This window comes from Adiantum capillus-veneris, chromosome 28 (genome assembly GCF_014529385.1).
Source record: "Adiantum capillus-veneris isolate H3 chromosome 28, ASM1452938v2, whole genome shotgun sequence".
Taxonomy (NCBI): Eukaryota; Viridiplantae; Streptophyta; class Polypodiopsida; order Polypodiales; family Pteridaceae; genus Adiantum; species Adiantum capillus-veneris.
The window spans coordinates 136,109,353-136,253,531 of NC_140958.1; the positions used below are offsets into that span (position 1 = coordinate 136,109,353).

General features: G+C 44.3%; 4 protein-coding genes across 4 annotated transcripts; 2 read left to right on the plus strand and 2 right to left on the minus strand.

The window, feature by feature from the left end:
• The first annotated feature begins 1,671 nt into the window (after nt 1-1,671).
• Nucleotides 1,672-8,241, plus strand: LOC147421357 (uncharacterized). The gene is made up of 3 exons (XM_086503925.1): nt 1,672-2,304; nt 2,896-2,973; nt 7,408-8,241. The coding sequence occupies exons 1-3, from the start codon at nt 1,672-1,674 to the stop codon at nt 8,239-8,241; spliced, it is 1,545 nt and encodes a 514-aa protein (XP_086360051.1).
• An 18,336-nt stretch (nt 8,242-26,577) lies between these two features.
• On the plus strand, nt 26,578-95,494 carry LOC147421358 (uncharacterized). Its single transcript, XM_086504124.1, has 2 exons — nt 26,578-26,696; nt 86,166-95,494. The coding sequence occupies exons 1-2, from the start codon at nt 26,578-26,580 to the stop codon at nt 86,719-86,721; spliced, it is 675 nt and encodes a 224-aa protein (XP_086360250.1). The 3' UTR covers nt 86,722-95,494.
• Nucleotides 27,566-95,725, minus strand: LOC147421359 (FAD-dependent oxidoreductase family protein). Its single transcript, XM_086504123.1, has 9 exons — nt 95,504-95,725; nt 82,372-82,429; nt 66,324-66,432; nt 65,343-65,475; nt 33,269-33,320; nt 33,029-33,190; nt 32,832-32,943; nt 28,181-28,307; nt 27,566-28,094 (listed from the first exon to the last, which is right to left on the minus strand). Exons 1-9 carry the CDS (start codon nt 95,632-95,634, stop codon nt 27,623-27,625), a joined length of 1,356 nt encoding a protein of 451 aa, XP_086360249.1. The 5' UTR covers nt 95,635-95,725; the 3' UTR covers nt 27,566-27,622.
• A 167-nt stretch (nt 95,726-95,892) lies between these two features.
• Nucleotides 95,893-96,591, minus strand: LOC147421360 (2,3-bisphosphoglycerate-independent phosphoglycerate mutase-like). Its single transcript, XM_086504633.1, has 3 exons — nt 96,469-96,591; nt 95,984-96,262; nt 95,893-95,919 (listed from the first exon to the last, which is right to left on the minus strand). Exons 1-3 carry the CDS (start codon nt 96,589-96,591, stop codon nt 95,893-95,895), a joined length of 429 nt encoding a protein of 142 aa, XP_086360759.1.
• Nucleotides 96,592-144,179: the final 47,588 nt, after the last annotated feature.

Sequence of the window (144,179 nt, forward strand, 5' to 3'; positions counted from 1 at the left end):
GTGACAACCTCAGCAGCATGCAGTTGGCTAGGAACCCAGTGTTCCATGCCAGGACCAAACACATAGAGGTCCATTACCACTACGTTCGAGAGCGAGTGTTGGCGGGTGACATCAACTTGGTCTACGTCAGCACAGAGGAGCAGATAGCGGATATCTTTACCAAGGCCCTCGGAGCTGAGAAGCTTCGACGTTTCCGGACTATGCTTGGACTCTGCGACATGCAGAGCTCGAGGGGGAGTGTTGAGATGTCGAGCTCTACACCTTAAGCTGGCATCCACTACGGGTCTTGGTCGCTTACGGCATTTACTCACTGGCGCGTTAGGTGACCGACACGGAGGATCTCTGCCAGTGATTCTACAGCTGGACTACACTTATAGTGCGAGCCTAGTACGCTTCTAGCGAGTTCACACTTAGTGACCGCATGTACATATGTGCTACTTTTTCAGCTTTAGCACTTAGTCATTATGTACTCTCTTTTCTGTGAAGAAGAAGAAGAAGCTTTCCATCTCTGTGTGTTGTGTGCTTGTCTTGTGTAGCTCTCTTGCATCCTCATTCTTTACAGCTGCCACATTGCAGGGGAAGGCAATGGCTTGGTTTATGCAGTATGGTATTGCAGCTTTTCCAACATATGAAGCATTAAGAAACAGATTTTTGGCAAGATTCAGGGAGGAAAAGACCCCTGAGGATATCTTGATCAAAATGAGAAAGATGAAGCAAAGAAAATTGCTAGTGGAAGACTATGCTCAGAAATTTAGAAACCTCAACAACATATTGTTGGCAGCACAGAGGCCATCATTTGAACAGTTGGGTGATTATTTTTGTAGAGGATTGAATCTGGAGCTGCGCAGTTCAGTAGCAGGAAGAGGAGTGATCAACAATGAAGCAGATTTCAATGAGTTGGTGGAAGCAGCCACAAGGGCAGAAAGAAGGTATGGAAGCCTTGAGAAGAGAAAGAAATCTTCCAAAAGGGAAGAATCAGATTCAGAGGATGAAGAAGATGATGAAGAAACAGATGACTCCTCAGATGAGGAAGACTCAGAGTCTGAAAAGGATTCTGATGAAGAAGATGATGATTGGTCAGAGAAAAAGAAAAAGAAGAAGAAAAGTAAGAAGAAAAAGAAGAAATCCTCCAAGCAGGAGAAGGACAAAGAGAAAAAGGGTAAAAGCAGGGAGCAGACAGTTCCTGGAAAAGAAGACATCAGTCAGATGATTTTCAGTCAATTGAAGAATTTGGGTCTTAAAAAACTGGGTATGCCAGAGAGGCCTTATTGTCAAACATGTCAAGTGTTTGGCCATAGTGATGAAAGATGTTGGTACAATCCAAATTATCGGGGACGCATTCCAGAAAGGGTGCAGCAAAGAATGAATCCACCTGCAGCGAATGTCATGATTGCAGGAGGGCCTTAGGGAAGGCCACAGAATTTTAGAAACTGGGGAAATTCAAGTCCTATTCAGAGACTTCAAGCCCAAGAAGGGTGGGGTAATCAAAGGAATCAGGACAGAATGGGAGGAAATTTACCGTGTACCTATTGTGGAACACAAGGGCACAGACAGGGACCTGAATGCACCCTGTGGTGCAAACACAGGAGTGAGAGGGGGATCCCTATAGTACAATATAATAATAAAGGCGGCCAGCCTCAACAAAGGCCTCCTGCACAGTTAAATGTTGTCATGTTGGAAGAAGAAGAACAGGAATCTGAAGAGTTCCTGATGAATGCCAAAGTGGAGCCTGATAGGGCCCGGATGCCTAATGAGCGCTGCTGTGGAAGAGGGGAATCAAGCAACCTGTTCCAATGTGATTGTACAGAGTGTGTCTCGATTGAAGGAGTTAAAGAGGGGGATAATGTTCCTGGAGCTATGGTGGTAACCAGGTCGTCAGGAAAGGTAAAGGGGGATAAGGTTCAGAAAAAAGAAGAACAACAACCAATCGACTGGAAGGTTCAGGACCAGATTAGAATGGGAGTATTGAAGGAGATAAATAAAGTGAACAAGCGACAGGAGGATAAAAGAAGGGAAACTCAGGAAGTCCTTGAGGAAATAGTAAGGTATCCGGCGGACAGAATACAGGAAGGAGTTGGTAAAGGACATGATCAGGCGCTGACTGTACAGAAGAAAGCTGCAGTCAAGATGTCTGAGGAGTTTTTTGATGCATTAATGGAAGCACCTACTCAGATCAGTTTGAGGCAAATTTTGAGTTTGGTACCAAGCTTTGCAGACCAATTCATGCAGAAGTTACAACAACAGTATGGGGGAAAGAATCCGATTGATTTACAGACAGATGAAGATCCGGATCAGGAGATTGAGGTAGCAGAAATGCAACCTGCAGATGTTGATTACAAAGTTCCAGTGATCAGTGTAAAGATGGAGCATATATTTATGCCAGGAGTGTTGATTGATGGAGGATCAGGAGTGAATGTACTTCCAGAGGAAACATGCAAGAAGACGAACATTACCTGTTGGGATCCGGCACCATTTCAAGTGAAAATGGCAGATCAGAGGAGGATCCAGCCATTAGGGATTGTCAGGAATAAGAAAATTGAGATTGGAGGTCTCAAGTTTAAAGTCAATTTTGTGGTGTTGCAGTTGGAAAAGTCTTCTCAGTCATATCCTATGATTCTTGGGAGACCTTGGCTTAGAGCAGCAAAAGTCAAGCAACATTGGGGAGCAGATTATGTGATATTGAAACAGGGCAAGAAAAAGGTGAGAATGAAGATGGCGGCCAGCAAAATACTTCCACCTGATTGCAGACCTTTGCATGCAGAAACAATCAATATGGCTCCAGAATTGGAAGAAGATGAGGAAGAGGAATTTTTGAGGGTAAATTCTTCTGTCATTCCAATATTTGAAGTGGATGTACAAAATATTGCAGAGAAATATGTAGCTAATGATCCCAAGGTGGAGAAATTGAAAAAAAAATTGGGCAAGAGAAAGTTGTTTCCTGAAGGATCTGATTTGGAGGCAGAACAGAAACAGGCAGAGATCAGGGCAGAGAAAGATTTTGAGGAATATCTTTCACAAAGTTCAAGGGTAAGGGAAGATGATTTGGAAGACATGGATCTAGGAACAGAGGGGAATTCTCAGAAGGTCAGGGTCAGTGTCAATCTGGATCGGAATTTTAAAAGAGGACTGCAGGGTTTACTCAGGGAATACAAGGATGTATTTGCCTGGCACTACAGTGACATGAAAGGAGTGGATCCAGCTTTTTGTGAGCACAGGATCAACCTGAAGGCTGATGCAGTCCCAATGGTACAACAAAGATACAGATTAAACCCAAGTTATGCTAAGCAGGTGAAAGAGGAATTGGACAATCTTTTGGCAGTAGGTTTCATTTACCCGGTTGACAAGGTGACATGGTTATCTCCAATAGTGGTTGTTCCAAAGAAAAATGGGAAGATCAGGGTTTGTGTGGATTGGAGGAAGCTGAATGCTGCCACACTGACTGATCCTTTTCCACTTCCATATTGTGATACAATGTTGGATGCGGTTGCAGGACATGAAATGTATAGCTTTTTGGATGGTTTTAGTGGCTATAATCAGATCAGGATGGCAGTGGAGGACAGAGAAAAAACAGCCTTTATTACAGAATGGGGAGTGTTTGCTTACAATGTGATGGGGTTTGGATTGAAAAATGCACCTCGTACTTTTCAGAAGTGGGTTCAGCAAGAGTTTGCTCCTTTCTTGACAACTTTTATGAGGGTGTTCCTGGATGATTTCAGTGTTTTTGGGAGAAAAGATGAGCATTTGGGACATCTCAGGCTCTGTTTGCAGAAGTGCAGGGAAGCTAGACTTTCTTTGAACCCTGAAAAGTGTGCATTTGCAGTAAGCAGTGGGATTCTTTTGGGACATGTGATATCAAAAGAAGGGATTGCCATTGATTCCAGGAAGGTGGAGGCAATTCTGAAGGCACCAGTACCTAAGAACTTGAAGCAGTTGTCAAGGTTTTTGGGACAAGTAAAGTGGCATAACAGATTTTTGAGGTATTTGGCATATGTTTGTCAATCACTGACAAAGCTTACCAAGAAGGATGTACCATTCTTATGGTCTACTGATCAGCAAAAGGCCTTTGAATTATTGAAGAAGATGTTGGTGGTCGCACCAATTCTAATTTCTCCAGATTGGAATTTGCCATTCTATATATTTGTGGATGCAAGTCATTGTGCAGTGGGAGCAGTCCTGATCCAAGAGAGTGAGAAGGGATGGTTTAGACCTATCTATTATGCAAGCAGGGTGCTATCCTCTGCTGAAAGGAACTAGTCAGTAACTGAAAGAGAAGGTTTAGGCATGGTTTATGCATTGAAGAAGTTCAGGCATTACTTGTTGGCCAATAAGGTGGTGTTTCATGTGGATCATCAAGCTTTGATCTATATGGTTAATAAACCACAGTTGTCAGGCAGGTTGGCAAGATGGGTTCTTTTACTTCAGGAATTTGACTATAGTGTGGTGCATACACCGGGGAAAGAGCATGCCATTGCAGATTACTTGAGCAGATTGGAGACAGGAGAACCACCAGATGGAGTGCCTGATGAATTACCTGATGCAGGACTGTTTCAGGTGGTGACAGGTCTGATAGCAGAAGATTGGTATGATGAGATGTTTCAGTTCTTGGTGGAGGGTTTTTTTCCAGAAGAGATGACTTCAGATACAAGGAAGAGGTTGGCATTGAGGAGCAGATCATTTATGGTAATATCAAGAATGTTATACAAGAAAGGAATAGATCAGGTGATCAGAAGGTGTGTTTCAGGGAAAGCTGAACAAAAGGCGGTTCTTTCAGAGGCTCATTGGGGCAATGCTGGAGGACACTTTTCTCATGAAGTAACTGCTAGAAAAGTATTTCAGGCAGGGTTATGGTGGCCAAGTATTCATAAGGATGCTTACAACTATTGCAAGCAGTGTTTGGTCTGTCAAAGGGATGGAAGGCCAAATGATGCAGATAGCATGCCTTTGCAACCAGTGGTACCACTTGAACCTTTTCAAAAGTGGGGGTTGGATTTCATGGGACCTATTATTCCTTCTGCAAGAAATACTCAAAACAGATATATTTTGGTGGCTACTGATTATGCAACAAAATGGGTTGAAGCAGTGGCACTAAGGGATAATACTGCAGGTAGTGTGGCAAAATTCCTCTATAGGAATATTATGACCAGATTTGGGTGTCCTGTGGAATTGGTTTTAGATCAAGGAGTACATTTCCTCAACAAAGTGATCAAAAAGTTGACTGAGTCACACCTGATAATACACAAGAAGTCTACAATGTATTATCCACAAGCAAATGGACAGGCAAAGAGTACTAATAAGATCCTGATCAGAATTTTGAAGAAGATTGTGGAGGACAATAGGAAGGATTGGGATACAAAGCTTGATTCTGCTTTGTGGGCTTTCAGGACAGCTTTCAAGGTGACAACAAGTCAGACACCTTTCAGGCTAGTATATGGACTAGAAGCAGTAGTACCAATGGAATTTGTAGTTCCTAGTCTGAGAATTGCAGCTGAGCATAGACTGTCTCCAGAAGAGTCTATACCTTTCAGGGAGGAATCCTTGTTGAAATTGGAGGAGGATAGGATTCTGAGTGCTTATTTGGCAGAAGCAGTGCAGAACAGAAGGAAAGCATGGGTGTCTCGACACATTAAGTTCAAATTTTTTTTAAAAGGAGATTGGGTCATGGTATATAACAGTAAATTGGGGCCAAGACCAGGGAAACTCAAGCTGAGATATGTAGGGCCTTATCAGATAGCAGAAGTCAAAGGGCCATGAACTTTTGTGTTACAGGATGAAGTTGGGAACCAGTTTGGAAAACCACTGAATGGGTATCAGTTGAAATTATTTGAAGGGGAGGTTCCTCAAAAAGAGTGTCAAAATGAGGTGGGAATATATTTTCTCAATTCGAGGGTACGAGGTATTATGAATAGAGAAGTGAAGGTGGAGTGTGAGACCACGTTTTCGTGTTTTCAAACTGACAGAGGACTTGACATCTCAAGTAATAGTGCGTCAGTGTTAGTGCCCACCATGCAGAAGAGAAAGAGTGTGTTGCTAGGTGAAGAGCAAGCCCAGCGTACGCCGCCGTTAGCTAGAGAAGTTGCAGATTTTGAAGCGATGGTGCAAAGGAGGGGGCTGAGATCGGCAAGGCCAAGCCCTGGAACAATGGTGGAGATCGACGATGAGGAAGAGGATGTACAGCAGCCGACACCGCTTCAAATGAAGGCCAAACAAGCAACAGAGCATCATCTCATGGATTTTAAGGTGGAGATCGATTCCTTCCAACCCAAACATGCACGATGGCTGCAGTCTATTCAGCTATTGGAGTATGCACAGTTGCCATGGACACACTGGCGTTTCACGACTCAAACAGGCATGATGATGGCGCAACTTATAGATTGTAATGGATTGGTGGGACACGGAGTTTACTTGTCAGCAGCATTAGTGGCGACAGTATTTGGATTGCCTGAAGGAATTGATAATGCGGTGGACAAAGCATCTGAGGAGGACATGGATGCAGAATTCGGGAAGAGTGAAGGTACTCGCAATTATTTTGCTTTGAAAAATGTGTCTGATGCAGAGAGATTGCAGCAAATAAATTGGTTTTTGGAAAGGGTCATGTTATTGGTGAAGTTGGATTACATATCAAGAGAGAATTATGCAATTCTCAGCATGGCAGAGAAGGGTAAGAGATTTGGATGGGCAACAATGTTGTATGAAAGAATACATTCAAAGGTATTTTTCAAAGAAAAGAAAAGAGTGCAGAGAAGTACAAAAGTGGGACCTTTGATTGCTGCAATTTTCATGCATGTAAAGAGTAATGGTGTATTGAGGGCGATGACACCATCAGGGTCAAGACAGGTGGCTGACAGACAGGAAGGACACAGTCAGGAAGTATTTGGGCAGCATGAACTGTTGGATTCTGAGCAGATGATTGATAGGGAAATGAAGACGAAGAAGTATCATGAATCCAAGACAGGCATATATAAGAGTATGTGGTCAGCAAAGTATTCACATGGTGAATGTATGGAAACTATGGGGTTGAATACAGATGTAGAGATTCCAAAATTCTGGGCTGAAGAGGAAGATGGACAGATAAAGCTTGTGGAGGCTCAGACAACTCCGGTGAAGCGTTCCATCAAGTTGAAGAAAAGAAGGTTAGATGTCGTGCAGACCAAGGAGACTGAGAGTGGAAAGAAGCAAGAGGATATCAAACAGTCTCTTGTTAAACAATTTTTTCAAGATGTTACATACTCAAAAGCCTTAGAGTCTGTAGAGATATTAAAGGAGTTTGTGGAGCAGCAGAACATGAACAGTGTACTTTTGGAGAGGACAAATGGAAAACTTGTGGAGGAGAAAGAAGAATTGGCAAGGCAATTGAGTAAAAAGACAATGAAAGTGGAGGAAATTGAAGAGTTGCAGGAGAAGCTCAAGGCAGCATCAGAGCAAAATCAGAAAATGGAAGAAAAGTTAAAGATGTTTCAGGGTCATTTGCACAGAAGAGAGAGCAATGCAAAAATGTACAAAGTGTGGCAGAATGAGTGGAAAGCAGTATTGACTATGGAGTTGGGGAATTTAGCAAATACTAATGTAGCTTTAGAAGCAGACAACAGGGTTCTGCTAAATAGAGTGGCAGCCTGTAAAGATGTGGAAAAGAAAATTAGAGAATGCACAGATGATGAGTTGTCAATTGATGGATGGTACTTGTCACCTGAGGAGGTTGAAGACATGAAGGCTCAACTGAGGAAGCAGGGAGAACAAATTTGGCAAAATCTGGGAGTCAGGCTAGAAGAAGTGATGTCTAAACCATATGAAATATTTGCCAAAGAAGAAAACAAGGAGGAGTATGAGTTACTGAAATTTCAGTATGAGGAGTTACATGAAAAATATAACTCTCTCCTTGAGCAACAGTCACAGGACAGCAAACAGATTGAAAAAGAGGGTGTTCAGGAAGATGATGTACTAAAGACTCCAATGTTGGATACTTTAGTGGATACAATTACACAGCATGTGGAAAAAGATAATCAGGAATTGGAAAAGTTTTCTGAAGAGATTGCAGATCAGGGGCAAAACAGTGTGGTTGCAGAAAAGGAGAAGACTGTACCTGAAACAAATCTGATGCAGCAGGCGCAGATTAATGAAGAAGAAAGCTTGCAACAGCTGATAGTAGATGATCAGGGAGATACAGAATTGCAAAATGTGGAGGACAAAGTTGAAGAAATGCTTACTCAAGAAGATGGTGTGCTGGAGGTTGAACAAAAGGAGTGATCAAGGGAATTGTGGGTTCAGGTCGCCAAAAAGTTTCTTTTTGGTACCACCGGGTGTGCCAGGTGGTAAAGGGGACCTTTACCATAATTAATATGCAGTCAGGGCACTGTCAGGATGACTTCAGATTCCAATCAGGAAGTCATCAGGTCAGAGTCAACTCAGGAGATAATCAGAAACCTATTAGGAAGTAAGTAGGAAAAGACATTATGTGAAAGGATGTAACTTTTCGTAGGGGCTTTTGTATCTTTTGTGATCTTCGATGATGTAAGGAAGTAAGGGGGATGACGCTGATGTGTGTGATGATGATGGGAAATGGAAGGCGGCAGTTATAACTATCTGTCTATTATCTGTTCTGATTCTGATCTATGTCTGATGAATAACTGATGAAATCCTGAGTATAAATATGAGATATATGTATTCCCTTTGATCTTGTCGATGAAGTATCTGAAGGTTTGAAGTGCATACATACTGTGTAGTCCTGTATTGGTGGTTGGTTAAGTGTTAGGCAATTATCAGAGAATATGCAGAATATGTCTAAGCCTTTCCTGATCAACCCCATTACACTAACTCAAGCTACACTCAAGTGATTGAAATCACCAAAAGCCAATCGCTCATCGGCAAACAAATCACATCCATTATAGCATCAAATGACATCCAAACGTAACAAAACTTCTAGGACATGTTTATAAGACCTAAGCACACATGCTTATGGTCTCAAACCCCACTTTAGGTCAAGTTCCAAAATCGTGATTATTAACAGCTGTGGATTTTTGACCTAGTTGTTTTCGACCCATAATGCATCTAAATGCTTAGCAATAATGCCCCAATATCCCACCTATGCTTAGTTTTTTATTTGAAAATATAAATTTCTAGTTATGATGAAATTAGGTCGTAGGTCGGCAACGCCAAAAGCTACAAATTACTGTGAAGTGCTTACGTCGATGCATAAAGCTCTTACTTGCGGTTGCAATGCAACAAATGCGATTGCAATGTGACAACCGTGGAGGAAGTAGAAAGCGCGAGAAGGAGAGGAGTGAGCGCCGTTAGCTTACGCTATGTATGTTATTATCCAAAACTTATAAACACCTGACAAAAATTGACTTGTATACCTTAGCCAAGATTTTTGGTGGTCAAAACTAATAATGTGGGAGTTCTAACAAAGATGGGTAATGACAGGCTGATACAATCTGGAAGCTTCTAGCCCCGGCTCATTAATTACAGAGTTTATCCGAAAAAATAGGAGTTACAATATTCTCGATTTACCAAAATAATAAGTGTTTTACAAAGAGAACTCTGAAAAATGGTATCCGTGTTAGCTTGCTGAGCTAACACTTGCCAGAAATGAATTAGTTTCATAAGACATATACTCCCCCCCTTGATCTGAACGAAGGGTACCCGTAGTACATTTTGAGAGGTATCCTAGTACATTTTGAGACATTTTCAACCATAGCCAGAAATTGTTCAAGCACATAACACTTCAACTTCGGCTAAAGAGAATATACCCATGCATGCATGGAGTAATCATCAATGAAAGTCACAAAGTAAAGGTAATTGCCCAAGGATGGAGTTTGCATGGGCCCACAAACATCACTATGCACAAGCTGCAACCTGCATGTGGCCCAAACTGAACCATTCTTTGGAAACTTTGAAGGTTGCATCTTACCCAAAATACAGCCTTCACGAACATTTTTGAGAGGTGCTTCAAGAGGTGGCAAAGTAGCAACCATATCAGATTTGTGCAAACGCAGCAAATTGACAAAGTTCAAATGCCCAAAACGTGCATGCCAAAGTTTTGCATCTGAAATAGCCTTAGAATCCACAACAGAATTTGTAAAAATTTTCCCTCACTTGTCATAGAAAGTGAGCTTATACAACACACGGCATAAAATGCCATATGCAATAATTTCATCACCAAAACTGAGATCATGTACTGTACATTAGTCATCCAAAACTAAGATCATATCATATGCATTGCTACAACATTGCCTACATCCTCATAAACAAAACGTGCATCAATGCCTAGCACAATATTCCATATACCCTTTGACACAAGGACATGTTGCATCATATAAGCCCACATAGGGTAAATGTCCCCATCCAATCTATCCTCAATAGCAAACATCTTGAACACATCTGTGTTGTTGTTATCCATGGAAAATGTTGTACCCGATGTGAAAACTACTCGAAAAGAGGAGAAATGAAGCGGAAGCAACACGTGCTATATAGCACAAACCGTAGAAAATTGTAAGAGACCTATTATGCAAAAAAATGATATTGACAGAATTTTTGCACAAAATGACGAAATAGGTTACACAATACTATCTGTGTGGAAACGAAGGCCTAAATGAACCTGAATCAGAAATCAAAGCAGACCAAGATCTGCGAGCCTTCCCAAAGTATTTGTCGACCTAATGAAGCTTGCTAAAGCTCACAGAAATCAAAGAAAGTGAGCAGGCATATGGTGGAGCTGCTAGCAACTAAACCGAGGAGGACGCAACCTCCTTTGATACCAATTGTTGGAATTAAGGTTGCAAGAAAACACAGATTGGAGAAGACGAAGGAATCTCAAGGCACACAACAGAGAGTATATTACTTAGTGTGCAATGGAAGGATAGGTAGCCCTAGAGTGATAGGCATATATACAATGCACGGGGGGAAAAACCTCGTAGTGAGGGAAAAATGCCTCAGCAGTCCTAAGTGTGTTCACACACATCACTATCACGTGTATATGGTAACAGTACCAACCGGTAGACATGCACCATGCACTGCCATAAAAAAATGTGCTCTTTGAAAGGTAGGTGATTCTTCCAAATGTGAGACTGCATTCTTTGCCACCACAACTGAGACTGGGAGAGTGACCATAGCTGATTTCTGTGAGACGCAATCCATGCATCATACTGCAACAAAGCATAAACTAACCCAACCAATAACCTGGTATGGGTGAGATGCCAATTGGAAAGCCAAGAATCCCCAAGTAATGGAGGCATTGGGGAAACATCAGCAAGCAATTGTTGAATGTGTTGCCACAAATGTCGATAATGAGGTCTCAGCTCATAACAAAGAGCAGCAATAGGAAAGAAAAGAGCCTTCCCCGAGTCATGCACCCCAAGTCAACCTAGCAAACCCGTTTTTGTGAAAGAAAGTATGCTTGTTAAGGAGACCGTTGAACCAAAGTGAGAGAAAACGCTTTACCCCAGTGAGTGCTCTCCAACCATAGTGAGTTACCTTGAGGGGACTAGCGACCATGCCAGGACAAGTATGAGGTAGCAGCCTTCCTGTCAACAACAAGAGACAAAGTGAAGGGACATCTTGAAACATGGCCATCAAGTTTCCCAAAGATGACATCCCAATACGAGAGGTGCCAGTGGTGTCCAAAAGAATGAGTGACAATACCACCACATAAATGTGAAACCGTGATCTTCTAGGACGGTTGTTCCACCAAAACACGCAAGAGCATATCTTTTTGGGCCAAAAAATGACAATATATATTGAAATTGTGAATCCCTCCCAATTGCTTAGGTATGCATAGCTTATAATAAAACCAGAAACCCCTTCTTGTGGGAGGATATACCCGAGAAATGCTCCAACATGCAAGACATAAGACCCAAGGTATCGTTGAGGCCATGATAAAAAGCGATAAATATAACGGCACATAATCCATGATCATACGTTGGACAATTTTGAGACACACATGCAATGGCCAGGTTGATAATTTCTAGTAGTTGAGCTTTAAGTGCAATCTTTCGAGGTACCTAGTTTAGCTTCTGGACCGCAAACCCATTCCAACTAATTGGATGTCTCAAATGACGTACTATGGCCTGAGGAGGAACAATCTCCCCTGGCCATAGAAGCTTATACCAATTAAATTCATTCTAAAATAGTAACTTGGATTTACAAAAATTGACAAGTAGTCCAACTGCCAACCCAAGTAAATGTAGAGCATATATAATCTAACGCACATCCTTCTTATGGTTTCTCAGCATGAAAAGACAGTCACGAGCATAGGCGTGTCCTATGAATTATTTCCCAAAAGGTAGAGCCACATCATGCAAACGAACAAAGGAAGTGAGGGCCTCAAGATGGAGCAGCAAGGGATGAGAAGCATTTGCATAAAGCAAAGCACTAAGGGACACCCTAGTCTAATTAAACGTCCCTAAGTCCAAGGTCTTGTAAGAGAACCACCCAGCAAACCTGCAGAAGTGCTTTGAGCATACTACAGAGAGACCACTTGTGAGATTTACAGCCCAAATTCTACGCTTTGCATTTTTTTGCAATATAATCCCAAAACACAGTATCAAAGGCCGTTTCAATGTCAACTTGCATGACCAATACTAGAGAGAGACCACTTGTGAGATTTACAGCCCAAATTCGAGGCTATGCATTTTTGGCCTTTTCAATGTCAACTTGCATGACCAATACTAGAGAGAGACCACTTGTGAGATTTATAGCCCAAATTCTAGGATTTTCTTTTTTTTTGCAATATAATCCCAAAACACGGTATCAAAGGCCTTTTCAATGTCAACATGCATGACCAATGCATCTTGTTGAGTGTATTTTGCATATTTCATGCCAATGATGGCATTTACCAGATTGTCAATAATGTGCCAAGGTAGTAATGTGCCAACAAGGTATGAAACAATACTAAGATTGATGTAGGTAATCTTTAAAAAGGTTGACTATCATCTTGGCCATCAATTTGTAGACCACCCACATAAGAGTGATAGGCCACAAGTGAGAAAACTACTGAGGATTAGTATGCTTTGGCAATAGCATGAGTAGCCCTTTCTTCCAGGAAAGAGAGACATCTTGCTACTCACATGCCGTATTCATCATGGTCAATAATGCTTGCTTAAGGTAGTCCCAAAAGGACAAGAATAATTCAAAAAGTATCTCATCCTAACCAAGAGATTTCCATCTACCCAAGTCTCACAAACTTACATGTAACTCTGCCTCAGTGAATGCAACTTTCGAATTTTGTGTATGTTGTAACATGCGATAGAAAAAACTTGTGATCTTGTTTGGCTTCTTGAGTAAGATGCAACGGGGCTTCAAATAACTTCCCAAAGTGATAAACTAAAGCCTTTTCCAACTCCAATGGGGAAGACGTCCATTCCCTGGAGGGAAGTTAGATTGATGAGAATGATGCAAATGCTTGAAGAATTGTTTGGAGGCACAACCTTTATGGACAAAAGCGTGTTTCCTTGCATGAACTTTCCATTTAGCCAATTTTCTTTCATCATTGACCTATAATAGTGCGAACTGAAATTAATGCATCAAGTTCATCCTCCGAAAGCGAGAAAGAAATAGCCATATGCATCAATCATTGACATGTATCCCTTGCATGTTGAACATTGCCCCACAGCTGGGATATATAGCGCTTGCCATAACCACTAACAACACAATGGACAATCATAACAAAGTGAAACCACACAACATCCATATCTATATACATCTAGGAGATCAAAGGCGGGATTATATCCATATTCATGTTACAAAAAACTTCATGTGTCAGAAAAGACGTTTTTTGGGCAAAGAGGCAACATCTCTAGATGGGCCAAAACATAAAGTCAAACATATGGGAGCATGATCCAAAAGGCACAAATCATAGTTAATCCTCATATCACACAAAAAGGCATCATATTGTTGTCTACAAAAAAGATACTAGAGGTCAAGGCAAGCTCCGTAAAAGAATCAAACATTGTGTTGGGAAGTGAATCCTCAATTATCATCATGTAAATGTGGCCACAAGTCTAGTTCATTACAAGAACGCATCCTATAATCCCATGCCTGACATTCCACACGCAAGATGTGTGACTGGCCAATAATAGTATTGTCCACAGGGTTTGGTGCATTCTTAAAATCTCAGCAAAGAAATGCATCAGAATGCCAACAATACAAGAAGATATCACTCCATAATCTTGCGCGATGAGTAAAGGTTGTGAAGACATATAACCCTCGTTCAAAGACTTCCACATTAACAATACATTGAACCACCATCCAACTACCATCTAGGTCATGGTAAGCAATAGCTTCTTGTAACCCATGTCGAACAAGCATAAGCACTCCGACATTGCCTGCATAAGCTATCCAATATCTTGCAAAATAAGATGTCTGACTGAAAAAATGATGTTGGTTATGCTCTTGAAGAACTACCACGTCTGCCTTAGATGTATGTACAGCCTTCACTTGTCATGATTGCATAACTCACTCATGTTATATGAAATGCATCTCAAAGAACTATGCATATTATGTGGTATGCATAGAGTACAAAGGAGCAAGAAAATTAAATGCTGGTGCCCATTGCACATCTGCATTTGTTGAAGAAGCTATTATATGTACATCCCGACAAGGGCTAGAAGACGTAGCCTGAAGGACACCCGACAAGGAAGCTCGTTCTCATGTAGCCATTTCCTCATACGAACGCACCACCTTATCCCATGCCTCCGCCAAAGGCTTATTATCATTATAGGGAATCTTCATTTGAGATGCAATCTTCAGCGGTGGTACATACTTACAGGAAGAAGCTGGAATTTGAACTTTAACCATCTTTTGAAAATGATCCAAGCATCCCTCGTTGTGTCCTTGTCTGTGTCTTTTCCCGTTTCTTTTCTTTGTCTTTTGATACTATGGAATGAGGTGTTGTGGACATCAATGCCTACTTGCCTTCCCCTCAGCCACAAAGGAAGACGCTGCTAAAGTCAAAGCACCATTGTGTCTAAGTTCTGGGGGGGACTTTGGGGAGGGGAAGGTTTTAGAGGCGGTAAAGCTGAAGGAGGCTAGAGATGCCGCTCCAGACATTCCAATTTCATATGGCCGAATTTACCACAACGAAAACATAAGTTGGCAAATTTTCCCCATTTCAGCTTAAAGGGGTGTTTCCCTCCCAATGAGTTACCCGAGTTCATTGTTATACATGTTGGCTTAGGGATGCCTCCATCCCACAAGAAGCAAAATCTATTAGTATTTGCATCCAACCTGGGAGGGCAAACCATTTTTCGCAACTGAACAACGGAAGAAAGTGACGCCATGTATGAGGGAAATCCACCACCTCAACCCATACCGAACATTTATGTCGAATGAAACTCTGATGATCCTCAGTAAGATCCCATTGCAATACATGTGTCATTTGCATGTTAAAGAACAACTGTGACATTTCAAGCATGGCATCTTTGGCCTCACTGTCTGCCAACAAGACCTCATAAAATCCTCGAGCCCCAAAATAAACTCCTCGAACCACTTGACGCTTAAGCAACAAATCCACCCATTGCCCCACATCCTGTGTTGTAGGCATTTTTCTAGGAAAGGAAAGTATAATTGCATTTGGCGACAATATCCATAAGCTATTGAACAAGAATGAGGACTTCTTTCTCAGGTTCCAGACCCTTCCAAGCCTTACAAGCAATTTCCAAATCTTCGTGCAAGAATTCCTTGATGAGGGCCAAAGCATCAACCCCGATAAAGAGTCCATCGCTTTGCGTCGCTTGTAGATGCAATGGTTATCCGTCATGAAACTGCAAAACCCCTATGTAGAAGCCCTCTCTTCAATCTAGAGTGTAGATGGCTGAGACAGTTTCACTATGTGGGAACAGGCTCCTGTGAGACGGGCAGTGAATCAGTCAACAATTACTACGATAATTACCATGGTAAACCCAAGGCATATAAATAGGGCCCATTACATTGTAATCGGGTTGGAAATTATTGGCAGTTGTTGTCGGCAGTTACGGGGTCATTTGTCGGCTGTATTCTATTCATCTTTTGGTTCATAAGCCACATCATCTTCATTGTAATCCTTCATCTGTGATTCCAATTACAGTAGTGCAGTATATTCTAGTTATACCTACTCTGTACTCAGTTACTCTGAATCTGAATCTGAATCTGATTATCACTCTCAGTACTTAGTCTGGTTCTTATTCTAGTAGATGTATTCCAGTTCAGTTTCTGTTTCTTTATCCAGTCTACTATTTGAATTAATACATCACTAGTAGTTGTAAGCTTTTAACACTGGAATTAGCTATCTCAAGAGATCAGCTCCAATTCCATTTTGGCGATCACGGTGGCTAGAGCTGAAGCTCGTTGACTGGAACACTCTTCTCCTAGTTGGAAGTTCTTAGCTACAGCAATGGCACCCAAAACCATTCGTGGCCGAAAACCAACCATCCGTGTTGATTCTATTCCTGAGGAGTCGGGAAGAGAATCTGACCCTAGGCATGAGAGGGTGACTGACACAGAGGCCCATGAGGAGCACAGTCAAGCTGATGAGACGTAGGACTCACAGCATTCAAGTCACTCTAGACGCAGACGGGCAGAAAGGGAAGCACGTAAGGCCAAAATTTCTCGGTCCAGGCAGGGGGATGAGGGTACCAAAGGTAGTAACGGAGTCTCCAACTTCCAGTAGACAGGCCAGAGAGGACACTAACACAGAGACAGAAACAGATATTGATTGGGATGCAGATACTGACAACTGTAAGAAGACTCCAAAGCGCCACTCAGACTCTAAAAAGAGAAGCGACAGGACCAGCGGTAATCGGTATGATTACACATCCTCACTGAAAATCTCTTTTCCACTATTCAAAGGGGGCAAGAAGGATGATCTGGATTTTCACATCCAGGCTTTTGAGCAGTATGCAGAGCTGAAGAATATTGATGAGGGTGACGGGTGAATACTTTCCGCAAACCTTGAAGGAGGCAGCGACAAAGTGGTACTACCATTACCCCGCTTGTCAGCTTAGATCCTATAATAAACTACTTAAAGCCTTCAGACTGGAGTATTCCGACAACAGAGGTGACGAAGATATTCTTTGTGAATTGGATAAGATCAAGCAGAGGAATCTGTCAGTTCGAAGCTATGTGGAGAAAATCAAGGAGTTGACAAAGTAGTTGCAGGAACCGCCGTCAGAAAAGCAACTGCGTGCATGGTTCCTGAATAGTTTTTGTAGCAAGAAGCTTAGAGAGCAGGAGGTACCAGCGCCAACGAAGAAACTGAATGATCTGGTACAGTGAGCACTAAAGCTGGAACAACAGGCTAAGAAGAAAAAGAGCCATAAGAAGAGAAGATCCAGTAGCAGTAGTTCTTCTACTGAGAACTCTGATTCTAGCGAAGTTTCCAGCAGTTTTGAGAGTAGCTCCAATGAGAGGTCCAAGGATAAGTCAAAAAAGGGTCTTGGACAAAGAAGATTGAAGAGATGGCTAGGCAGATTGCTGAGATTAGCCAGACCAGACAACTAGTGAGAAAAATGGAGACTTGGTGTTTAAAATGCAAATCCAAGGACCATGTTTCCAACAAGTGCCCACAGTGTACTTATTGTAAGGCCTTTGGCTATTTATGGAATAATTGTGGTATTAGGATTTATCATTCAAGAAGGGCAAAGACTTGTCAGTAGTAGCATATAATGAACCAGTAAGAGTGGAAACCGCCACAGCTTCTCAGGAGGAGAAACCAGGTACCAGTGATAATGGTCCAATGCACGGCAGATACCAAGCGGGTACTGGCCGAGGCCGAGGACGTGGTAACTTTCAGAGCTAGAGTTTGAATTGCTATACTTGTGGAAAGTATGGGCATTTTGTGACTCAATGTCCAGACACACCTGTACGTGCTGCTACTGAGACAAAGGCACCAGAGCCGGTTGTAGTACGAGCAGTAACACGGAGCAAAGGAGTAGTAATTGAGGAACTTCCAGAAATTCCAAAAAAACCAATCACTACTGGAAGCAGCAAATGGGCTCAACTGAGAGACGTATGGAAGGCCAAGGGTAAAGAGAAGTTGGTTGATGAATGGCAGGAGCAGAGAGAACTAGCGGCGAAAATCATAGAGGATTTAGCCAAGAAGCTGAAGAGCAGCCAGAAAGTTCTGAAGCACGAGTCATTCAGAAGATACCAGCCCAATCTACTGAGAAAGATCAGTCAAAGCCTGGCATACCTGAGACCATGCAAGCTGCGGTACAAGGGATGGGTGAAGAATTTGGAGTTGATAGAACTGGAAACACTACAAGGGAGGAATGGCATTGTGAAGATAGGACCGGTTCTTCGAGCTCTGACAACCAGTCTGATCAGGAGAAAGAAGAAATCCATGTTAAGATCTGTGATAGAATTCAGAAACTCATTGTGGAGTTGGAAGACATCAAAAGAACTTTGCCTGAATTGATGAAATTCATCAGACAGCAAAGGAAAGCTAAAGCAGAGGCCAGAACAGTTGATTTGATGGCTGTCTAGGATGATGAAGTATTGCTCATTTAGGTGGATTACAAGGTTCGGAAGCAATAGGAACCACTTTCAAGTGTCATCTTGGATGGAGGAGCAGGAGTCAATATAATGGGGGTACATCTCCAGCAGAGGATGGGCATCACAAATCTAAAGCCAGCACCATTTAAAGTGAGAATAGCAAATCACTGAGTAGTACAAGCTACTGGCATGATTGAAAATATGCAAATACGAGTAGGCAGAAAAAAATTTAAAGCCATCTTCCTAGTTCTTGATATGCAAGAGGCATATAGAATGCTGCTAGGACGCCCATGGTTGAGAACAACCCATGCTGTTCACGACTATGCAAATCAAACCCTAACTATACAAGGGACCAGCGACAGAATTCAGATTCCGACGAACAATACTAGGAGCTGGAGAAAAGAGCTAAGGCCTAAGGAATTATGCCATAAGTACAAGGAAAAGAAGATTGAAGGAATGTTAGCAGCTCTGAACATATTTTCTCTAGCAGAAATTGACTTGAATGCGGTTTTACTGAACAAAGAGCAGGCCGACAAGCAGAAAAAGCAATTCCCAGACCAGTTCACTAAAATCAATACACGAGAAAGATCAGTTCAGTTAACTGGGAGGCTGGAAGAATCAACTGAAACTGGCATGACAGATGAGCCAGTGTATTCTGGAGAGCACACAGTGAATCAGAATGCTGATTCAGAACTTAACGGGCCATCTTAGGATTATGGTGAGGAATCGACCAAGAGAAAAGGCGGTGGGCCTAATTGGTTGCTTCCAGACGACCAAGAAGTTGAAGAATGGAACCTAGACTCTGAGGATAGTCCTAGGATGATCAAGGTTAATGAGCATCTCAATCCTACAATGAAATAAAAGGCACGTAGGATGTTCCAGAACTACAAAGACGTATTTTCCTGAGAACACACATACCTGAAAGGGGTGGATCCTGAAGTATGCGAGCACAGGATACCGTTGAAGCCAGATGCTCGGCCAGTAGACTGCAAAGATACCGAATGAACCCCAACTATGCTAAGAAGGTCAAGGAGGAGATTGACAATCTTCTCAAGGTTGGGTTCATCACAGAAGTGGCTAGTAGCGATTGGTTGTTTCCTATAGTAGTAGTTCCCAAGAAGAATGGGAAATTGAGAGTCTGTGTTGACTATAAGAAACTCAACGCCCAAACTATCAAAGATCCATTCCCTTTGCCTTTTACTGACATGTTGCTTGATGAGATTTCAGGATACGAAATGTATAGTTTTATGGATGGTTACAATGGCTATAATTAGTTACATATCGCTCCTGAGGATAGAGCGAAGAGAACTTTCATCACAGAGTGGAGAGCTTTCATGTATCTGGTGATTTCCTTCGACCTATGCAATGCACCAGCTACTTTTCAGCGGTGTATGATGAAAATGTTCAATGAGTTTCTTCATCGGTTCCTCGAAATCTTTATGGATGATTTTATTGTATATTCAGATGAGGAACAACACTTACTATTCTTGGAAATGGTTTTCAAACGCTGTCAGGAGAAGCGGATGTCTGAATCCATTTAAATCCGTTTTCCTAGTCTGGAAGGGACAGCTACTGGGACATAGTATCCCGCAATGGAATAGAAATGGCCAATGACAAAATCCGATGTGTTCATCAAGCCAAAGCACCCAGAAATGCATCTAATTCAAGCTCTTCCTTGGGTTATTTTAACTTTTACAGAAGGTTTGTGCATAAATTTTCCTCCCAAGCAGTACCAGTATATGAGCTCACAAAGAAGACCAGTAAGTTCAATTTGACTCCTGAGTATGAGGAAAGCTTTCAGAACCTGAAAAAAGGTCATTATCAGTAAACCAGTCCTCAGCCAACCAAACTAGGGTGTTATCTTCCATGTACATGTGGACGCTTCGGGACTGGCAATGGGAGCGATATTGGCTCATCCAGATGGAAGGACTGATTATCATGTTTATTTTGCCAATCGCAAATTCAGTCAGGCTGAACAAGGTTATATGACCATTGAACGAGAAGCCCTAGGAATGGTTTTCAGTGATACAAAGGTCAAGCATTACCTGCTAGGCAAACTGTTTCATTTCTATGTGGATCATCAGGCTCTTTTGTTCTTGATTAATAAAGTCATTATTCAAGGCAGGCTAATACGGTGGATGATGTTCCTCATGGAGTTTCAATTTCGGATTTTTCATAAGCCTGGCAAGAATCACTGTGGTGCTGATTTTCTATCCAGAAGTATAGAGGATTATTCAGAAGCATCTTTGAATGACGAACAAGTGGATGCTGAATTATTTCAACTGGAAGCAGGAGAATCAGTTGACCCTGAATGGTATGATGTTTATCAGTTTCTTTCTCAGGGTGCTTTTTCAGATGACTGGAAGCAGAACCAGAAGAAGGCTTTGGTCATCAAGAGCTTGAAGTTTACCATCATCGGGGGTTCACTCTATCGATTAGGTGTTGATGGTATTCTTCGGCGTTGTGTGCCTATGGAAGGGAGAATGCAAGTCATCTCAGAGGCACATAATGGCGATTCTGGTGGACATTTTTCCAATGAGGTTACCTACAAGAAGATTCTGCAGGCTGGTTTACGGTGGCAAACATTGATAGCTGATGTTAGAAGTTTTTGCAAAACTTGTGAATGGGTAGACCTACAGCTGCAGACATGACTCCTTTAACGCCAGTACAACCACTGGGTGTTTTCATGAAATGGGGCTTGGATTTTATGGGACCTTTTAAGAAGGTTACCCCTAGGAAGAATAAATATATAGTGATGGCTACTTACTATGTCACTAAGTGGGTTGAAGATAAGGCTCTTCCTGACAACACAGCCAAGTCGACTGCAAGATTTCTATTTGAGAATATTGTCTATCACTATGGATGTCCTGTGGAGATTGTGTCGGACCAAGGGACACATTTTATCAATAACACCATGGAGATTCTACTGGATATGCTTTCAGTCAAGCATCGGAAATCTACCCCTTATTATCCCAGATGCAATGGAGAGGCTGAAAGTAGTAACAAGACAATTAAGACTATTCTCACTAAGGTTGTGCAGAAGAAGCCAGACCAGTGGGATTTGAAGCTCCGGACTGCTTTATGGACGTATAGGACAGTTTACAAGGTCACTACAGGGTTGACACCATTCAGAATGGTGTATGGCATTGAAGCTATTGTTCCTATGGAGCTTGTTATCCCAAGTCTCAGAATGGCTGTGGAATATGGGTTAGACTTCAACCACAATCTGAAAAAGCGCCTGGATGAGCTTACGCAGTTAGATGAACTCAGGCAAAGGGCTATGCTAGAACAAGAGATTGTTCAGCAACGAAGGAAGCACTGGCTTGATCGCAGAATTAAGGTCCGAGAGTTTTATAAAGGGGATCTGGTGCTCCTATATCAGTCCAGATTGGGTTCTAAGAAGCCAAACCTAAAGATTGCCTGGCAGGACCATTTGAAGTAGACTAGGTTTTCTCCAATGGCACGGTAAGATTGAAAGACTTATCTGGATTACTGCTGCCAGGGGTGTATAATGGCGTGAAGATCAAGCTCTACTTTTCCGAGGCTAGAGAGAATGGCCAGGAACAGGGTACTGGGAACTGCATATCAAGAGAATGGCTTTTTCATATGCAGCCAGTTCCAGTTTTAGAACCAGTGTCAGTAGGACCAAGCCAGACGGGTACCAGGACCAGTACCAGTGTGGTCAAGCCAGACTGGGATCCAGCCCAGTATCAGTGAGAACACAGTTATCAATTTTTAGGCACCCAACGGTCAGATGTCACTCCAGTAGTAATCATTTCAAGGATGGGTAGAAGTCTTGTCCAATGCATGTCTGCCACGACAGCAGCGACGCACAAAAATCTAGGAACGGTAAGTGGTGGAGCTTTTATGGCACGAACGCCTATAACAGTAAGAAGAGTCGGCATTTTTTCTCACAAATCTCCTGCGTGATGATTCCCTCCTGTTGTCCATTCGCCATCACCAAGCTCTGAGGTATCTTCGCTACAGCCGCAGACTACTTCGTCTTCTAAGGAGATAGTGGACGTTTAGCTTTGCCAGCAACACCTGGGTACGGCTTTTAAGCATCAAGTAAGTCTTCCTCTTCCTCACATGTTTCGTCATCTTCACAGTGTATGGGTAGGAGGAAACGCTCAGAAAATATGCAGGACTCTCTCAATGAAACCCAAGCTATTGTCAATGCTGCAAAGGCAAGCATTCCCCTCATCCCTTACAGCAAGAATCAGCATTATGTGTTCACTGACCAAGCCATGGCTGTGCTGCAATTGTGAGATTTACGTGTGGTTCTGCAAGCCACAAGAATTGACTTTGACAAGAAAAGGATGAAGCACAGAGAGCTCCGGATCAGCTGAGAATGAAGAGAGTTGACTTCAGCTCCTTGCTGCTTAGTCATAAAGCTCAGAAGACTGCCCTCACTGAAAGATATATCTATAATAACTTGGCTGAAATTTTAAATCCATCAAGCAATGTTGTTTTTTATCTGGATAACTTGAAGTCTCTTATGGAGACCATGCAGAGTGATTTGCAGGACAAAGTTTCTGAATATAATAATGCTCTGGCAAATCAAGCCATCCTACATTATATTGAACAACAGACTTCCCTTGAAGAAGAAGAAGAAGATAAGGAAGAAGAAGAAGATAAGGAGGAGGATGCCCACGACGAAGGGCATATTAATGATGATGATGATGATGCCTCTCCTCCATCTCCACCTCCAAGACTTGATAATGGTGGCACAGGGCCAACTGAAGGAAAACAGTCATCACAGGCAGACCAGCCAAACCAGTATGAAGGGCAGAAGTCAGGCAATCATCAGCCAGAAGAACAACGACCCAGTAACACTGGGAATCCGCCAGCAAACCAGTCCCAACACAGTAGGGAGGATAAAGGGAAAAGTAAAGTTATGGCTGAGGGACCAACAACTGATGAGCAGCATTCATTACAGCTTATCACACTAAACAGGAGATTGAGACATCAACAGGCTCCCATAACCAAGCAATATCTGGAGGATGATGATCTCCTATCTGATCTGGAACGCTTTCAGAGACTATGTCGGAGCCAGGGAAATGATTGAGCACTGGAAATCAATTGCTTTTCATGATCAAGAGACCTGCCATTTACCTGCGTATCCTAGCACAGTCCAGCTGTTGGAAAGGGTGCCTGAATGGATAATCACTGCTGAAGAGAGAGTGACCAATCCACACTGGCAACGACAGTCTACTGCAGATTGTCGATCTCTGGCTATAGAATTAGAACTTTTGTTGGGAAACAAGCAAACATACAAATGTATGAAGGATGTCAGGAATCAGTTGAAAGGGGTTTTGGTGCAGATACAAATTGCTAGAGGAGTTTTGGATCAAAGGGTGCGGGCCATTCTTGAAGATCAGACGGCCACCAGCAAAGGACCTCAGACTAGAATGTCAATTGGAGAACAGGCAACAGCTCTCCAGAAACTGTTTCGGCTGGTGAGAGTAACCAAAAAAATGATGCAGCAAGAGAACCAGGCTGTTCTCAACTTCTTAGAATTTGTGCCTGATTCCCCAGTTCTCTTGTGTGCTTTACTAGCAAGAGAGACAGAATTGCCAAGATTTTTTCTAGCACTTTACCCTCAACATTCAAAACCAGTCGATCACCTTACATATTTCAAGATTATTGATGAGCTCCAGGGTTGGTATGAACGATCGACTGTGGAATGGAAAACTTGGCAAACACTGTTCAATGATGCTCTCCAACTAAATGATATTCAGGAGCTGAAATAGGAGGTACAGAGGATCAGAGTGTGTATGGGTCAGTGGAAGATTCAGATCAGAGGCCTCACCAAGATCACCAATCAATTGCTGCAACTTACTGTTGAGTCCTCTAAACTGCCTGAAAAGGATATTGCGGCTAAGCCAGGCCTAGGACCACAGTATAGAGAGATAGCGGAGATTCTTTTTGAAGCTCGGGTTAAAACTAATCAGCCTTTCCCAGAAGGATGGATCCATACAGCTTCGCATTGTCACAAACTGGCCAGAACTAATATCGCCAAAGGCAGACGCACGCTCTATGATCCTGGCACCAAAACCTATCATTCTCTTACGCCTTATGAAGTGGAGATGACCACGGAAAGGCGGGATCGGCTTGAGCAGGAGGTCATTACTGGGTAGTTCCATCTCCGCATTCAGTCGAGGGCTTTTCCTTCTCAGCTGGAAGGTTGATATCAGTCTGTGTAGATGATGAGAGTCTCTATCATTGGTCAAGTCCGGTCTTCAGAATCAGAATCAGACGGTGGAATTTTTCTCTTCAAACCAGAATCAAACGGGGGAAATTTCTTTTCAGAAATTTTGGAATCGTGCCAAAATTCAAGAAAGGAGGGAAGGATGTAGATGACTGAGACAGTTTCACTATGTGAGAACCGGCTCCTGTGAGACGGGCAGTGAATCAGTCAACAATTACTACGGTAATTACCATGGTAAACCCAAGGCATATAAATAGGGCCCATTATATTGTAATTGGGTTGGCAATTATTGGCAGTTGTTGGCAGTTACGGGGTCATTTATCGGCTGTACTCTGTTCATCTTTTGGTTCATAAGCCACATCATCTTCATTGTAATCCTTCATCTGTAATTCCAATTACTGCAGTGTAGTATATTCCAGTTATACCTACTCTGTACTCAGTTACTCTGAATCTGAATCTGAATCTGAATATCATTCTCGATACTTAGTCTGATTCTTATTCCAGTAGATGTATTCCAGTTCAGTTTCTGTTACTTTGTCCAATCTACTATCTGAACTAATACATCACCAGTAGCTGTAAGCTTCTAGCAGTAGAATTAACTATCTCAAGAGATCATCTCCAATTCCATAGAGGTACACATACTACACCTCTCTCTCTCTCTCTCTCTCTCTCTCTCTCTCTCTCTCTCTCTCTCACACACACACACACACACACCAATGCAACACAGACACAGAGAAGAAAGATTGTAAAAGACAGAGCTAGTCCATGAGAACTTACATAAAGTATGATTAAACACACACCCCATTACCACATACACCAAGACACAGTTGCCCTGCACAACAACCAAAGGCTACAAGTTGCCCAATTCTCAAGAGACGACACACAAACATGGGCAACAAAAATAGTAGTGGGAAAATCTACCAAACGAGGATGACACATGAGTTTTCAAACTATGTAGAGCGGCAGGGAGACTGGGGGGCTCAGCTAGCAGGGACATGGATTCCACTGTTACTATATGCTGATGATATTGTGCTGATTTCAGACTCCCCAAAGGCGATGCAACATCATTTGGATGCTCTGCATACATTTGCTCGTGACAGTGGATTGTCAGTCAATCTAGGAAAAACCAAGGTTACAGTGTTCAACACCACACCACAGTGGGTCAGGAGGCCGGCACCCACATTTATGTATGGCCAGGAGACTGTGGAGTACACAGATGCATATATCTATCTTGGGGTAGTATTCAATGGACCGATGTTTTCACTAGGGAGAGCATCAGAGACTAGACTGACGAGAGCATATGCAGCTTTGGGAGGACTGAAGAGGATGTGTTCGCAGGTTTAGTTTCAGGAACCGCGAACAAAGCTATGGCTCTTTGACACTCTAGTGACTCAAGCTATGCTTTATGGAGTTCAAGTATGGGGACCCTCAGTAGACCACCATGGGAGATCTGGTAATACAGATGGATGGAGATGTATGGAGAGGCCTCTGGTCTCTATGATCGCTCGGATGATTCGGGATAAGGCCTCAATACCACATGAGATTATCCGAGCCGAGCTAGCGCCCCCCCCCCCTCCCCCCCCTCGTGGTGGAGGCACTAACGAGATCAGTTTCCTTTATGCACGGTTTATGGGATCTCCCCAGAGACAGATACGCTCGGCTTGCCCTAGAGTCATCTCAACAACTAGCTCTACAAGGCGATACAGCATGTTGGTATGGACAGATGGCATCATGGTTCCAATCGCATGGTCTCAATATGGATAGATTACCTCCGCTTCAATACTCCTTGGATGCACCCTTCCTTGTCTCTCACACGGAAAGAGATCACCTGGCTCATACGTCAGTATCTGATTCAACTAAACACCAAGAGCACATGGATACAGTCAACACAGAAGTTGGGCACGAAGATGGCCTTCTACAGAGAGCATCTTCTCCAACTCACGGAGGACGGCTTTGTGACTAGGCCACCATACATGGATACACACTTATCTCATGGGATAAGATGCGCTATTGGACAGATGCGCACATCCTCACATCACCTCCAGATCGAGACTGACCAATTCCGAGGGGTGCCGACAAGAGCCAGGATATGTCACCATGTAACTTAGAGCCAGAGACAGAACTGCACTACACATGCCACTGCCCGGCATACTATGAGATACGCGGACATTTCCACTACTTGTTCATAGAAGGGTTCGGACCTTTTTCTAGAGTCATGAGATACAAGGATCAGAAAAGTGTCGGATTGTTCCTGCTAGAGCTGCGCAGACTTAGGGAGAGCTTGCTGAGGACATCAGGGGAAGACAGTCTCAGATACAAATCACAGAGTTCTTTACACCAAACAGAGGAGAGCAAACGGAGCAATCATTACAGCCTACTCATACTAGAGGTACACTGCTTGATAGAGCCACTGAACTTGGCAGATCCAGACGTCCACGACCTCGGGGGGTCTCCCACTACCGACGAAGGTTGCAACAGAGGATACAGATCACTCTAGCTCGACATGCAAGACGCCCAACCAGAGTTCTGACCATGGAGGAAGTCGATGAGATCCGACAACGACCGATGAGAGATTTCATCTAAACCACACAACACCACCCCCCCCCCCCCCCCCCATTCCCATTCTCCTTAGTGCCTTAGTGTTTTAGTGTTAGTTCTTTGTAACTTGGTAACTTTGTAAATTGGTAATTTCCGTACTCAGACATGGTATCAGATTCACCAATTGTTACTTTTTGGTCTCATAGGTCATTTTGGCCTTTTGAAGACGTTAATATAACATTTCATTTCTCTCTCTCTCTCTCTCTCTCTCTCTCTCTCTCTCTCTCTCTCACACACACACACACACACACACACACACACGACCCCCACAAAAGAAAGTGATGAAAGACATTCTGGCTCAAGAAAAACAGCTACCTTTATAGTAAGTCAATGGGAAACACAAAAGCTTGCTTGCTATTTTCTTCCACACTTCCATAGTAAAAATTCTCTAGGAAGAGAAGCTTCATTCCTAGAAACCACAGCCTCAGCTAACTTCTTACCTAGCCATGCATGATATATGAGCCCTCTTGAACCAAGCCCTCCGAAAATCCAGTAATATGGACAGGAAGACTTTCTGGAGGGCCTATAATTCAGTATATCATCAATGCAACCAATCAGAGGTACTTTTCCATATGGTGTGCGGGGTGCCATAGCTCTCACGCCAGCACGAGTTCCTTGTAATAACCAGTTCTTTATGGGAGGGTAAAACGTGGCAGCCTTGGTAAAAAGCTCAGAACAAGCAGTTGCAGCTGCCTCAGCCTCCACATTTGCACTAGTATCACAGTTATCCCAGTCTTTTGTTGCTCCTAGAATGACGTTGCGAGACCCTTGTCCTGCTATCCATGTATCACCCAGAATGGAGGGTCCTTTGTACTCCATCTCTTCCCTACAAGTAAAGCGGGTGTAAACAAAAGAAGCACTATATGCAAAGGCATGTAACAAATGTTGTAAGTTGTAGATGTCAGAGATTACTCTTTTCCAGGAGGTAAAACAAGGTGAGCAACCACTCCTCGGCAATATGTCAAGGGTAGCTTTCCTGAAAGTTCCTCCAGCTTGCTAACCCCAGCTCCCATGCAAACCACTACTGCATCATAATCATCTGCAAGAAAAGGAGTCCTTAATATGCAAGGCAATCTTACTATCAGAGACACAAGCTACCCCATGACATTTGTTTGGAAGCCTACCTATTAAGATTTTCCCTAAAAGCAAAAATATTTAACCAAACCACACAAAAAGGATGAAACAGCGCTGCACTTAGCACATACAAGCGAAGAAAAAAACAAATTAGGATACTCCTTCCAATTCTGTGACAATACCTTATTTTGAGAGTTTTATCTGGATCAGGACAGTGCAAGCAAATTTTCTGAGAGGGAACAGAGGGAGACATACGCCCAGCCTTTATAAGGAAGTTCAAGTAGACAATCCAATGGTAAGTCCAACTGGATGCATCAAATGCATGGGACTAAAATTAAACATGCATGGCTCGAGGATGTGTAATCAACAGGGAGAACAAAATGGCTTGCCAATTATGAGCAGGATTTGAACCAGCATGTATGGGCTGAGACCCAACTGGCGTTACCTCTAGGTTAAACATCCCAAAACAAAACGAAAGAGGACCAGTGAGTGTGCATCAGCGTCTCTGTAGAAAAAAGAGCAACTTGGCGCTTTCTCCAGGGGCATTGCCCATTGATCTCTTGATGCTTGGGGATGATATGCAGCTAGTCTCTATACAATGTCACGACAGCCACCTCTACCGGATTCACATGTGCCTAGACTTATTTTGTTCACCCATGGTTTGTGATGCCATTGACAGACTTCACAAAGAGATGAACTAAGGGCAAAGTACATTTTAGCATGCTGGAGATATATCAGTGAGTCTTTTGGAACATCTGATCAAGAAAGCCATCTATGAAGGCTTCCATGTAACCAATTCCGGTGAGTGGACGGACAAAAAACAGTGCTGAGTGAACTACCATAAATTGCAAAACTTGATACATTTTGGCGATTCAAGAATTACTGTAGCTGGAAAAAAAAAGGAAGAGAGTTAAGGGAAATGGAGAAGATGGTGTCGCAAGATGCTTTGCACAAGAGCCCTAAACTGCCAGCGCACCCAAATGGTTATTTGTTTATTGATTTTGCGTGTGTAAAAGGACATCCAAGTCCTCTTGCTATTGGACCATCTCATCGTTTATCTTTTCCTAGGTGGCTAGAGGGCTTTCCCACATGGTGCCACAAGTTGGGCTTACCCTAACACCCCCCATCCACTTTGCATTGTAAGCCAAAAAGTGTCCTTGACCAAATTATCAGTGGACCTAGCTTACCTTTCTGTTCTCTTTTCTTGTGCCCTTGGACCTGTTGGTTGTTGTCCTAGCCTCCCGTCCACCGGCATCTCAATCTGAATCTTCGGAATCCTCTAATGAACTATCAGTTGAATCCCTTGCTTCTTCAAAACTCTGTGATATAAACTATCAACTAATTCCCTTGCTTTTGCATAACTCTCGCATAAACTATCAGCTAGTTTCCTTGGTTCTTTCCTTTCCTTTTAAGACTCTTGCCCTGTAGAGGTGGACACTGGCTTGTTCGTAGGATAAATCAATTGAACTATCAGCTAGTTTCCTTGGTTCTTTCCTTTCCTTGGAAGACTCTTGCCCTATAGAGGTGGACACTCGCTTGTTCGTAGGATAGGTCAATGAGCCGGTATGCATACCAAAACCTTCCTTCGCATGTCCCATAAGTCTCTCAATGCAGTCAAATTTCTTTTGCAGGCAAAATCACCGTGTTTCTTTGGGTAGACCGCAACAAAACCACTCAATTTAGTCCTTCAAAGTGATCCTCCAAAACGAGGACACTGGCAGAAAGGTATCCCCAAACCTCTGGCAATAGTCATCCACTATGTCTTCCTCCTTCAATCTCAGATGATGCCAAGCCGTGATTACATCTTCATATTCTTTCGTTAACCATCGAGAAGTGAAAATAATCTTGAATTTTATCCACGTCTTAGGTGCTTCTATGTGCAACATGTTTGTGCCTTTCCTTTTAAATAAAACGCCGCCCTTCATACCTTGGTCCCGAGAAGGCAATGTCGACTGCTGTATGATTTCAAGGGCTTGATGGGTACCTGATAGCCTGAAAACGTGTCAAAAGTGATTGCTTGACCTCCATCCTTGAACTCCTTAGTTTTCTTGTTCTTTTTCTCACTGTCTGAACTATCAGAACAGGAGGAGATCTCATCCTCTAAACTGCTAGGTTGCTTTCTGTGCTTTCTAGACTTTTTCTTGCTTTTTCTCCCCTTCTTCTGCTTTTTCTCATCCTCACTGGAGCTACTTACAACTGGCGCCCAAAAAGCTATCCAAGAGTAAAATTGCCACTTGAGCACCCTATCGTATGTTGCCACATCAACAAGCCATATGGATGCCAAGCCAATAACCCATATGAAGCCTGCAAATCACAGCAGATTTTTCGTGGCGTACAGACATAATCCGAGTTCTCAAGACTCCTCCAGTTCGCTCTCAGCTCCGTCAGGTGCAATCATGCCACGTCATCAATTTGTGACAGTGTTTTACACTCCAAACAACCTAGACCTAGACAATCCTATAGAGCAGGTCACCTACACACAAAGCATATGTGCAGAGAGTGAGACAACTGATGGATTTCTCTATCACTAACAGGGTTGCATCCGTATGTACGAACGGATCCGTACAGTACGGTACCGTACGGTACGGTTCCGTACGGTACGGTTCCGTACGTACGGATAGATAGCGTACGGGTTTCCCCCCCCCCCACAAATTTATTTTTATTTTTTGTTTTTTTGTTTTTTTAGGGGCATCTTGCCATTGCGCAATGGACTAAAGTTTATTGTATTATATAGTGTATTCCCATTTTTTTGTCTTTTTGATGGTAGAGTCTAGACTGGTCACTATAGGATGATGTATCCATCTTTGTATGAGGATTGATAATCAGTCCTCAATCTTGACTCTTGATGTTTTATGTATTTTGATTCCGGTATCATGGTATGTTGAAGTTTTAAGTTTTAATTTTTCGCAATCGTGACTCATGTTTAGTGCTATTGAAATTTGACTAAGTGATGTATTCTAAGAGTTAAGTACGGATAACATTTGAAGTAGTATCTAATGGACATTGAAGCAGTATCTAATGGATGTTTGAAGTAGTATCTATGTCTAGACTCTAAGTAGTTCCTAGTATGTATAGGCTGAAAAAGGCTAAAGTCAATATCTTTTTGTTGTTACAAATGTTACGTACTGGTCACGTACCTTAAAGGTCGATCCGTACATAAGTACGTACCTTACGTATTGATTACGTACCGTACACTCCGTACCTTTCCATATGTACTTCTTTGAAGCGATCAGTCTCACATTGTGGACACCACATACCGGATCGTGTTCTACAGCTCAGCCACTTCAAGCATCCAGAAAAGGAGGGCTCTTTTTCTTTGTGAGTTAAAGAGGCTCTCTTTTTCTATGTGTCGGAGCGTTCAAAGGATAGAAAAAGAGGCTTAATGAGGTTTAAGGACATAGTATTCAATATCTTTTCAGAACAAGCATGGGGAACGGCTCTCTCAATAGAATGTAATCCCCTGTTCCAAAAGCTTGGAACAGTGTTCCCTTGTGACTATAAGATGAACACATAGGGATCACATGGGCACAAGGATATAAAAAACCATTGCTCGAGTGAGAATGAGGTGGTGATGTCCTGTAACACCCACCTATGCGGCACCTTTTGAGATAATCAGTCTTGGAGTAATTGTTTATTACTGTGGCTCCCAGTTTCTATCAAGCTGTCATGACAATGCATGTGTTTATCTCAAATGAAACTCATTTGCAAAAATTTCTTATACTTCAGTTCATTTCAGCTCCACTCCCACCACTCCTTTAGCGGCCTATGATAGAACTTCCATTTTCAATATGGTCTGGTTTCCCCCCTGAGAGTTTTATCGTGTATCTGATAGTTGTACCTTGTTGATTTATAAATCGTTCCATCTCTTGAAGACGCTAACAGTACATATCATTTGATTTCAGCTCCCCCTCTCTCTGTTCCATCACACAATCAATGTATGAAGCTGTTTTGCAGTACAAAAGAATTCCCTACCTTTTTGTCTGGTAGTCATATCCTTATTGTTTCCTGCAATGAGAAGTTCTTTTTGCAGTATTTGAAAGATGATGGGAAGTAAAGGACTTAACTCCAGAAAGTGCTCCAAACATGGTTTCAGCAATCAACTTGAAGGTAACTACTGTGACACTTCTAAGGGGTTTAAGCCAAGAAATTCTATAAAAAAAATTCGTGTCATCAACCAAAGTTCAAACAAGCATTTTTGGTAAAGAGGAGGGAACTGTCATTCTTGCTTGCAAAGTGAAAACAAGATCCTTCACAGGGGAATTCGAATACATTTATCTCAAATGAACCAAATTAAGAGTAAAAAACTTGACAACAACAGGGATATCAATTGGAATTTAATTACAGTTTAGATGACTTGCACATCGGCAAAAAGAACTTACATGAATTGTACATATCCTTTTGTCTACCAGAAAAAAGAAATAGAAACACAGAACTAGTGTAACCATTGAAAAAACACATTGATTATACACCAAAACAAAACACCAATAACCTGCAAGGCATGAGAGTGAAGTGATATGTAGCTTCTTGAATGCTGCACTCGGGCATGATCGACCTTCAACACAGTTACGTTCAGCGTAAAGCTCGCAAGCTCTCCACAGCCCCTTGAAAAAATATCACAGTTATCACCATGATCTAAAAGCTAAAAGGAATACTCCACTGCAATCTTGCAATTTGATACTTACAAACCTGTAGGTATTGCAAGGGATCAATGTTCAAACCCTCACTAATATGCAAAGCACAGTCATCCGAAGAAATGGCTAGCCCAGGAAGAAGTGCATTTGCCTCCACTCCATTAATGCAAGAAAGCCCTGCAATATCCTTATGTTGACCTGAAGATAGCTTCACAAACTACACCAAAAATGGAAACTATGAAACTATGAGGATGCATAACCTAGGGTTTGCTATGTTAATTAACCAAGTGCAAACCTTGATAAAGTCAAGACAGTGCTTTTGTGATGCTGGGGGCCTCAGTATTCCTCTGCTTGAAAATTAAACATTCCAGTGAGCAAGAAGAAAATGCCAAGTGAAAAGAAGCGGTGGGTTGGGCCCAAGGAAACCGGGGGGGGGGGGGGGGGGGGGGGGGGGGGGGGGCCACGGAGCACATGCACTATCTAGGCACACACAATTTAAATAAATATATATTCAACAAATGTGTGTGTGTGTGTGTGTGTGTGTGTGTGTGTGTGTGTGTGTGTGTGTGAGAGAGAGAGAGAGAGAGAGAGAGAGAGAGAGAGAGATGAAATGTTATATTAAACGTCTCCAAAAGGCCAAAATGACCTATGAGACCAAACTAATACAATCCTTGTGGATTAAATCCAATGTCTCGGTACAAAAATAAGATCAAGTAAAGTGAAAGACTAAAATCGTTCGCCTCGCAAAATCATCATCCATGCCCGAGGATGCCTGGCATCGGGCATTGTCCGAGAAAGTATTGCATCAGTTGTTGAAGAGCTTTGTCGCTTTCCACCTCTGTAAATAGTCGTACTGAGCGTCTCCCATGTCATGCTAGAATAGTCTTGATCTCTGGTGGAGCCTCCATCGATTTCGCGGTCGCCCCCGTAGACGTGGGCGTCTAGCTCTCCCGAGCTCAGTGGCTCTGTCCACTAATATACCTCTAGTAGAAGTGGGCTCTGAAGTCTGCTATGAAGTATGCTTATCCTACTGCTGAGTCCCTGCTCTAAGAAGTCAGTAATCTCCCTCCGTGAACGTCTCCCACTACCTGGTCTCCTCAAGAGACTTTCCTTGTGTCTACACAGCTCCAGCAACAACAACCCGAAGCATCTCTGATCCTGATGTCTCATGACTCTAGCCAACGGTCCAAAGCCCTCGTATACCGGACAATGACAAATGTGATATCTCATGACTCTAGCCAACGGTCCAAATCCCTCTTATCTCATAGTATATCGGACAATGACAAATGTGATGTAACTCTGTCTCTGGCTCTATATGACATAACTGGCATAACTGGCTAGTTGAGCATATCTGTCTCTAAGAAGGTCCCATAAATTATGCATGAAGGAAATTGATTTAATAAGGGCCTCAACTGCAAGAGGAGGGGCAGCTAGCTCAGCCCGAATAATCTCATGTGGCACTGAGGCCTTAGCACGAATCATCCAAGAGATCATAGAGACAAAAGGCCTCTCCATACATCTCCACCCATCAGTGCTACCAGATCTGCCCTAGTGGTCCACTGAGGGCCCCCAAATCTGAACCCCATAGAGCATAGTTGAAGCCACTAGAGTGTCAAAAACGCACATCTTTGTTCGTGGTTCTTGAAATTGAACCTGCCACGTGACACATCCAACCCTATGTGTCCGTGGACAAGCTACAGCATGACCAGGGTTCAGTTCAGTCGAATCAGTCTAGAATAGAAAATGATCTAGCACTTTTGTGAGTCTGTTCGCACACCGTGCATGCCCAGTCACTTAGTGTAGATGCATATCTGGTTGCACACAGCATGATCATAAGCATTCCCATCAGAATCCGTTAGGGGAATTTTCCAGTAATTTTAGCCTATTTTCCCTATTTTTGACATTATTCAATTATTATTTTTAAGTGACTTTTGTTAGAAAGTAGGTAGGGAAAATTGAGTAAGTTTGTATATAAGCAAACCTAGACTAGCACTAATTGGCAAAAGAGGCAACAGGAGCCAAGCTCAGCAAGCAACTTCTCCAACAAGACTTTGGCGGTTTCCCCCTCCAAGCAAGAAGAACCATCAACATCCTTGGCGTTTCCATCAAGGTGGTGATCGCCATACCTCTCAGCACTTGGCATTTTGCATCAGATTGCAGCCCTGGCGTTTTCATGAGGATTAGCGTTTCAGAACTGAAGTAGTAGACATCGCCATTTTCAGTAGTAGAAGACCATCAAGATCAGCCCTCAAAGAGTAGCAGATTCAGCCCGGAAAGACCATTAGTTTTCAGCCTTACGAAACCTCAGTTTTCAGCCCTAAACCTGCAGAATTTCAGCGACAAAGACCCACAGAAACAGCCCCCAAATCAGCGTTTTTGGACTTGTAGCAGATTTCAGCCCATAGCGCTTTTGGACAGCAGTAGAAAGATTGCAGATTTCACCCCTTAGGTCGGTCTCGTCGTCCCCGTCGTCATAGCCGACATAGCCTAGACTTGCATCAGTTTCATGCGTCATCATTGTACCAGTTTGTGCAAAATCGTAGACCACTCTCGCCAACGAGAGTGGGGCCTTCGGAGGAGGGTTTTATAACGTCTTTGGTGTCGTATCTCTCTTCTCTCTCTATCTCTCAGTCTCATACACTTGCACGCACAGTGTCCATTCACTTTGTTTGTGATCATAGCATTCTCTCACTAAGAACGGAAGGCTCTACCTTCCATAAGAACAAAAGGAACCTTGAGCACAGTTCGGAGCACTCATCTTGAGCAAAGCGCAAACATTCATTCCGCTGCACCTACATTGGTATCATAGCTTTGGCAGTGTTCTGTATCACTCAAGGAAAGAACCACAAGAATCACAAGATTTTTTTTGCTTGTTGAGGTCGCACGAACCCAAGTTCGCTTGGGCGTGTCGACACCTAATCGCGTTTTAAAGAGTGATAGGAATCCCAAGAAAGAAGGGCTTGTCCAGCCTCCCCTTGTGCCTCTTTTCACTCATTGAGAGCGGACCATGCACTTACCGCCGGCCAATCGACGTGAGGTGGGAAAAAGCAACCTTGGTGTGAGCGCAAGGCCGCCAAGAGGTGCGCCCGCGGAAAAGAGAAGAACTCGGGTGAAGAGAAGATCCTTATCGAACACAGATTGCAAGCGAAAGAAGAACCTCAAGACCCAAGAACCCAAGTTCCTCGTGAACTTAAGAACCCAAGACCACAAGAACCCACGACTTCAGAATGGTCATCACTCGAAGCGGAATGGATACTTCGCTTGGAGGTGATGAGCATGAGAGAGGTGAAGAAGAATTTTCCCCACCAGGAGGTTTTTCCGACCCTCCCCTTTCCCCATCTACATCAAGGATTGCACTAACTCCTATGGAGGCTTTGGACCATATGTTTATGGCAAGGAAGTTAGAACGCGAAGCAAGACATGCAGAAAGAATGGCAGAAATGGAACGCAGACACGCAGAAAGAAAAGCAGAGAGAAAAGCAGAAATGGAGCGCAAACACCAAGAAATAATGGCAGCAGCCGTCAAAGGAAAGAACGACCAACACATGAAAGAGTTCTTGCGACTCGTTTCTCAAGCTCAGGCACAGATGCAAGAGATTCGGGAAAAGGAGACTCTCTCGGTCTCTTCTTCTCCAAAGCATGATGATTTGATTGACAATGATGAGCATCAAGATGTGATTTCTCACAAGCATGATGATTTGCATGATCAAGATGTGATTTCTCACAAGCATGATGATTTGCATGAAGAGGATGTGATTGATTGTTCACAAGAAGGATGATGTGTTAGTTGATACTTTCTCTAGTGAAGCTAATCTCATTGCAGAGACGATCAATCACGAAGACCCGATCTTGGCTCTCGAGTCGAGGTCCAAAGAACCCCCACAAGACTATTCGATCATTCAGGAAGAACTGATCTTGGCTCTCGAGCCTAGGTTCAAAGAACCCTCACAGGAAGTATTATGTGTTCACATGATTGATACGCACGCATTGTTCGAGTGTTTCATTCGTGATCGTTTCCTATATTTTGGTCAGCGTCTTTATGTGATCCCTTTTCCTAGGCATGACATATTGTACGTTGAGCACGTTTCACTCATGAATGAGCACGAATGTATGCGGATTGTTCATGAAAAGCTGAAAAGTATGGGTTCAAGGAAGTCACATTTCATGTCTCTTCCTTGGCACGACACAGTGGTAGGAAGAGCACATGACAATATGAGCACCAAGCATAGGCATTTCCGTTGTGACTTGCCACAGTTGATTGCTCTAGATCATAAGAGAAAGATTCGATCTCATTGTTTGCGTGTGTGTTGTGAACGGTTTGGCACTCCGTCTCTTTGTTCATCTACATTGCATGCACAGTCTTTGAGGTAGACAAGATTTTTTCCAGTCACTTTATATGGAATAGGTATGTTCATGGTTTTGGAAGTGGTTTCAGGAATTTTCAACCATGGAGATTCTTGAAGAAGAAAGAAGCATGACTCTCGACGAAGTTGAAGCATTGAAGGAGCCACAGAAGACCTTGTGTCGCTTTCGGCGCGGCCCAAAGAAGCGCGTTGCAGACCTTTATGAAGTTCAAGTACCGCACGACCCACACATCAGAGTGGGCCGGCGAAGAGTCCCTTCCAGGATTCTGGATGCTATTGGCGATCTCCCTCGACGCCATACAGTCCAGTACCAGTACCTCACTTTGAAAAGAAGGAGATGTCACGTGACACATCCAACCCTATGTGTCCGTGGACAAGCTACAGCATCAGCAGGGTTCAGTTCAGTCGAGTCAGTCTAGAATAGGAAATGATCTAGCACTTTTGTGAGTCTGTTCGCAAACCGTGCATGCCCAGTCACTTAGTGTAGATACATATCCTCTGGTTGCACACAGCATGATCATAAGCATTCCCATCAGAATCCACCATAATCAGTCAAGGAAATTTTTCAGTAATTTTAGCCTATTTTCTCTATTTTTGACATTTTTCACTTATTATTTTTAAGTGACTTTTGTTGGAAGTAGGTAGGGCAAATTGAGTAAGTTTGTATATAAGCAAACCTAGACTAGCACTAATTGGCAAAAGAGGCAACAGGAGCCAAGCTCAGCAAGCAACTTCTCCAACAAGACCTTGGCGGTTTCCCCCTCCAAGCAAGAAGAACCATCAGCATCCCCTGGCGTTTCCATCAAGGTGGTGATCGCCATACCTCTCAGCACTTGGCGTTTTGCATCAGATTGCAGCCCTGGCGTTTTCATGAGGATTAGCGTTTCAGAACTACACTAGTGACATCGCCATTTTCAGCAGTAGAAGACCATCAAGATCAACCCTCAAAGAGTAGCAGATTCAGCCCGGAAAGACCATCAGTTTTCAGCCTTAAGAAACCTCAGTTTTCAGCCCTAAACCTGCAGAATTTCAACGACAAAGACCCACAGAAACAGCCCCCAAAATCAGCGTTTTTGGACTTGTAGCAGATTTCAGCCCATAGCGTTTTTGGACAGCAGTAGAAAGATTGCAGATTTCACCCCTTAGGTCAGTCTCGTCGTCCCCGTCGTCATCGCCGACATAGCCTAGACTTGCATCAGTTTCATGCATCATCATTGTACCAGTTTGTGCAATCAATCGTAGACCACTCTCGCCGACGAGAGTGGGGCCTTCGGAGGAGGGTTTTATAACGTCTCTAGTGTCATATCTCTCTTCTCTCTCTATCTCTCAGTCTCATATACTTGCACGCATAGTGTCCATTCACTTTGTTTGTGATCATAGCATTCTCTCACTAAGAACGGAAGGCTCTACCTTCCATAAGAACAAAAGGAACCTTGAGCACAGTTCGGAGCACTCATCTGGAGCAAAGCGCAAACATTCATTCCGCTGCACCTTACACTTGGTGACCCCACCTTGGCACTGTGCCTCCATTGAGTTAGTTTCCTAGTATCTACCAACTTTAAGTGTGGCGAGGGGACCTAAATGACGTTGAACTGAGCCTAGACACCCTTTTACTACTTGAATTCCAGTGCCGACCAACTTCCCGTCTACGGGTGAAACTACTGTTTCACACTGGCCATATGATGTCCGGCCATTTGCAACTTCAAAAAGAGGGTCTCAAAAATTAAACGAAAATCATCGGAAAGAAACCAACAACTAAGGTTAGCAGTTGCCACGTCCTCGTGACACGCACCATTGGCATCAGCCTTCCTTTGCATTGGCTTCTAAGATCTACATTCGCCTTTACATGCGGTCAATCACCCTCAGCTCTCTGCTACATGTTCACAACCAGAGCAACACCTCCCACAAGGTTCAGGTCTTCCCTTGGCGAATCAAGAGTGACGAGTCACATCGGATCTCATTCTCGGTTGCAAATTGGCACTCGACCAGACAATGGCACCTCCGTCCACATCGCTTTCTACATCGATTTGACGACGACCTTGGCATCATGATAATTGCTTTCGAGATGTACTCTCTTTTCAGCCTTTCGACGCAGAGACGCACACTATTTGTAGCTCCAGTAGGATCCAGGAGCATACGGGCACGCGGACAGGACAGCGGTATTTTAAGCCCCTCGAAGGTGTGTTTTTAGCTGGACAACATGCTCCCAATTCCCCAATTGCCTCTTCTTCGATTACCCACGAACAAGACACCATCCAATGATGGTTTTTGTGGTCTATCGATGGCTGTTGCAGCTTGCGATATCCTCGACAATGGCTTGATCATTTCTTTTGGGCATGAGATCTACCAGGGATCTTGCATTCTAGTTCGACATTGACAGTTGTGACTCTAGAGGGGATACGACGTAATTAGATCGGTAGACATACCATATGAGTGAACTTACAAGAGATATGGTTGTGTTTGCGATATATGGGAACATTGACTTTCCAAAGAAGACACCACAACTGTTGGTGGATAGAGACTTTTCTGTGGAGCTTGCATGATTATGAGAAGCATGATGATTTGAATGATAATGATTTGCATGATGATTTGGATGACAATGACAAGCATGATGATTTGCATGATCAAGATGTGATTTCTCACAAGCATGATGATTTGCATGAAGAAGATGTGATTGTTCACAAGGATGATGTATTAGTGGATGCTTTTTCTAGCGAAACTAATCTCGTTGTAGATTTGATCAATCACGAAGAACCGATCTTGACTTTCGAGTCGAGGTCCAAAGAACCCCCACAGGACGATTCGATCATTCAGGAAAGATCGATCTTGGCTCTCAAGCCTAGGTCCACAGAACCCTCACAAGAAGTATTATGTGTTCGCATGATTAATACGCACACATTGTTCGAATGTTTCATTCGTGACGGTTTCCTGTATTTTAGTCAACATCGTTATGTGATCCCTTTTCATAGGCATGACATATTGTATGTTGAGCACGTTTCTCTCATGGATGAGCACGAATGTATGCGGATGTTTCATGAAAAGCTGAAAAGTATGCATTCAAGGAAGTCACATTCCATGTCTCTTCCTTGGCATGACACATTCGTAGAACGAGCACATGATAGTATGAGCACCACGCATGGGCATTTCCATTGTGATTTGCCACAGTTAATTGATTTCGATCAAACCATTGTTTGCATGTGTTTGATGAACGGTTGTCAATCCGTCTCTATGTTCATCTACATTGCATACACAGTCTTTAGAGAAGACAATATTTTACTTTACATGGAATGGGTATGTTCATGGTTTTGTGTTGGAAATGGTTCAGGAATTTTCAACCATGGAGATTCTTGAAGAAGAAGGAAGCAGGACTCTAGACGAAGTTGAAGCATCGAAGGAGCCACAGAAGACTTTGAGTCGCTTTCGGCGCGGCCCAAAGAAGCAAGCGTTGCAGACCTTTATGAAGTTCAAGTACCGCACGACCCACACATTAGAGTGCCCTTCCAAGATTCCGGATGCTATTGGCGATCTCCCTCGACGCCATACAGTTCGGTACCAGTACCTCACTTTGAAAAGAATGGGAATGTCACGTGACACATGCCAACCCTATGTGTCCGTGGACAAGCTACACCACAGCAGGGTTCAGTCAGTCCAGTCAGTCTAGATATTAGCAGTGATCTGGCACTTTTGTAAGTCTATTCGTAGACCGTGCATGTCCAGTCACTGAGTGTAGATGCATATCCTCTGGTTGCACACAGCATGATCATCAGTATTCCCTTCAGAATCCATCAGATTCAGTCAAGAGAATTTTCCAGTGCATTTAGCCTATTTTCCCTATTTTTGGTTATTTTCACTTATTATTTTTAAGTGACTTTCCAACAAAAGTAGATAGGGCAATTTTGCTAAGTTAATATATAAGCAAACCCAAGTTAGCACTTTCTGGCAGAAGAGGCAACAGGAGCTTCCCGCTCAACAGGCAACTTCTCAGCAGTAACCCCTCAGCACCCCTAGCGTTTTCTGTATTGACAATTTCCGCTACGGCAGCAGTACCCAGATCCATGGCATTTCCATCCTATGCATGATCGCCATCACCATCAGCATCTTAGAGTTTGCAGATTTCTCCCATCGCTGGCAGTGGGCAGCCCTAGCGTTTTTCAGCCAAAAACGCTACAGCCATCATCAGCGTTTTCAGCCCAAAAACGCTAGCAAGCCTGCAAGTCCTCAGTGTTTTCAGCCAGCGACATCAGCCCTAAAAACGCAGAATTTCAGCAGTTAAAAACGCAAGTTTTCAGCCTATATTGCAGAAGTTCCCCCAATTTCAGCCCATAAATAAAAACGCAGCCAAAACAGTCATTTTCAGCCACCGAACAGTCCCGAAAATCAGCAGATAGAAGGTCTCAGATTTCAGCTATCAAGTCGTCGTCGTCATCACCGTCGTCGTCATCGGCATAGTCCAAGTTGCATCAGTCCATTGCATACGCATTGTACCACTTTGTGCAATCAAAAGTAGACCACTCTCGCCGACCAGAGTGGGGCCTTCGGAGGAGGGTTTTACAACGTCTCTGGTGTCGTATCTCTCTTCTCTTTCTATCTCTCAGTCTCATACACTTGCACACACATTGTCCATTCACCTTGTTCGTGATCATAGCACAGTCCACTAAGAACGGAAGGCTCTCCCTTCCATAAGAACTTAAAGGAACCTTGAGCACAGTTCGGAGCACTCATCTTGAGCAAAGCACAAACAATCATTCCGCTGCACCTAACAATAAAAGGAACCCAAGGGCCTCACTCTTCAAGGGCATCTGGACGCAGAGCGTGAGAGCCGAGGACAGCGGGAGTTGTACTTTGCAATGATTAATGAAAAAGAAATACTGAAAGGGGCGCCAGTCTTTTTGCCAATCTCTCTAGCACAGAACTACGCCGGGCCGTGTCGACTCTCTCTCTATTAAAATTCAGTGATTATAAAGTTTCTCTTTGTCTGTTGCTATTGATTGCTCGCTTGGAGTGTCCAAGCCTGTTATAGTGGTATCAGAGGACAGAAAGATTCTTCTTCTACGGAGGATCTGATCCTTTTTTGCAACACACTTTTTTTTTTTTTGAAAGAATCTTTCCTTTTTAAGCCTCGGCCAATACAGGTAACGCTCCACACCCTTCAAGGTGGTATCTATGTTGCAGTGGCACGTAAAAGGTGGACAATGGCACTCTGTTAAAACCTTTTCCCTCAAGGGCTGTGTAACACAACATCGTTTTCTGCATCAAATAGCCCCCGTATGGAATAGCCTGAAATTGTCTCCCCATCCTGTATACTAGTAAAAATATCAACAAACTCAGGATCCATGGCGTACTGATCAACCATATCCTCGAAGCTTCTGTGATGAATTCCAAAAATAGCCACAACAAAGGGCTTTCGACACAATGCATCTTCCACTAAATTCTTTTGTCCTTGAACGTGGACAATCTAGCAATGAAACTATGACAGGAGGGTAGCCCATCGCATCTGCTTTTCCGAAAACTGCTTCTGTGACAAGAAGTAGCGTAAACTCTAATGATCCGTAAAGACTGTATAATCAGCTCCGAGTAAATAGTGTCGCCGCTGAGTAAGAGTATGGATCACTACCAATAGCTCTTTTTCATAAATCTGTGCAACCATTTCAGGACGTAAAAACATTCTACTCTCATAAGCCGTTACATGGCCTTCTTGCATCAAGATTGCTCCCAAACTGTGACCATTAGCATCACAATAAATTTCAAATGGCTTTTGCAAGTCTGGTAAGGCCAACACGAGTCCACTAGTCAAGTTTTTCTTCGATAGTCTCAAAGGCTGCAATCTTTGTCGGTCCCAAATAAAAGGAACTCCTTTCTAAGTCAACATATGCAAAGTAGAAACTCTCTTTGCAAATTTCTGAATGAACCATCAATAATATGAGCATAGGCCCAGATAAGCTTCGAACCTCATGAACATTATTCAAATCAAGCCAATAACAAATAGTTTCAATTTTGGCTGGGTCCATCTTTACCCCTACTATTGAGAGGATATGTCCTAAGAAGTGTATCTCAAGAAAGAAAAGTTCACTCTTTTTCGCATTTATAACCAATCTATGTTTCCGTAGTGTCTGTAAAACTCTCTAAAAATCCCAAAAGTCATTCTGAAAGCTGTTTTGTAGATATCTCCAGGAGCAACTCAGATCTGATGATAACCACTCTTCGTATCAATTTGGCAAGTAGAACCTTGAAGTCTGTCGAGTATATCATCGATCCTCATAATGTGGAAATTTGTTTTGGTTCATTGTTTCTTTATTTTGGCCTCAGCTAACTTTGTAAGGTGGTTGGTTCGATGGTGTACCACCAAGAATCAATTATGTTATCTTCAGGATGTAAAGGAGGCAACTCGCCTAGTACGCCCTCAGAGAAACAATCAGCCTCTATTGCAGAAAATCTTGTCGTTCCTTTTTGAGGTCAAACATATTCGACCTTTTAGTTTTTTTCCATCAAGGACAGTCTCTTTGTCCTTCTCATTCGTCAAAGTTGCTTTCTTAGCCCGATAGTCAACCATGCAAGGGATTCCTAGAAGGACATCACACCCTTCCAAAGGCATGATATAAAAGTCCTCGTGCCCTAAATACCCCTGACAATGCAAACGAGTTTGCCAATGATAGGTGTAATGGCAACATCCCGTCCGGGTGCCTCTAGAGCTACCTCCGTCTGTGGCCTTAGCCTATCGAGCGTAATTGCAAGTCGAGCCGCCAATGAAGTTGGCCTTGGCTCCTCCATCAAAGAAAAATGAGGGCTTCTTGATCTTTCACTTTGTCCCATGCATGGCAAAGTTTTGTGCTTTCGTTTATGTGATTCGAGTCAGTCCCTGCGCAATGTGGTACCAGTCTTGCTTTCATCTTTTCATTTCTACGCTCGGCTGTTGTTCTGTAACTTTTTGGTTTATCTTCTAGTGATCCTCTTGTTCGTCTTCTATTCGAGAGTCGTGTCCGGCTCTTCCTACGAGCACAGGTTCCGCTTTTCTGCACTCGTTTGTGCTTTCAACTTTCCTCCCGACATGAGAGGAGAAGCAAATTGCAATGGCCTCACGCCATCTCGAGTAAATATCATCAATCGGGTAATTTTTTAGGTGTTTCGCAAGTCTCAGGTCACTGTAGTACTTGATCAATCTTTTCACATGTGTCAACCTGCAGTTGACGTTTGTACTCCGCTCTGGCAAAATTTACCACCAAGAATCTGTCCAATTCTTCATTCTTTTCTTTAGTTCTTGCGTTGGGTTTCAACTTTTCTTTTGCATGCCCACCTAAAGGTGTTATCTTTGTCAGATTCTCCGAGAGAACCCATGAGTAACCTGGAATTCTTTATTGCTTATGCCTTGTAAGACACAGCGATGAAGACGGGAGCGCGCCCGATGCATGATGTACAAAGGGTATGAATGGCTAATTAGTTCGAGGTCGGGCCATGTGGATGACTTTGTTTGCAGTTGTTTAGTATGCTAAAAGGTCAAGTTTTGGCAGACATAAAGCACACGGGCTCTTACAGCCTTTACCCATTCCCATCTGCCCTTGGGAAAGCATCGCAATGGATTTCATCTTTGATCTCCCCAAGACTCAAAGTGGGCATGATGTCATCGATAGATTCGGTAAAGAGGCCCACTTCATTCCGGCAAAAAAGACATTTACGTCCGACCATTTGGCGAAACTGTTTGTGTGACAAACTTGGGCACTCCAAGTCAGGATTCTATCGCGACACGACAGGAATTCAGTTCAAAATAGTTCACAATTCACAATTGATTCGACACGGCCCAGCGGAGTTCCGTGCCTAGAGATATTGGCCCCATAGACTGGTGCCCCTTTTGGTATTTCTTTTTGTATTAAATTTGTGCTCAAAGTACAGAGAAGTGGGAGGGTCTCGCTCTCAGACTCTGCGTCTAGATGCTCTAAGAAGTGGGAGCCCAAACCACACTTATAAAGGTTTACAAGGGATGCCAAGAGCAGAGCCCCAAAAGCTGCCCATTAAAAGCATTCACAAATAAAGCAATGTTTATCAAAAGAGCTCTCTCTCTCTCTCTCTCTCTCTCTCTCTCTCTCTCTCTCTCTCTCTCTCTCTCTCTCTCTCTCTCTCTCTCTTGCTTTGCGTAGCCAAAAACTGCCAAAAATCAGCGTAGTCAATTTCCATACAGCCAACCACATCATCAGGTTCTGCTTTTTGTGCCGTAAATCGTGGGGGTCCGTATGGCAATGCCACATCAGCATTCAGCATAGAATCCAGAAGCTTTGCACGTCATGCCCACGCATTTGTGTGTGAGTGCCGGGTCTGTCACCACATGCCCACCATGCCACGTCACCTAGTTTGTGACATTTTATTTTTTTTTGAAAAAAAAAGGGAGTCTAGAAGGCATGATGGAAGGCCATCTAGCCGTTTAGAGGAGCAGTGTTCGTCCTCTTTTGATAGTGACCAGATCAACAAGAAAACCAAGGAGTTCAAGGCAGGGAGTCAAGCCGTAGCCTTGCACGTCACAGCCACAAATTTATGTGTGTGCCGGGTCTGTCACCACATGCCCACCATGCCACGTCACCTAGTTTGTGACGGTTGCTCTCACAGATTTTCCGAATATATGGCATGCCCGAGTGTCATTGCTTTGGATAGAGATCCCCAGTTTACTAGGTTGTTTTGGAGGGCAATCTGGGAGAACATTGGCACGCAGTTACAATTCTCGTCCTCGTTCCACCTGCAGACAAATGGGCAATTTGAGATAGCCAATTCAATGGAATTGGATTTGTTGAAGTCTTATATTTTGAATCAGAAGACTTAATGGGAAAAGTATTTTCCATGGGTGAAGTTTGCCTACAACAACACACAGGAAAGGCGCCATTTGAAGTATTCGAGGGTGCTAACAAGGTTCCTCAACTTCTAAGCACCAAAGACAAGACTCTTTTGAGGTAAATTTTTTTTGAAAAAAAAAAGGAGTCTACAAGGCATGGAAGGCCATCTAACCATTTAGAGGAGCAGAGTTCGTCCTCTTTTGACAGTGACCAGATCAACAAGAAAACCAAGGAGTCCAAGGCAGGGAGTCAGGCCGTCACATTTGAGACGTTTTTAGACTACCAAGCTACCCATCGAGCCCTTGAGTTTGTGCAAGAGTTTGGCATCGCCTTCTCTAGAGGACAGTTCTCAGAACATTCGAGGGTGCGAAAGGCGGCATCTTACTTGAAAGGAATTGTACCGGCATGGTGGTCTACTCTGTTGTAACGTAAAGAAGCATCTGCGACGCGATTAAAATTCAAGACAATTTTGACGTCAACTTGGATATCAGATGAATATGCGATAGATGTCATCACAGCTTGGCACTTGAAAATGACCGAGAACGATACATTTGATGCCTACTGCAAAAGGTTTTGGGATACTTATTTGCCAATGTCGTCGTTTCGAAGTTTACTTTGAAAGACCAGATTGAGCGGTTTTGTTGTGGTTTGCCAAAAGAGATTCCAGACTATTGTCTGCGCCAAAAGTCTGCCTTTATTCAAAGACTTATGCAACATGCTAAGGAACGATTTGGAACGCATGCCGGTTCATTGACTTATCTTACGGACAGGATAGTATCCACCTCAACAAGGCAAGAGTCTGCCAAATTGAAAAGAATGAATCAAGGGAACCAAATGCACTTATCTTACGGACAGGATAGTATCCACCTCAACAAGGCAAGAGTCTGCCAAATTGAAAAGAATGAATCAAGGGAACCAAATGCAGGTTCATCAAAGGATTCCAAAGAAAGAGGATCAAATGATAATGCGTCTTAGGGTTCCGATGATTGAGACTACCGCGTCAATGGACAGGGGACGCGAAAAACGCTACCCACAAGTCCTAGGGCACAAGAAAAGAAAGGAAAAAGGGAATCAGATGGTAGATCAGACAATTCCCCAGACCTAGCATAAGACTTTTGGATACTGCTTTTGCCGAGGTGCAGAAGGCTCTTGAGAAGTTTCAAGCACGGCATAAAAAGACAGCCGACAAGATTTGACATGACTTGCAGCTAAAGGAAGATGATTGGGTGCTCTTACGGTTTGAGAAGGCACGCCTAAGGAAACGAAAAGAATCAAGATAAGATAAATGATGTATCCTTCAGACTGAAGTCGCCAAAAACTTGAAAGATTTACAATGCTTTTCATGTGAGTCTGTTGAAGTGGAGGAGATCGAGGAGATACTCGTTCAAGAACAGATACTGGCTCACCAGGAAAGGAAAGGAAAGAGAAAGGTAAAGTGAACTATCCAGCATTGCATGCGAAGTGGATGGAGGAGAAGGATGTCACAAGGACGTGGCAACTATTAACTATGTCCCGAGGACATGGCAATTGCTAACGTTAGTTGTTGGTTTCTTTCCGATGATTTTTGTTTAATTTTTGAGAACCTCTTTTTAAAGTTACAAATGGTCGGACATTGTATAGCCAATGTGAACGGTAGTTTCACCCGAGATGGAAAGTTGGTCGGCACAAGAACTCGTATAGTAGAAGCATGTCTAGGCTCAATTCAAGGTCATGTAGGTCCCCCCGTCGCACTTAGCAAGTTGGTGGATGCTAAGAAATGAACTCAATAAACGCACAGTGCCTAGGTGGGGTCACCAAAGGAAAGTACCCGACAGTTGGGCTACATTGCATTTTTGGATGCGGTCCCAGTGGAGATAGATGCTCAGATGACCAGCGGAAGTCCAATGGAAGCATCCCCTAAAATTTAGGGAACTACTATTTTGGACCATGAAATTTGTTCACGTCATTACCTCCGGAAGACAAGGGGAACATTTTAGAACTCTACTGCAAAGTCAACTGGGCAACCAGTCGGGAGATTTTTAAGCGAAAATTACTTGTAAATGTGCCAAGTGGCATATTTTCATGAACTTTCGTCATGCAACAAGAGGTAGCCCTGAATTTCTAGCTAGGAGAGCTCATTTGCAAGTTTTTTTCAAAGGTGAAGAGCTATTGACTGCAAGCTTTACCTCTCATGTACAGTGTAGTGCAAGAAGTCATGTCCTGCACACCTTACAGTGCTCTCTCTCCTCTACGTGCTCAATGTGATGCCCCACAAGAGGGCTCTTCATTTGACTCATGTACAGCTATGTGGTCATATGTGTTTTTGTTAAGGCAAGAACCTCTCTGAGCACGAACAGGGGTTGCTAACTACTGCTCCAAAAGCAGGCACCGGTGAGGGTGATAACCTCACCGTACCGGTGCGTTTCAGCGTTGGTTATGCACTGAATTTGGACTGTTTTTCAGCCATACGGATGCCAAAACCATTGGGAATAGTGCCCCACTGATAGAGGACAACTCAGGGACCGTTTAGGGCTGAAAACAGGAAAAAAAATCAGTAAATACAGCGTGATGAATTTACTGTTTTTGGGCAGAAAACAAAGGGTTTATGTCAATGGAAGTGAGTTCCAGCAGGGGAATTGGTTTCGGGAAAGTTTTGGGGCTGTTATGCTACCGAAATCTCGCCAGAATAGGTGGTATCTAGTTGGATACAGGTAAAGAATTCCCAGGACTTTTCTTTGTAATTTACCCTCTTAAAGACTGAAGAAATATAGAGAGGGCCACCAATTGTGGGGCCTACAGGCTGTCGGCGTCTGCTCGGAGCATTCTAGCTTCCGAGCCATGTGTGTGCTTGAAGTGTTAATTTCCGTCGCAGGTTACCTTTGCAAAGTTCTCTGTGTGTGAAAATCTAAAGTAAAGTAAATAATTTCGGGTGAAAGCCAAAGTCTACCGCCCTACGGGCCGGTTTCATAGTTCCATTGCCGGGATAGAATCACTTTTTCCTCGAGAAGTGAGCCTCGGTTGTTATGGGTAAAGACACAGAGTACAGGAACGCGGGATTACACTATGCCCGACAAAAGGAAAGGCATTATGGAAGAGGGTTCCTCTCCGCAGGAAAGGCAGGAAATTCCTATGGTGTTTGAGGTTGGCGAGAGTTCACGGCCACCCATGTCAGTACCTCTTCCCAATGTGAATGTTCCTCCAGTACAGGGCTTTATGATTGGGCAACTTGAGGATGACGCGTTCAAGACTCAGTTAGTTGCCACGGTGAATGTGTTTTCACAACTGGTGCAGAACCCAAGGTTTGTGGAGTTCTTGCAAGCGCCAGCAGTGCCACAGCAAACAAGGCAACCTACACTGCAAACAGAGCATGTTGAGGCTCAAGCCGAAGTATCTCATGCATCCCAACAAGATAGGGAGCACTCGCATGTTGCGGAGTCAGGGGCTCCAAAACAGGTTCCTCCCATCCTTGAACAGGTGGTTAGGACGCCTATTCTACAAGCTTTGCCAGTTCAGCCCGCCACCTTTCAGAGCACACATGTTGTCTTAAATGGACAGGGAATTGGTTACCAGGCAATGCATTCAGTTTTTCCACCACCCACGGTACATCCTGGGTATTTCGAGGGTGGATCTGTGTTCCAGAGTATGGTTGGTTATGCGCGTGGAAGCCAGCCGTACATGCCAAAAACAGTGTTTGGGGGTATGCAAGGCATGATGTCAAACCCTATGTATGGTAGCATCGACATGCAGCAAGGTTTTCAGAGCAACCAAGGCCAGTTTGGAAATGCCACATGGTAATTTTAGCATGGCTGGTTTTTCTGGACAGCAGCCAGATATGGCATCTATGACGCAAAATGTCAATGGCCAAGACGCGCCAATGATTCCTACTACAGTGCCCATGTTGCAGACAATTCCTTATGACAATTTAGGGGCACTGGAAAAGCCGAAAGCTTACAAAGAAGGCGGTGCAGCTGTAAAGTTTAGCACTTTCAGCGGCTTCGAGGATAAAGCAAAGGCTCTTACTTTCCTCCAGCAATTTGATACAACTTATGCAGGAGGGAATTTTACAGAGGCCTCTAAGGTCAAGACAATGCGCTTACATGGTGGACGACATTGTTAATGCAAGGACAGGCACCCGCCACATGGGTCTACCTTCAAGCAAATGTTTGCATCTGCTAGGCTGTCAAATGAATTTGAAGCCGACGTCATGACAGATTGGCACCAGCTTACTTCGGCTACTTGCAAGAGCTTGCTGGAGTACAATCGGAGGATTTGTAAAGCGTTACATTCAGTAATCTCCTACAGATTTGTGCCATTGACAGAGCATATAGAGAAGTGCTGCCTAAAGGGCTTCAGGACTACTGTACTAAGAACAGAGTGGTTACCCTCACCTAGCTCATGGAAGTTGCTAACATTGGTCTTGCCTTGTTGAAAGGAGAGGACAGTGGGTTTCCGAGCAACGAAAAAGGAGGACAGCTAAAGAAAAATTCAGACAAGAAGCCCTCTGTGAACGGCTCTTGAAGCGTCACAGGGGTCAGAAAAGGCCAACAAGGATAAGGACTCGGCCGGGACTTCTGGAGCACAGGCAAGGAAACAAAAAAGGAAGCCTTTTGTGCGTAAGTCGCTCGAGGAAAAGGTCTTAATGGCTAAAAACAAATGCTTTATATGCAAGCAGCCTGGTCACTTTGCTACCAATTGTCCACAAAGGAAAAGACCAGCTAACTCAAATAATAAAGAGGACCAAAAAGGCAAGAAGCGTAAACCCACGGCAGGTTTGGTGCCAGATATGGTGGGTGACAAGCCCAGTACAGATGCCAGCGAGTTATGCAGAGCATGGGGTAAAGTTAGAGATCAAATGGCACTCGGCTTCTTTGATCCAGGTGCCAAAGAAAACTTTATCTCACCAGAGTCAGCTATGAAGTTGGGCATGAAGAGATGGGGTACAGGGCAAAGGTAGGGTTGGCATGTCCTGGCCACTCAGAGTGTGTTACTCTCATAAATGGAAAGTTGCGTCTGCATATTCAGCCATATGTAGACACAGAAGAATTTTATATCATGCCATTGGAAGGGTGCGATGCGCTACTTGGAATTCCGTGGATGTTCAGGGTACATGGCGTGCTGGATGCCTTCAGTAAGACGATAACCCTTCAGCATAGGGGCAAAACTCATGTTTTGGATGTAAAGCTCAGAGGGGAGTCTATCCCTATTGTATCTGAGTTGTTCATTCTCCATCTCTCATTTCTAATATGCAGGCGAAGATTGAAAGGATTCAAGAGAAGGAGACTCTCTCAGTCTCTGCTTCTCCAAAGCATGACACACAGGATTTGCTTGATGATACGCTTGATGAATTGAATGATAATGATACGCATGATGATTTGAATGACAATGACAAGCATGATGATTTGCATGATGATCAAGATATGATTTCTAACAAGCATGATGATTTGCATGAAGATGATGTGATTGTTCACAAGAATGATGGTTTAGTTGATACTTTCTCTAGTGAAGCTAACCACATTGCAGATTCGATCAATCATGAAGAACCAATCTTGGCTCTCGAACCTAGGTCCAAAGAACCCACTCAGAAAGAACCCCCTCAGGAAGAACCGATCTTGGCTCTCGAGCCTAGGTCCAAAGAACCCTTACACGAAGTACTATGTGTTCGCATGATTCGTCAGTACGCATTGTTCGAGTGTTTCATTCGTGATCGTTTCCTGTATTTTAGTCAACGTGTTTATGTGATCCCTTTTCATAGGCATGACATATTGAACGTTGAGCACGATTTAATCATGAATGAGCACGGATGTATGCGGATTTCTCATAAAAAGCTGAAAAGTATGCATTCAAGGAAGTCACATTCCATGTCTCTTCCTTGGCACGACACAGTTGTAGGAAGAGCACCAGAAAGTATAAGCACCAAGCATGGGCATTCCCGTTGTGAGTTGCCACAATTGATTGATTTAGATCAGCAAGACAAGATTCGATCTCATTGTTTGCGTGTGTGTGGTGAACGGTTTGGCACTTCGTCTATTTGTTCATCTACATTGCATGCAGAGTCTTTTAGGAAGACGAGATTTTTTCCAGTCACTTAACATGGAATAGGTATGTTCATGTTTTTGTGTTGGAAGTGGTTTCAGGAATTTTCAGCCTTGGAGATTCTTGAAGAAGGTGGACCTACGTCCATAGAAGAAGTGGAACCGTTGAAGGAGACTAAGAAGACTTTGGGTTGATTTCGGCACGGCCCAAAGAAGCAAGCGTTGCAGACCTTTATGAAGTTCAAGTATCGCACGACCCACGCATCAGAGTGGGCCGGCGAAGAGTCCTTCCATGGATTCCAGACACTGTTGGCGATCTCCCACGACACCATACAGTTCGGTACCAATACCTCACTTTGAAAAGGAGGGAATGTCACGTGACACATCCAACTCTGTGTCCGTGGACAAGCTATAGCATGACCAGGGTTCAGTTCTGCCAAGTCAGTCTAGAATAGGAAGTGATCTGGCATTTTTGTGAGTCTGTTCGCAGACCATGCATGTCCAGACACCTAGAATAGATGCATATCCTTTGGTTGCATACACTATGATCATTAGATTTTCATCAGAACCCATCAGGAGCATTTTTACAGTGCATAGACCTATTTTCCCTATTTTTGACATTTTTCACTTATTATTTTTAAGTGACTTTTGTTGGAAACTAGGTAGGGCAATTTTGCTAAGATAATATAAAAGCAAACCAGAGGTAGCACCAAGGTTGTCCCGTACATACGTACAGTACGTCCGTACAGTACGGATCCGTACCATACGGATTCAATCTGTACAAGGTTCCCCCCCCCCCCCCCCCCCCCCCCCCCCCCCCCTTCTCAGGTGGTGGGGTGGTGGTGGTGGTGGTTTGTTCCATTGCTATTATTGACATGTGGTATTGTGTCCCAAGTTCATATCATGGACCATGGTAGGTCACTTGATTGATGTTTAATGCCATATATAGAGTGATATATTTGTAGGCTTCTCTCATGAAATTCCTATTTTCTTCCTAATTTTTAAGGGATTTTTACCAATAGTGCTTATTTTTGCGTACCTTAAAGCTCAATCCATACAGGACTGCATACCTTACGTACAGAATTTTACGTTTGGTTCCACCTTGGTTAGCACTTTCTGGCAGAAGAGGCAGCAGGAGCATTGCTCAACAGGTCACTTCTCAAGCAAGACCAAACCACTCAACCTTGCGTTTCCTAGCTTAAAGGCCAGCATTTTCAGCCCCCTTGAACCAGTGTTTTTTCTCTCTGCAGATCAACGTCTTCAGCCCGGAAAATCAGCAAGAAGAGCACCTCCCCTTAGCGTTTTCTCAGCCCTGCATTGGTGTTTGCTGCAGCAGGTTTTCAGCCAGTGGTAGGGCGATTTTCAGCAGCCTATAGACAGCCTTATCTAGCGTTTCCTAGCCTCTGCAACTCACGTTTTTCAGCAACAAACACCAGCGATCAGCAACCCTGCAACTAGCGTTTTTTTCAGCCCTTGCCTTGGCGATTTTGCAGCAGCAAAACAGCGTTTCAAAAGCCAGCCGATACCAGCATTTTCCAGCCATGGACATCTAGCGTTTTTGACTAGAAGGACCAGCAGATAGAAGGACCAGCACATAGAAGGGTGGCAGATCCAATGATTCCAAGCAAGAAAGAACAGTCCGACCAGAACCAGTTCAAGCATTCAGTTTCCAGCATTAGATTCGTCATCGTCGTCCACACCGTCGACCTCGACATCGCAACCATTATATCCATTGCATCAGCCATTGTACCAGATTGTGCAATCAATAGTAGACCACTCTCGCCATCGAAAGTGGGGCCCTTGGAGGAGGGTTTGACAACTCCCCGATGTCGTATTCTCTTCTCTCTCTATCTCTCAGTCTCATACACCTTTACGCACAATGTCCATTCATTTTGTTTGTGTCCATTGCATTCTCTCACTAAAGGAACGGAAGGCTCTCCCTTCCGTAAGTAAAAGGAACCTTGAGCAAAGTTCAACATTCACTTCCGCTGCACCTTACATATCAGAGAAGGGGCTGATCGAACCTAGTTCTTCACCCTTTTTCTCCCCAGTGCTCCTACTACAAAAAAAGGATGGCTCATGGTGCATGTGTAATTACCCTGCGTTGAATAAGAATACCATCAAAAATAGGTTTCCTATTCCAAGGATTGATGATATCCTTGATCGTTTAGAGGATGCTGTAATTTTCAGCATGATAGACCTTAAAGAGTGGGTGCCATCAGATTTGTATAAGGCCAGAGGATGTGCACAAGACTGCGTTTAGAACGACATTTGGTCTCTATGAGTTCCTAGTGATGCCGTTCGCTCTAACAAATGCTCCTGCCACGTTCAATAGGATGATGGACCGGATTTTCTGCTCGCATCAACAGCTTGTTGGGACATTCTTCGATGACATGATAGTCTATTCGAAGTCTATTCGAAGAATGAAGAGGAGCATAGGCGTCACTTGACCATTGTGTTCGAAGAGCTGGCAATCATAGGTTACTTGTCAATCCTCTAAAAAGTGAATTCTTCTTGGAAGAGATCCACTTTCTTGACCACAAAGTGTCAAAGGATGGTGTCAGAATGGATCCCGCAAAGGTCAAAGCTATTAAGACATGGCTAGACTTGAAGATTGTGCACAATGTCAGAAGCTTCTTGGGATTGTGTTCCTACTATAGAAGGTTTATCAGGAATTTTGCAGAGATAGCATCACCTCTTCACACTTTGCAAAAGAAAGAGGTCACTTTCAGATGGACCCAAAAAGAGATTTCAAGTTTTAGTCTCTTTCAGATCCAGTAATTGTTTTGCCAAATCTCAGGAAGTCATTTGTTGTCCAGTGTGACTCGTGTGGCAATAGCATCGGAGCAGTGCTAATGCAAGATGGACGGGTAGTAGCTTATGAAAGCCAATTTTTGCAACCGCCAAAGAAGACTATGCAAGTCTATGAGAAAGAGCTCTTGGCCGTGATTCATGCGCTTTCTAGTTGGAAGCACTACCTCTTAGGTGCTAATTTTGTTGTCCAAATAGACCATTGGACCTTGCGATACTTCTTGACACAGTCAAAGCTATCCGAAAAGCATATGCGATGGGCAAACATTCTTTCTATATTTCACTTCAAAATTATGCATGTGGAAGGCACGAAGAATGTTGTGGCTGATGCGTTACCAAGAAAGCCACAAATTTCAGCTGTGTCAATTCCTTATCATCATGAGCTTGTGACATGAAGAAACAATATGCTACAGTAAAGACTTCGCAAGGATTTTTGAACAGTTGCAAGACGGGCAACATCATGAGCACTACCTCCTCAGAGATGATTTTATGATGATGCAAGGCAGACTTTGTGTCACTAGGCCATTGCGACATAAGGTCATGGTGGCATCATGGTATTAATGCGACAGTTAAAACGGTAGAGACATTCTTCTATTGGCCTACCTTGGGGAGAGATGTGGATACCTTTGTGCGAGCATGCCTGATTTGCCAAAAGGTCAAGTTTGACAGGCAAAAGGCACCAGGTTTGTTACAACCACTACCGATTCTCGATAAGCCATGGAAAAGCATTGCTATGGACTTCAAGAGGGGGGTATGTCACGAGGACGTGGCAACTGTTAACTATGTGACGAGGACGTGGCAATTGCTAACCTTACTTGTTGGTTTCTTTCCAATGATTTTTGTTTAATTTTTGAGACCCTCTTTTTGAAGTTACAAATGGTCGAACATGGTATAGCCAATGTGAATGGTAGTTTCACTCACCCGCAGAGGGAAGTTGGTCGGCATTTGAACTCGTATAGTAAAAGGATATTTTGGGTCAATTCAAGATCATGTAGGTCCCCCCGTCGCACTTAGCAAGTGAGTGGATACTAGGAAGTGAACTCAATGAAGGCACAGTGCTAAGGTGGGGTCATCAAAGGAAAGTACCCGACAACTGGGCTACAATGCATTTTTGGATGCGGTCCCAGTGGAGATAGATGGTCAGATGACCAGTGGGAGTCCAACGAAAGCATCCCCTGAAATTTAGGGAATTGCTATTTTGGACCATGAAATCTGTTCACGTCATTACCTCCGAAATGACAAGGAGAACATTTAGAACTCTATTGCAAAGTTAACTAGGCAACCAGCTGGGAGATTTCTAAGCAGCAACCCCAAAACGGGAAATTGCTTGTAAACGTGTCTAGTGGCACATTTTCATGAACTTTCCTCATACAGCAAGAAGTAGCGCTGAATTTCTAGCTGGGAGAGCTCATTGGCAAGTCTTTGTCACAGGCTAAGAGCTATTGACTGCAAGCTTTCCCTCTCATGTACAGTGTAGTGCAAGAAGCCATGTCCTGCACACCTTACACTGCTCTCTCGCAGTAATGTGATGCCCCACAAGAGGGCTCTTCATTTGACTCATGTACAGCTATGTGGTCATATGCGTTTTTGTTGAGGCAAGAGCCTCTCTAAGGAACGGGGGTACCTAACTACTGCTCCAAAATCAGGCACCGGTGAGGGTGATAACCTCACCGTACCGGTGCGTTTTCAGCGCTGGTTGTGCGCTGAATTTGGACTGTTTTTCAGCCATACGGATGCCAGAACCATTGGGGACAGTGCCCTACTGATAGAGGACAGTTCAGGGACTGTTTAGGGCTGAAAACAGGGCAAAAAACAGTAAATACAGTATGCTGAATTTACTGTTTTTGGGCAGAAAACAGAGGGTTTATGTCAGTGGGAGTGAGTTCCAACAGGGGAATTGGTTTCGGGCAAGTTTTGGGGCTGTTATGCTGCCGAAATTTCGCCAGAACAGGTGGTATCTAGCTGGATACAGGTAAAGAATTCCTACGACTCTTCTTTGTAATTTAACCTCTTAAAGATTAAAGAAATACCGAAAGGGGCGCTAATTTTGGGGCCTATAGGTTGTCGGCGTCTGCTCGGAGAATTCTAGCTTCCGAGTCGTGTGTGCTTTAAGTGTTACCTTTGCAAAGATCTCTCTGTGCGTGAAAATATAAAGTAAAAGAATTTCGGGTGAAAGCCAAAGTCTACCGCCCTACGGGCCGGTTTCAGAGGACCTAGTAGATACCCTCAGATTTGGAACTTTACCTTGACGCTTTTGGTCTAGCTTTCGCTATTCCAAGAGTTCTCGAAGATCAGCAGGTTGAATCTAATGCAAGCAAGACTGCACAAAAGAGGAGTTACTCCGATCCTTTGACGCAAATCACCTCGAAAGAATACATTCACTGATTTTCCTTTGGATTTCAGGGATACTGATGGGCTGACAGTATTCTGCTGGATGAATTTATGAAAGAAGTACTTCGACATGGGAATTCCCGGAACTGATTTTGATTACTGAACACTCTCACATGTGGTTGTGTTTGAGTGTAGGATTGAAAGACGAAATGACTGCAGCATTTCCGTCTTGAAAATCTCTATAAACATGATCCCAATAAGGATTAGTTAATCCGACATCAGTGAGGTCTGGGATGGATCTAGATGCGATTACTAAATATGTTGCTGGCAGTCATGGTCTAAGATTTGGAATGATTTTTTATGTGATTGATTTGATCTATCATGTGATGTCATGTGGAGTGATGTTGTCTTTGTACAAGTGCTAGATGTGTTGTGTCTAGTGCGTCGGTACTTAGAGTTAGTGTCTACTGAATTGGTTTATGGTCTATGTCTGTATTGTAGACGTAATCGAGGGCGATTACCATTCTTTCAAGAGGGGGGTATGTCACAAACTAATGATGTGGCATGACCACCCATGGGCAGACTGATGACGTGGCTGCCTGTACGGAGAGTAGGCCACGTGACAGCAATACAAAATCCCGCAAAATGCGTCGGCAGGCTGAGGTGGCAGATTGTATGGATTTCCTCGTTTCACGCTCGGTGTGGATCATCCTTTGGTTGCCATCGGGGAGGACTAGATGCAAGAGATACATGCATGATGTTTCAGACCTATTGGTTTGGGCTTTTCAAAGGCTCTTGACAAAACAGACTCCTTAGTTCGGCTATCCCTCTTCTCAGAGGACGACTTCGTCGTACACACCATAGCAAAGACTACTCAATCTCGCTTGGGATTACTCTTTCAAGCTAACTGCTTAGTTAGGTTCTCTCCCTCAACTTTGAAGGCACTCTATTTACTTGCAGGACACCATCCGGTAGTCATCCATGCAGTCTAGCAATGATTGCAACAACACACGCTGGTGTTTTGCAGTGTAAACTTCTTGGTTTGACCTTCTTAGAGTTTTTTAGGATCGGCCGCTTGTCCTTGTTGGATTACAGCTACTTCCTCTTTTCTTCACCTGAGTGACCACGGATCTTCTTCAGTAGGATTGGACATTTGCAACCTTATTAGAACTACGATTGTTGAGTCTACGACAGGAGTTGTTTCTACACACAATTCGGGACATCTTTCTTGGAGTGATATACATACTTTGCAACGGCAAAGTACAGTAGTCTTCTTCGCTACTCATGACAGCATCTATTTGGAGATTTCTTGGCGGTTGGCGTTCCCCAGATTGCTGCTTTGCAGAAGACATCTTCATTCGAGGCCTCACATCTTCGGCTTCTATTGGTCTATCCAGTATCAAGTGCTGAGAGAGGGGTGTTAAGAGTTACACCACTCTACTGCATCATCTAGGGTTAGGTCATACATGTATTGGGTAGTGTGCTCCCGTGCTGTGCATTGCATTCTAGTTGCATCAGGCATGGGTCGAACATTATCCATCCAGAGCCAATTTATATGGCCGCCCTATTATGGGTTTCCTTTCTGCTCTCTTTTTTTGTGTCGTGGGGCCCTACTTCTGGTTGGCCGACCTGCCCCCTTCAAGGGTATATAGGAGAGCCCACGGGCGCGCTCACATTGATAGATTGTATATGTTGTGTGGTCCCTTCAAGGGGGGCACACATGTGGTCATGCGAGGCTGATGCCTTTTCTTTTGCAATCTCTCTGTCTCTCTCGTCTCCCCTTCCCCTTCTTGCTTTCGCTCCACTTTGATACTACGGTCTCGGAGAGCACATTTTAGAGGATTGCACAGCTCGCTGTAGCAAGTTTTTAGACTCATCTTTGGGCTAGCAAATTTTTCAGCAGTGGGGATCTGGGTTGCACACGGTAGACAGTTCCAAGTTTGTCTAGGTAGTTGTGGGCCTCCTTCAGAGACCCACAAACACTACGGGTGGAATTATCTGCAAGCCCAAAAGATTTAGCTCAAGATTCTCTGAGGGGTGGTGACGTGGCGTCCATTCTTCCACAGATGACTTTCGCTCAGGGTTGTCCTCGTACAGCGTACGGAACGACTTGTACGTTCCGTACCGTACCGTACGACTCGTACATTCCATACATGACTCGTCCTTTTTTTATTTTTTGTAATAAAATAATTTATAGGTGCGGTGCTTTGTGGGGTGGGATCGTTTCGACTGCATTTGACCAAGAGCCCAATGACTACATTGGCTCAAACAACCATGACCAATGTGCGACGAGACTCGAGTAGCAGATCTACTATGGCCGCTAGCACTTGGAGATCATGATCTTCTTTTTTCGGACATTGCCGTTTCCAACATCCATGGATAGATCTTTTATGTTCTAACTTGTAAGACTTAAGTTGCAAGTACTTAGTACTAAGTACTAAGGTCTATGTCATGACTCGTATGATCTATCATGTTCTAACTTACTTAGTCTCTCTTGTAGTGTGTAAGACGTATGAATTTGTTTTGCATCGTACGTTACGTCAACGTACGTTTAATTTTTTTTAATTCGACTAGTACCGCACGTCTTCGTACGTGTACCCGTCGTGCATGACCATACGTGTCAACCCTGCTTTCGCTTGAGGAGCGGTAGCATGGTCAGCTGGTTCGGGGCCAACTTCTGCATATGAGACAGAGCATGACAACTATGGAATCAAGCTCCTTGCAAGACAACCTCAATAGTGCCCGGTGCTTGATTTCTATACAGTAACTTGGACAGAGGAGGGAGACCGCAAGTGAGAGCTGATCAGTAGCCTAGGCTTGGTTTGTATGCCAGACCCGCTGCTACAGAGTATTTGAGGATATAACTGAGCCTCCAGCAGTGACAATACATGCCTTCTTATTGGAGCTGATACTCACTCCACGGTCATTATGACAGGATACAAGGTAGCTCCGACAGAGCAGATAGACAGCGCCATGCTATCATATGATTGTGGCAGCTAGGACCTTTCTTCATAGTTGACTAGAGTATGCAATGACACTATCAGCCACCTGTTCAGCATAGGAGAGTCTCCCCCTGTTTTCTCTCATGTACCCTCTTGCTAGGGGAGAAGTAGCCCCTTGGCAAGATTCAAAAAACTAATAGAAAGGTTCTTTTTCACGCAAAATAAAAAAGACACAAGAAATATGTCAATTACTGTATATATTATGGACATTTTCTGATCACAACTTTATGGAGATTGTCTTTGTACATTTTATCTTGAGGTTATGACCTTGAGAAAGTTCTTTAATAACAAGGTTTTTTCTTGAAAAGAGAGAGAGAGAGAGACACACACATAGAGGAGGAGAAGAAGAAGAGAATTTTAACGTCGTAGGAAACCATCCCAAGAGACCTTAAAATCTATCCGACGAGGAGAGTTGAACTCAAGTCCTGTTATTTAAGAGGGAAATGGCATAACCAATCTACCATACTTGGGTGATAGAAAGGTTATACCATTGCTTGGGTGATAGAAAGGTTATACCATTTTCCTCTTCTTATTAGCGCACACACACACACACCCGAGAAGAGAGAGAGAGAGAGAGAGAGAGAGAGAGAGAGAGAGAGAGAGAGAGAGAGAGAGAGAGAGAGAGAGAGAGAGAGAGAGAAATGAAATGAAATGAAATGTTATATTAACATCTTCAAAAGGCCAAAATGACCCATGAGACCAATCTGTTACAAAATGGTGAATCTAATACCATGTCTGGGTACAAACGAACTAGAAGAAAGATACTACACTAGAATCCATCCTCATCTGCACTCTGGATGTCGAGAGAGTATGGCTCGAATCCTCTGTTGTAGTCTCCGTCGATGTTGTGCCCTCTCCTCAATCGTGGCTGTTTGGATCTCCGTAGCTCCAATGCTCGGTCAATGAGAGTGCCGGTAGTGGTCGAATGAGTGTGGGCGGAGCTCAACAGCGATGGCTGCTCCTCTGGCTGTCCCATATCTAGTGAAATAAAATATGTAATCTGTCTCTGGGACCGTCTCTCAGTATAACAGGGAACGGGCGGAACATAGCCCAAACGTTCCAAAACAGCGTTCCGAACGAATCCCATTTCCGAAACGGAGTCGTGAACGGAACACTGTTCCGGAAGAGGGTGTAACCAGAATGGTGTTCCAGAAAGGGGGGGAACGGGGCAAAACATGAGGCGGAATGGTGGAACACGGGGCGGAACGGGCAAAAGTAGGCATTTGGGGGCAGATTTGGGGCTTTTTGGGGGACATATTAGGAGCAATTTGAGGGCAGGTTTGGGCCATTCCCGTTCCGGGCCCCCCTCCTCCTCCCCATTCCCATTCCAGACCCTCTCGTTCCCGTTCCCCGTTCTTGTTCCGGGTAACTATGCTGTCTCTCTCTATCTCTCCCCAGTAAAGTGTCTCTATATCTACGTAACTCAAGTAGATATAGCCCAAGACATCTATGCTCTTCATAATTCATGACCCTAGAGAAAGGACCGAAACCCTCTCTGAATAAGCAATGGAAACGGCCCTGTATCTCATAGTACAATGTTCAATGACGTATGTAATGTAGCTTTGTCTCTTGGCATAAGCCGCATATCCTGTTGTTTGTTGGTATCCCTATGAATCTACCAGTCTCAATCTCCAGCTGATGTGAGGATGTGCTTATCTGACCAATGGCACACCGCAAACCATGAGACATATGTGTGTCCATGTAGCTGGGTCAAATCACAAACCCATCTCATGTGAGGTAGAGAAGATGCTCTCTATAGAAAGCCATCTTCATGCCCAACTCCTGTGGTGGCCCTATCCTGACGAATGAGTCTAGTAATCTTCACCCGTGTAAGAGACATCGAGGGTGCAGAGTACTGGAAAGGGGGCAGCCTGTCCATGGTAAAGCCATGCGTCTGAAACCATGATGTCATCTGTGCATACCAGCATGAAGTCCCCCTGAAGAACTAACTATCTGGAAGACAGAGAGAGAGAGAGAGAGAGAGAGAGAGAGAAGAAGAAGAAGAAGAAGAAGAAGATTGTTTTAACACCATAGGAAACTATCCCAAGAGACCTTAAAGATCTATGAAAGAGAGAGAGAGAGAGAGAGAGAGAGAGAGAGAGAGAGAGAAATGAGATGAAATGTTATATTAACGTCTTCAAAAGGCCAAAATGACCTATGAGACCAAAAAGTTACAACGCGGGGAATCTGATACAATGTGTCTGAGTACCAAAAGATATTGAAAAAAGGGGCGTATTATAGAAGCTGAAACTGGTAGATACGGACTAAGTAGGAGATGAGTTGGGGGGGGGGGGGGGGGGGGAGGGGTGGGTATAGTAATACAACACAATGTGGGTGTATCTTCAAAAACAACTAAATCATAGGAAATCCATCATCGGTCACTGGCGGATCTCATCGATCTCCTCCATGGTCAGTAGTCTGATCGGGCGTCGTGCATGTCGGGCCAAAGTGATCCGAATTCTCTAATGCAACCTCTGTCGGTAAGAGAGAGAGAGAGAGAGAGAGAGAGAGATGAAATGAAATGTTATATTAACGTCTTCAAAAGGCCAAAATGACCTATGAGACCAAAGCGTTACAATGTGGTGAATCAGATACAAAGTCAAAGTAACAAAATGAAATGACGAAATGATAAAATGATAAAATAAAAGTACTATGGAATCCTAAACTGGTAGGTGTGAACTAAGCAGCTAGCTGGGATAGCTAAATCACAAGTCACAATAAATCTAGCATCGGTCACTGGCGGATCTTATCAATCTCCTCCATGGACAAGTCTGACCGGGCGTCGTGCATGTCGGGCCAAAGTGATCTGAATCCTCTGATGTAGCCTCCGTCGATGCTGTGTAGTCCTCTGCAGTCGTGAGCGTCTGGATCTCCCCAGCTCCGTCGCTCGATCGATCAATGTGCCTCTAGTGTGAGGCCACAAGATCTGCTGTGGTAGTAGCTCCTGTGGGTGTCCAGTGTATGCTCTAAAGAAGTCTGTGATGTGTCTCTGAGACTCGCTAGCCTCTCCTCTCATCAGGCTCTTTCTGTGTCTGCGCAACTCGAGCAGGAACAAACCCAGGCATCTCTGATCCTCGTACCTCATGACTCTGGAGAGTGGTCCAAAGCCCTCTCTGAACAAGCAGTGGAAGCGGCCTCGTATCTCGTAGTAGACGGGGCAGTGGCATGTGTAGTGTAACTCTGTTTCAAGGTTCATGTCACGAGGACGTGGCAGTTATTAACCATGTCACAGAGATGTGGCAACTGCTAACCTTGGTTGTTGGTTTCTTTCCAATGGGGTTTATTTTATTTGTTTAAGACCCTCTTTTTGAAGTAGCAAACGGTCGGACGTTGTATGGCCAATGTGAACGGTAGATTCACCCGCAGACGGGAAGTGGTCGGCACTGGAATTCGTATGGTAAGAGGATGTCTAGGCTCAGAGCAAGATCATATAGGTCCCCCCGTCGCACTTAGCAAGTTGGTGGATACTAGGAAGTGAACTCAATTAAGGTGTAAAGTCAAGGTGGGACTACCAACAAAAAGTATCCGACAGTTGGGCCACATTGCAATTTTGGATGCGGTCCCAATGAGGATAGATGGTCAGAAGACCAGTGGGAGCCCAACGGAAGCATCTCCTAAAATTTAGGGAACTGCTATTTTGGGCCGTGAAATGTGTTCGCGTCATTACCTCCGGTATGACTAGGGGAACATTTTACAACTCTGCCGCGAAGTCAACTGATGCGTCGGTTGGGATATTTTTAAGCGGCAAGCCCGAAACGGGCAAATGCTTGTAAATGCGCCAAGTGTCAACTTTTCATGCACTTTCCTCTTGCAGAAGAATTGGCGCTGAATTTAGAGAAGGGAGAGGCTTCATTTGCAACCTGTCACAGGTTAAGAGCTATGGAGTGCTTCCTTTCCCTCTCATGTACAGTGTGGTGCTAGGAGTGATGCCCTGCACACTACACAGTGCTCTCTCTCCCCCCTACGTGCAGTTATGTGATGCCCCACAAGAGGGCTACTCATTTGACTGATGTACAATTGTGTGGGTTCATGCTTTTGTGCTGAGGCAAGAGCCTCCTTGAGCAGGAACAGGGGTAGCTAACTACTGCTCCAAAGTAGGCACTGGTGAGGGTCATAACCTCACCGTACAGGTGCAAAATCAGCGCTGTGTATGCGCTGTAAATTCACTGTTTTTCAGCCATACGGACGCCAGGATCATTGGGAATCGTGCCCCACTGGCAAAGGACAGTTAGGGGACTGTTTGGGGCTGAAAACAGGGCAAAAACCAGTAAATACAGCGTGCTGAATTTATTGTTTTTGGACAGGAATCAGAGGGTATACGACAGTGCAAGCGAGTTCCAGTAGGGGAATTGGTTTCGCGCAAGTTTTGGGGCTGTTATGCTGCCGAAATTTGGCCAAATCAAATGGTATCTAGGTGGATACACGTGAAGGATTCCCAGGACCTTACCTTGTAATTACCCTCCTAAAGAATAAAGAAATACCGAAAGGGGCGCCAATTTTGGGGCCTACAGGTTGTCGGGGTCTGCTCGGAGCATTCTAGCTTCCGAGCCGTGTGTGTGATTAAGTGTTAATTCTCGTTACAGGTCTCCTTTACAAAGTGCTCTGTGTGTGTGCTTAAAGTAAAGAATTTCGGGTGAAAGCCAACGCCTACCGCCCTACGGGCCGGTTTCAGTTCATGTCCTGGCCTTTGCTGGCACTCCGCTGTATCTCCCAGTCTCGATCCGCAGCTGGTGTGAGGATGTGCGTATCTAGCCAATGGCACACCGTATCCCATGAGACAGGTGGGTGTCCATGTATATGGGGCCTCGTGAGAGAGAGAGAGAGAGAGAGAGAGAGAGAGAGAGAGAGAGAGAGAGAGAGAGAGAGTTGACTGCAAAAGACCACAGTGACCTCTGACAATTTACAGCCAAAAAGGTTATGAGAATGGGTCAATTGGTATCTAATCAGAGAGAGACTATAGATGCAAAAACAAATGCCCACTATGGCAACCATGGAAAGAACTGAATACAATTCAGTTTTGAAAGGACAACTGCTTGCCTTCTCCAAATCATGGGCCTGGCCGGGTGTTGAGCTACTTTGACTTTCCCTAAATTGATATCAGTCGAATCTGCGATACTGAGCAACTCCAAAGCAGCCATCCATCCTTCAACTCCATTCCATACCAGTTTACCTGAAGCATAAAGAAAGAAATTCCTTAAGAAAAGTTCAGTATGTTTTTGCAGGAAGCTTGCAAGTTATTGGCTTACAGGTTTATGAACTGACCTTCGAAGAAAGTGATACAGACAGTAGTACTTTTCCAGTGGACTCAATTAAAAAGGCTTCCAAGCCTTACACGCTCATAAGGAAGCTTGTCACATCATGAGAGTTGCATCCTCATGGCACAAGTGACCCTAGGCGGATAAACATGTTTTAATACAGAGAAGTTTTAATGTTTTTTTGTATGTTTCACCACTCAACGAAACGTAAGACAACACCATGCAGCTAAAGCTCCCGCTTAAGTCACCCCTACAGTCCATAATTAAGCATTTTCCATACCCTTTAATGACTTGCACTGGTTATTAAGGTACAAATACGAGGGTCTCTGAAGAACTGAGAAATCCTAGTTTACAACAAACAATCATATACGATGTGATTCTATGCTAATAAATTGCGAAGAAAATCAAAGGCAGAAACCAAAAAATAGGTAAAGACTGATGAGTAGCCCACTAACTTGTGAAGCTGATACAAGTAGAATCCCAGTCCATGTCACACTTCGGCTGTTACGAGGTTTTGAGGTTGTGAAAGGTTTTGTTTCAAGGCATAGGAAAAGTGAAACGGGTTCTATGAATCTGTGTTATGCGCGCGCACACACGCGCGCGATATAAGGAGAGATTTTTTAAATTCATGGAGGTTGCGTGTTTCGTAGGTTTCACCAAAACATGTTGCAAGTTTCGAGGTTTCCGGATTTCATACCCATCAATGCGTTTTTATGTCACACTAAGATTCCCATTTTACAAATACGAAAAAGTTGAAGAAAACCTTTTGGAGTATATGGATGCAAAAGACCTCCTGACACTCCTGAAGCGCCTGCTCCTATCCCTTCTTCATCAAAGACATCTACACTGACTTGTATTGAGTCACCTGAAAGCTGCATAGAAAGAAAGATGAGCCATAGAGCCTGGAATGTATATACAGAGATGAATCCATGATAAATCCACATTTACGTTCGAATGAAAGTGCAAGGTTTAACCTCATGGTAGCCACCCAGAAGACAATATAACCATCTGCTCATCATGCATAGTATTGACTAAATAATAAAACATCCCATTAACATTGTCAGTGCCCAATAATGGGTGTGAAACTAGGTACCAATATATGCACCCACATGCCACATACCATACTACATACTAAACTAAATTTAAATTCAATTAATGACCAGGATGCTCGCAGATATTCCCCCCTCCCTTCTGCACAAAGAAATGAAATGAAATGAAATGTTATATTAACGTCTTCGAAAGGCCAAAATGACCTATGAGACCAAAAAGTTACAATTGGTGAATCTAATATCATGTCTAAGTACGGGAATTACAAAGAACTAACACTAAAACTAAAACACTAAGGCACTAAGGAGAAAGGAAATAAATCTGAAATCGATTCGGGATTCAGACGAGATGGGGGTTGGGGGGGGGGGGGGTTGGTGGGTTCAGATGAAATCTCTCATCGGTCACTGTCGAATCTCATCAACCTCCTCCATGGTCACTACTCTGGTTGGGCGTCTTGCATGTCGAGCTAGAGTGATCTGTATCTTCTCTTGCAGCCTTCGTGGGTGGTGGGAGACCCCTCGAGGTCGTGGGCGTCTGGATCTGCCTAGCTCAATGGCTCGGTCGAGCAGCGTACCTCTAGCATGGGTGGGCTCTGAGATCTGCTGTAATGACTGTTCCTCTGGCTCTCTCCTACCAATGTTAGGTGCAGCGGAATGAATGTTGTATTTTCTCAATATTAGTGATCTTTATTGCTCAAGGTTCCTTTTAGTTCTTAGGGAAGAAGAGAGTCTTCCGTCTTATGGAGAGTGCTATGATCACGAACAAAGTGAGTGGATTGTGCGTGCAAGTGAATGAGACTCAGAGAAGGAGAGAGAAGAGATACAACACCCGAGAGGTTGTAAAACCCTCCTCCGAAGGCCCCACTCTCGTCGGCGAGAGTGGTCTACTTTGATTGCACAAAGGTGTACAATGCATATGCAATGGACTGATGCAATGGGACTATGCCGATGACGACGACGACTCGATGGCTGAAATCTGTAGGCTTCTAATCGCTGAATTCGGGGACTGTTTCGGTGGCTGAAAATGACTGTTTTGGCTGCGTTTTCTTGGGCTAAACTTGGGGGAACTTTTGCTACCAATCTGGGGGCTAATCTGCTACTGTGCATAGGCTGAAAACTGTGTGGATCTGTTGTCGATGAAGCCTGAAAACAAAAACGCTGATCTGCGGCAAAAACGCTAGCAATATGCTGAGATTTTGCTGGCCTTCCCTAGCGTTAGTGACTGCTACACAAAACGCTGAAAGGGGCTGAAGTCTGCTAGCGTTTTTGTGAAGGAAAACGCTGCTGAAGATATGGCGATTCTGCAATGAAAAACGTTGGGCCGAGGTATGTTGGAAGGGGAGAAAAACGCCAGGTAATGGGCTGATCTGGCAATGGCTCATTCTGGACAAAAACGTCAAAAGGAGTGGGAGGTATGGCGATGGGGGGTCATGAGGGGGGGTACTGCTGAGAAGTTGCCTGTTGAGCGGGAAACTCCTACTGCCTCTTCTGCCAGAAAGTGCTAACTTGGGTTTGCTTATATCTTAACTTAGCAAAATTGCCCTACCTACTTTTGTTGGAAAGTCACTTAAAAATAATAAGTGAAAATAACCAAAAATAGGAAAATAGGCTAAATGCACTGGAAAATTCCCCTGACTGAATTTGTTGGATTCTGAAGGGAATATTGATGATCATGCTGTGTGCAACCGGAGGATATACATCTATTGCTAAGTGACTGGGCATGCACGGTCTACGAATAGACTCACAAAAGTGCCACATCACTGCTAATCTAAACTGACTAGACTGACTGAACCCTGTTGTGGTGTAGCTTGTCCACGGAAACATAGGGTTGGGATGTGTCACGTGACACTCCTGGCTGGTGTGAAGAAATTTGTGATTCGTCTCTAAGACTGTCTTTCCCCTAATGTCCTCAACAAGCTCTCCCTAAGTCTGCGCAGCTCTGGCAGGAACAATCCGAGACACCTCTGATCCTTGTATCTCATGAATCTAGAAAAAGGCCCGAAACCTTATCTGAACAGGCAGTGGAAGCGGCCACGTATCTCATAGTACGCCGGGCAATGACGTGTAGTGCAGCTCTGTCTCTGGCTCTAAGTTACATAGGTGACATATCCTGGCCCCCACTGGCACCCCTCAAAATCGGCCAGTCTCAATCCGGAGCTGATGTGAGGATGTGCGCATCTGCCCAATAGCGCATCTTATCCCATGATAAGTGCGTATCCATGTATGCAGGCCTAGTCACAAAGCCGTCCTCCATGAGTTGGAGAAGATGCTCTCTGTAGAAGACCATCTTCATGCCCAAACTCCCGTGTCGGCTGTATCCATGTGCTCCTGGTATCTAGCTGAATCAGATCTTGGCGTATGAGTCTGGTAATCTTTGTTTGTGTGAGAGACACGGAGGGTGCATCCAGGGAGTATTGAAACACAGGCAATCTATCCATGTTGAAACCATGCAACTGAAACCATGTTGTCATCTGTCCATACCAACATGCTGTATTGCCTTGTAGCGCTAGTTGTCGAGATGACTCCAGGGCAAGCCGAGCGTATCTGTCCCTGAGGACATCCCATGCACCGTGCATAAAGGATATTGATCTAGTCAATGCCTCCACCACAGGGGGGAGCGGGGCTAGTCGGCTCGGATAATTTCATGCGGCACTGAGGCCTTAGCCGAATCATCCAAGCAATCATAGAGATCAGAGGCCTCTCCATACATCTCCATCCATCTGTGTTGCCAGATCTCCCATGGTGGTCTACTGAGGGCCCCCATACCTGAACTCCATAGAGCATAGCTGGAGTCACTACAGTGTCAAAAAGCCAGAGCTTTGTTCGTGGTTCCTAAAACTGAACCTGCAAACACATCCTCTCCAGTGCTCCCAAAGCTGCATATGCTCTCGCCAATCTAGTCTCTGATGTTCTCCTTTGTGAAAACACCGGTCCACCGAAGACTACCCCAAGATAAGTATATGCATCTGTGTACTCCACAATCTCCTGGCCATACGTAAATGTGGGTGCTGACCTCCTGATCCACTGTGGTGTGGTGTTGAACACCATAACCTTGGTTTTCCCCAAGTTGACAGACAATCCACTATCACGAGCAAATGACTGCAAAGCATCCAAATGACGTTGCATCCCGTCTGAAGAGTCAGAAATCAGCACAATATCATCAGCATATAGTAACAACAGAATCCATTTCCCTGCTAGCTGAGCCCCCCTGTCTCCCAAGCGCTCTACATAGTCCGAAAACTCATCCACATACATCCTAAAAAGAGTCAGGGATAGGGGGCATCCCTGCTTTACTCCAATAGTGGAGTGGACCGTGTCGGACATTCCCTCACAGAGAGAGAGAGAGAGAGAGAGAGAAACTCATGCACCTGCGTCCCCCCACCCGCTCGGGCGCCCTTTGCACCTGCCTCCCCCAGTCTTCTTCCTTCGCATCGTGGCACCATCCCTGCTTCTCTTGCTTCCCCCAGCCTCCACCCCTGTTCGACCTGTCTCCCTCGCTCAGCCCTGCCTGCTCATCCCATCAAGCCTTCCATGCAGAGAGAGCGCTCTGCAGTTTCAGCTCATGAAAACAAGGCTCTATTGCTTGCAGGTGTGCGACACTCCAGCCACGACCCAACCTCAGTCCTCCACCTTGCGCCGACCTACAGGAGCCATCAGTGGCCGCCTGGCTGCTCGCGCGCGCGCACACACACACACACACACACACACAGAGAGAGAGAGATGAAAATGAAATGAAATGTAATATTAACGTCTTCAAAAGGCCAAAATGACCTATGAGACCAAAAGGTTACATGTGGTGAATCTAATACCAGGTCTGGGTACAAAAGAAGAAGAAGACTGTTTTAACGTCGTAGGAAACTATCCCAAGAAACCTTAAAGGTCTGTCCAACGAGGAGAGTTGAACTCAAGGCTTGTTATTCAAGAGGGAAATGCCATAACCCATCTACCACACTTGGGTGATAGAAAGGTTATACCATTTTCCTCTTTTTATTAGCACACACACACACACCTGAGAAGAGGATTGTTTTAACGTCGTAGGAAACTATCCCAAGATACCTTAAAGATTTATGTGCCGAGGAGAGAGAGAGAGAGAGAGAGAGAGAGAGAGAGAGAGAGAGAGAGAGAAATGAAATGAAATGTTATATTAACGTCTTCAAAAGGCCAAAGTGACCTATGAGACCAGAAAGTTACAATGTGGTGGATCTGATACAAAGTCAGAGTCAGAGTAACAAGATGACAACAATGACAAAAATGAAATGACAAATGTCACAATAAAATACTATGGAATCCTAAACTACTAGTGAACTAAGCAGCTAGCTCGGATAGCTAGATCACAAGAGATCCAACATCGGTCACTGGCGGATCTCACTCCCCGTAGCTAACGACACGCCTCTGCCACCCCTCCCTGAGCTCTCTATGTTGCAGTCCTGCAGACTAAGGTCGGTAAATAGCCGCCCGCCGCCATACTGGTCACAGAGAGAGCATTCCAGAAAGCTCGAGACATAGAGCGATAGCCATCCGTCGGGTTTCTAGAGAGAGGGCATTGGAGACCCTCTTCTTTCTTGCTTCCCTTGTCGCCTTTTGGAAGGCTTCCTCTCCAGATTCCTCATTTTAACCATTTGTTCAAAATCGGCCAGACATTACACTTGTTTTTGGTAATTCTATATTATCTGTGAGAAACCTCAAAGAGAAGGAAAACCCACAAAAACGAAAAGAATATACAAGGCTGGCTATGCATCAAGTGTATACATCCCTAAGTCCAGCTCTAGAAACAGAATAACTCCAAATTGTCCAAGGATATTTCATCAATGTCGAAGGATAACTATAACATCGATCTCAACAAGATCTTGAATGTAGCAAAGATATCTGATTGGGGCTGATGAAACATCAACAAATTTCTGAAGTTCTCGATACCCCAAAGTAATTAGAAGCGTACCTAGGTGAAGAGGATCTTAGATGATCTAAGGAGTAAGGAACACTCTCGAGTCCCAACAGCCAAAAGTGTTTTCCAAAATATGCTGGGGGAAAGTGGAATCTCAGGGATTGAGCAACTATGCGAGCAACAATTCTAGTATGCTGACAATTCCAAAGCAAGTGAGTAAGGGTCCAACCTTGACGAGAACATCGCACACATCGAGTTGACGTAATCTGACGAGATTCCAGGTAACACCCGAGGGGCAATACCCTATAAGGCATCTCCACAAGAATGACCTCTCTCTCAAGGGAAGACTTCTTGTATTATTTTCCGCCCCCAACGTGTTGGTCTATACATGTTCCATACTGTGTTGCAATGGTCAGCAATCCAAGGCTGCATCTTTTGATAGAGATCTTTGGCTGAAATTTGCATGAGTGAAATCCCCATAGCACGTCAATCCTCATGTCTATCAATAGTTGGAAGAGGGGGAAATGGAAAAAAAGGAGATAACATCTCCTGGATTGTGTGCCATAAGGCCTATAATGCAATCCAAGACCATCTCTGCTCACCGTATTCGGAAAGAAAAGCACTTACCTCGCTGCTCTGCTGTTCCCTGCCATCATTGCCCCCCCCCCCCCCCCCCCCCCCCCCCCCCCCCCCCCCCCCCCTCGCACGCGCTGTCCCCCTACCCCAGCTCGCTCGCGCTACCCTCTCCTTCTCTCACGCATTGCCCTGCCCCCGTCGCCCTCACTGCCCCCTTTCTCCCTTCACGCGCTGCCCACCCTCATCCTCGCGCCCTACCCTCCACCAAAGCCGCCTGCCCTGCACTCGCTACCCACATACGCTCGCACTCCCACCCGCTGCACGCGCTGCCCCCCCTCTTCACATGCTGTCATCCCTTAGCCTGCGCTATCCATACTCCCGCACTTTTGTTGCTGCCAAGGCAGCAGGCATACCTACAGTCCGCGTTCTGGTTCGAGACACCCACACCCTCCCGAAGGTAGTTTTACTACCTCGGGTGAGTGGTGGGTGGCTCCATCAGAATGTGGAGTATCCGGGCCTCTCGAATCAATGCTTCATTTGTCGACAAATGGACAATCTTGCAAAGGCCTGTCCACGGAGGAGGCCCCGACCCGCGGCACACGCCAAGCCTGCTAAGGCTGACCAGGCCCAACAGACAAGGACACAGAGAGCAAAGGCGGGTGCATCCTCCGAGACTAGTGCCCAGGCCGAGGAGGGCTGGCAGCAGGTTTGTGGCCAACGTCGCCAGGGGCCACCACGCTAGTTCGGCGTACCTGGTGGCCCGCCGTGCACCAAGCCAGCAGCAGTGGGTTCCTACAGGGAACCGTTTCGACCCCCAACAGCAAGACGAGCCGACGGACACCCCTTCCATCTCAGCCTCGCCACCAACAACCCCTCCTCCTACCGCTCCACCTACCACCCCTAACCACCTGCCTCCAACCCCCCCCCCGCTATCGCCTCCCTCCTCCCATCCGACCTACCAACCCCCTTGCTATCATGTTACCCCCCTCCTGCACAGCAAACCAAGGGGACAAGACCTCCCTCAACAGCTAGGTGGTCTCTTGGATGTGCTTTTGCCACGAGCCGCCTGGCACAGGAGGAGTGTCCTTTTCTGCGGACGCCTCTGGTCGTGCAGACGTTGGATAGGGGGAAGGGGGTACGCACCCAGAACACAAACAATTTGCCTCACTACAACTCAGGGTAAACATAACACCCAAACCCACTCGGATTCACCTTCAAAATCCTCTTTCCTGCTAGTAGACCACCGCCTGCACACCTCTCGAGTCGATCACCCTATATCAGATCACGATCGAACACATACGCACCGCATGACACACTTCCTAGCTTCCCACGCACACCCAAAGCCTCTTTCTCTCTCTTTGCCACAAGACATGGCCAGTTTGATGGGGGCACACTTGCCTATACACACACCCGACACCGCGGACACAAGCACAAGAGCAGCAGAACAGAGAGGGGGAAAGGGGAAAACATGCTAGAAAGCGGGCAATCACTGCTTTTACTGTATTCAAGATAACCAAGTACAGATAGCCACGACCTCGACGAGCACAAAAAGAACGGGCTTCAACAGCCCTCGTTGATGCCATTACTGTAGTGGTCTCTCTCCAACCGCCTTCGTTGCGGTTGCACACCTGCACAAGCTCCATCGAGCTTCCATCGTCCGAAAGAAGAAGAGAAACTGCTTCCACTCACCCCTTGCTTCACAGCCAAAGAAGAAGAAGCAGAAAGATCCTTTTTCTTTCCCGTCGCCCTTCCCTCGGAAAAAACCTCTTCACCTCTTTTTTTTCTTTTTTCCCACTCCTTCCTTTCTTCTTCCTCTTTCTTTCCTTCTCTTTCCCTTCCTCCTTTTCTTCTTTCTCCTTTCCTTCCTTCTCCTTTCCTTTCTCTTCTTCTTTTCTTCTCCTTTCCTTTCTTTTCTTCTTTTCCTTCTCTCCCTCCTCGACGACAGCACCTCCTTACCTTTGCTCTATAGCCTTTTTCTTACCCTTTTACTTTAGAAACCCTCTCTTCCTTCTTTTGACTCAAGGGGCAACGACGGTGCCGTCAGTGCTCCCTTTTGAGTCTTTTGCTTTTTAAAACCAACTTGAGGAGGAGGATCCCATGCCCCCCCCCATGTGTGAACATATTAGCGCAATTGCCCGCCAAGTCACCGCTTTGTCCGCTTCAGTGGTGACACCGCCCAAAAAACCGGCCCATGGTCGTCCGTCTCCGCCGCACATGTCGTCCCCACTCTGTCTATTCCCAGTCCACCGAACGAAGCCAGGAAAATGGGTCGGTATTATTCCTACCCACCTTCTCGTAAATTGCACCCGACTTTGCCGAGCCGTATTCCACTAACCCTAAACCCGATTGTTGAACCGTCATTTTTGGCTTGCTCCACACAGTGTACACTCGCTCCCAGAACCTGGGCGAGGATAAGAAACTTCAAAATGGTGCGTCTTATGGGACAGTCAAACCAAGCCAAGACCGGCCTCGACAAAATCTTCATCGGCCCATAACTTGCACATCCGGATTCCGATTGACGATCTGCCACTCTCCGTCAAATCCACGTACAATGCACCTCCCCTGGGAACCATGGCAAGGCTCCGAAACTTCCACATGGCACGTTCTCCAATACAACCTTGCGGGCACATAACTACCCCCTTGCAACTTTTCACATGGCCATATCTTTCCCATTCGGACTCTGATCGGCAATCCAAAAATTTCAGCATGCTCCACAACTTGAGCTTCACATGCCTATATGCTGACGTCAACTCTGACGATCTGTCCCCATCTACCTTGCTCGTCAGGGATCTGCAAAGGCTTCTAAATCAAAACTTTGATATCTTTCACATCGGGGCTCCATTTGACGAGCCGTCTGGAAGGGCCTCTACAGCATCTTGAACCCTACATTCCAGGGCACATTCCCTACATTTTGAACACTTTGGTCTGCCATCCTGATTATCCCAATTCGAGGCCCCTTGGCCTAAAAAACCACTTTGAGCATACATTTTCGTTGCCATTGTCTTGCCCAAGTCTCCCACATTGGCTTTAGCCCTTTACCATGCACCTGTCTGTATACACAACATTGCACTTAACACTTTCCAACACGAACCAACTTTGGTTGCACCACCGTCAGCTTTTGCAGCAGTCCCTTGAGGGCTGACTAGCTTCGACATCTGTTGTCGATGGGACTTCTTCACTTACGATTTCACACGATTCCTTGGAGACTCTTCTCCCTACCTAGAGGCTGTCTCCTTCAAAGTTCACGTACTTTTTCTAGCAACTAGAGGGACAGACGCCTTAGACACAACAGTTGGTTTCTCCTTCCCACTGTGTGGCAGGGATCAGACTGAGCCTTAAATTCAATGATGGATTGGCTTCAGGTTCAGGCTCTCAAGTTCTCTCACCACACAGGAAACTTGGGAGTGACGGACTTGATACAAACACTGTGGCCGTTGGCCAAGTTTTTTGTGACACCACCAGATACAGTAGGACGTACGCACCTTGTGGTACACTTTTTTGCTGACACACAGAGTACACCTTCCTATGTAAATGTACATGAGGACTACTGCACAAAGGAGGTACCCTACGAACTGCATGCTCTTCCTGGGCTTGGTTTGGATAGTCACTACAGTCACGCCTATCTCGGGGTCGCTCAGATGTGGATTACTCCTCCCCATGCAAGCCAGCCTCGAAGATAGCGAGGTTGGTTGTTGTTGCAACATCGATTTTTTCTCATTGATCCCATGAGGATTGTCTCATGGAATGTGCAGGGATTAGGTGGACCCCACTTTCAGTGTCACGGGTCGCTTGCGTCAGGAGCTTCAGAGATGCCTAGTGGGTGGTCTGATTGATTTTTTCTAGGAGCATCATCTTTGTGAGAGCCGCATTCGGTGTTGTGGTCAGATTCTGCGTGGTCAATATGAGACGTTCTGGTCAGCTGCTTTTGGGCTTGGAGGCATCCACTGAGATGTATATATGACTATTGCGGACTCATGGCAGCAAGCCATTGTGGGTAGAGTATCATTGTGCTAGGTAGGGCCCAATGGATTACTATGCGTTCACGATAGCCTCATTGGCTTCCTGAACGTCTCTGCATCTAGCCATGCAAGTGCACGGATTGAGTTTTGGTCACATGTTGTGAAGTCTTTGCCCAATGCTGAGCAGAGGTGTTTTAAGGGGTAAGGAGGACCCCTCGGATAGGATTGGCGACAGCCATGCTACTGTGCACGTAGCTGAGTTTGCAGTCTGGGAGTGCTTATGTATGACCTTGCGGATTTCAAATGTTTTGTAGCATGCCAGCTTTGTGCAACCCCCTCACAGTCTTTCTTTCTCTCGTTCTAACTGCAGAGTAGGGGGTGTGAATCTATCTCGGATAGATCGATTCTATGCCAATGACCACGTCTATGACAAGGGAGGATCTGTAGGCATTTTAGGAGGGACCAGCTTTTCAGATCATGCGCCTGTGATTCTTACTTTGGCACACAGGCAGGGGAGTGGGAGTACCTTATTGCGCATCCCTGAGAGGATTTTACTGGATACAGAGCTCAAAGGGTAGGTGGGGGCGCTTTGAACAGAGAGTTCGAGCACATACGGCACCCCAACTAGTAGACTGGCCACTGGACTTGCTGAGCTTTTCTTCCTTTAGGAGTCTGCAATTCGTTTGGCTGCAACCAAGGAAGAGGAGAAACGGCTTCGACCAAACATTGCTTCCCTACAACGGATGATGGAGGAGCAGATACAACAAGCCCGACAGGAGCTGATTACTATTGAGGAGCGAAGCCATGAGTTTGCTTTCCATCGGCAAGCCTCTCAGTGGACCCAAGTGGGAGACAGTTATTGGTGAGTTCTCTAAGACTATGGGGCCTCGCGATGCACACACCAATGTTTGCCAGTTGAGGAGACCTGATGGGTCAGTAGCCACAGAGCCTAAGGATATGCGTGCAGTTGCTACTAACATTTACCGAGAGTTGCTCTCAGCTGAGCCTCAATCAGAGCGTCAGGATGCATGCAGAGAGCAGGTTTGGGCATAGATGCCTTGCCTGGTTACTGAGGAGATGCGTCAGAGACTTGAGATGCCTCTCCAAGTGGAGGCGCTACATGAGGCCCTCAGGGCACTCCCCTGGGACAGCTGCCCAGGGGAGGATGGTTTGACTCCCAGTTTTTTATTGAAGTACTAGGAGCTGCTTGGTCAAGATCTTTGTAGCGCTTACAAGCACATCTTGTACACTGGAGAGATGCCTAACAGCATGAGCGAGGGTTTGATTTACCTTATCCCAAGGGGCGCCTTGGATGAGATTCGGCAGTGGCGTCCCATCACCATTCTTAACTCAGCCTACAAAATCTTAGCCAAGGCTCTGAATTTGAGAATTCAGCCGCTACTTGAGAGCATTAAACATGGGACTCAGATAGGTTTTGTCAAGGAGCGCAGTATCCTTGACAACATCTTCACCTTTTAGGAGGCTTCAACCCTTGCATGCCTCCAAGAAGAGGACCTTGTGATTCTCCTTCTCGATTTTGAGAAGGCATACGACAGAGTTGACTGAGATTTCTTGGAGGGCACTCTACGCAAGATGGGGTTCTTAGATACTTGGATCAGAGGGGTGTCAGCTCTGTATAGATGTGTGTACAAGTCAGGTGTTGTTGGCAAGGGAAGAGGGGAGCGCTTCATGCTCACACGTTTGGTTAGACACGGTTGTCCTCTTGCCCCCTTTCGTTGCTCTTCTATGTTGAGGCGATGAGCAGATTTCTGACTTCACACAACGTGGGTTTGCGTGGTTTAGAGCTCCCCATTAGGGGAGACGAGTTGCTTGACGTTGAGTTTGCTGACGACTCAGCCATGTACTTGGAGGTCCATCAGGCCAATTTGCACAGGTATCAGCACACTCTTCAAGTGTTTTGTTGTGCGTCAAGAGCACTAATCGACTGAAGAAAGACGGTGGCTTTCTGGGTTGGCAGTGCTCCTACGCCAGATTGGTCGCTGCGGGAGGGCTTCACGTGGATCCCCCCAGGGACTTCTATATGCTATCTAGGCTATTAGGTCAGCTTGGATTTGTCTCCAGAGAAACAAACTTCTCCCCTCCTCCTCTCCATTAGGAGGACACTACTCCATTGGAGTTTGGCACGACTCTCTTTGGCTAGCAGAGTTGTAGTGGTCAACCAGGTGCTGTTGGCTACTATGTGGTACATCACGCCTTGCTAGATCTTCTCGACTTCCCGCATTAGCCAGTTGGAGAGGTTGATCGGGAACTTTTTGTGGTCAGGGTGTGACACCCACTCAGCCTGGACCAAAGTGTCCTAGTACGTCATCACTTACCATGTTCTCAGGGGGGCAAGGGATCATCGATCCTAGCACTGCAGAGCAAAGCCCTCCTTGGGAAGTTGGTGGTCAGAGGAATTCTTCCGGGGGAGGAGCCCTGGAAGAGCTGCTACTTCACTGGATTCGAGCCCGAGTCCCTCATGCAAGCAGCTTTGGAGCCCGTTCATCAAGTGGATTTTCACAGAGATGCAGAGGGTTGGTCTGAGCAGGAACCTAAGAGGACAGTTTTGCTGCGAGCCTGCTTAGGGCTTGGGAGCAGTTGAGGAGTGGCCTGGAGCAGCATCAGCCCACTAGCATTGAGGAGTGCTTGAGACAGCCTCTTGTTTAGAACCCCATGGTTAGCACACACAGAGGCCACTTGGTTGGTAGCATGCCTCACGTTTCTTTGGGTCCCATGGTAGAGGGTCCAGCCCGCACTCTCGGTGATTGGCTTCAGTTTTCAGGCTTGTCCGAGGAGGTTCAAAGCATACAGTTACAAGCCATGAGGGGGGTGCAGAGCATGTGTCAAAATAATGCAGAGGCTATACCAGCTGAGTGGCATACCCCTCTTGAGGCATCGGCTCCGAGATGGATGGGGGCCTTCACACGGCTGGAAGTCCTCATGGAAGTTCGTGCTTGTTCGGAGTCAGTACCACACATATTTTTTGAGGTGCAAGGAGAGGGTCACCTTCACAGAGTCCAAATAGAGGCACCGCATGTTGCAAAGTTCTATTTTCGAAGGATCTGAGTGGTGGGCATCTGTGGTAGGACCTGTGTCATAGGTCCTAACCCTGCAGAGCTTGAGTCAGGACACTGGCGGTTATGGGCTTGAGAGAGTCGCCCTTTGGCACGAGTGCAATGGGACCCGGGAGAGTGGTTCTGGTGGGATCCTTTCTCTTCAGCCAATCACTCAGGAACTCCTTTTTCCAGTGCACAGTTCGTTTGGGGCGACACATACTGGCCGCGAAGAGGTTTGCCCAGCAGCAGCACTTCACTGGCAGCAAGAGGGCCTCACAGCTGAGTTCTTGCCAAGCTTCTAGGATGACTTTTGGCTGGAGCTGATTCATACACTCAGGGGTCAGTTTGAGAGACTTCGGGGCAGCTCCGACCGCATGCGGGAGTGCCGAGAGGCTTTCTTGCGACTCTGGCGCCCAAGGCCTTTTTTCACCATGGTTCAGGGTGCCTAGATGGCGTTACGGGCCACTTGAGTGGCTATTTTCTCCTCGCATCTCGTGACCTAGCTCTCATTGTACATAAGTTACTTTCTCATTGGGAGAGTCTCCCCATTTTTCTGATGCAGCTCTCTCTTGTAGAGGTGGTTTGTAGCCATGTGGGCAGTTTTATTAGCTAATGATGGATCTTTTTCTTGGAAAAAAACACAACTGGGGTGCCACATTTTGGCTGCTCGGAGAGAGGCCCACCCTGCTGCAGCAGGTCACTAACAGGAGGAGGGTCTCATAGCTGAGTTCCTGGACAACTTTTGGGAGCGCTTGTGGGAGGACAGCCGAGGAGAGTCACCATGTTCCAGTGGCTCGTCGCTCATCGAGCTACTGCAGTGGGGTGTTGGTTGGTCTACAATGGCCATCCAACGGGCTGTGCCGCGTGTGACCACCCAATTCAGTCGCAGAGGCATCGTCTATGGGACTGCCCCATGGCGCAGCAAGTTTGGCTTCCGATTCTACGGCTGATGCCAGCCCTGTCGTCAGCGAGTCAATACACTTGGGGTGCTGCTGCTAGTCCATCCTCACGGGCCCAGCACTTCGGTTTGAGTTGTCCTCAGGTAGCAGGATGATTGTGATACAAGAAGTCCGGCCCACACTCCAGCCAGGAGTGGAGCAGTGATAGAGAGCTTTGTTGGGAGCTTATCTGCAGCCGGGCTCTCCACTCTCTGGTTCATATGGAGAGCCCATTGCTTCCGCATCTTCGAGGCCCGCCCCATCACCCCGGAGGAGACTATACGAGATATATGGCTGGAGCTGATCCACACACTTCGAGGTCAGTTCGAGAGGCTACAGGGCAGCTCCAACGGCATGCGGGAGTGCCACGAGGCATATCTACGACTATGGTGTCTAGGGCCCTTTCTACACCATGGTCCATGGGGCTCCTAGATGACACTACTGGCCACCCGTGTGGTTGTTTCCAAATTCCCCCTCCCATATCTTGATTTAGCCTTCGTTGTACATATCTCAGTTTTTCATTGGGAGAGTCTCCCCTCATGCTGATGTAGCCCCCCCCCCCCTCCCTCTTGTTGGGGCAGTTTGTAGCCCAATGGGCAGTTTTATTAGCTAATAGAAGGATCTTTTTCTTGGAAAAAGATAGCCCAGCAGCTATGTTAGCACATCAAAATACACAGCAGAACTCTACTCCCATGTTAGACAAGTCACATTACTCTATGCAAAAGCCCTCCCACAGATGTTAAATAGAAAATAAGTGTTCCCAGCTACGTTTTTTGCTCATCATCATCACCACACTATACGCAACTTAAAATGCAAGGCAGATATCAATTCATAAAACAGTTAGAGAAGACCACCTTGCATAGCAAGAGACTACAGATGCAGCTGACATTGTCAAATGCTCAACTCAGAAAGGTTGTAGCAGCAATCTGAATTGCTAGATTCTATTAGAGAAAGCCTGGATATTGGATCTATCACAGCTGCATCTAGTATATGCTGCCTCAAAAAAGCTGGAGATTTCCACCTAAATTCTAATCATGTATATTCATACAAAAGCAGAGAAACAATAGTCTCAGACCAAAAAACCACCATAGCTAGTTACAACACGCTGGAATTTAAATCCATTACTAGAGGGTGAATGTCGTGGACTTCTTTATCATTGGCATTCAACTACCTATCATTTGTATGTTCCATAAGGCATTCCCCTTGAGAAAATTTAACACGTAGTGATGTAAATGGTCCTCATATATCAGAAGTTATGTTTAGACCCCTCTGTAAGATTCCAGAACCTTTGTCAAACATCACCTCCTATAGACATCTTAGATCTAGCTTTTAAGCCCATCACAACTCCAAATTTTCTAATGTAATTCTGTTTGGTGGAGCTGAAGTCCCTTACCATCAAGAATTCCGTGACCATAAAAATGAAATGCTATTTTCCTGGCACTGAAACTTTTAAGGATCTCAACAACCAATGAAACAAAAGTTGCGGTCAGTTAGTGTCAACAGAAAAATCAAGTTTCTAAAAGCAGGGCCTGTGTAAGAGAGGGAAGGAGCTATATCTAGCCTATATGCATCTCCATTTTTCTACATGTCAACAAGGAGGAGGTAAACACCTTGCTTTATCCAATGCTAAGAACTGGTGCATATAACAGGAGGTGACATATCTAACCTGAGCTCTATTCAAACCTCTCTGGTGTATTATTGTCATAGAAAAAGCATTTACTCCTCAAAACAACTACTAAGGAACCAACAAAAAGCCTTTCTCTTCATGCATGGACCTAATCAGCTTTGCTTTCATCTAGAGTTAAGCCCACATCACCAATACTGGACAGTCGTCACTGTAACCAATGTACTACGAACCAATATGCTCCCTAGCATAGTAGGATCTCTGCCTGTGTTATCATGTAGCCTCTTAGAAAACTCAAGACCCCTTCTTGGCAATATTTCTTAGGCTCATGGCTAAAACCTTCTTGATGAAAGCCATCACCAAAAGAGTCGCTTCTTCACCACAAGGGGATTAAAAAAAACACAAGCTTTCTCTTTGAAGGTAGTTTAAGTACACGCCCTTCTCATGCCACCACAGCGCGAGGGAGCAGGAGCACTTGGCAAATGAAGGCACAAAGGTTTACATTGGCTCTGCTGGCATCTTCCCGTAGAAAGAGTGACCGTCGATTCAGTCTGATACTACTAATAATAAGTGACAGAAAACAATGCACTTTCACAAACCAAGAAATGAGCTAAACTTAAGCACTGTGCCAAGAACATAGCTGCAATTCAAGAAGGGACAAAATAAAACCCAAAAAGCAGAAATAAAGTTCAGTTTATGTGTTCAGAGGCAAGATAGAGAAAAGCGGAACCTGTAAGAGGTGCCAAGCCACTGATAAACCAGCAAAACCAGCTCCCAAAACTGCATATCTGTTTATCAGCTCACATTATGTATTTTGCAAATCTGTAACACATTTGGAGACACTAACTAACAAAAAGTTAGTGTCTCCAAATCTATAACACACTTGGAGACACTAACTAACAAAAAGTTAGTGTCTCCAAATCTATAACACACTTGGAGACAGACTCTCTCTCTCTCTCTCTCTCTCTCTCTCTCTCTCTCTCTCTCTCTCTCTCTCTCTCTCTCTCTCTCTCTAAAATAGCAGTGTGGAACTGCAATGGGTCTCTCAAGCTTGATGTGGTTGCCTTTGAGGACAGCTTTAGAGACAGAGATTTTGTGTTCTATTCACAGACTCACGAGGCCCCGGGTCAGATGATGCCACATGTGACTGGATACAGATGGGAGACGGCTCATCGAGTAGATGCGAGATCTAAGCATGGGAGTGGAGGATCCGCGGGCGGGGGGGGTTTGCTGCAGTTCTTTTCAGGGAAGATTTGCAGTCTTTGTACATATTGTTTGGAGAGACGATCATGCCAGGTACATGTGTGTCAAATTGAAGGCTGACACAGGCAAATTTCTCTATATTTCTATATGCTACTTTGCTCCAAGTACATCAACCTATGCGTCACCTAGAGGAGAATCTCCTTTCTCTGTGCTTGATGATGACATATGGGAGTTCTCTAGGAATGGGGACATCATTCTCATGGGGGACTTCAATGCCCGAACGGCAACCATCAGACAGTCTTCTATGATACCTCGGAGAAGATGTTGAGAGAGTTAGACACCATAGACATGGGGCTGGACAGACGCCCAGAGGATACCGAATGTACAGAGTATGGGAGATACTTGCTAGATATGGGTACCGCACATGGGTTAGCCATACTTAATGGCTTACAAAGATTCCCAGTAGCTACTTGGTTTACTTGCTTCCCACATCGTCACGAGGCTAGCACAGTGGATTATATTATCGCCACTCCGAGCTTTCTTTCCCATGTTGAGGACTTCACAGTTGGACCCCAGCCCATTGGGGTAGCAGTGGACCATGCCCTTTTGACACTGGACATCTCTTTCCACTTCACCACAGCTCAAAGGACACTAGCAGGAGGTCCTACAAGATATACTTTCACTTCGGAGACGGACTTTGTTTACATGGATGGGATTTATAGACGCCTATGCACAGAGGATCTAGGGTGACCTAGCTCACCCATATTCTCACAGAGACTCTACAGGATGCAGCTAGGGAGGCTTATCCACAAACACAACCCGAGCAAAGACGTCGTTATGGGACTATGCCCCAAAACAATTGGTATGATGAGGAGTGCAGATATTTGAGAGCCCGACTACAGAGAGAGGTTTCTCTGGGAGTCATCACTCATAGAGAGTCGTGCATTGCCTTCCGGCGTTTAGTACGTTGGAAGAAGAGGGCATTTTTGGCTAGCCTTGAGCAAGAGTTATACTAGTTATTTTTGAGTCAGGAGAGGCTTGGCGGCTTTTTCATGAATCCTCTCCCGCTCTAGCTATTACTTCTCCGGGGACCGAAGGTGTGGGGACGATATGCAATAACCCTATATAAAGTGTCGGGGCAGCCACCTCTACCGGATCCACCAGAGCCATGCCCATATGCATGTCTTCTTTACAATAGAGATGGTAAAGAAAGCCATTAACAAGATAAAGCATGGGAGAGCTTATGATCATGAGGGATTAGTGGCCGAGCATTTTATTCATGCCAAAGATATGTTTGCAAAGCTTCTAGCTATTATTTTCAACCGTGCTATGTGTTAGGGCATGCCTGAGACTTGGAGTTTGTCTACTATCGTGCCTATCCTAAAGACGGGAGACCGTATGGAGCCTGGAAACCACCGCACTATTATGATCGGTCACACATTAGCACGGTTATACGCATCCATTCTCGAGCAACAACTGAGGAGATGGTCAAAGAGACAGGGTATACGAGCAATAGGACAGGCAGGCTCCAGGAGGGGTTTCTCTACTCTTGATCACATCCTGACTCTACGAACATATTGAGGAGGGCAGGTCACATGGGAAACGAATATATTGTAGCTTTGTGGACTTCCACAAAGCAGTACCCAGAGCTAGACTGATGCGGGGACTGTAGGTCATGAGGGTACCCACAGAGCTCATTTGGGGGATTATGGCTTTATACAGATCAGTTGCGAGGCAGGTACTCACTATCGAGGGAATTTCTAGCCTGGTTCACTCCACTATTGGAGTGAAGCAGGGATGCCCGCTATCTCCTACTTTGTTTGGTATGTATGTAGATGAGGCCTTTGATTACATTACGAGATTGAGGGACAGATGAGTGCAGCTAGCAGGGACATGGAACCCACTTCTGTTATATGCTAATGATATTGTGCTGATTTCCAACTCCCCAGAGGGAATGCAGCACCATTTGGATGCTTTACATGTGTTTGCGGAGGATAGTGGATTGTCTGTAAACCTTGGTTTTACCAAGGTTATGGTGTTTAACACCACACCACAGTGGGTCAAGAGGTCAGCTCCAACATTTACCTATGTGCAGGAGATTGTGGAGTATACAGATGCATATACTTATTAAATATGTGCGAAGGGCTCAGTCTCTAGCACTCTTCTAGGTGAAGGTGCAGAGCGCGAGTACCGGCATTGTATTGAGTTCAAGTAATATAAAGAAATACCGAAAGGGACGCCAAGGTTTGGAGCCAATACTCTTTGGGGTGGAATTCCGCCACTCCGTGTTACGTGTGCTCTCTCTCTCTCTCTCTCTCTCTCTCTCTCTCTCTCTCTCTCTCTCTCTCTCTCTCTCTCTCTCTCTCTCTCTCTCTTAGTTCAATTGTTATTGAAGTGCTAAAAGTTTGTTCGGTCTGTTCTTTTCTATTGGCATGTGATGCCCGTCCTATGACAGTGGGGTGTGCTATTGCATAGTAATAGGGAACGGGCGGAACGGACCCTAAATGTTCCGAAACGGCGTTCCGAACGGGTCTGGCTCTCGAAACGGAGTCGGGAACGGAACACCGTTCCGGAACGGGGTGTAACCGGAACGACGACCCGGAACGGGGGGGGAACGGGGCGGAACGGCGGAACGGGAATCCGGAACGGTCAAACCAAAAAGTCAACTTTTTTCACTAGCTATTTGGGGGCATGTTTGGGGCTATTGGGGCCTATTTGGGGTCAGATTTGGGGCTATTTGGAGGGCTGATTTGGGGCTGTTTGGGGGCTATTTAGAGGGCTGATTTGGGGCTGTTTGGACTCTGGAGGCTCGTCTCACCTCCTCCTCAAGCTCTCAACATCTCTACTGAGCTACTCTCCTTGCTAAAGCTTTAAGCTTGGACATGGAGCTCTGGCTTCTTTCTGTTCCTTTTTGGCGGAAAGCACAACACCCTCAAAGAACAAATGTGGCTTCTACCTCTCTTTCTCAAGCTCCATCCCTCCCTCTCGTGTCTCAAGCTCCATTCCTCTCTCTCTCTCTCTCTCTCTCTCTCTCTCTCTCAAGAGTCAAACTCCATCCTTGTCTCAAGCTCCGTCATCGTACAACATGTGTAAATATGGCTCTAATTAGGATGGTCGAATTCAAAAGCTTAGCTTATAGTTTTTCACTAACATATGAGCCTATAATACATATAATATATATAGTTTCTTTGGTCTACCGTTCCGGCCCCGTTCCCGTTCCGGCCCCTCGCCTCCCTCCCGTTCCCGTCCCGTTCCGCACCCTACTGTTCCCGTTCCCCGTTCCCGTTCCGGGTAACTATGTGCTATTGGCCAGATACGCACATCCTCACACCAACTTGAGATTGAGACCGGCAGATATAGAGGAGTTCCAGCTGAGGCTAGGGTATGTCATGTATGCCATAGGGAGCCAGGGACAGAGCTGCATTACATATGTCATTGCTCCGCATACTATGAGATTCGCAGGCGATTCCATTGCTTATCCAAGGAGGGTTTTGGACCACTTTCCAAAGTTATGGGATACCAGGATCAGAGATGCTTGGGTCTGTTCTTGCTTGAATTGAGGAGACATAGAGATTGCTTGTTGAGGCGATCGGAGAGACAGGGTCAGCGCCAGGTTACGGACTATTTTAGGCCAGCCATTACCAGTAGGCACCAAGACAGACAGGTTCTGCAACACGTATCGGATCCAACCTCCACTAGAGGCACACTGATTGACTGTGCATTGGACCTAGGGAGATCCAAGCATCCACGATTACAGAGGAGGGCATCCCAGCATAGACAGAGATTACAGAAAAGGATTTGGATTATTTTGGCACGCCACGCACGATGCCCAGTCAGGCTTTTGACCATGGAGGACATCGAGGAGATCCGACACTAACCGATGCTCAATTTACTCTGAGCTAGAGGATTATCCCCTTCTTAGAAGCTTAAGTTTCTTGCATCCCTCATTATTTTGTACCTTTGTATTGACTAGAGAGTCTCTAGTCTTTCCCCCACTTTCATTTTCGCTACAACAATTCGTTTAGGATGTTATTCTTCTTTTAGCGCACAGACTTTGTATTAGATTCACCAATTTGTAACTTGTTGGTCCCATAAGTCATTTTGGCCTTTTGTAGACGTTAATGTATCTCTCTCTCTCTCTCTCTCTCTCTCTCTCTCTCTCTCTCTCTCTCTCTCTCTCTCTCTCTCTCTCTCTCTCTCTCTGTGGCGAGACAAGGGGCTGTATTCTATGTACATAAGAGACCTCCAGAGATGCTCAATGGCCTATCACCCAGAGGAAGTACAAAAGCAAGGTAACAATGTGTAGGCTATGTGAAAAGCAAGGTGGTCTATACGATGAGTGTAAGATGAACCTATGTAGGGTTGCATGATGTCATGTGATGTGGGCATTATCTCGACTAAAAAGAGCTAACGACCTTGCCCATGTGTGAAAGAAGACGCATTCCGCTTGCCGGGAGGTTCCGACTGAAGTGTACTACGACGAGTATGCCCCCAAATGCTTGTCAAAATGGTGGATGTAGGGGAGGAAAGTTAGCCCAGAATGTGGACACATCGAGTCTTCCACATGCTCCAAAGCGTGATGCTGCATATCGTGTGAAAATTGCCCCGTTGCATATCGTGTTGCATATCAACCGGTGACCTGCATCTCGAATCATCTATAGAGTGCCCAATCTATGACCTCAGTGAGTAAGCATGAAGACCGGATATGTTGGCAGGCCCTAAAAAAGGGTATGTGACCCCGGAAATTGCAGAAGCCATGCAACTGCTCTCAAGCTTGCACTTGTCTGCAGCCTTAGCACTGCATAGCACAATTCCCAGCTCCGACCAACTTTGGTCGCACCAACGTCACGAACCCATCATGGATGCCCACTCTGGTCAACAAATAACGAACTGTCATCCACATTGGTTGCGCATATGGACAGACTCTGACAAGTCGGATCATGACCAGTGATTGCTGACCAAATGCCAAAGCAATCATGCGTGTGCTATCATCCAAGGGAAAAACCATACCCTTCGGTTGATCTAGAGGGTCCATATGCATGACCAAAACTACCGCTGGAAAGCTGGGAGGATGCGTTATTCTTGCTATACTCTAGCTCGCGTGGACGTTGAGGTGTTGTCGTGCCCACAAAAGAAGCCTCCGCCCAAGGGATACAATGTAATAAAAAAACGGATAGGGGGGATCCATCATCGTTCATCGAAGACCACTGCCACTCACCAGTATTCCGGTCCAACTAAATAAGGGGCTTTCCCTGTCGAATCCACAATCTCCAAAGTGGTGCCTCCTTAGTAAAGAGAATAGGGTCAATGCATGCTCTCCTCTCGAAAGAGCCTACCACTCTAACATGCTGTCAATGGGCAATCAACTGCTAACCATGTTGAACTTCATCCGAAAACTCCAACCGGACAAGACGTTCATGATGGCCATTCTCGACAATGCTAAAGACTAGAGTCCCCTGCTAAGCAACAATCGGGGCTCCCAAGCGAGGATCGTAGTACACCCACCAACTTTGGTAAGAAGCTAAGAGTGTTTGTCCCCCGATGAAGTCATACCACTCAAGTGGAATAGTCTCATCAATCTCTCTCATATGGGCAGCAATCGCTTTGCAGATCCCGTGGGTAGCTCCAGTAACCTCTGCACCAACCAACGAAGCATCTGACCAACGGTGTAAGAAGCCAGTTGGCCCGTCATCCCATCTAGCCCAATCAATGTGAGTCCTCTCGCCTAGCTAACGCCCTTCTGAATCTGTCACATATGCATTCCATACAAGTGGTTGGCTCACTACCTCCTCGACATAGGAAGGTAGGGTCAAATCAAAGCAAGACGTAATTCCTTCTAAATCCGCAGCAAGCAATGCATGAATGGTGATAAATGGGACGTATCCGAGGATGCATCTGTAAGATGAATCTAATAGCCAGACACCAAACGCCGGTTGTACCCATAGATCCAAAACAAGGATGGGTATGTGACAAAGCATGGTGCAGAAACAGTTTCCAAGGCTGAGCTCCTGGAAACATTCCACGTACTATGAGCTTGGCAACCAATTCTTTATTCTGCAACTCTGGATCAATAATCCCCAAGCCTCCCTCCACTTTAGGCAAAATGATTGTCACAATATACTCGGGGTCGAGTGTTAGTAGAGCCATCTAGACCACCCCAGGTAGCAAGAGCATCCTGTAGACTGTCCAAGGTGGGTGTGTTGTATCGTACAAAGAGCATAGTGTCATCTGCATACTCTTGATCCAACAAATTGGGCAAGTCATCCAAAGGCATAGTAAGATTTTTCAACTATGGGGTCATGTGGCGTAGGAAGAGAGACATGGCCTCAACCAAAAACGAAAAGAAGGATGCTCCTACGGGACATCCCTCTTGGACTGAACGAGACAAAGGAACACGCTATCAAATGTGGCCTCTAGTCAAGACAACACTGAGAGCAGTAAAGGCAAAACCCATCCTCTGAATAGTGCCCTCCAAGAAACCCCAACCCTACTCTATCATAAGCTTTCAAGAAGCATGAACACTATAGGCTGATCTGTCTAATGAGCCCACTTGATTGCCTCATAGAAAGTGAAGATGTTATCCAAAATGCACTCTGTGAAGCATGGATGAGATCGGGCATAAAGGGGTTCAACCGCATACTAATCATGCGAATAAAGATCTTATACACGAGAAACATGAGAGTGATCGGTCTCCATTGTTGAAGGGATGATGTATCTCCGCCTTTCCGTATAAGAGAAATAAGTCCCGAACACATAGAGGCAGGCATTTCTCATGTGTCGAATATTTGTTGTAAACCTGAAAGCATAATGGGGCCAAGTGCATCCCAAAACTGCAAAAAAATTGTCTAGTCAACCCATCGTCTCCAGGACACGTGCCACCATCTAGGCCAACCACTGCATCATGCGTCTCCTACATAGAGAAGGGGCCTAGCAACGTATGGCATGTCACAAGACAGGCACCACGTGCCAATAGAAAAGAACAAACTGAACAGACTTTTAACACTTCAATAACAACTGAAGTGAAAGAGAGACGACACGCGACACGGAGTGGCGGAATTGCACCTTAGAGAGTATTGGCCCCAAATCTTGGCGCCCCTTTCGATATTTCTTTATATTGCATCAACTCAGTACAAGCCGATACTCCAGACTCTGCACCTTCTCCAGGAAGCATGCCACAGAATGAGCCCTAACCTCATATTTAAAGGCCCAAGGCCCCAAAAGCAATTTAGAGTAAAAAGCCTTCAAACTCAAAAGCATATGGTCCAAAAGCAAAGCCAAAAAGCTACCAACGTAATTTACGGAAATCCATACAGCCTGCCACGTCATCAGCCAACGCAAAACGCGGAATTCCGTACAACTTGCCACATCATCATGCCATCGCAATTTTTGAAAATCTGCCACGTCATCAACAGCTACGCAATTTCATGTGTGTGTATGTGTGGATCCTGTTTTATTTCCTTTATGTCACTTGGGGCACCATCGGACAGGTCCCCATAAGTTGGTAGGACTTCTTCTTCTGTTACTTGTTCTTCTTAGTGTTTAGGCCCCTCGGCCGACATCTACAAGTTGACTCCCTTCTTCAGTGCTTTGACACGTCAGCAGTTTGTGACATCTCCCCTTCTTGAAAGAGAGTAGTTGTCCGCAATTACAGATATCTGCAAAACAACTCAAGTTAGCTCAAAAATTTCCGAGGGTCATAATGGTCATTCCGAGGGACAATCACTTTGCTCATTTTGTTAAGGAGTTAGCTTCTCCTTTCAGCTCTTTTGATCAAGGAGTTCCTTTCGACCAGATCGGAACTCTTGATATTTCGACGTAGTAAAATTAGCCATCACACCCAGACCGTACCGATCTTCCACGAGTGTCTTGATGCACTAAAATTACAAACCATGCAATCTCATCCAATTAGGAATATTCAGTGGTTGGCACATCACAATGCAACACAAATGCTTGTATATGCATGTTACAAGACACAACAAACAACGCCGCTGAGCACTCCCTCGAGACAAACGGTCTGCGGTATGAAGCTACTCAATGACTACCTCGTCACTCCCCTTGCAAATAACCTAAAAAGGTTCGGGCCATGAGCTCAGAGGACTGTACAACCAAACGCTCCTTAGACCGCAGTCTGCGTCGCTTGGAGGTTCAAACAACAACCAAACGCTCCCCAAGCATCGGCCTGCATCGTTCGGAGGTTTTCTAGCATACAACAGAAGGCTCCCCATGCATCGGCCTACGTCGTTCCGAGGTTCAAACAATACCAAAACAGTATTTCTCACTTCTCCACCCGGGAGTCAAATCACCAATTATTGAAACCAGTATTAAAATCACAGTCAAAACAATTCAAACCGGCACCAAGACAGGTTTAAAACAGATACCATCCATTTCAAACAATACTGTCTCAAACAATGTTCCAAAATATCTAACTAGAAAACAACTAGAGAGGTCATTCAGGGTTTTGTTCGGACAACCGAACTTTGAGGACAACGGGCTTGCCCTTCTGCATCACGGTGATGGTTTGGTTCCGAACCTAGAGAGTTGCATCATGCTTGTCGTGCCAGGGCATGCCCAAGAGAATGTCGCAATTGCCCAACATCATAATGTGGAAATCAGCTTTTCCATGATAATCTTGTATAGACACTGGAAGTGCACCAATGAGCGGTACCACTTTCTGAGTTTGCCCCGTGGCTAGCTCAGCTTCAATTTCTCCACCCTCTGCATCATAATCAAAGTGCATCTGCTTCAAGAATTCTGAATGGATGAAGTTCTCCATAGCTTCAAGGTCAAAGAAAATAAGGGCTTTCAAGCCGTTGACTTTTCCATAAGCTCTGTATAATTCATTAAAACTCTCGAGGTGTATACCATAAATATCGAGTACTAGTCCAATAGCAAGTCTAGCCTTCTTGGCCGGAGGTGGCCCCGGGGATCTATCTGACGTAGAAGCAGAAGGTTGCACTGAGGACGTCGAGGCTCGCTCAAGACATGTATTGAACGTATGCCCTATTTGGAAACATTCGAAGCATCGGCCTTCTTGTAATAAGGCGTCTCGTTGACGTGTTAGACGAGGCCGTTGAGATTGGTTTTCACGGGATTCCCGAGAATTTGTTCGTTGTTGCCAGGAGTTCTGGTTAGTGGCCGGAGGTTCTTCTGTGGTAAACTCCAACTTTCCTTTCATGAGCTTGTAGCCGACCACGGCATGGTCCATAAGCTATGCATGGTAGAGACTTGCTTGGAGAGACAATATTCCTGCAATGGTGATGGCAATCCAATGGTGTAGCACTCGCACTAGTCATCCAAGGAAATGAACTTAAAGGACACCGAAAGGTACACGTTGAGAAACCTTTGGTTATAGTCGTCCATGATTTCGGTGGCAAGCATTTTCAAGTTGCCCCACTGCCAAAATCCGGACTTCAAACATCGAAGTCATGTAACTACATGCAAAAACTGCCTTGAAAGCCTTCTTGGTCCTTGGAGCATGCGGTTGTGTCGCAATTGAACAACACCATTGCTCGAGAGATCTTGGATTCTTCTGTATAGTTCCCTAAAGCATAGATGTTGTCGAATTGTTGTAGGAACTGCAATGCTTTCTTGTGATCTTTCACCACGGAAAAAGTGAAAAATTTGACTGTCGTGCAGCTATCTTTGAAATCTTTGGGTTGGTTAGATGCATATCCCGGGTATGGATAATAAGGGTATCCATATGGACTCCAACCATTGTAGCCTAGTGGCGGTGGTGGTGGTGGAGGTGGAGGCAATGGCGGTGGCAAAGGCGGTTACACTGGATCAGGGTCAGATGGCTACACCATATTTCTAAAGACTCCCCCGGTCGGCACAGATGGCTGAGAAGGTTGCCGATTGGAAGCTCTTGTACTTTCTGGGTCTGGAGGAGGAGGTACCACCTGAGGCATCAGAGGAGGGTAACATGTAGCTCAAAAATTGTTGAAAACTTTGTAGCATCGGAAGATTCTGCGGAGGATTCCGTGAAAGAATGTCGTAAACACGTTGAGCAGAAACTGCAAATATTCTGTTGAATCCATGAATTCCAAGTCTCGGGTTCTTTATAGCTTATGCCTGTAAGACACAGTGATGAAGACAGGAGCGCGCCCGATGCGCGATGAAGTAAGGGTGGGAGTGGCAAAGAAGTCCGGGTTGGAGGCCAAAGATACCTCAAATAAAATTCCAATAGCTTTGTCTGCTCTATGTAGGACTGGAATGCTTTCAGAAAAGCACACGCCTGATGCTCTGATACCACTCTCACACGACGGGCACCACGTGCCAATAGAAAAGAACTGACTGAACAGACTTTTAACACTTCAATAACAACTGAAGTGAAAGAGAGACGACACGCGACACGGAGTGGCGGAATTCCACCCCAGAGAGTATTGGCCCCAAACCTTGGTGCCCCTTTCGATATTTCTTTATATTGCATCAACTCAGTACAAGCCGGTACTCTAGACTTTGCACCTTCTCCAGGAAGCATGCCAGAGAATGAGCCCTAACCTCATATTTAAAGGCCCAAGGCCCCAAAAGCAACTTAAGGTAAAAAGCCTTCAAACTGAAAAGCATCTAGTCCAAAAGCAAAGCCAAAAAGCTGCTAGCGTAGTTTACGAAAATTCGTATAGCCTACCACGTCATCAGCCAACGCAAAACACGGAATTCCGTACAACTTGCCACGTCATCATGTCAGCGCAATTTTTGGAAATCTGTCACGTCATCAGCAGCTATGCAATTTCATGTGTGTGTGTGTGTGTGGATCCTGCTTTATTTCCTTTATGTCACTTGGGGCCCCATCGGCCGGGGTCCCCATAAGTTGGTAGGACTTCTTCTTTTGTTACTCGTTCTTCTTAGGGTTTAGGCCCCTCGGCCGACATCTGCAAGTTGACTCTCCCTTCTTCAGGGCTTTGACACGTTAGCAGTTTGTGACATGGCACATAGACTCTGTAACCACAAGCTGTTTATAAGACCAAACCTCTTCTCTGGCACACAGAATATCATCAGGAAGTTGACCAGCACTCAAAAAAATGCTCAAAATAATCTCGAGCTATGTCAAGGACCTCATCAAGATCTGTGTGTAACCTGTCTGTAGAATAACATAAGGCTCTAATAGGAGTCCCCTTGGGACGCTCTCGGAAGCGTGCAAAGAAATCCTTATTCATCCTATCCGCTTCGGCTATCCATGTCGAGATCAAAGCACGATAGGGAATTCTCAATCTAAAAGTGAGTCTCTCTCTCTGGTGTCAAGCTCACCCTCACCCATAAGCTCGTCTCCTAGAAACTCCTCGAGCTACCGGCGTATGCAGCTCTGATGGTCCTATAACTGATGTTCCCTGCAGAACACGCCTCGTCGCACTCTACAATTGTCTGTCTACAAGCTTCGGAAGACGCAGTGATGCATGTAGCCAGATGGGACACTGGATCTGCATAATCATTGCATGTCCGAACATCATAAATGACCTGAGACAACTCAAAACTCCTTTGTGTTTGATACTTTGGTGAAGCCAACCCAAATTGCACACATACACGGCTTGTTTGTTCTATAAAAAACCCTTTCTTTCTCCCTTGATTCTTCGTCAATGCAACTTTGTGGAAGCTTGGGTACTTCAAAGGACAAGCACAAACGCTTATTTAAAGAGAGAAAACTCTAATGGGAGCCTCAAATACTCAAACACAAGGTAGAAGCAGCACAGGACTACACTAGCACACCCACTTTGATCATCTTTTAAAGATACGAGGGGAAAATTGCAGGTTTTTTCCACCATAAGCAAGCACCACCCTTGCTTACCCACGACCACCAAAGTGTTGATGTATCAATTTTTGGCCATTTGTTTCCCAAAACTAGTCATTTTAGACCATTTTCAAGCCGTTTTTGACCCAAAAAAGACAGTTTCTAGTATAAAAAACATAATCGAGCTGGAAAAATTCCCTTGAGCTCAATTTGCATGTTGAACACCAACTTTCCTACTTTTGATGACCGTTTGGCACAATGTTGGCAGCGGCGCAAGTAAGTTGCTATTTTGAGCAGTTTTTGTCAACACGTCACAAACGGGAGTGCATAGCAATGTAGAATATACTCGGATAAATAGAACTCATCACTCCTACAATCCTCCACTAGAGCCAGTGGAGGACGACAATCCTAGCTCATCGACTTCTCCTGGAATGCAACCTAGCCCCCTTCCTTCCCCTCATAGAGGTGTCACATTCCAGCAGACGGAGACTCTTCGGTCTCGTAGGAGGCCAAGGGCACCATGGTGATGAGCTCCAAAAGGACGTCAGAGGGCGATCCTAGAGATTCAAGCATGGCATCAGCCCACCAAACAGGGGCAGGTGGAGCAGGACTTCTCGGATTTTGCAGCCATTCATCGAGGACTCTCCACCCCATACCCACCAATGCATGCTGACCTAAACCCCCAGTTGAGTCCCACACATGCAAATCATGACTGTATCCCCTGGACCTAGAGCGCAATCCCATCATGATGCCCCTCCACACATTATGCACCACCATCACTAATTCAGCCTTCTTTTGATAAGACTCTTATTTGTACATATTGTCATTTTCCTGTACAGCCGGTGAACTATTTTGTACATATTTTCATTTTCCTGGATAGCCCCTACAAGACGTTAAGACTCTCTCTCTCTCTCTCTCTCTCACAGAACAGCACCTTCGAGATGAGGTTGAGTTAAGAGCTGAATGCACGTTTCTTAGTTTGAAGTGAAAGGGAGGGGGAGGTCTGCGAGACGAGGCGTGAAGTGAAGGTACGAGGCGTGTACACGAAAGTTGAAAGCATAGCATGCTTCCTCGCTGATAATCGGTAGGTTAATGTTCAGTGGGCACTGAGAACGTTAATCACACTGAGGTCTTTTAAAACAAACACAGTCGGGTACTTGTTAACCGTTGGCGTAGCTGGAAGCTATTCAAAGAAAAAAAGCTAGAGCGCTTCGTTAGCCGTAGAGTCCGAGGGCAAGAGAAAACAAGAACCTCTAGAAGACAAAAACTTGGGGGGGGAAGGGGAAGAGAGAGAGAGAGAGAGAGAGAGATGTATATTTTTTATTATCGTCCTGGATGGACAAGTATGACCTGTAAGACCAAAGGTACATGTGAGATGTACCTTCATAGTATAGTGAATTTTGGGCACACGCACCCTATCAAAGTTATGAAAGTTTGCATACTCGAGAGCTTTTGCCAACATGATCATTCTGTTTGCTCTAAAATTGAAGGTTACAATTGCATCACCATCAACAGTTGGACCAACAAATTTGCCATTTTTGTCCACAATCACAAACGGAGGACAGTATTGGTCATTGAATTTTGAATTATCTGCCTTCAATTGCATAAGAGCTTCTATATCACTCTTGAACTTGTGAGGATATTCTCCCAGAACTTGTGCATCCAAGCCTCTTTTTACCACATTCCAGTCATTCTATTTAACAAAGTCCCAACAAAACCAACTCTGCAACACTGCACTGCAGACCCAAATCAAAGTGAAACAATCAACAACGACAATTCCTATTGATCTTGTCTTGGCTCTTAAGGTGTTTGCATGCATGCATTAAGACCCATAGTGAAATCTTAGCAAGCTCTTTCAAACCAAAAGGCAACTGTCGGTATTTGGCAATCACAAGGTACCTCATAGCGATCCATAGTTACATGCATACGCCCCCCTCCAGATGCCAGTGAGGCATCCACTTCTTGTTGCTGTAACTCTTCTAAATCTTTCTCGAGCAAAATATTGGAAACTATATATACCATTTCAATACTTCTCAAGTGAAAAAATTTATGAAAGGATGAGATAGAGAGAGAGAGAGAGAGAGAGAGGCTACCGATTGCCGTGGTTCAGAGGTGTACCTCGAAAGAATAAGATACCGATCGTAGTGCTTCAGAGGGGTACCACGCAGAAAACCACGAGGAGGTTTAGAGCTTTGTCAAGCTCAATGTTCGTAATCATACAAGATGTCAATGTTATTAGCTGTTTGTTGTTCCATTTTTATGTTTCAAAAAAAAAACAAAACATGCAAATCTCCTTGCACGAGGGAGTTTGCACAGTCCTCCCCAATTTTTATAATACGAGGGAATGTGCCATTACCATGGCAGCGTGCAATTCTCACTGTTTTCATTAACTGCGTTCATAGTGTCAAAAATCACAGAATGAGAATGCTTACTCACCGCGCGATCGAATGTCTATCGTCGATGCACCTTGCATCAACGATGATGGGCATAACCTGCTCTTAACCCGCTGCAAGAGACGACAATGGAGGATGAAGGAGATATGCTTGTGATTATTTGGGTGGAGGAACTTTAGGAAGAAGCGGGAATTTTTATATTTCAACTTCTGTCAATTCAGAGCCCATCAAAATTCACTCGTCGCTTCATACGTCCAAATCTGGTGGAAGCAAGAAGGATGGTGCTCAACTGTGAAAGGCACATTAACAGTGGGTGATCAATATCAACTGGTGTAAAGAGTTCAAACCAGATTATTTCTGCCATCTGTACTATATGTACTCTTGTTCTGCTTAGTTTCAAACTCAAGTTTGGAAAGTTGACAACACCATAGAACAAATCAATCTCGTCCTTCATGTGCATAACGTGCTAACACCATAGTCCATGTTGTCAAGTAGTGTTTTGGACTCATCAAGCTTGCCACATTGCCGAGAAAAATGTTTCTGTAACAGCCCCACAATAGCCCCTATTTGCATAAGTGATTGGATTTGGAGAGGTGCCCTCACTTTGTATCTATTTGGAGAGGGCTCCATGGCATTCCGGATAGAAACCTCCTCAAGCACTCTTTGGTGCTTCCCCAAGAACAACACATTTCACATACGTGATCATTGCTCCTACGTAGTGCCACATGCTTTCAAGATGCAAGCATATGTGATTACATCACATTAGGAGAAAGCTGGACTCACTTTTGGGCCTTTCAGTTCTAGAGAGAGAGTGACGCTCGACCAATGAGGAAGAGGCTAACGTTACGTTGAAAATCAACATTTTGGAGTCAAGCTCTTTTTAAAAAAGGGAGAAAAAATATTATTTTGGTTCATCAAATTGCACAATTCCACGCTTTCAAGGTATAAATGCCGTAAGTCGTACTAACTCTGTACCGAGGAATTTCAGAACTTTCATTGAAGACTCTATCTAGTATCTTTGTTCCCGCTCAAATATGACTTTGAGTAGCTCTACTTCCCTCTCAAAACTTCTTCCCTTTTCCATATTTGCGCTAACCTTTTTGTGTATTCATTCTACTGCACACCATGTCTACTTCTCCAAGGCCTAGCACTACCATTGACTCTGTTAGCATTTTTAACAGTTATACTACAGACGATCAAACATGGATACCATCTTGAATAACTATCGGAAGTGCTGTTCTACTGCAAACTAGGAGGAGGAAGAGGAGGCAACGCAATGATTTCGTGGAGGCTTTCAAGGGTCAAATTAAAGAGTTTAAAGTGTGTGCACAAAGTAAGCGGGTGAAAGAGGTCCTCATACAACATGCTTTCCAGCATGCAGACTTAAGGTTGCAAACATCTCCTCCAAATTTTCCAAAGCATCGATCCAACTGTAAGTTATTTTCAGCATCTCGCTTAGTGCATGATTATATTCGAATGTTAAGTGGTGGATATCATCTTTGGTATGTTTCAGATATTTATCCATTGAATAGGACAGATAACCAGTTGAGAGCATAGTTGGGATTTTTTATGCTTTCCATGCGTTTATTGGTGAGCAAATGTACTGAGGAAGACAACACAAGGAACTTGCAGATAATGGAATTTTCTTTTATGATATGTCATATGTGGAACTGAGAACTTCCATTGGTTGGGGTCGTGTAGCTCCTTTGTCACTTCCATCCTTTGACAGCAAGGATTGGTCCTTTCCAGCTTCGCAAACTAGTGAAAGCTTTAGGAATAAGTTGTTTCAAAATATACAAAAGTCCCTCAAGTATTCAATTGCCACAAAAATAGTTCGGCTCGCACTATTTATGCCTCTTGAAGTGTTTGTAGATTTTTTCTTCGATCAGCAAATAAGAACTACTGCAACAATGTTCATTTGCAAGTCTGAGAGCTATTTGGACTTTTTAGATGATAATTGGAATAGGAAACAATCACAGAACAAAATCTGTATTTTGCAAAAGAAGTCCATAATTTGCAAGTTCATTATAAGCTCTCAAAATTTCTTAGTATCATTTTACTATATTAGATATCATCTTCTTAGTGGGCAGCTTATTCCACTCGACCAAGATACAGAGAACAGCCTCGAGAACAAACCTTTATCAATGGAGCTCTACTTTCGAGATAGTCTACTTATTGTGATGGAGACAATGTCAAGCACAACTCTTGCACAGCTCAGGGTAGATCTTACATGTGAAGAACTTCCACTTTTGCCAGAATTGTATGCATTCAGTCTCAACAATAGAAAGGTGCTTACTAAATCGATGTCTTTAATACATTAAGACAGAATCTAACTTTTTCTTCTTTTCAGATTCCAAGGCGCAAGAAGAAAACAACATTGTGCAAGGAGTCACTAACAAATACACTTCACTTAATTGCTTCCACCGGAAGCTAGGTCACATACCTTGTGCACATACCATGATGTACTCTTCAAAATGACTAATGCAGAGACATTTTTTGGCGGTCAAACAATGTTTCAAAAATGTACATTCTCAATGTTTCAAAACTTTACATATTGTGTTGTTTTTGTCAAGATTTATACAAGTAAATTGCTCCCTTTTCCTACTACTGTCCTCTCCCCCGGTTTGTGCCACTCGTCCCTTGCCCTCTGCTCCGGTTGCTCCCCTGCCCTCTGCTCCGGTTACTGCTACTTCTGCCTCTGGGGACGCTGGTCTCGGGCATCCTTTCGCGCCGCTCGAAATCATGGGCCTCTTCCATGGCTTCCCATGCTTCTTGCACCTGTGAAGCTTCCCTCTGTTCTTACTTTTGCCGTCGACGTGTAGCCCATTCCTCTACTTCTGCGGCGTCCACATAATATTGATTTATTGCTTCTTGCATATTTTGAACTTCTTCTTGAGTCCGATTGTGGCGTTGCATCATTTCGTTAATGCGAGCCTCTTCGAACTCCTCAGCTCTCGCCGCTTACTCTCTTGTGCATCTATTTACCGAGATTATATTATGCTGGATGGCCATTTCAGAAAAATGTCGCACATCGTTGGGGGTGTAGTTATGTAATTGAAGTTCCTGTAGAAGCATGATACAGACATTTGTTGCTTCATACATACGTTGCAGCAAACAATAAAACAGAAGATTACTTACGTTCGGTATATCCATAATTTGACTGAGGAGCAACAAGGCATTCAAACAGGTTCACCAGCCACAGCTATAGTCATCAGTCTGCGTGGGCACGGTTACCCGTTCGTGTCGGACGATATTTCCTAACAGAACATGCTCTACACAGCATACAAGTTTTTTCGCGGCACTACATACATAACCACTTGAGTCAGCAACACATTACAAAGAGACACTGCTTTCCAAATGTACCCAAATGGGCCTTACGTTTTCACACGATCATGAAACGACCTGCTTTGCCCGGAGTTTGCGTAGTAAACAATCTTAGCTTCCATGTCAAATAACATCAGACTCCAATTATCACTATAAAGACACCATCAAAGATGAGGAGAGATTCTAAATGCAACATGTTTTTTACAAGGCAAGAAAATACTCACGATTGATTGTATGCAGTGAACAGAAAGCGCGCTAGATCAAAGTTGACTCTGCTAAACTAGTTCATCAGACTCAAAAAGGAATATGAGTTGTTCTGTAGATAAGGCAATATCCGCGGATCTATTACGTATACTTTGTCTTGAACCTCAGGGGGCAGAAGCGAGACAGCGTGGCTAACATGAATAAATGGCAGAGATTAGACTTGAGGTATTTCAGCGGGCTGTCACTGCGACAAACCCGTGAGTCAATACCGAGCGAGTGGGGCAGCTATTGAATTCCATCCGCCACTGACCCATGTCTTAACGGTAGTGAGCCATTATAAAGAAAAACTTGACGACTGCCGCAAAGACATAGGTCAATACCGAGCGAGTCAGTGGTGGATTCCAATTCCATAAGCCACTGACTTGCTTGGTATTGACCCATGTCTTTACAGTAGTGAGCCATTATAAAGAAAAACTTGACGACTGCCGCAAAAACATGGGTCCATACCGAGCGAGTAGTACCACTATCCAATTCCATAAGCCACTGTCTCGCTTGGTATTGACACATGTCTCGGGAGAGACCCATTTAATGAACCAAACGTGACTTTTAAAGAGCATGAGAGTTACCACAAAGCAACGTTGACGACCTCATTCGTTGCGTTGGAGTTGGTGAAACTGCGCATGCAAAGGAAGTCTTAACGATCGAGGTTGAAAATGCAGGCCTCCTCTGACCTTCCAGGCAGCAGTATCTATGAATGCAGAGGCGCTGAGCTGAACAGAACTCTCAACTCCTCTTCATTCTCTTCGTTGATTTGCTCTAAAATAATTGACTCATCTGATACGTTGGATGGCCCTTGTGATGCAAAGCCTTGCCCTTGTCTTTCTTGAGCTAGCTCCCTGGCTGCCTCAAGCTCCTCCCTAACAGCCGTACAGTCCTCGCTAACAGGGACAAGCTCCGAATCATTTTCCTTCAATATTGGTTCCTCCATAGATGCCTCAGGGTCCACCCTGGTCTGCTCTTGCCCCTCATCATCTCTTACTGGCTGCAGATCCTCCATGACTTGCTCATTTTGGTGTCTAGCTGGCTCCTCGATAACGGTCTCTGTTTCTTCCAAACTGCCTCGGGGTCCACTCTGGCTTTCTCGTGCCCTCTGCGGCTATCTCAGTCTGCCCATCTGTGTCGTTTCTCTCGACCTGTGATCGGGTCCTTCTGCTGTTTGTTTCAGCCCTAGATGGCTCTATCTATCGTGCACGAGGATGGAGAGGGGGGATGTTGAGCAGCTCTTGCAGTACACCTCTGTGCGCCTCATATCGGCATCTTCTTGCTTGAGCATTCAAAGATTCACCTGTTGCCCTCCTAGCCGTGGCCTTTACACGAGGCATCTCTATAATTAGCATAACACCAAAAGACAATTCATTTGTCAGCACAAGGGACTTCAGATTTTAGAAAAGGTCAGTACCAAGCGAACAGGTTCATCGGAAAGAGTTTTCCTTCCCTTATTTTCTCGGTAGTGACCTCAGGAAATAGTAATAGCAGACATCACTTATATTTTCAGAGGTCAGTACCAAGCGAATAGGTGCATAGGAAAGAGTTTACCTTCCCATATTCGCTCGGTAGTGACCTCATAAAATAGTAATAGCAGACATCACTTATATTTTATGAGGCTAGTACCAAGCGAATAGGTGCATAGGAAAGAGTTTGCCTTCCCATATTTGCTCGGTAGTGACCTCAGAAAATAGTTATAGCAGGCATCACTTATATTTTCAGAGGTAAGTACCAAGCGCATAGGTGCATAGGAAAGAGTTTGCCTTCCCATATTCGCTCAGTAGTGACCTCAGAAAATAGTAATATCAGACATCACTTATATTTTCTGAGTTCAGTACCAAGCGAATAGGTGCATAGGAAAGGGTTTGCCTTCCCTTATTCGCTCGGTAATGACCTCAGAAAATAGTAATAGCAGACATCACTTACATTTTCAGAGTTCAGTACCAAGCGAACAGGTTTGCATCCCCTGCAACAAAATACCTTATTCGCTTGGTAGTGACCTCAGAAAAGTGTAAAAGCAAGCGAACAGGTTTGCATCCCCTGCAACAAAATACTAATGGGAAGGAAACGTTTAAATCCATGCGGTCCTAACTGTCATGTCGTTCCCTCCCATCACCTCCCCTGATCTCGTGGGATTGGTACCATTTCTTCTCTCTCCCACGTCTACCTCTCATGAAACCGCATGGCGGTACCACCCCTCATAGACCACTCACTCATAAGCCAGAACCCAGGCTCTGCTTTTTAGGCATGTCCATCTAGTCTATTTAACCAGCAATTTTTTCAGAACCTCCCTCAAGGTTTCGCAGAACAACTACAAGAATCTTAGGATAGTGGTGATGCCTTTCCAAGGTATACTCCCGCAGTGCCAACAGCACCGCATCCGGGCCCTCCTTAGGAGGTCCCCCCTTGGCCCTCCCCCAATGTTACCCTTAATGTTCTCGACCGACAGAGCCCGGTGCTGCTGTCAACACTGGAGTCAATTCTCGAGGTAAGCCGCTGGTAATTCTTTGCTTTCTGGTCCCAATTTCCAAGCTCCTAGTTTCAAGAGCTTATTTGCTAAATGCTCTATGCAGGATGCTAGCCTGAAGCTGGAACAAATGTTGATAGTCAGGCACATGATCTCAATCCTTAAAGACTCTCTGGAAGCAAGAAGGCCTGAAGACCTGCAGCAATTGCTCGCCGAGAATGGCTCTGTAGAGGCTATCTTTAATTGGCTACAGGAGGTGAAGGATGAAGTGCTTGAGCTAGCCAGTAAATATGAGGAAGCCATTAACTTTGCCAATAGGATTCAGGAAGAGATAGTCTGGCTGTGAAGGAAAAAGACTACATGGTTATTGCAAACCCTAAACCCCCGGAAATTAGTAGGCCACTCTTTGCAAAGTCTGAAGTGTTTTCTAACTCAAAACCCGGTGTTAAGTTGTAATTTTCTTTCTTTCTTATAAATTTAAAACGCGTATTTGGTTAAAAAAACCATAAACCCGCAACAAACAGGGTTTACCTTCCCTTATTTGCTTAGTATTGACCTCTGTACTAGCAGACATCACTTAACTTTTCTTTTGGTCAGTACTAAGCGAACATGGGCATCAAACTAAGTGGCCTTCCCTTATTCGCTTGGTACTGACCAAGGACGATGGTCAGTACCAAGCGAACAGGTGCAGCAAACAGGGTTTACCTTCCCTTCTTCACCTAGTATTAACTACACAAAACACAAGTGCACAAAAGGGTAGTAAGTAGCATACCTCTTCACTGTGTGTAGAGTTCTGCGTCACTGAAGCACTGCAGAACAGGAGTAAGAGAAGGAGGATGCGCGAGAGTAAGAGGTGATGGAGTTGGGATGGTTTGCTTACCGTGTAGCGTCGATGGGGGTAGAGTTAATTAGAATGATGCGCAGTAGAGGACGCGAAAAGAGGCAGAATAGTTGAGATGTTTGGCGGGGTTACTACCTCTAAACTTAGAATGCTTACCTCGAGGAAGGTGACAACTTCACCTATGCGCGAGATTGTGGTTGGTAAATCGTACTGCATGGGAATCTGAGACCATTTATTACTGATTGTCCTTGTGAGCGCAGCCCACATGCCTTTTTGAGTGACCGTTTAGGGTCAGATAGACGCCAATCGTCCTTGCAGTCGCCATCTCCATCTCCAAGTGGAACAAACAAATCGTCGCTACCTTTGCCTTTTCTGCACTCTTTCCCTTGGCCAGCTCTCGTGATCCTGCGTTTAGAGTTAGACGCCGATCGCCCTTGCATTCACCATCTCCATCTCTAAGTAGAACAAACAGATTTCCATTGCCTTTGCATTTCCTGCACTCTTCCCCTTGGCCACTTCTCGTGATCCTGCGTTGAGAGTCAGATGCCGATCGCCCTTGCAGTCGACATCTCCATGTCCAAGTAGAACAAACAGATCGCCGTTGCCTTTGCATTTTTTGCGCTCTTCCGCTTGGCCACCTCTCGTGATCTGCATTGAGCGACCTCCACTGGGTCGATTCCTTTGCTGCCGCGTCTACATCGCCATCTCCAACTTCTGGTTCTTCCTGTCGACGGCCTGCGACATCACCATCCAAATCGGTGCCATTGGATATTGCATAGACATGTTCTTTCTCCGTGCCTCTCCCCTTTCTGTGTGCTATTAACTGTGTGTGCACCGAAGCCACTACGTTAGGGTAAAATTAAAAGTCTCAAACCGCATGGTTGGAATAATTACTCCTTATGTGACCATGCCTGATTTTGGGCATAGTGAGTGAGTAGGCCTATAAATCTATCACTGATAACATTAAATGCTCTGTTCTTATCCACCTGTTCCGAATGCTTGGGTCACAGGAAAAAACCAAGCGAATAGGGCCCTTCAAAGATTCGTGGGCCCCTATTCGCTTGGTTCTGACTCAAGAGCCGTCACCTTTTATGACATTAGCGCACAGGACAGAACCAAGTGAATAGGGCCCTTCGGAGATTCGAAGGGCCCTATTCGCTTGGTTTTGACTCAAGTGACGTAACCTTTTATGACATTAGCGCACGGGACAGAACCAAGCGAATAGGGCCCTTCGGAGATTCTTGGGGCCCCTACTCGCTTGGTTCTGACTCAACTGATGTCACCTCTTATGACATTAGCGCACGGGACATATTCAAGCGAAAAGAGACCTTGAGGGGTAGGCTCACGGCAAGGGCTTTGTCACTGGAGTCCAAGGCAAGGATGCGACGTTGTCTCATTACATCGGGCGTTTCAACCACAAAAAGGTTTGTAGAAATAATTCAAGTACTTGGCAATTGTACTCATCTCACTTACGGCTCATAAATTCATTACAATTTTTATGTAGATCATAATATACCACAAGGAATACTCCGATGACAATGCAAAGTTCTCACTGTTTGCAATGAAATTTATTACAAGATTGTGTGGTGGGCACCCCCTCCCACTAAATGCAGAAAGACTAATTCTGATTGAGAAACAGTTTGCTCTACGCGTATTTGGCATTGGGTATGGGTGCCAAGCACTCAGAGCCCCGTATTTCATGTCCTACACAGCTCAGGCTCTAGCTGCAAGGATTGAAGACCCGGAAAGCTTAGATCTATACAACAAGCAGCTGTTTCTGAGGGAAAGAAGACGCGTCATTCCCGTGGGGATGCTGCCATGAACAGAGGAACGAGCTCGTCTACAAAGCTTGCACATCGAAGAGGTACAAAGTGCGGAAGAAGGAGGTGCATTGAAGAGGATAAAAACGACGGGCTCAGGTCCATCTTCTCCCGCTCCTGACTCGTGACCGTCGCCACCTCGCATGGCGCTCCGCCGTATTTGAAGCTCCCCAAGCCATCTGTTTCTTCTCTTTGCGGATGTGTTGTAAAGACCGTGTAATTTCTGAACTCTTAAGAAGTTCCTTCTGCCTTGCTCTATGAATTAGTCGTCTTTAAGTCCATTGGTGTAACTCTAATAGGCTATTGGACTTTTCTTTTCCTCCCCCATGTCTAGTGTGCTTAAAATAACCTGTTCTTGCCATGTAGTGGGTTTTTTCCATGCCTTGTGTGGACCATATTGATAATGAGCCGTATTTCTTGGCAAAATATGGACCATGGTTGGGTGGACAGTATGTGCTGCATTGAAATAAAACAAAATTGTCAATAGAGTACAATTTAATTTTTTTTTTGTATACGTAGAATTTACAACCCACCATGTAATGTGTGATATGTTGTCCACGCCACCCTGTAAGGTAAGCCTTTTTCCAATCCAGCAAGGGTGCTTGAAATGATGTGAGCTTACTTTGGTCCCAAGAATGTTGCTCAACGTAATGGAAAATTTTATCTAGTGATTTCCACACGTTCGCCTTGTGATTCTGGATTGCCCCACCACCAGCATTGTCTTTAACCACTTTATGTAACTATTTCCATTTGTTGAACAGGTTTCTCCTTTCTTCTCTATTGAATCTTTGAGGCTAAACCCAAGAAACCTTCTTGCCTTCATTCCACCTATCGATGCTTTCCTCGGTACCTTGTACCGACTTTGAGACATCTTAGGGTCCTCTTTGATTTTGACATTGCCTCCATGCAAACCAATGTCTGAGAGCACTCCCTCTAATGCTTTGATCACTCTTTTCGACTCACTCTCTGGCTTTAATGTCCATGCAAAACATATGTACAAATGAACCTTTTCAATTATTCGACAGAGTGCATGAAGTGTACAGATGTGAACTCTACTCAGAGGAATATCAAGCACTGGTTTAAAAGTCTTATCTTGAAGATGTCTGTTGGGAGCTCTATTCCATTGCACACTCTCAAGTGATTGTGCATCAGCCATGCAATAAAAGCATGGATTTGCCACAGATGCTCCATGTGTTATATTGTACATACACTTAAGAGTCTTTAAGTCACCTGCCATGTGCCATTCCACTGTGTAGTCACCAAATCCTTCCACTGAAAGAACGGCTCCGTTTCTTTGTTCACTGATGATAGAAGGAATTTGGGTTTGACTAAAAATCCAATCGAGGATTTCAAAATTTTCCTTATCAACCTGCAGTGAAAAATGAAAACACAAAATCAACAACCAAATAATCAATATTTTTGTTATCATAGAGTGAACGAAGTATACCTGAAATGATCCTAAAGTTAGAATGTTGTTTTCTGATTGCACGCTAAAGTATCGTGAATCCTCTTTCGTTATTGATGGATCCAGAGCTCTGTTCATGAGGGTAATGGTGACTCTCTCCAGCTTCTTGTTCTTCAGGACCTCGCACTCGTCGAGCTTCAAAACAAACTTGAGAACCGTGCCGCACTCCTCTCGACTGATGTCAAAGAAGTGAACTGCATACCTTTGCAATACTTCAAGATCAATGAAGAGGTTGTTGTGCTCGTTAAACTATACCTCTCTGCCGCCCTTGCCTAAGAACGTTGCTTCAATATGGAATGGTGACCTAATTTTCTCAACCTCATCGTTTACGTGTCGGCGAGCAGCCTTTACATGTGATGGCTTTGGCAGCAATGATCCTCTCTGTAGTTTATTTTGAGAATTTTTAGCTAATGATTTGAAGAGTGTCCTGTATTCCATCTGCGAGATGCCACTCTCATCAAGTATTGTTTGCACTTCCATTGGTTCCAGCTGATTCTCGTTCATGAAGGAGGTAAGTAGCCTCCCTTTCAACTTACGAAATTTTTTCTGAGTTATCTTTTGGAACTAGACGGCTGTAATGCACTCCGGCATTGAAGCCTGCACCGTTCAAGTTTGGATGCAGTAAAGACCTGCCAAAAAAGCACCATGCGTTACGATCATGTATAGGAAATTGTATCCATTTCTTAATGAAGCACATTGAAGAAACAAACTTCAAGTTACCTTAAAGCTCGTATTCGTTTTTCAGGCCACCACTACCAACCTTCATGTTCTCAATGCTGCACAGATCTCGTTTTCTTTTCCGACTACCAAGCACGGTGTCTTTCTCTCGCAAACTTGTGATCTTCTTCTCAAGGCCTTGGATTGTCTCTCTGTTTGATGAAATCTTTTGAGAGCATGCTTCATTTAGTTTCTTCAGCTGCATGTTCTCTATCGCAAGGAAGTTTCTTTGCCTTTCCGCATTCAATCCTCTCATTTCCAAATGTTCGGTGTATCCCAATAGCCCATCCTTGCCATCGCCTGTGAAATGTAAGAGGTCAGTGATATTAGCAAAGGGAGGTGGCGCATTTGTCGTAGGATCCTTTGGATAAATAGACCCATCGGTCCACAAATCCAAATGATGTTCCTTGTTTGTCCTTCTAAGTTCTTTCTCCCGTTGAGATAAGAAAGACTCCCTCCTAAGTTTCTGCAACGGTGCGTACTCTTGCAATACATCAACATATGCATGAAGATGATGTGTGTTCTTTATTTGGGTAAGTGTTAAAGATGAAGGGGCTGAGGATTGTAAGTTCAAATTAGTGTTTTCATCAGGAAAAGATGCGTTCTCCATTCCTAGAGTTGATAGAGAAGAAGACGGAGAAATATCTCAGGTTTTGGGAGGGAAGGCCATATTCTCAAGTTTAGAGTTGATAGAGTTCATGTGGCTTATGTTTCTGGAAGGAACGCTTGTAAGTTGACATTTCAAATCATTAGTCATACGGTTAGTTGGATTCCTGACAAGAGAACGAAGGATAAGAATGATAAAGACGGCGGCTACCTACCAAAGAATGTCATTTTGGCTTTTTGTTGCACAGAAAAGTATCACATAAAATGAACAATTTAACATTTTCATTTTCTCTCTCTAAGCCGACGTGGCACTTCTTATAGGTCCCAAAAGTGAGTTCAACTTTCTCCTAATGGAAGAAATGTCCTCGCTTTGCATCTTGAAAATAGGCAGCCAGCCAGAGCTCCCTGGTCCTATCACTGTTGGGCAATGAGGTGCACTTGAAGACACGACATTCCGGACATCAAGGCAGTGTTACATGCTTTCATGAAGAAAGCGTAGGTGATTGCATTGGGAGAGGTGCCCTCACTTTACATCTGTTGGAAACAGCCCAGGGCTCCATGGTGTACCACGGATCGAGAAAGACCTCGTGAGAAGTGTTCAGAGTGGCGTCAGGTGTGGGTGTTGGAGTGTGCATCTGGCCACCCTTCTCCCCATCAATGCGAATATTCTTTGTGACACATAAGCTTTTCCTTGTGGACTAATTGATCTTTGCTCAAGTTCTAGCCAACTTCTCACTATGCTGACAATGCAAAACCTTTTTGGAATCAGCTGACAGATTTTGTGGAACCAATGCGCGTGAGGGGAATATAATTTCAAGATCTTGTTCATTGCGTAAAGGGCCACTATGCCCAGGCCAGAATGTCCAAACCCCATCTCACTAACCTTAACTTAATATTCATTTTATCTATATACACACAATCAAAGAATAAGGGTCTGGTGTGTTGCTGCACAGCTCCATCCACTACTGTGTACTCTCCTCTCTCACTCCTCTCCGTGACGTGCAAGCATTGCATTCTCGTCACTTGATTTGTCTGCTTTGTGGATACTTGGTATCCCCAACAGTAAATTTATTGAGCATTTCCACTTGCATTAACCTAGCAGTCAGATCCTGTCTTATTCCAAGCTGCATTTTTTATTCTCATGCATTTAATATGTTCTACCTCCTATTGCATCCCAACAGCTGCATAAATATTAATCATTAAGACATATGTTGTCCCATAATGTTGGTCTAGTTGGACTACACGCTCAAAAGAAAATTTTCCAAGCTTGACATTTCCCCATTGTCGGCAAGCACCTAGAAGGGAGACCCAAACTGGACGATGATCAGATGACGGCATCATCGTAATTACTCTCATTGCTTTGTCAAAGAGCCTTGTACGTCCAAAAAGATCAACCATGCAAGTAAAGTGTTCTTTATTTGGTGCAATGTCATGTTTTTCCCTCATGTTATCAAAATGCATCTGACCCTCTGTTTTAGGGAAAAACTACTCCCCTGTTCATACTCATGAGCACGACACAGACAACATACTTATTATCCGATGACACGACTAACCCGTAGGTGCACGTAGGCAATCTCGTTAGCTTGTCAGGCTGAGACCAATCTACACATACGCACTTTTATGATGCATCAATCACTAACCCTGATAGATTGCAACCCACTCTATCCCTTAACGCTCACAACACAGTTTACACGTCCAATGAACTCGGAATCGCATCAAACTTACTAGGCACCATCCTCTCACTAGGACATATTTACCTATAAGTCTAATCTCACCAGATTAGAACCCTAGCTATCTCAAATACTGTCGCGATAGACCAACAGGTCATAATCCAAAAGTGGGCGAAACTTAAGTTTATCAGTATCTATGTGTAGCTAATCTCTTTCTCATTCCATGAAGCATTTGATTATTGAAAACAGACACCGTTTGTGCTACTTACAAGCAAAACAAGCTCGAGGAAGAATTGATTGCGATCAACTCGAAACGGCGAATGCGTGGCGTGGGTGCGTAGCTCTCGGAGAGACTACCGCGATGGTGTGGTCGCATCGTGAATCCGGTGAGGGAGAAGCGCGTAGCGAAGAGGATAAGACACACTCACTCTCTCTCTCTCTCTCAGACTCGTACGACACAGGATTAATTCAAAAAATGTTTTTCCAAAATGGTTCTAAAGTGACTTTTATACTTTAGTCACCTTAGCTCAAAAATGCACATGGGGTTCTCTTGCTCATGATTACAAAGTCGGAATAAATCTGAGTCCTGACTAACTGACTAATATTTACATAATCCAGACGAATGGATCAAAATGATAAAACATCTTTGACATAAAAAATGGAATTTGATATGCTTTACAAGATGGGCTCATTACAACAGTTGGACCAATGGGGCTCCAACACTCCCCCCCTCCTAATTCATGTCTACCACGACATGATCGTCTTTGTCTTCATTGTCGTTGTCGTCTTTCGTGGTTGATTTGATGTAGAAACGCATCATAGCACAGAGACTCACTTGCCATTAATGGGCCAAATTTTTTTGACTTGTACATGAAGAAGCCCGTGTAAAATGCTTCTTCAAAGGTTTGGAGATGGTAGCTTGGAAGAAACATCAGCCGTTTGAAATAGGCATACAATACTGGCTCTTTCGGTGGCCCACTTAAATCGTATGACAACTCTGAGATGCTTCTTTCAGTATTCATATACTCTGATGTCCAGCTTTCTGAGAAGACTGTGAGACAGGCCAAAAATGTTCGAGCTATCTTACATAGCATCTTGCAGGATAGGTCAGGAGAGCCTCCGAATTCTGCTATGGCACCCTGCAGGGTTTTCACCATGTAAGAACTGGATATTCTCTCTCCCTCTGCTGGCCCTGGCATTACTGGATAATTCAGCCATGTCGGATTTCTGCTCTGTAGTGCTTTATGTTGGCTGTAGGTGTATGTTCGGGGAGTTGGGCAAAACGTTCTGTCATTCCTCAGTTCAGGCGGTGCGTTGACTAAGTGGATCAGGTTAGTAGGATGATCCAATAGCCATTGACGCCTCCACTTTGGCTGGCTGTCCACTATTCTGTTTTGCTGTTCCCTATCTTGTACTTCTCCTTCAAATACTGGCACTTGTTCTTCTTTTTCGAGCTGCCGTTGATGTGTTAGAGTCTCATACTTCTGCAGAGCATAGGGTAACATAGGTGCATTCCATTCCTGCCGTAGCTCTGCTACTGTTTTGCCCGATCTGGAAAGCCCTTGTAGCAACTCCTTTTCGAGTTACATAGCCTTGTACCATATCATTTCTGTTTGTTTTTCCATCTGCTCAGCCAGCCTCTGCTCTTCCAATTTCGTGACTGAATCTTCTTCTGTCTCTTGGTCTTTGGAGCCGGTTTGATTAGTCTGCGTATGTGCCTCCTGTTCATATGAATCTTCGTCGTACTCATCTTGACCCCCATAAACTTCGGCGAGTCCAACCAAATTCGTTGTTACTGGCTCCATGTGCACTTGTATATGTCCTTGGTGCTGCCCTACACTTTGTAGACTTGCGATTTGTGCGGTCATTGTTCTACTATTGATTTGTAGAGGTTGAAATTCCATGTCTTTTTTAGCGGCCGACTCCTCTAACTGTTTTATGCTGATGTGCAAGTTTTCATTTTCTTCCCTGAGTGATTTGGAAACAATGCTTTCCATTTCACTGTCAGGAGCTGGTCCTTGTTGTTGTTCACTTTGCAAGTCTGAAATTTGTCTTTGTAGTTGATCTTCTGCTCTAAGCGCACTTTCAACAATCATTAAATGCTGTTTTCTTTCCAACTCCAGCTCCCTCTTTAATGCAGCCACTTCTTCTTCTGGGTGGATGTTAACCCTCACGGCACACGGACACCCCATCACCTACGACGGACGTGTATTATGTATTTGGTAGAGTCAGGTACCGGGCTTGTCGGTCCAATAAGGAAAGGTAGAGTGATCATCGATGAGAGGCGCACTTTAACTTGAACATTCAAGGGATTAGTTGGTTAAGCATGGGTGCCCAAGTGTGAATGGGGTGAGCTCCTATAAAAGCCAACTAAACCTAATTTTAACTCATTCTCTCATTTGTGCAATAGAAGAGTGCTCTTGCTCCATCTCCATCTCCATCTTCTTCTTCTTCACCTCCTTGTGTGTGTGTGTGTGTGAGAGAGAGAGAGAGAGGGAGAGTGTGTGTGCGATCGAGCATTACGAAGGCACGACGGCGGCGAAGCGGTTGAGCGCGGCACGACTGCAGCTTCTTCTTCATCGCGGCGAGGAATCCACCACGAAGGCGAGCGTAGAGCGGTGAGTGACACACCCTTTGTTCTCTTGAGCTTGCTAGTTTAGGCTTGTTGTGTGCTTGGAGCCGTTTGTGGCTCGCACACGGTGTATTGGCAAGTCCCTTGCTTCGACAGTGCGGCAAGGAGCGCACATTTTTGGCGCCGCTGCCGGGGATATGCCCTACACTAAGCTCGGTTAGCACTTTACGCTTCCTTGTGGTGCAATTTCTATCATAGGAAAGGCAGGGAAGGAGTGCGCGGAGATTTCTGTTTTTTGCGTTTTCTGCATTTGCTGTCAAGTTTCAATTTCTGCTATTGTCTGCGTTTTTTCAATTTCTGCATTTTCAAGTTCGGCGTTTTCAATTTCTGCAGTTTTCTACATTTCTGCGTTTTTCAATTTTCTGCATTTCTGCATTTTCAGTTTCTGCAATTTTCTGCATTTCTACGTTTTCAATTTCTGTATTTTTTGCATCAAAAAAAAAAAAAAACAGGCGGCTAAATTTTTCAAAAATAAAAAACGTGACTCTTAGAACGGACGTGTTGGTTTGTATAAAAGGTAGATCGGGATCATTTTCCCAAGCCCAAGCCCAGGCCCAGGCCCAGGCCCAGGCCCAGGCCTCAGTCCTCAGTCTTTTGATGTATTCTAGACTCACTCTTATATATATACCCTACTCCCTCAAGAGAGAATGAGAGCATGTGGGACAAGTCCTCCACTCTCCTCCTTTCTCTTCCCACTTGCACCCTTAGACTTTCTAGTTTGGGCCTAGTTCCCTACTGGAAATTGACAGTTTTAGGGATTCCGAGGGCATAGAGTGACCAAACGGAGGGCTGTAAAGCACGGCACGACCCTCTGACCGATACGCTCGTTTCGAGCTATCACACGGCCCATTCCACGACACGCTCTAAAAAAATCTAGCAAAAAAACAAACAAAAAACACGCTAAAAACTAGTCACAAGGCCTCCTAGAGCAGCTTTTTGACACCTTAGGGTATCAAAAGCACATGCACTTACGATCTGGGCGGGTGCTAGAACACGAGCATATTGAGGGTACCTCTGTTCATACGGACACCCATTACCCATCCACGATAAGCTCTAGACCCTCAGCGGGGACACAAGGTAGCACCACCCAAGACCCTAAAATAGCCGCTAGTGATTCCTCCTCCGACTCAGAAATCATGGAAGCATACCCTACCCAAAACACTGAGAGAGAAGGCCATGCACCTCCCGAAGCTCCACAGCCTAGTACTAGTATGTTTAGCCGTTTCATGGAAACATTAGGTAGAGCTACTCGCTCGGAACCTGATGCAAATGAAGCACACGAAGGGGGTGGGGAAGTGGACTCTCCTTTCACATCGCACGTGGACCCCACACCCCCAAAGAGTGTCCATGTGGATATCCTGCCAACTTCTTACCAAGAAGGCCCTGTTGAGCTGCCTCCTTCAGAAGTTTCCTCTAGAGTACCGTTGGTGACAAGTAAAACCACGGGGAGCAACATTGCTTCTACCTCACAAGAAACCATTAACACGTCGACTCTAGAAGGATTGTTCATTAATGATCATTGGACATACGACCTCCACACTGAGGTGTTGACGGATCTACACTCTGGCCACGCCTACCATGTAGGATGGATAGAGATCGTACAATCCACCTCTAGTGCCACGAGCATCGAAGATCAACAGAAAATGATCTGTAATGTTATCCATGGCATTATTCAATCAGAAAGGCAAAACCGAGGGGTAAATATACTCTCAACTGGCCCCATGAGATTTTTGGATACGAGTAAGGCTCAACAGCCTACTCTATCACAAATGGAGACTCCTCTAATGAGCCCCATGGACCCATCTTACGTCATTTCATCTGGGGTCTCTATGCAATCTGAGCCTCCGAGCGAAAACTTTAGCTTCCCTAACTTGGCTCAACCCTCTATTAAGGAAAACCCAGTGCTCACTCCAGGGATAAGCCTGACAGAGAATGTACCGATGACATCTATGGTTAGCGCAGTGCCACTACCTAGTGTCGTAGTACCTAATATGGGGCCTCGACCATATGTGCCTCTAGCCCCTTATGCACACATGGCCCCCACACCTCCAATTGTACCACTTGCTTATGCTCCTCGAGTGCCGCTCCCTAGCTCTTATCCGAGTGGACCTATGCCCGGTTATGTTCCATATCCTGCATCATCTACACATATGCCAAGACCGGTACCCGTTCCTCTCCCACATATGATTCCAAGAGTACCTCCACCGGCCCTACCTCCTCACATAGGTGACTTGGCAGCGTTTGCTCAAACCATAGGTCGATCTATCGCGGAAAATATGCGTCATGCATCTGATAGAGAGCCTAGAAGTAAGGCAGTACAAATTGCCAAACTCACGCAAAAATTCAATGGGGACGAAGATGCTAGGAAACACATTGAAGTGTTTGAACAAGTATGTGATTCCTTAGGGGAACGCAACGAACTACATAAGTGCAATGCCTTAAGCTTGACATTAAGTGGGAAGGCTGGAGATTGGTATAGGACCCTAAGGGTGGACGAGAAAACAATCTACCCTACCCTTCGAAGGTTGTTTCTAAAGGAGTACATACGAGAAGGTGTGCTTTGGGGTGTAGCATCTCAGCTACAGAAGGCCGAACGTAAGGAAGGAGAGTCAGTAAGGGACTTCATTAGTCGTCTAAAGCACTTAAACTCTCGCTGCCCTGTAAATGAGCGCTTCAACAATAACCAACTGCTTGATCGATTCATTCGAGGGTTGAGGAATGAAGGAATCTATAATGGACTAGTGATTAGAGGTATCACTACCTGGGAAGATGTCACTGCCAATGCAATCCAATTAGAGGACAACTTGATGATAGCAGGCATGAGGGTGTCTACTGACACGAGATCCACTAGCTCACAAGCCATTGAGTATGAACCCATGACTGCAAAGCCCATTGCCAATGAGCCAAAGGTATTTGAGACATTCTTGACAGACCTCACCAAGGCAATCCAAGAGTCTCTTAAGGATAATTGACCCCCTCAAAATAGTCACATGTATCCAAGAAGGGAGCAACAATGGTGTTCCATTTGCTTAGGTCCACATAGCACTAGTGAGTGCCCTACGTTTAGAGTAAAATTTAATGGAACTTGCAACGCATGTGGTAGGTATGGTCACCAAGCTAAGGATTGTTTAATGATCAAACGTATGATGGCAAATAGACCACCTGTAGCCTGGACGGATGCGCCTCGAGCTCCTATATTGATGCCTACTCCACCTGTTGAGCAACTACCGCAACACATGGTCCCTAGATCTCAAAATGTTGTACAAGCTACACCGCTACCACCTCCTGTGCTAGGACCGCAGCCCCAACATCCAAGAGTCGCCCCTATGAACCAAGTGGGTTGCGAGCCATCAAATGCTTATGCAGATGGCTGTGAGGAGGAAATAGACACTAGTATTGCCTACGGACTTGATACATTGGAAGAGTGTCCTATATACTACATGGAAGATTGTTGGGGGCAAGTCAAGCTGGTTTATCAAGCTGCTGCTCTCGCATCCAGAGGTCAAAATATCAACACCCAGGCTAGGAGGCCACCTCTTCAATGCTACGAGTGTGGTGGACCACATAGAGCAGCGGAGTGCCCTATTAGGCTGCAAAAGAGTGCTGCACAGATGCAAATGAATCAAGGGAGCACGTCTGCAAAGCCAATACTCACATGTAATCGTTGTGGCATAGATCACTTGATTGCCCAATGCCCCTATAACCCAAATGCGCCTAAAATCACACCCCTAAATTTGGTCGAAATTGCTAGTGTGACATCGCCAATACCACCAGTCGCACTCGCTTATGCGATTACACGGTCCATGCTTCAAGGGCCAGGGCATATCCTCGAAGAGAGAGAGATACCACGTCAGTTATCCAAGCAAAGAAAAAGAAGACACGAAGGAAGAAGTCGTAGAATACGGAAAATTCAAAGCCAAGTTCCAAAACAAACATAGGAACAGGAGATGACCCCGTGTATATGAATGACCTCGAGGATGATTCAGATTCAGTCGAGACAATGGAGACTAGAACCAATACCACAAAGGGAAAGACCGACAAAGAAAACCGTAACATGGAACCAAATGAAAACCGAATAAGAGAAAACCATAAAGAGCCTCTGAAAACACCACAAGTGTTTCCAAATCCAATCCAAGACCCCCAAGATAAACCGCAGGGGCAAAAAGGGAAGAATCGTAAAAAGAAGATTGGGACGTACCCAAACCCAGTAGACGAGATTGAGCAGGTGAAACATCTAAGAGGTTTAGTGGAGGAGACTCAAAGGAAACTAGAACCAGAACCCATGCAGGTCAAAATTCATGACACAGTGTTTCCCACGCAAGTTCATCCACCCCACATGAACCATAGACCGTTAGCCATATCTAGTATCATCCAAGAAGGGAGTGAGGACAGGACATCAGAAAGTGAGCATACACCCTTCTTGTTGGAAAGGATGTTTAACGAAGGAATACCTGATCCCATTGAGGAATATGAGATTCCATCCTCACCAGTTCCTAGTCAAGGACCTACACCCTGCAAAACGCCAATGAATGTTGCCAAACTAGTGGACTTCATGTCTTCTGAGGTCCGAACCACGATCATAGCAAAGTTGTATGGAGATCCTGAGTTATTCCTTGCACTTCGAGCATTCCTTAACGGAGAGCTACGAACGGGATTACCGCAGTTTGCGCAACAAAATAGGCCTGACTCGATTATGATTGATGAGGAAAATCATGTGCAATCACTTGACTTAGATGGACACGAGTCTGTGATCGAGGTACCCATTAACGAATTAGGGCAGTATTTTGAAGGCGACGAGTCTAATGCGACCCTACCCATCACTACCAAGGGATTAACTATAAAGGGAATTCTTGATGGTGGTGCGGGAGTTAGCATCGTTACAAAAGATTGTTGGGAATCCATGGGAAAACCCCGCCTCAGTGTTACTAACATTGTGGTAAAGATGGCAAATGGTACCATAGCCAAACCTATGGGGATGCTCAAGGATCTTAAGATCAAAGTTCTAGGACACAAGGTACGACATACGTTCATTGTAATGGATTTCTCTAAACACCTTATGTCATATGAAATGATTTTAGGACGACCATTCATGAGGGAAGCACAAATGGTTCACGATTGGTCTAAAAATCATGTCTATTTGCAATTCCAAGACTCTGTCCTTAGAGTGGATTTGGTGACTGGTAAGGTACACCCCTTAGGGAGTAAAACCATTATTGATCATCGCTCTGACACCACAGTTCACTCGGCCCCACTACAATATTGTTACACTTGTAAGAAGGATACAGACATTGGCCAAGATTCTCCTTATATGGATATCCTACCTGGGATGACTGAGTCGGACAATGTGGATTGGGTACACCTAGCTGCAACCATAGATACCTGGGGAAATAGAGGAACCACTTGGGTCACACCAGAGGGGGAAGAGGTACCACAAATTGCACCTCTGAACATGATAAGTGCCATACATGCATCTTCTAAGGGCAAGGCAATTGTGGACCAATCTGACAGTGACACCGATAGCTCAATAGAAGACTTTGACCAACACGACTTGGACACTGACTCCCAGAGTGAAACGGATTCTGAATCTCATGAATTAGAGAGTGGAGAAAGTTCAGAGTCAAAACATTCGGAAGGACCGAGCACATCAACCGATGATAGCTCCTCCGAGAGTGAAGAGGACACCAACGAGGACTCCTTTAGTGAGCCAGATCTAAATGCAAATCAAAAGCAGGTCTCAAATAAGAAAAAGAAAAACCTTAAGAGGCGTCGATATCGAGCCAATGTACGTGCTAGGATAAACAAGAAGAGATCCTCAGCAGAATGGCTCAGTTATATAGGAGCATGTGATGCTCATCGAAAATTGGTAGACAATTGGGGTGAATATCTCCAAAATGTTATGTGGTGTAGACCACGACCCCATGACATAGCCCAATTAGAGATCATAGACAAGCCAAAGTTGAGCCGCACTGCAAGGAGGCGTCAAAACCAAGAGTTAGCTCGACAACACAAGAAAGCAGAAATGGAAGCACAAACCAACGCACAACCAGAATCCACAGACTTGCATCCTGCACCAGAACATTTCAAATCTTACACCACAGGGGAAGCAAAGGTTGTGTACACAAAAGCCCAAAGAATACCTATCGATGGGAATAATGGAATCTATGATGGTCCGGCAATAGTTAAAGAAATAGAATTAGCTGACCCCGGTGAAGAATCAAAACCTGTTTTTATTGCCCAAGACCTCACAGAAGTTGAAGAGGCGGTCCTCAAAGAGCTTCTCAAGGAATTCAAGGACGTATTCGCTTGGACATACCATGATATGAAAGGTGTTCCGCCTTCTGTGGTCCAACATACAATCCCTATGATTAGCACTGCGAAGCCCGTACAACAAAGACCCTACCCGATGAATCCTAAGTACGCAAAGATCATTCAAGAAGAACTAGAAAAGCTTATCAAATGTGGGTTCATATATCCTATTGAACACTCTGAATGGGTGTCGCCAATAGTTATCGTGCCAAAAAAGAATGGGAAACTCAGGGTGTGCGTGGACCTCAAAAAAGTTAATGCAGCTACTAGAAGAGACCATTACCCCCTACCATATTCCGAACATGTACTCGAAAGAGTTGCAGGCAAGGAAGCTTATAGCTTTCTAGATGGGTACTCAGGCTACAACCAAATCACGATAGCGCTAGAGGACCAAGCTAAAACTGCCTTCATCACAGAATTTGGCGTGTTTGCATTTCGTGTGATGGCTTTTGGCTTAACAAATGCCCCTGCTACATTCCAACGATTAATAAACACTGCTTTTAAAGAATATTTGAGAGAGTTTTGTGAAGCTTTCTTAGACGACCTTTGTGTTTACTCTTCTTGGAAAGAACATCTATCATGTTTGCGGAAGGTGTTTGAAAAATGTAGGTTATATCGTATCTCATTGAACCCGTTCAAATGCCAATTTTGGGTCAAGCATGGAGTTATTTTAGGGCATATAGTATCCAAGAATGGTATCTCAACCGATGAGAGCAAAATTAAAGTGATTCTAGAGTTACCACCACCAACCAATTACAAGGGAGTTCAAAGGTTCATGGGACACGTGGGTTATTATCGACGGTTTATTTTATTTTTCGCTGAGATAGCACGTCCTTTGTACAAGCTTCTCATTGAATTTAAATGGACTGAAGAGTGTGACCAGGCCTATGAACAATTGAAGAAAACACTAGCAAGTGCTCCGATTTTAAGGACACCTAACTGGGATGTCATTTTCCATGTGCATATTGATGCATCAAACTTTGCTATTGGGTGTGTTCTCACTCAACCAGGAGAACATAAATTGGACTATCCCATTAGCTTTGCAAGCCGTCAATTGAACGATGCTGAAAGGAACTACACCACTACAGAGCGAGAAGGTTTGGCAATGGTTTATGCAGTAAAGAAATTTCGCTACTACCTTCTGGCAAACAAGTTTGTATTTTATGTGGATCATCAAGCGTTGCTGTATCTGGTAAACAAGCCATGCTCCACAGGAAGAATCACACGATGGTTGTTAATTCTTCTGGAGTTTGATTTCACGACTGTAGTGAGACCCGGTAAAAGGCATGTCATGGCTGATCATTTGTCTCGCATACCCAATGGTGAAGCCCCTACAGGAGTTGATGATGAATTACCCGATACTTCCCTATTCATAGTTGAGACTATGCCTGAATGGAGTGAGAACATTGTTAACTTTTTAGTTAATGGTTTTCCACCCAAGGAACTTCGTAAGGATATCGCTCGAAGGCTAGTAAAAGAATGTGAACCCTATTGTTTGATTGCCGGAACCCTGTATAGATTAGGCAAGGACGATATTCTTAGGTGTTGTGCCCGCGAGGATGAATATTTGTATATCTTGCAAGAAGCACATATGGGCATAGCAGGAGGACATTTTTCAGGGGACCTGACTGCTAGAAAGGTGCTGCAATCAGGCTATTGGTGGCCAACTTTATTTAAGGATGCATCACTTTTTACAAAAGGGTGTGATGAGTGCCAACGTTACAAGACCACACAGCGCAAGGACAGAATGCCCTTACATCCTATTAAAGTAACCCAACCATTTGAAAAATGGGGCTTAGACTTTGTAGGTCCAATTAGTCCCGCAGCTCGCAACACTCAATCTCGATATATTCTAGTTGCTACGGACTATGTAACAAAGTGGGCTGAAGCTAAGGCTTCACAAAAAGCTGACGCGAGGACAACAGCTAAGTTTCTTTTTGAGAACATTATCACAAGATTTGGTTGCCCTTTTGAAATTGTTAGTGATAATGGTACCCATTTTATAAATGAGGTAATAAGAGAGCTTACCACGACCTTTATGATATCCCACCATAAGTCTACACCTTATTACCCGCAAGCTAATGGACAAGCCGAGAGCACCAACAAGACTCTAATCTCTATTTTAACCAAGACGGTAGAAGCTCATCGCACTGATTGGGATTTGAAGTTGACATCTGCTCTATGGGCTTATCGTACTGCTTATAAAGTGGCTATTAATTGTACGCCATTCAAAATGGTATACGGCCAAGAAGCGGTTATGCCTTGGGAGTTTGTCATTAGTAGCTTCGCAAGAAGGATGGAATGGTAACCCCTTAACCGAGCGTTTGTTTATCTTAGAAAAACTAGACGAAGAGAGACAGTTGGCTGTGCAAAATGCTCTTGTGGAAAAGGATAGGAGAAAGAAGTGGTTTGATCGCCATGTGAAGGACAAGGATATCAAAGTTGGTGATAAAGTCCTTATGTATGGAGTACGTAAAGAGAAGAAAAAGTTGAAATATGCTGGTAAAGGACCATATAGAGTATGTGAAATTACCCCACAAGGTACCCTTCGTGTGGAAACTCTTGATGGAGTTGAAACCATTGGATTCCTCAATGGGAGTAAATTCAAAAGATATTATGATCCTTTAAGCCAAGAAGAACTACGGGCCATTCATCAAAAGAAGTCCGCCAAAGCACAAACCGAGTTAAACAAGATACAAGCTCAAGCTGAGGCTAAGGAGCGACAACAACGTATAAGACAAAAACGAGAGGCTAACCTTGGGGTCACAAATGCATTCCACGTGGAAATCGAAGAGGATGGGTTGGACTCTGACACACCTCTACGATACCCCATTGAGTTAAATAGTGCCTATGGAAAAGTGCTATATAACGCCTTATTGGACACGGGTGCTAAATACAATCTGCTATCCTATGGGGTGTGGTGTCAGTTAGGGAAGCCACCTCTATCTGAGAGTATTATCCAAGTCAAGGGTGTCAACAAGAAAAAAACTACGGTTTTTGGAATCTGGCACACTTCTGTCAGTTATGACAATGGGGTGGTAGCTCAAGACTTTTTGGTCATGCCTACTGGAACTATGGAGGGTAATATAAACCTAGGCCGCACATGGATGATAGCCACCAAATGCACTATTGATTGGAGGACTGGGGGTGTTACAACGCAAAAACCAACTCTTAGCCCTACCACTCAAGCCATAGTCCCTGAGATATTGCCCAAGGAAATAAAACCCAAGACATTGCATGTCCAGGAGGTTGAACCATACGTCCCCATAGCCCAACTCTCTAGAGCTTCAACTGATGTAGTTGAAAGAAAGCTTGAGACACACAAGAACCATCCTAATATAACAGAGAAAACATACAAGTGGGTCCCTAAAACCTCTGTAGTGAGCATGGTTGATGAAAAAAAACGGAAACCTAGTAAGAACCGTACCACTCACTCCAAGAAATGTAAAGAAACGCTGCGTTGGATTCCTAAACGACTATTGGAATCCCAAGGATACTATGAAGGAAATGATCAAATCTGGGTGCCCAAACGTAAAGTGTACTCTTACCTGTCACCTGGCCCATGTAAACCCAATCCTGTGGCTCCAAAACAAATTGAAAATCGCGGAAAGGAAAAAATCATGGAATGTTACACACCCGTTCTAGAGCTAGTTTGGGTACCAAAGAAAGAACGATTTGTTCCACCTAGCTCAGGAACACGGAAATCAAATGAAGCTTCTTGCTCTTCATGTAGTTCCTATACGCAAATAGAAGCTTCGACACAACCTCCACCTACCACTGTACATATCCATCCAAGCACGAAAGAGTTTGCACCTTCCGGGGTAAGTTCACCACCTACAACAACGTTGCAAATAAAATCATGGGAGAGTACCTTACCACCCTTGCAACTAGATGAAACACATAGGGCGATCGAAAACTATTGGTTAAAATCCTCACCTATTACCAACTAGAACAATTGGTTTCAAAGGGTGACAAGCTCATTTCAAACGGTATGATCTACCCAAGGAAGGGGGGAGTGTTTGCTGACAGTCATCATTCATTTGTTTCCCTCTCAACCTTTTTCCCTGACCTCTCAATCTCCGATCTTAGGGAATGTATATATATAGCCTTATACTCACAAAAAAACAAAAATAGTAAAGAGCAAGAGCGCCTAGCAATGAGAGAGCACCCTATCAGATCTTACATATAAGTCCAAATTCACCGTGTCAATTCAAGCAACACACAAAAACAACTCTTATGTTTTAAAGGCCTAACCAAATCTATCTGTCTTGTCAGAAATGGCTACTTCACCAGAGGCATGCACTTCTATTTTTGATGAAAGGTACCCCTTGTCTTTTCAACAAGTGTTCTACGTATGCTACCCTATACTTTCTTGCGAATGGGATTTGATAGAGAGCCTTGCATGTGAGAGAAATTTTGAGGAGTTAGAATGGCCGATACGTCTATGGCTAACTAGTGATCCCTACCCAGTAGCGAATGTGTCTCCAATGGCACATGCTTATTCTTTTGCACAAGATGAGTATCCACGCATCACGAGGTTCTTGATTAGCATGCTTGCACAAGAGGATGATGAAGAGGAACTAATAGAGACCGAGGAAGACTATGGCCTCACGGACAACGATTTTATTTATCTAGATGATGAGGATAGAGGCCTAGCCTTAGGGTGGCCACCCGGTTTATATAATATCCTCTTTCCTTGATTCTAAAAGGGGTGACAGATAGGTAGGTTAGGGGTCTAGATTGTGTTTTGAGTTTGTTTTTTAGGAGTTTTAATTTTTCCCACTGATGTGCCTCCTGGAGGTATTCCTTTTGTTTCCTAGTGTGTACAGGAGCGTGTTGCTATTGATAGGATTTGGACCTTCATGGAACCTTCAAATCAAGCGCGACCATCAACACAAACAGGTGTTTCATGTCCATTAGCATTGCCCTTATCTTTTTGCATCTATGATTGTCTGCTTTGATTGTGATTGGTAGCATAATATTCAGCGCATTTGCTTAGTATCAAACATTTAATTCAATGTAATGTTTTGTCATAATCACTTGTTTAGGTGTAAAAATCAAGCAGTCCGACTAAGCTAGTTTGACCAAGCTAGGTATTAGAAATCTTCTCTTAATACCATGGGGAATGCCTTCCTAATAAGCAATGGTTACTTAGGTTCTTAATCCGATTTAGGTAGCATTGTATGAAATGTACTAGGGCTTTCTAGTGGGCTTAACACTAGTGACCTTTAGCTTAAGTATTATAAAGGGAGTTTACTAATGTGATGAGCCTGGGGGATGTAACAGTGTTATATGACCTCCCAAAGTTACAAAATTAAAATGCTGAAAATGAACAAACAAAAAATCAAAGTGCCACAATGTAAAATTTTAAGCATGAAGAGAAATCCCTGCTTAAATTGGTACTTCACTCACATGTATTGCCTATGGTACTAGAGCCCTAGAGGTTCCCAGTGTGGGCGCTTTTCCTTGAAAAGCAAAAAACCCAAGGCATACAAAATAAGCACCCACTTCAAAATTGAATCAGTGTGAAAAGACTTTGGGGGGTCAAAGAAAAAGTAATCAGTCAGGCGATGATTTCATGAGAAATTCCTTTTATGGTAGCTTAACTACAAAGTCTTCTAGATATAGCCTCTAGTCAGCCCTCGAACATGAATACTTGGCTCTCGCGATTAAACAACTTAATTGACCACAGAAAATTAAGAAGCTTACCCATGGTATTAATATTCGATCTCTAGTGCCTTTCGACCGTCAAATTAGCGACCCCAGACTTGTTTAATTTTTTACCTTTACATCTGTTTATGCATTTGATTACATTGCAATTTAATGTTCATTGCTATCAAATTGTTTGAAATTCTTTGACCAATCAATGTGTCTACCTAAAACTGCATATGCTTTTTAAGAGAATGCAATTACTGTGCCAATGTTGTTTGATTTTGCAGTGACTGAAGAAGGCTATGGACATTCATCTCAAATGCTCTTCCACCTCGACGAACCAGCTTCAACTCAATAGCTTCCGAGGACGGAATCTACATCAGGAAGGGGGGCATGTTAACCCTCACGGCACACGGACACCCCATCACCTACGACGGACGTGTATTATGTATTTGGTAGAGTCAGGTACCGGGCTTGTCGGTCCAATAAGGAAAGGTAGAGTGATCGTCGATGAGAGGCGCACTTTAACTTGAACATTCAAGGGATTAGTTGGTTAAGCATGGGCGCCCAAGTGTGAATGGGGTGAGCTCCTATAAAAGCCAACTAAACCTAATTTTAACTCATTCTCTCATTTGTGCAATAGAAGAGTGCTCTTGCTCCATCTCCATCTCCATCTTCTTCTTCTTCACCTCCTTGTGTGTGTGTGTGTGAAAGAGAGAGAGAGAGAGAGAGGGAGAGTGTGTGTGCGATCGAGCATTACGAAGGCACGACGGCGGCGAAGCGGTTGAGCGCGGCACGACTGCAGCTTCTTCTTCATCGCGGCGAGGAATCCACCACAAAGGCGAGCGTAGAGCGGTGAGTGACACACCCTTTGTTCTCTTGAGCTTGCTAGTTTAGGCTTGTTGTGTGCTTGGAGCCGTTTGTGGCTCGCACACGGTGTATTGGCAAGTCCCTTGCTTCGACAGTGCGGCAAGGAGCGCACAGTGGACTACTGGTGTTGTTGGTAGCGACGTTTTTTGCTTCTTAGCGCGTTCGATTTCTCTTGCTTGGATATCTGTTACTGCTCTCAAATCTTTGACTTCAATTTGTAAGTCATCGATGACGACTTGCAAACTTTTGATGGTCTCCAGCGCATCTTGCTTTTCCTTTTCCAACTTTTGGATGTGTTCGTCTCTGTCACTGACATCTTCAAGGAATACGTTTAGTGTATCTTCACATATGGCATTGAAGTCTTCCGACTCCTGTAAATTGTCTTTGAGAAGATTTACTGTGCCTTTGAGCCCCAATATTTCAGCATCATGCTGATCAGCTTTAGAGTGTCCTCCCTTTGCTCTTGCAGTCTCAGAACTTCCTCATCAGTTTTTTGTAGCTTCATTTTGTTGGATCGGTTATGATCAGCTAGCCATTGACTGTGCAGTCTTGTTCGGTTTAGTATTGTCGCCATTGACTGCAGATCTTCATCTATAGTAGCTTCCAGCTCAATTTCTTGAGAGGAAGAAGCTTTATCTTTAGTGTCATCCACCTCTTTTTGCTTGCCTTTATCACTTTGTGATATGGCTCCAGTGTTTGGGTGTCTATCTGTTCCTTCTTCTTCCTCTTCCTCTTCTTCTTGTTCACTGGGCGGTGTGTGAACTCTGTCATCATGATGTGTGCTTTCTGAATGCAAAGTAGATTCAGCAAATGGGCTAGATTGCCTTTCACTTGTATCTGGCCCTGGAGATGGCGGCGGTGTTTCCTGATCACGTGAAGTTGGCCTCAGCTGATCTCTCAAAGTTTGGAGATCCTCCTCTTCTAGTAGCAAATCTGGTTTATCCCTAGCATTTCTTTCTTGGATGTATTTCTCGAACCAGTCCAGCTCAAAAGCTGGGTTGTTTCTATTCTTCGTTCTCATTGTGAAAGTGCTACTAGAAGGTTTCCAAGTGGCGCCTACATCGCCTCGTAGAGATCTTTCTAGAGCAAACCCTTCGAGCATCCTTTCCATTTTTGCTATCTTCTGCTACCTGGTGTTGTTTTCCATTTCTGCTTTCTGCTTCTTTAGTCGGGCATCTTTCTCTTCAGTTCTTTTTTCTTCTTCCATCTTTTCTTGTGTACTTCTTTTCACTCTTTCCAGCTTGCGTCCTCCAATGGTGTTAATAGATGCCGACACTTTCATTTGTGATCTGTCTTCGATATTTTCCCTTAATACCAGCCAGTCATTTTGATGAGGGGCAGGTGGCAACTGATCTGCCGCGCCTATGGCATGGTATATTACTCTGGTTAGGACTTCCCCTCCTGCAATGTAATTGGGTCTGTCCTGCCTTAGCTTTGTCATTTCTTCAAACATATATGACGCGTGATCTATATAGAACTCACGGGTCATTCCCATAGCCCATGTCAGTGTGGTTGAGATGCTCCCGTGCAGTGTAGTGTATCTTGGCGGCCTTTTGCTATAGCTCAACAAACACTGACTGTAGATCTGTGTCAGTTCTCTTACTTCTGGGTTTGCTTTGAGTTTGAAAGAAGGTAGTTTGGACTTTTGCAAGTAAACTGTGAGGGTTTTCCTTCTTTCTCTCATGTTTGCTCCTTGATCTGACAATTTCAATGCCTCTTTGATGATCTCCTTGGTGATCTGGATCTCCATCACTTCATTATCCATGCCTGCCACTCTGCAAGTTCCATCTTCTTGGATAGTCTCTATTAGATGCTGTACCCTCTTGAAATCTATCCCTACTGGTGGTAGTGATACGAAGTTCCACAAGCCGACTTTTTTGAGCCATGACCTTTGCGGTGATCTTTTCAAGTAATTCTCTATCTCCTTGGGAATTATCACTGTATCCACTAAATTTCTTTTGTCATCCACATATGAACCTTGATATATCTGAAAGGCCGCTGCCTGTTGCACATCTGCAGGTATCCAGGTGGCTGCTGGCTTTAAAGAATTGGGTAGAAGTGCATAGGGTACTGCACCTTCCATTGCCAAGTTCTTGCCTTTTCTTTTCCCCGGAGAAGCCTCCATTGATCCTGTCATCACAATTATCAGTTACTGCACAAACATAGTACTACTCTCCTAAATTGATTACCACTTAATCATGCATCTAGATGAGCCTTCTTAATCCGAGGATTAGTTAAGATAAAATGTTAGCAGATAGACAAGCTCTTCCATTGTGCGACTTTGGCGGCTTCAAATTGATGTTGTTGGTGAAGGAGAACAAGTCCAAATGCCTTGAAATTTTGTGTGGTGTATGCTTTCATGGCATGTAAGGTCACTCCATAAGCCAAAGCTCAAAATCTGTCCATTTACTACTTTTTCTCAATCTATCGCGATAGACTGACATTTTTTGGATCTGGGTCCTTTTTTGCAGTTGTGACTCCACCAATTGGTTTCCCATACCTTGCACATGATTTGACCCCATTTCTACCTCAAATGAATGTCAAGTGACCCCTTTTTGGATCAACTCCCAATTTTCCAGATTCCCTTCAAGGAGATGTTGGTCTATCTCCTTCATTTTGTGTTGTTTTGGGCTCAAACTTAGTGGGTGGTCATCTTGCATCATGTTGAAAACAACTGCTAAGTCAAATTTTTTGATAAGATGGTCCAGTATCCCTCTGCTTGGTCTATCGCGATAGACTGGGACTTAGTGCCAGTTTGTCATTTTTTGGCTTTGTGACCATCTGTCTGCCTTCTCCCAGTTGATGCAAGGTTTCTTGACCCCTCACATGTACATTTTACCAGTCTGCCCTTGAGATGTCCTGCTCTGACTCTGAGTTGTCTGCCTGTCTTTCTCAGCTTGCCATATGAGTCCATCTTGGCACCAAATCTGGTGTACTGCCTTCATTTGCTTCTCCAAGTCTAGCTTGTAAAAATTTGAAAAGTCCTTCCCCCCAATAATTGTTGTAGCAAGTCTATCGCGATAGACTGAGTTTTTGGCCAAAAAAGATTTTTCTTGCACACTGACTTAATATTGGTGGTTAACATTCCTTGTTAGCATTCCTCATGAAACCAAAGTCAAAGTTTCCCTTGTCTAAGTGTAAGTTCAAGTCTATTGCAATAGACTGGACACTTTGTCATTTTTACCAGTTTTTTGATGTTAGTTGACATTCATGGTGTTAATAGGCCCTCCTAGACACACACATCAAGTTTTAATCAATTTAGTTGAATGTACTCCCTGTTTGCAGCACTTAGATGGTCCTAAAGTCGAAGTAGACCACTTAGGTGATGGTCGCGGTTCCCTTTGGTCTTTGTATGATTCCGGCTGTCTTTTACTTCCTTTTGACCTTGCATCCAAGCAGTCAGTTGTTGTTTTGGTGTTTGAAACACCAAGAACGACCATTTGGACGTCTTTCTGGCCTGTTGCCGGCATTTGCCTTAGTGGAAGAGCTTTTTTCCTGAGTGGACACATTCCATCTCGTAGTTGACCTCCTTTGGATGTTCCTTGTTGAATTTGGTGTAATTTTGTCACTTGGTCGGCCCGTTAGAATATCGTGACGCTTTGTGCGGTTTTCGTTAGATAGGGACTTTAGGCTCCATTTTGAAGAACTTTTTCATAGCCTAACCCTTCAGTCGATTTGTCGAGGTTATTGGCTTGCTGTCTATGAATTTTGGCTCATTTTCGATCACCTTGGTTTTGTCGCCCTTTTGCAGGTCCTGCTAAATTAGGGTTTTCTGAGCGACTTCCTTCACGCTTTCCGAGGTCATAGGCTCGATCCCTAATCTATAGGCATTGTGCCTTTCAATCTTGGTTCCATTCGGTGGCCTCTAGGTCTCCCTAACAACCATTCTATCGTATGTGTGCACAGGTTGTGATTGTGATGCCGGCGAGGTTTTGCGACTAACTGAAGTAAACAACACTTAGAGTTAGTGTTGACGAGCATACCTCTCATATCTGATGTCGATCTGGCGACCGTGCGCGATGGATGAGCTCCTGGAAGTCTCAACTGTTGTAGGGAGCTCTCTCTCTCTCTCTCTCTCACTATGGAAAATGACTCAAATGAGGGATTTCTAGCCCAGCCTCTCTATAGGTAATTGAGACTCCGATACCAAATTTTCCCATCTTTTACCTATGGCCATAACTTTTTGCGAGATGCGGTTTAGGCTCGCAAATTTCCTGATTTGGACTTCGGTTGCTCCAGTTTTACCAGTTTTGTAGATTTCTCCTGTTGGAGGTCCCTTTATGACGGTGGTCATTTTGCTCTGTCACCTTTGCAGTCCTTATTTTTTTTTGTGTCTTCTTTACCTTGCTCTGATCAGGTGTCTCTTCTTTTGTGTTTCCATATGGATTACGGATTTTTTTCTATAATTTTTGCTAGAAAATGGCTAAAATAAAGCAAATATATCCCAAAATAACCCGAAAATAGCAATTCTAACCTAGAAAAATACCAATGAAAAGCAAAATACTTTGTAGCTCACTTTTCTTTCGGTTATGTACAATCTCGCTCATTACCGTCAACCTTGGTCTATTTTTTGCTGTTTTTTTTTGCCAGAATTGACTCTCTTTATAGTGTTTACACATCCCTAGGGGCTCATGAATGATGATTTGGTCCCCAATTATGATTAATTATGAGGGCATATTCTTTTTCCAAAAATCACACAATAAAACACAAAAATGGTTGAAAAATTGCTCACAAACATTGCTCTCTAATATATGACATGATGAGTCCGCATTTATGACATGATGAGTCCGCATTGGAATACCTCCCCCCCTCCTAGTTGGAGTCCTCCTGGACGACAGGGTATCGTCAAGGGTATGTGTTGTGCATGGGTTTGAACTCGTGCTAATGTAGGCCTTGTAATGTAGCCCTATATGCATGCACGGTCAATGCATGTAGAAAGAATTTACACGGTGCAGGAGGAAGGTATAAGCGATGCACTTATTGGCATTTGTCGTTGAGGTTTCCCGATGGTATCTTGAATTGGCTGGCATATTTTCTTTGCAAGGAGTAGTTGTAACTCTGCCGCTCGTTGTTTGATTGTTTTCCACTGGTTTTGAATGGGCGTTTGTGATTTCTTTGAAGTTGATATTGTCGTATCTGGTGAAACATTCTTTCTTTCTACCTTGATGACTTGTGTCTGATACATCCTGGTAGTTTTTGTTGTTGATTGTGTTTGTTTCCCCGTGCCGTTTGCATTATGTTGCTTGACCTTGACAGTTGTAGATAGCTGCACGATTGTCATCTTTGTCTGCCCTTCTTGTGTTGTTGGCTCGTTTTGAATTGGCAATTTTGGCCTCCAGACCAATATAGTCCGTTGCGTATTTGTCTGATTGACTATGTTTTGCTGGCTTTCGATGTTTTGTCTTTTCTTCAGACTCCTTTTTTATAGGAATTAGGCTGTCGCGCCTTATTCACACTTTGTATTTCCGCTTTTGATGTAATTGTGCCTCGATCAGCTCTGTACGTCGTACCCAAACTTGCCTGGTTCCCTGCATTGTTTTTGTTTTTTGATAAGACGTTGCTGGACTTGTAAACTTTGTTTGTTGTTGGGCAGATTTTTGCGGTGGTATTGACTTTTGTTTTCTCCTTGACATGAATTGGTTATATGATAAGAAGGGTTTTGAAAAGTTTTCCTTTCTGAACAGTGCCTCATTCATATCCAAATCAATGAATACCCTGTTAGCTTTCATCCATGACACTGCTAAGATACACGGCGTGGCTGATTTACTTGGTGGCAGTACATGGAATTTTGTAGTGTACGGGTGTGCCTGCACTGTGATTGGTATTATAATAGACCACAACGTGGTCACCTCATCACCCGATGCTAGTTTCAACCTGTGTGTCTCTGGGATCGTCTTCACTGGTCCAAGTTTCTGAAAGAGCTCAAAGCTGATGACACTCATTTTTGCCCCAGTGTCAAGTAATGCATAGATTTCAACTTGTTTTGTGCCTGCATAAGCTTTTATGTAAGGACTACATCATGTGGGAAGTTGAAAGAGGATATTCATCAGTCATCATTGGGGTGACCATGTTTATTGTCCTGAGAAACTGCTTTCGTTTAGCAATCCGTTCCTTTGCTTCTTGTTGTGCCTGGTCTTGAATTCTTTGTTGTTCCTGTCTATAGATTTTTCCATAATGCAGTTGAAACAACATTTCCGGTGTTAAAGGTAGATGATATTTTTTTAAACGACACCCACGAATCCAGTTCGGCATTTCTTTTCCATCTAGTGTCGACAGTTTTACTGCTCCGCTGGACGATATTTCTTGGATCAAATAAGGCCCCATGCCCCTTTTCTTTAGCTTTTTGGCATGCTGTTTAAGGGTGTATACTAAGACATAGTCGCCTGTTTTAAAGTCCTTGTTCTTGACATGTTTGTCAAAAAACTCTTTCTGCTGTCTTTTTTTTACATAGATGGCCGCTACAGCATTGAGTCGTAACTCATCTAATTTTTCAAGGTCCTCTAACCATTCTGAAAGTTCATGCCCCGTCCAGTCTAATTGTTTGGCTACCCTTAGTGTGGGGATCAAAAAGTCAATAGGCAATATTGCATTTAACCCATATACCATATTAAATGGTGTAGCATTGAGTGTTGTTTTATATGCAACTCGATAAGCCCACAATGCCGAATAGAGCATCTGATCCCAATCTGTTCTTGTTTCACTAACCAGTTTCGTAAGAACTGTGAACAATACTTTGTTGGTCGCTTCCGCTTGGCCATTGGCTTGTGGATGATAGGGTGCAGATTTGCGATGAATTACCATAAACTCATTTAAGAGATGTTGGATAACTTCATTTACAAAGTGTGTCCCTCTATCACTCACCAGCTCGATTGGAAGGCCATAATGTGTAAACACATATTCATATAAGAATTGTGCTGTGGTTCTAGCGTCTGCTTTCGTTGTGGCTTTTGCTTCCACCCATTTGGTCATGTAGTCCGTGGCCACTATGATATATTGTGCTTGTGAACGATACGCTGGTGGAGTGATAGGAACAACAAAGTCCAATCCCCACTTAGCGAACGCTCGAGCACTCATCATTGGTCTTAAAGGCATTTCGTCTCTTTTAACTGGTACCTTAGTTCATTAACATTCATCACACCTTTTCACGAATTCTGTTGCATCTTGAATCATGGTCGGCCACCATATACCTGCAACCATAATGATTTTTACGGTTCTCTCTGCTGAAAAATGACCACCTGCTATGCTTGCATTAGCCTATTCCAATAATGGAAAGTAGTGATTTTCATGAGGGACTAACCTCAGCTGGTCATCAGTTCCTCTTTTGTACAATTGGTCACTAATGAGGGTATACCTATTCGCTTCGATTTGTAAAGCCTTTTGTCTGGCTTTAGACCAATCTCCTGACAGCTCCTTATTAGTCAAATAATCCACAATAGCATGACTCCATGCTGGTGCTACTGTCACTTGGTATAATGTGGCATAATCCACAGTGGTATTGGATGTGCAAAAGTCTCATTTCTTGATGTAATTCGCTACATCGCCTGCCATTCCTGGCCAATACACTCCAAGTCTTCTTAATTGTGCATACATCATTTGATTTCCTCTATGGAATCCCCCTGTTTGTGTGTGGGCCCCCTCTAGATACGCTTCGTACTCCTCTGGGCCTATACACAATCTTAGAATCCCATCGTTTCCATGATGGTACATTCTTCCCGCAAGCATTGTGTAATTTCATGCTTGTCTAATGTCTTCCACCGTGTGTTTGTCGTCAAGATTCATTCCATATGTCAGCAACGGAATAATTTGCTCTGACCATTTCGATATCATCTCTATATTAAACAGGTATGCGTCTGGGAGATCATCATCTACTCCGGTAGCTTTTTCGCCATGTAGTAATCGAGAAAGGTGGTCTGCTCTTTGATGAGTTTTTCCTTTCTTAACTACTACTGTAAAATCAAACTCCAGCAACACAATGAACCATCTTACAATTCGTCCCATGTTGCAAGGTTTGTTTACTAAGTACAAGAGTGCCTGATGATCCACAAAGAATGTGAATTTGTTTGCGAGTAAGTAGTGCCGAAATTTCTTTACAACATATATCATACCCAATCCTTCTCTTTCAGTGGTAGTATAATTCTTCTCTGCACTGTTGAGTTGTCTACTAGCATAACTGATTGGAAAATCCGTCTTTTCCTCATCTGGTTGTGCTAATATACAGACTATTGCAAATGCCAAAGCATCTACATGTACATGGAAGATCTTTGACCAATCTGGTGCTTTTAGAATTGGTGCAGATACCAATGCATCTTTTAATTTTTGGAATGACTCCTCACATTCATTTGTCCAAATGAAGAGCGTGATTAGACTATACAAGGGTTTTGCTATTACAGCGTACATGTAGATAAAACGTCGGTAGTATTTACAATGTCCCATAAATGATTGTACCTCTCGTATAGTGTTTGGTCTTAGCAATTCTATGATCACCTTCACCTTGTCTTCATCAGTGGTAATTCCATTAGCCGACACTATGTGGCCTAAGATTTTACCTTGTCCTACCATGAATACGCATTTTTCTGGGTTGAGGCAAATCCTATACGTTCTGCATTTTTCGAATACCTTTCTCAGATGATCTATATGGTCTTCTCTCAATAGAGAATAGACACACAAGTCGTCCATGTAAATATCCAAGAATTTTCGCAAGTATTCTTTAAAAGAGTGTGTCATTAATCTCTGAGATGTGGCTGGAGCATTGGTAAAGCCAAATGGCATTATCCTAAACGCATATATGCCCCATTCTGTTGCAAATGCTATTTTGTATTGATCTTCTAGTTTGACCCCCAATTGGTTATAACCTGAGAATCCGTCCATAAAGCTATAGGCTTGCTTGCCCGCCACTCGTTCTAGGACGTGTTCAGTGATAGGAAGAGGGTAGTTGTCTCTTATTGTTGCTGCGTTTACCTTCTTGAGATTTACACACACTCGTAAATTCCCGTTTTTCTTAGGTACCACCACTATTGGGGACACCTAGTCTGTGTGTTCTATCTCATAAATAAATTCAGCCTCCATAAGTTTGTCTATCTCCTCTTTTATCCTTTTGGTGAATGTCATTATACGTGTATGGACGTTGTTTGCTTGGCTTTGCATCAGACTTCAAAGGGATTGAATGTTCACAAATGTTAGGATCCACCCCCTTCAAATCTTTGTACGATCATGCAAATACATCTCGAAATTCCTTAAGTGTTTTGATTAGTAAGTCCTCTTCTTCTCGACCTAGATCTGTGGCAATGCAAGTAGGTCGAGGATTTTCTCCTGGCTCTGCTAAGTCTATTTTCTTGGCGTTCTTTGGACCATCGTAGGACTCGTTTGATTTAGGCTCCCTCATTGGCTGCTGAACCACCAATCTTCTTTCCTGAATGGTGTACTTACAATAGTGAGGAGGTACATCTATCTTTTTACTCCCATCACTAGCGTTCGTTCCATCGCTACTTTCCATTTCAGTTGTCCATACATTTTTTATCTTTTGTTTCAACTCATTGTATCTCGTTTTCCGTTCAATTTTCGTCATAATTGGACTACCACAGACATTCAGTTTTTCTGTTGCAACTCTTTTTTTTGGTTTGCTGGTTTTCTTAGGTTTCAACAGTCTGGACTTAAATCCTGAGTCTTCAGCCACCTTAAGAAATCTTCCTGACACCTTATCCTTAGCACAATCAACAACATGAATGTTCATAAGGAAATGTGTCTTACCCTCAAACTTCGGCATGGGTCTCAACTTGGTTGGTGTACTGATGTGGTGTCGTTTACCCTTGTATCTTTTTTGGCGTCTCTCCCTTTGGTTTGGGAAATTGTAGAAGACGTCATTGTCTTGATCTTGATTGTCGTCTCCCTCTATATTTTCCGACTTCTCGTCATCTGCGTTATTCCTGTTTTCACTTTGATAAGAAGAATCATAAAATTGTTCTCCTTCCTGCTTGATTTCTTTAGTGGGGATGTCTACATAGCCCACTATCTTAATCTCAAGTTTCGTTTCTGTTTTATGGATCCTCATATTCTCAGTATCTACCTCGTCCTCGTCCTCCTCCCAATTTTGCTCAACATGTAGTATGGTATGATATCGTAGCCATTCTCATCACAAAATTTTGTGGGAGTGACTTCATTGACGCATACATCCAATGTAGCCAAAGTTTGAGACCATTCTAGGGGTTCGAGCTTCTCTTCAGGAAAAGGTTCTCGTATATAGGCATCGTCTTCCAAGACCCTCTCTAGTGTCCTTTCATCGTGGTCAAATTCACTACATTGAGATGCCCCACACATCCATATCTCTTTTTTCTTACAAAGCCACGCTGGGACTTCTGATCCACTAATGGTGGCTGAGTCAAATTCTTCCACCGGGGTTCTCGTGACATCATGGTAGCTATGATTTTTCATGTTTACGCGTGTAGTAGTTTCAGCATGTCTTAGATACAAATAATCATACCCCCAGTCCTGTACCATTTTGAGTTGCCTCATGAACGGCCTACCAAGGATAATTTCATAGTTGTTCTTCTTGCCGAAATCTACTATGGCAAAGGTATGTTCATACTCTATGCCACAGGAAGATACCACAATTGCCTCAAGCAATCCTATAGGCCTTTCTATGTGCCCATCCGCCAGTTGCAATTTCATTCTAGTTGTTCATATTGCTGGTTTTCCCCATTTTTCCCATAGCAATTTGGTCGCAATGGCAATGCTAGCTCCACTATCAAGTATTGCCTTAGTCTCTATGCCATTATACTCAACTGGTAGGGTTGTGTTGCCGTCTTCACCCTCACAATACTCTCCTACCTTGTTGAGTGGCACTGGTCTAGTGTTGACTTTCTTTGGTTTTGTGTCATTAAGCTCGGTTTCGAAGAACTTAAGAGGCGTCCTTATGCCAAATTTTTCAAGACATTTGCCCACTTTCGTCCACATGCTTGGCCTAATTTTTAACAATTCTGCCAATGTGATTGTACACTTGATCGGAGTGGTCAACAAGTCTGTTAGGATTTTAGTGTCCAATTGATTTGAACCGCCTATTCTCTGAGAAGGTACTCTTCGAATTTCTGACCTTGCCTCATAGTCTCCCATATATGATGGCAAAGTTCTGAGAGATTGTGGTCTGCTATCTTTGGATGCAACTGAACCATTATCCCCTTGAAATGATTTAACGTCCAGATCCCATGGAGTCTTATTCAAGTTCAGCTATGAGAAAGGCACTGACTCGACTGTTTTTGTCTCATATTTTTCTTGAGCTTTTTGCACTGTTTTCCATAGCTCTTCAGGCCAATTTTCTTCCACAATAGGGGAATATGGTGGAAAACATTTCAGTGATTCATCAGTGCTATTAGGTACGTCTTTTGCATCCTTTACATCCGGCAAGGATTTAATGTTTTCTATCTTGTCGGGTATCCTTTGTTCGGTTTTGTGAGGTGTTTCATTGTTTGGTGGTTTGATTACTCTATCTCCTTCTTCCATAGGTGGAGGCTCCAGTAAAGCTTGTGCAGTTTCAATCAGCTGTTTGCACATCTCTAGTCTCTGTTTTTCTATCTCTGGATATGGATATGTCATCCACCTTTGCTCTAGGGCCTGTCTGTTCTTCAATCTTGCTTCATATGCTTGCAAGATTGTATCTAAGGGTTCATTGATCTTATCTACCAATACCAACCCTCTTGAGCTTGCACTCTTTGGTCCTTCCGTTGATTTTAGAGAGTCGGACTCTCTTTGCTGTTTAAGTTGCTCTCGAGCTATCGTCAGCTCAGCTTCTACATCTTTTTTTTTTCGCTCACGTCTAGCTTTTATTTTCGCTCTTCGTTCTTTCGGATTATCACGACTAATGCTAGACTTGTCAGTCTTGATTTCTTCCTGATTTTCATCGTTACTCTTGGGCTGATTATCATTTTTCCTTGCTTGGGCTCTCGTCAAGACCTTAACAGGAATCGGAGTTTCGTTTTCTGACCCTCCATTGGACGGTAGCGCTCCCAGCATATTCAAGGTAGTTTTTGCTCCTTTGCTCGGGTTTTTAGGGCAATCAGGGATTAAGTGAGTAATTCCACACTCCGTGCAATATGCGTTGACCCTAATGATTTCGTCATGAGGGAAGTCCCTCAGCCAATGGTCTCCTCCACACTTGTAGCATGGTCCTTTAGGCTATTGAGGTGCTCCTGGAGCTCCTCTTTGTTGGTGTTCAATTCTTTGCCCGCTCATGCCTCCGTTGGCTATGAACAACAGTGTTCTTTCATCCAGGCTATATCGTCCTTCTCCGGCTGCCTGTGCAACAGTTGGTGGTCCTGTATTTCCTATCATGCTCCATGGTTCTGGTGTAGAGGGTTCGTCCGGTGGATAATAGACAGAGTTCGCCGCATATCCATTGGGCTCGTCGTAGTATGCATGCATAGGTACCAAAGCCTTCTCATCCGACTCAGTTACTGTGGGTGTATATCTTATGCCGACTGGTCGTAATCCTGGTAGAGGTGGTTGTTGTCCCAACACTGGTTGTGGTCTTTCTACGCCTACAGGTCCTGGTAGGTTGCCTGTTTGATATCTAGGCATCGATGGGACTTGAGGGGATGTCGTCTGAGCTTGCGGAGTATATGGTCGTTCTCTCACATATCCCTTGTTATAATAACACTCCTCCGTACCATGGTTTGTCCATTTTTGTTCAATCGCACACCATTTTGGTTGTTTAGCTTGTGGTTTGGAATACAAGTTAATATTTTTAAGCACTTCCTCTACAAGCTGCTCTTGGTTTACCGCTACTTCCCCCTTCAGTGTTGTCTTAGCAGACTTGCCTCCGCTTTGTTGTGAAGAAGAATCATTGTCAAGATCCTTGAACTCACCCTCTTTGTAGACCGCACAATTGTCCACAAGGTATAGAGCTTTCTTGGTTAAATCATTCAACGTAGTGCTCCTTTTAATATGTAAGTCCTTTTGAAGATCTGCATTCCTTAGTCCTTGGATAAATATAAGCATAAGTCTGGACTGAGTTGGCAGTTCTTCCACGGGACAGAACTTAACATATCTTTTTAATCGGAGGGCGGCCTTTCGCACGGACTCTCCATCTTTCTGTTTGAATTTATGGATTTGTGAGACTGTATTATGAGCTATCCCCCTTTGTGAGAATTCCTCGATAAACTCGTCAAACACTTCCTCCATAGACTCAAAGTCTCTTCGCTCCAACGAGTCAAACCATGTAGCCGCATCATCCTCTAAGGTTAAACCAAATCCTGCAAATTGGGTAGGAAAGTCTAGCACCTCTTCAGCTCTAATTACACGCACAAAGGCTGCTACATGATCTCTTGGATCCCTGCTTCCCATATATTTCTTGTTTACCCATTTTTGCACTTGAGAAGGTCTAATTCTACGATGGTCTCCAAATCTCATCATGGGATCTCCCTGTCCTAGTCGATATACCTCCTCTGTTCTTCTGTAGTGGCCAGGTTCTTCTCCCAATGGTGCTCCTAATCCATAATTCCTAACAGTTCTCGTGAGAGATGGTTCATCTCTCCGAACTCGTTCTCGGGGTGTTCTTCCAAGCTCAGTTGATCCATGAGTCTTTGGCTTACTCTCTCCTTGATACCGTGCATAGAGTGGTGGTTCTTGTAAATCCCTTAACCCTCGTGCGGTTTGATAACCCTCTCGGGTTCGGTCTTGTTCTGCTACATCGGGTTCGGTCTTGTTCTGATGTAGCACTCTGTCGAAGCCATGCCTGCAGTGATGGCTGAGTAGCTGGTTGGTCCTGGTAGTTGGATGTCGATGGTCGGGTAGAATGTGAGGTAGCATCATACTCTTTTGAAAAGGGATTAGTCGACTTGCTAGGGGTGTAGGTGGCTCTTGGTACCTCGTCGGGGCCATAGGTCGATGCTCCCAGAACTGTTGCCTTTTCAACCTCTTCTGGGAGAATACGTTTGTATTCTCGCCCGTATCTGTCAATAAAAACAATATCCTTCCCCATAGCAGTTTCATAAGAAAATAAGTAAAGAACCTTGTCTTTGCTTAATTCATTTGGGTAGGGTTCCTTGCATCGAAAGTAAGAGAATATTCCCTCGCTTTCATGCTTGTAAATCCCTATATTCTCATTATAGGTTGGGACCCTGGTTGCTTTCTTATCATACATAAAAATTGCTCCAGGTCGATCAATGTTAGGAGGCGGTTCTTGGGTTTCTGAAATCATTTTCCCTTTTGCCACTTATCCCCATATCTGTTGTAATCCTCAGGGTTACTCACTATCAGATAGTGGTTTTCCTTTTCGTCTCTAAATCTGTCTCCATCATCGTAGACTCGAATTATCTCTAGTCTCTGAGCCGGTCTTTCTTCAATACAAATACACTTGCGTCCCGGATAGTCAGAATAGACTAGGGCTCCCCTCGAGTTAGTTCCTTCCAAGAAGATTATAGTGAACTGGGTTTCGTTTAAAGGATGTAGGGAGGTGCTCCCTCCTGGCATTGGTCCTTCACCGATGAAACCTCCTGGCTGTTGACTTCCCATCATGAAGAAGGACGTTTCCGACGAAGTGTCAGTATCACTACCCTCTTCAATGATTGGTTCCAATGGGTCTAGTCTTGTCTGTGTTACACTCTCTTCTGTGGACGTGGTGCTAATTTGACTTTTGACACTTTTAGCTCCCGACTTAACAAAGGCTCCTGACCTTAAATACATAAGAATGAAAGTTTTGTTGCAAACTTAAAGCTTACCTGGACTCCTTCTTCCTATATAGCTATGTGATGACCTCCTTCCGAGATCTACACAAGGATGGTTAGTCTGTTCACAAGTGTTTTCTCTGAATTACCAAAAATCTTTCAAGTATATACAGCAACCACTTAGTCAGTCTTCTGGTGGTCCAATTTCAATTATGAAATGATGGTTGGGATCTATATAGAGAGTATGTCCTAGCAGTATAGTCACAAATTGCAAAAAGTGTCTGATTCACAACTTCCTTAGTCTATCGCAATAGACTGACATTTTGCTTTGGCACAAGTTAATTCAAAATTGTGACTTTACCCTTGAGTTTCAGTTACCCTCTAAAGCCTATCCCCCAAGTTTTGTGAAGTTTGGACACTTGGGTTGGGTTTTGGTCCCATTTTAGTATTTCAGTCGGAGCTTGATTCTCTATCTGACCCTCAGCTTGACCTTCAGTGATCTAAATGCCTTGAACTTTGGTGTGTCTGCTATTTAGGCCCTGATAAAGCTCTCCCTAGGGGAAATTTGAAAGAAAAATTCCCCAGCAGAAAGTTCCTTGGTCTATCGCGATAGACTGGGGACTTTCTTCATTTTCAGCTTTTTTCCAAATTTTTCTCCACAGTTGGTTTAGCCTCCCCTTGTGTAGTGCATTGACCAATTTTGGCACTGTTTGGACATTTTGTCAAAGACTTCTTGCCCTTGTCTCTGAATTCAGACTCCAAACACCAGTGTTGAAGTTTTGGGGTCAAAATTGGTGTTCAAATTCACTCAATTTTTGTGAGTACCCTTGTATTGATGTGTTAAGCTTGTGGTATAAGGGTTTTTTGCTTGTTGCTAGACAAACACCACCTTCACTAGTCTATCACGATAGACGAGGCAGTGAGCAATGGGGACTTAATTTTTTGTTTGTTTTTGCATAGTCTTGTTCCGTGTGTCCATATAAGTCTATCCCCCAAGTTTTGTGAAGTTTGGACTTATTTTGACCTCAAACTCAAGCACTTCACAAATTTCACTTTTCTCTGACAATTCACACTCCATTGCACTTGAAGTGATGCAAATTTGATGACATTGCATCTTAAACTTGTGCACATCAGTCATACCTCATGACACAGTCAATTTACCCTTGGCTAATGGTTATATCTCATCTTGGCCCCTTTAGGTTCACTTAGTGTTTCCTTATGACAATCACCTTTTTTTTTTTTGGTTGGTTTTGGTCGCAGTTTTTATATTTTCTCGAGTGTTGGATCATAAATTTCAATGTCGACTCTTTTCACCCCTTTCAAGGGTATATGGGGTGAGTTTTGCTTTCAAGGCAAGCAAACAACCTTATTGTTTCTTCTTTTTGTTTGTTTTTTGCGGTTTTACAGTTTTTTTCTACTCTCTTTCTTCACAAGTATAACAAGCACTAAAAACCAAAAGCCATAACTCCACATTATCCTACCTAACTAAATCTAACTAGTCGCAAACTCTCGGCAAGACACAGGCTTCCTAGCTATCCACTAGACCTCAGGATACTTTATCCTGGATCGTGTTCTAAAAGTTTAAGCTCTCTCTAGTCAAAACTAAAGCAAGCTAACCATCACACGAGTGATGTAGATCTCCCTACTTAAGGTCTTGTGTCCCCGGCAGCGGCGCCAATGTTTTAGGGCAAAACTACTCCCCTGTTCATACTCACGAGCACGACACAGACAACATACTTATCATCCGATGACATGACTAACCCGTAGGTGCACGTAGGCAATCTCGTTAGCTTGTCAGGCTGAGACCAATCTACACATACACACTTTTATGATGCATCAATCACTAACCTTGATAGATTGCAACCCACTCTATCCCTTAACGCTCACAACATAGTTTACACGTCCAATGAACTCGGAATCGCATCAAACTTACTAGGCACCATCCTCTCACTAGGACATATTTACCTATAAGTCTAATCTCACCAGATTAGAACCCTAGCTATCTCAAATACTGTCGCGATAGACCAACAGGTCATAATCCAAAAGTGGGCGAAACTTAAGTTTATCAGTATCTATGTGTAGCTAATCTCTTTCTCATTCCATGAAGCACTTGATTATTGAAAACAGACACCGTTTGTGCTACTTACAAGCAAAACAAGCTCGAGGAAGAATCGATCACGATCAACTCGAAACGGCGAATGCGTGGCGTGGGTACGTAGCTCTCGGAGAGACTACCGCGATGGTGTGGTCGCATCGTGAATCCGGTGAGGGAGAAGCGTGTAGCGAAGAGGATAAGACACACTCACTCTCTCTCTCTCTCTCAGACTCGTACGACACAGAATTAATTCAAAAAATGTTTTTTCAAAATGGTTCTAAGGTGACTTTTATACTTTAGTCACCTTAGCTCAAAAATGTACATGGGGTTCTCTTGCTCATGATTACAAAGTGGGAATAAATCTGAGTCCTGACTAACTGACTAATATTTACATAATCCAGACGAATGGATCAAAATGATAAAACGTCTTTGACATAAAAAATGGAATTTGATATGCTTTACAAGATGGGCTCATTACAACAGTTGGACCAATGGGGCTCCAACACCCTCATCGACTAAACCTGAGTGGCTACATGCATAGAGCACATTGACATAAGTGATTGCATTGGGGGAAAATGCCATCTTGCTGCATGTATTGAGAACAGTCTAGAGCTTCGTTGGCCCGCCGTTGCTGGGCATATCCTCCTATAAGTGCAGTCCAAGAAACTACATTTGGGGAGAAACCCTCCCTTTGCATTCGCTGAAAACACCCCTTAGCTTCCTGGACATGCCCTTGTCGGGCATATCCTGTAATCAGTGCATTCCAAGAGACTTCATTCTAGAAAGAAATCTGGTCAAGAACTTGTTGTGCTTTGAAAAGTACACCACACTCGGCATACATGTCAACCAAAGCATTGCTTAGCACGATATCTTTTTGTAACAGCCCCTGTCTAACAATCTCATCACAAACTGTGCTTGCCCATGATAGCGTTTTGCATAATGCCACATGCCTTCAAAACACAAGCATAGGTGACCGCATCCCAAGAGAAGCCCTCACTTTGCATCCGACGAAAACAACCAAGCACTTCCTGGCCCTGATCTTGTTGGGCATATCCTGCAATCAATGCATTCCAAGAGACTACATCCCAGACATAAAGCTTGTCAAGAACTTGTTGTGCTTTGGAAAGTACACTACACTTGGCATACATGTCAACCCTAGCATTACCAAGCACGACAGTTTAGTGCAACAACCCCCGACTAACAAGCTCATCATGAATTTGTTTTCCTGTGTCGACGTCTTTCAAAGTGCCACATACCTTCAAAATGCAAGCATAGGTGACTGCATCTCGAGAGAAGCCCTCGCTTCACATCCGCTGGAAACATCCCAATGCTTCTTGGCCCTGCCCCTGTTGGGCATAACCTGCAATCAATGCAATCCAAGAGACTGCATCTCGATCAGGAAGCTCGCCAAGAACTTGTTGAGCTTTCAAAAGTACACCACACTTGGCATACATGTCAACCAAAGCATTGCCAAGCATGACAGTTCTTTTAACAACCCCTGATTGAAAATCTCATCGTGAACTTGTTTGCCCATATCAATGCCTCGCATAATTCCACATGCCTTCAAAATGCAAGCATAGGTGGCTGCATCTGGAGAGAAACCCTCACTTCGCATACAATGGAAACAACTCAAAGCTTCCTGGCCCTGGCCTTGTTGGGCATATCCTGCAATTAATGCAGTCCAAGAGATGACATCTCGGTTGGGAAGCTCGTCCAGAAATTGTTGTGCTTTCCAAAGTACACCACAATTAGCATACATGTATACCGACACATTGCCAAGCACGACATTCTTCTCCAACAACCTCCGACTAACAATCTCGTCATGAACTTGTTTGCCCAGATCAAGGTC

Bases quoted from the DNA above. Each gene is read 5' to 3' on its own strand.
- LOC147421358 (XM_086504124.1), top strand. From the start codon at position 26,578: ATGGCCTTCTACAGAGAGCATCTTCTCCAACTCACGGAGGACGGCTTT. The intron at 26,697-86,165 runs ATCCTCACATCA...CCAGATACGCAC, and splicing joins GCTATTGGACAGATGCGCAC to ATCCTCACACCAACTTGAGA.
- LOC147421357 (XM_086503925.1), top strand. From the start codon at position 1,672: ATGTTGGAAGAAGAAGAACAGGAATCTGAAGAGTTCCTGATGAATGCC. The intron at 2,305-2,895 runs GTAGCAGAAATG...AATGATCCCAAG, and splicing joins ATCCGGATCAGGAGATTGAG to GTGGAGAAATTGAAAAAAAA. The intron at 2,974-7,407 runs GCAGAGATCAGG...GAGAAGCTCAAG, and splicing joins TGGAGGCAGAACAGAAACAG to GCAGCATCAGAGCAAAATCA.
- LOC147421360 (XM_086504633.1), bottom strand. From the start codon at position 96,591: ATGGTATATATAGTTTCCAATATTTTGCTCGAGAAAGATTTAGAAGAG. The intron at 96,263-96,468 runs GTACCTTGTGAT...TTTGTTAAATAG, and splicing joins TAACTATGGATCGCTATGAG to AATGACTGGAATGTGGTAAA. The intron at 95,920-95,983 runs GTGCGTGTGCCC...TTGGTCTTACAG, and splicing joins ACTTTCATAACTTTGATAGG to GTCATACTTGTCCATCCAGG.
- LOC147421359 (XM_086504123.1), bottom strand. From the start codon at position 95,634: ATGCTATGCTTTCAACTTTCGTGTACACGCCTCGTACCTTCACTTCAC. The intron at 28,308-32,831 runs GTTATTGGTGTT...CTTTTCTTGCAG, and splicing joins TTCACTCTCATGCCTTGCAG to ATGATTATGATGCAGTAGTG. The intron at 28,095-28,180 runs GTAATCTCTGAC...CTTTACTTGTAG, and splicing joins GTTTTACCTCCTGGAAAAGA to GGAAGAGATGGAGTACAAAG.